Genomic DNA, 144,179 nt, shown 5'->3' on the forward strand with positions numbered 1-144,179 from the left:
GTGGGGGAAGGAATCTGGGTGAGGAGGAGAGGTGGGGTAGCTATCAATTTCACAAAAATGTTGTTTTACAAATCCAATAAAAATATTCAACATTGATGATAAATGAGAATGACAACTCAAAATTAAATACTGTGACATGTTTATACCAAGGTCTTGGTATTTGCATAAAACCCACATACAATATGCAGGTAAATAGCATTTGTTCTACTTTACCAAAACTGATAACAATCAAAACAGAAGTTAACATACTTAGATGCTGCATACATTACCACGTATTGATGAACACAAATTGTCACCCACTACTTAAATTTTAAATTAAGCTCTGGGTTATTTTGGAACAGTGGTTTTCATTTTCCATTGAAGAATTTTGATTGTAATGCATGAATATATCACTTCACGGAGCATTTTTGTAATAAAGTGTCAGACAATTTCTGAAGTCAGGCCTCTGATAGCTGCAATGTAACACCCCGAAACAAGCCAGAACTTGCAACAATGCACGTTTTCACAAGGCCTGGAGCACATTATTTTTATAGCACATTTGACATACTGTATTTCCAATAATTTCATGGAGTACATTTAAGTGTGACATTTTCATGCTTTAAAGTACCAATTACCAAGTACACAAAACTGAATAAATTAAGACTAACTCTGCTCCTACACAGTATCAATATGGCAGGTGCTACACAACCCATTTTAAATTGGTGTAGGCAGCTTTGGTGTAAACACTGGTTTGCAAATTTAATTAGTATCAGAACTTGCTACAACTTTAGAATTGTTTCCAAAATATAAATTGCTGGTAGACATGAATGCAGAGCTTTTAAAGCAAATGATCTGTAATTTTTTGCTGAAGTCAAACTTTAGTGTAGCTACTAAGGATTAAATGCTGAAGTAGTTGGTGGGTTGGACTTAGCTTTAGACCGAATTTGAATCATCTAAAATGAAGTCAAAATTTAGAATGAAAATTTAATGAAACAATTAGTGACTAAACCATATTATTAGGATGTACATTTAGTGTTCTAGGGCGTGCTACTTCATTCTACTAGAAGTTTTAATTTTTGGGCTCTCAAATATGAATGGAACTGATGAACAAAAAATAATTACAGACCAAACCTGCAACACCGACCTTCTGTATCGCAAGCAAAACTTTAGACCTGCAAATTCTACAAGGCCACATTTGGATTTCTCTATTATTGATAAAAGAGGTGTAAGAGATAAAGTAAACAGGCAACTTGACGGTGTTGTATTTAACACGTTAGGCACCTTCAAACATTATTTTTTCAACCAAAATGGCTACTAGTGTGATTTGGCACTTATCCCCAACGACATTATAAATACCCATGAATCTGCCAATTATATTTTAGTTTTATTTTGGACCAGTAGTCAATACTAGAAATTACTAATATTTCTGAGTTTGCACCAGAGTAACTTCACAGATATTAAAGAACCTTAACACTAATAATTACTAACAATCAAAAATTAACATTCAAACACTTGCTTATTGCACAATGGGATTGTTGAAGTAGACACATATGCAACAGTGACTACAAGGGAAATTCCAAATCTCACTGCAGACATTAAAATAAAATATTTTTTTTGTCTTTACAATTATCTTAATTCTAGATCAGTTGGGTTCCAGGCTTCCAGAAAAGCTGAAAGTTTTGATGTATTAAGTTAATACTTTGTTGGATCTGTGGTTGTACATATCCGAAGCAAACAAGCAAGCAACATCACTGAATGAATGCTTAAGACTGCACGAGGCATACAAAGCAACACACCATAAATTTCAGTAGGTATAACTATTACATTGCTGGTGCCAAATGCTATCCCAAAATCATTGATAACAACTTATAGATAGATCCAAAGTGATGATTTGAATAAACCAAAATTTCCCATTCAGGATATGCTTATTTAAGGACACCCAAAAACTTGTGGCAAATAAGGGATCCATAAATTATCAATGCAGATGCTTCTGGCTTTTTCATTTTGCATTTGATGCATTTCATTGATGCATTTTCACGGATTAGAGAACTTGTAAGATGGGGATAACTTTTAAAATATCAACACAAAATGATTGTGAAGTTCAGTGTGAATCACTTCACTAATGAGAACTGCAAATATTTCTACAATAATGCATTGCATCTGGACTTGCTTTCGTTGACACCTAAATTTAGATAAGAAACTTAGATATTCTAGCTGCAGCATGGCTGAAGATACCAGAAATTGGAGTGAACTGGGGAGACAATTTATTAAAAATTCAACTAAGCAATTTGGCAAGCTTTCCAATATTCATTTGTAAACAATGCTTCCTCTTTCAATTGGCAGCACTTTGACAAGACAAAAGCTACAAATTATTAAGTCTTAATATTTTTTCCAAAACCTCGCATCTTCCAACCAAATAACTTAAATGTTCCCACATGATAAATTAACTACATAACTGAAATACAATGCACTGATTTAACTACAGATTTTACAAATTCAAAGAATTTCTTTACACTGTCTGATGGTCACAGTGCTATTAAATACATTTCTTTTGAATTATATTCCTGGCACGCAGGAGAACAAATCTTAAGTAAACTAGTACATGCAGGTGACCGGTGCTTTGTATATATTCTTTTTCTCTCCAAAAATACTTTATAGTAGTATACAAATAAGTCTCCTACATGAAGATTAGTTTAATTTTCCCAAAACTATAGACCTCTTTCAAATTTTGCTTTGTAGCAATATTTCCATGTTAATAAAGCTGCTAAGTTACTTGAAATGGAAAGGCTTCAAATTCTGAGGAGGAAGTGGTACATTTATAGGAAAAACCTACAATAACACATCAGATGTTTTGTCCTGAGCATTTTGGTTACTGAGAGTAGATTTTTTTTCTCCCTCTCAAGATGTAAATTCTTACAAACACATCCAAACAAATACACCCAGACAGAGACAGAGAGAGAGTGCGCCACAGTTAGTTCCCCAATTGCATGGGAAAATGGGAAGCTATATGTGGCTAACGGTCATTATACCATGTGTACATAAGCAAACATCTTAAGGCAAGGGGCACAGGGGCTGACAATGTTTTCATTTTAGCATATAGATTGAAACTGTGGCACAGTGTAAAGAATCAGGCAGTTTGTAGTGCTTATCAGTTATTTTCATTCTTTAAACCTTCAACATTTCTCTGAATACTTTTGAGAATGTGCAAATTGCCTTGGGAAGCTTCAACCACTTAAGGCAAACATTTAAAATCAGCAGAATACATAGAAACTTCTGCATACCTGCATTTATTCAAATGTTACAGAGTTTGTTAGTGCTATCAATTGTTAATGTATAAATTAGAGGATAAAGGACATCCCAGGTACTTTGTCTAATGTAATGTATTTGGATAAACAAAAAATGCGCACAAGTAAAAAGGATGGAAGTTCTAAAGCAAACAGCGTCTGATAGGGAGGGTGCGGCGTAGTTTAGGCAGTTCAGGAAGTAACAAACTCAAAATAATGAAACCACTGAAAACATTCAGATATTCTGGACACCATTCCTAGAATAACATTTCCCAAAAATTCAAAATAAATTAGCTTATTACACATCTCCTTCTGATCACAAACCAATATTGCAAATGTCCAGCGAATTCTAATGCCATGATTGTTGTTGTTGTTGCTGGTCATAATCTGCTATTAGTCTCTTAATGTGAGCCAATTTATTATGCAGATATTCACATCTATGCTTCTCTTCATGGTAGTTGGGACTATTCTAAAGACAAAAGAAATAGCATTTAAGTTTTAGATGAATCCATGCCACCAATTCAAAATAAATATTACCCACATCGATTGTTTTTAAAAGTATATGGTTGTGCATTTTGTGGCCAGTGGCCACTATTAGATACACGTGTATTAATGCAATTATCTAATTAGTCAGTCACAATGAATAAAAGGATGCAGGTGTGATCAAGATTCAGTTGTTGTTCAGACCAAGCATCAGAATGGGGAAATTACAAGAGAAAAGATGCAGATACTGGAAATCCGAGCCACACACACAAAATGCTGGTGGTACTCAGCAGGCCAGGTAGCATCTATGGAAAAAAGCAGTCAATGTTTCAGTCTGAAACCCTTTGGCAGGACTGGGGAAGAGAAAGCAGGATGGGAAGAAATATGACTATGTGACACTGACTGTGGAATGATTGCCGGTGCCATACGGGTTGGTTTTAATAACTCAAACTGCTGATCTGGGATTTTCAACAACAGTTTACACAGGGTGGTGCGAAAAACAAAAAAAACATCCAGTGAGTGGCGGTTCTGTGGGCATAAGACCATAAATGCCTTTTTGACAAAAAGTCAGAGGAGAATGGAGAAATTCAAGCTGCCAGGAGAGTGACAATAACTCAACTAACTATGTGTTATAATAGTGGTGTGCAGAAGAACATCTCTGAATGCACAATATATTGAACCTTGAAGTGTATGGACTACAGCAGGTCCCACTCCTGTACCTAATAAAAAGTGTAAATGCAATTCAAAAGGTTATGCAGGATGCGTCAAATCATGAGGTCTGGCACAATAGTTTCTACAGACATGAATTCATATTAAGGAGCTAGATATTCTTACTTATGTCTATATTAATGATTACTGTTGGCCATTTCCCACAGGCTCTGTTATGTTGCCATTTCCTCAGAGATGCTTAGAACAGTAGGAGAAAATAATATATTGGTATGCAAGTTAAATGCCAACCATCGGGGGGGGGGGGGCGGAAATTGGCTACAGCAAAACACTTTAATGGAGTGAGTGATTAGGATCTGATGTGCATTGCTGGAGGGGTAGTTAAGGCACATTCATATAAAGGGAAATTGAACAGGTAGTTAAAAGACAAAGGTTTCTAGGATATAGGGGAATGGGACTTAGTGGATTGCTCTTACATAGAGCCAAGCATGAATCACTGGGAGTCGAAGAACTGTATTACCCAGAACTTCCAATATGCTGGGGAAAAAGTGCTGTGCTTCCTTTGGTCTTCACACCCATAAATTATGGAGAGAGACAAGCTATTAAATACAATTGAACCATGAAATGTTTGAGGAAAAAACACTTAGTATTAAATACAAAAAAAGAATGCGGCACTGGGCTTTGAGACCAACAAAATGCAAGCTAGTAAAGACAGTGGGAAGTTAGAACACTATTTCAAAACTAATCACCAACCTTTGTAATTTTCCAGTATTCTTGCAAAACTTCTTCATCAATAATCTGCAAACAAGTGAAGATTTATTAGAGTCAAAACAGTGCCAGAGTTAAGGCCACTACACAGTGTTTTACATTTTAATGTCTCAGTGTTTAACATAATGGCAAAAACAAGAGTAACAAGCATTGCCAGTTTTGCATTTTCTAAGGCTGATTTGCAAGCATGTAAATTACCAGAATGATCTGCATAAGAAACACTTGAGTGGATCCTAAAGATCTGCCCTGAAATTTATTAACCTGCATGCATGTCAAGTTTACAATTTGACATTTACTTAATATTTCAGAAGGGAATTTATGATCTTGTCATGCAAGTGAAACATACCTGGTACTTCCTTACTGAAGTCACAAAATTTATCATTTTTACAGATACTGTATTAAGAACTTTCATTAAAGTGGATAGTTGGTTTCCAATGCAAAGTTGTATATCAAGGCCAAAGCTTATTAAAGTAATTTGATAGAATTTGAGGTGATGGATATAGTTGCTGAGGGCAATGAGGTTGATGTGTATATGGACATTCAGAAAACCTTTGATAAGATGCTACATCACAGGCTTATCAGGGGAGTTGAAGCACATGAGGTAAAAAGAGAATTCATACAATATGGATACCAAATTGGCTAAGCAACAAAGTGTTTTAGTGAATAGTGGCTTTTAGGACTAAGGGAAACAGTAGTGTTCCCAGGGATTAGAGTCAGGGCCATTGCTTTTTTTTTTGGAAAATTTATCAAATATGCTAGATTTGAAGCAAGTCACAATTTCTAAATCTTGCAAATGACAAAATGTGTCAAAATGTGTCTTGCAAAATGTGACAGTGAAGAGAATACTAATCCATCACATAAGTTCTAAACAGGATGGTAGGATAGGCTAATCAATGGAGCTTAGAAAAATAGAGGGCTCTGGGTAACCCTAGGTAATTTCTAAAGTACATGCTTAGCACAGCATTGTGGGCCGAAAGGGCTGTAGGTTTTCTATGTTTCTAATGGCAGAGGAAGTTCAATGTGGAGAAATGAGAATGGTGGTAGAATGAAGACACAATATAGAATATAGGACACTGATCTAAAAGGGGTCTGGCAACAGGACTAAGGGTGCACAAGTTATTTAAACTAGCAGAGCTGTTAATAAGGTGAAAGATGGGCTTAATAACCTTCCACTGCTCTGATTCTAATTAAATCTGGCCCCTGTGCTATTCCTTCAGATGCATTTTATGGTCCTGTGCGATTCAATTGAGTTTGAAGCCTGGCTGTTGTGGCAGCCCTGCAAGGTTCACTATATGAATGGCTTTTGATCCACTTAAATGTCAATGGTAGATAAAATTAGAACTGTCAAAATTAATTAAAAATATATCAGTTGAAAGAAATTATTAAAAATTAACATTAAGATCACAAAAATTAACAGTTTTATAGTTAAAGTAGCAAGTGCATTCTAATGAGTCGAGCCATGCCTATACAGCAGCCAACTCTGCTATAAATGAGGGGTTAGATGCAGGCTAGAACACTGCTCTTTGCTTCTGGATTCATTTCAAAGTCCAGTGATGGAGCAAGCCCTCTGGAAGTGCCAGTATTTGACTGGAAGCCCATTCATGACTTTTGCACTGTAATATGCAGATGTCCAAACTAAGTATGAGCTGACACATAGGTCCTTTCGTTAAAGAGCAGCACAATAAGACCAGTGTGAGAGAGGTTTTAATGCTTTGAAATACAGGAAGACTGGTCTAGAAAAAACAGTAACCGAATCTTGAGATGGAGGAACTATTTCCAGCATGTTGAATTTTCTACCACAGAAAGGTGGTGAGGCCAGATAGATTCATTGAAATGGATTCAATGAAGTTGTCTGAGGACTAACGAGGTGAAAAGTTGCAGAGAGAAAGCTGGATCAGCAAACTGAATTTGAAAGATTTGCTATGATTAGTGAAGTAGGCTAACAGGGTCAAATGGACTTCTCTTGCTTCTATTTTTCTAATTCTCTGATAACTCTTTGGTTAGGTTAATCAGTGAGAAGACAGCTGAAAGAGCGAAAATTAAAAAGATCCAAAAAGATGTATTCAAGACTAAACTCATACTCAACCAGTTTAGTGTTTCACACCTATATGCCATTTCCAAATAAATGCTTTGTTCACCACCATCTCATTTTACATTGTCACATGAAATAAACAAGTAAAATATTGAACTCCATACTAATGAAATAATTCTGTTAAGCTACACACTTACAGGAATCAGCCTGTAACACATGAAGCAAAATTATTAGCATTGTGAAGTGGACTTTGTTATATTGAAAAACTGGGAACTGCTTTTGCCAATACCTTATACTCTTCAGTGTTAGGAGAGAGACGCTTCCGTTCTGCATCCAATTGCAAAAAACGCTTGGTTACCCTCTCTAACCTGGCGTGCAAACTTCGGTATTCACCATACTCTGCATTAAAGTCATCTTTGTAGTTTTGTCTCTGTTCCTGGGACATAATGGCTGCATATTTGCTGTTGAACCAAATAAAAAAGGATATGAATATTACACATTAAATACACCCCTGCTTGCTGTTTCAGTAATAATAGAAAGGTTTGCTCTTTAGTAACTAACTATGTAGGTGACTGGACAGAAACAAGTCAAGGTGAGAAAACCATTTTGCACACCAGGTGGCTCCACTGTTCTGAAGAACACTTCTAACTTGAAATGATAGCACCATCAAAATTCACAAAGAAAATTGAGTGGCTTTGCTCATATTCACATTTTACTCAAATTGATTAATAAATGGGTCAATTTGTTGTCAGATTATTTCAATAACAAAGCATGGATTATGGAATAAAACTATGGACTGAAGAGGAAATTAAAAATTGACTCCACACATTTTTTCTGAAAATAAGGATGTTACTGGAAGCAGGGTATTTTTGTTCCAAGTTACTATATAGGTATCATGGAACAAATAACTTAAAAAGAATTACATAACCCATTGAAAAGCTGGATTGTAATTAACCTACTAATTTATGCCAAATTCTGAAAGGATTCTGCTCATGTCTTGGCATATATTTTGATGAGTTTATTCCACCATTACTTAACTAAAATCTACTTAGTTAGATTATAAAGAATTTCTCAACAAATACAATTAGATTTTCCAGCTTTGTATTGTAGCAAATTTATATTATTTCTTTTTCCCTATCCACTCCTTACCATCTCTGCAACTCGTTTTCCAATTGAAGGACCTTTGACTTGAATTAAATATTTTCCTTCCATAGATATAATTTGAGCTGCAAAATTTATTTCAGCATTTTGATTTTTCATTTATTCATATTTTAAGCAATTGCTATTTTTTTTTGTTTTATATAGCAGAAAACACTGGAGACACTCAGCAAATCAGGAAGCACCTGCAGTCAGATCTGTAGCAGACAGTGTTAAACAAAAATAGATGTTTCAAGTCTTGAACCCAAGGGCATAATCTCAGAATAAGGCAGCACCAATTTGAGTACAGAGAATGTTTTTTTTCCCTCTCTAAAAGGGTTGAGATGCATTAGAACTCTTTTCCTCAGAAAGCAAGACTCAGCCTTGACTACATTCAAAGCAGAGATAGGTTTATAACTTGCAATAGGAGAGTGGATAATCCATAACATTACTGAGAGGTACAGTAGACTGTAGAGGCCAAATAATATACTGAAACACCCATTTCTTCTGGTCTAGATTCATGAGGCTATTTTAAGTGACGATTCTTTATACAGTACTGTGCACAAGTCTTAGGCCCATATCTACAGCTGGGGTGCCTGAGACTTTTGCACAGTACTATGTCCAAATTTCTAAAAAAATCACCCTTCAAAATAACTTTTAATTTCATTATATTTGAGGTAGCATACTATACCTGCATCGTGGTTTCTACAATGACTAGTCTTCAAAAGTACTGAATTGGTCGTGAAATGTTTGTGTGTTGGGATTGTGAAAGCTACTTTCTTTCTATGCGAATAAATGAGAACAAAGCTTGTTCAGCTAGTCGGTCACATTACAGTTTTTCTGTATCTTTGGAAAGCGGTCATTGAATGAACAATTTCTGCTAAATCTGCATGGGATCACTTCCTTAATCTCCACTGCCCGTGGAGATCATTTTCATGGCAATCACAGATTTTCCAGATATGCATTGTTTCTCTAATTTTCACAGCTTCAAATAGAAACTCAATTTTTTGTTCACGATATTCAGCATTTTACAAAATGACTAATAAGGCAAAACAAAAAGATGTGGGAAATTGTTTAATGAATGTCAAATAAAAATAATAAATAAAATTTTAATAGTAAAGTTTAAATATCTAAACAAATTAAATAATAAATGGCAGTTTACTAGTTTACACAAGGGAAGGGTGCAAAATACAAATATAGAATGTAAAATTACTCACACTAAATAGTCAGGTGTTTTGGTTGGTAACGTAGAATTACTGGAACCAGTGCACTTCATATTCAATCCTGCAAAAAGGACAGACCCTTGTGTATATCTGTCAAAATACAGCAGAAAGTACAGGAAAAAAAGCAGTAAACCTTTGACCTTTATCACACTGCAGCTATAGCTTGTGGGAATGCTTCTAATGCTTGTCCATTGCATCCCCCCCCCCCCCCAATGGAAATAATGCACTGGTTTGAAACTCTACAGATTATAAACAGCAGCAGCCATATGGTCAGTTCTGTCACCACCAATAACAGCTCTGAAGCCCGTAACGCCATTAACTGAATTACCTACACAATGGAGGTCAAAACATTAAGATCTCCACCCATAGCCAGACTCCCACTGTTTCTAAATCCTGCAGACAAGAGACCATTCAGAGATTAATTTATTAAAAGCAGCAGATGTGACTATAATGAAGAAAGCAATTTTATGACCTTTCCCACCCTATGTATTTTAGCGATCTAAGATAACACACACTAGAACTAGCTTGAAGTAAGTGGGTCTCATGCAGACTCCAAACTTTGTTGTGGCTGCAAAATTCTAACAACGTTATGTTCCAACAACGAGGCAAATTCTCTTCTTGATCAAAACCAACTTAAAAAATCACCGAATTCATTAGGAGTAATTTTCAGCATTCAAAATACATTATAAAAATTTAAACAGTGAACTACCTATAAAACTGACATTTTGATAACTGACCAATGATTTAGTATTACATCAACTGTAAAACTTCTAACCTTAGAATCATAGAGCACAGTACAGCACAGAAACAAGTCCTTCGGCCTATCTAGTTCATGCCAAACTATTATTTTGCCTAGTCCAATCATCCTGCACCTGGACGAATTATTAGTTCAAGTAATAAAGCTTAGAGCTTGTAACATCCACACAGTTACACAAAATATCATTGAACATCTTGCTTACAGAATGTGAGTGGATGTATTACAGAAATATACTGCAGTTATCCTGGATGGAGATAGCTTGCACAGTGCGTTTACAGGTTAAAACAAATAATTTTTCATAAATTCCTTTGATTCAGAGAGACTTGTTTCCCTTTTGTTGAGATCACTGTCCAATGACAATTCTGCTATGAATGAGAAAAATCCAGAAAGCTATGCAGGAAGGACAAGGAAACAGTGCAGACAAGTCAATGGAACAAGGGTCATTCTGTCAGTCAGGTAAAGGGCTGTATCTGAATACACAAAGCACTCACAACAAAATAAATACATTCACAGTGTAAATGTAAAAATACAACACAATTGATGCATGGCTGGGAGCTGAATATTTAAGACCATTGGATTCTCAAGAAAAGAGCTTAAGACATAGGAACAGAATTAGGTCATTTGGCCCATTCAGACTGCTCCGACATTCGATCATGGCTGATTTATTACCCCTTTCAAACCTCCACAGCTGTCTGTTGCAATGAATTCCATGAATTCACTATCTTTGGCTAAATAAATTCCTCCTCATCTCTGTTCTAAAAGGTTGCCCTTCCATTCTGAGGCTGTGCCCTCTGGTCCTAGCTTGTCCCATTATAGGAAACATCCTCGCCACACCTTCTACCCAAGCTTTTCAATATTCACTAGATTTCAATGATAACACCTCATATTCTTCCAGACGCCTGTGAATACAGACCCAGAGCAATCAAATGTTCCTCATACATTAACCCCTTCATTCCTGGGATCATTCTCATGAATCTTCTCTGGACTCTCTTCAAAGGAAGTGAGACATTGTTGGAGAGGATGAAGTCAGAGCAAGTCAGGAAAAAAACTGCCTAAAAATAAAGCCTGCAGAATTGGTCAGGGTGCAGCCATGCAGTATCAGTAGGCAGAGACATTAATAAGAACTCATCTATAGAAGGTAATAAGGGAGAGGACCCTCCTGGAATGGATATTGTATAATGAGAAGGGTCAATTGATTGCAGTTCTCGTCAGAAAAAAAGACCTTGATACTTATAACAAATGCCAGCAATACCACTTCAACAAATAAAAGTGGAATCGTTAGTTGTCATGTAATTTCCAATTGAAAAGTAATTGACTTAACAGTTAAGTTTTCAAATCACATTTTCCAAGTGAAAAAGGTTAATGCCTAAAAAGTTTACTCTTGACAAACATTGTTTTTGCCAATGTTACAAGCAACACACCCAGGTGCATTCTGAAAAACTTCAAGGACATTAAACATACCCATTTGTACACCTTCAAAAAGCTATTGTGAAATATTTTTGATTGCTATATTTATACATTCCACTGATAAATTCCTTTTTCTCCTCATCCTTAACATCAAAAATGTATTTCATTAATTATTGTTTTTTCATTCTCAAACCTTAAGTTTTTTTCCCTCCAATTGCAACTGGTGGCCAAATACCAAAATATTTGAAGACACAAGGGGCAGCAGATGCTGGAATCTGGAACACAAAAGCTCTACTGGAGGAACTCAGCAGGTCAATCAGCATTTGTGGGAGGAAAGGAATTTCTGATGTTTCGGATCAAATGCAACAGTACTGACCAAGTATGCAGAGGGAAGATGACCAGTAGATGTTTGAAAGTAGATGGAGTAAAGGCCAGATAAGATGAACAGACCAGGGAGTGGTTTCTGTAGAAGGTGGAAAAGGGTAGGGAGAAGATGTGGATGGTAGTCTGATAGTGTTGCAGCGAGCAGAGATGACAAAGAAAGATATGCCTGGTGCAGAGGCTCGTAGGGTGAAAGCTCGGGACTGGGGAACTCTCTTTTCTATGGAGTGAGGTGAGAACAGAAGTACGAGGGGAAAAACATTTAACAAGTTTATAAAAATTTTTTGGTGAGAATACAGCTGGAATATTATCTGCCATTATGGTGATTACACTAGAGATGCTGTAAAGGATACAGACTTAGGTTTTGCCTTGAATGAGGACGCACACCTAATGAAATGACTTCATATTCCTTTCCATTGTGCTGCCTGACCTGCTAAGTTCTCCAGCCGGGTGGGGTGTGTCTGTATCTCTGTGTCTGCGTGTGTGTATGTGTGTGTGTGTTGGAGGGGTTAATTGGTCATTGAAAATTGTCGCATGATTAGGTTTATATTAATTCAGGGGATGGTTGGGAAGCATGGCTCAAAGGGCCAGAATCTTTTTTAAAGTATCTACTGTAAAACTGACACGAAAAGAGACTATTTGGTCCAACAAGTCCATGCTAAATTCCCAGGTGCTAATTAGTCATCCCATTCCTTTGCAATTTATTGTGTCTCACACGTACTTAACAGTTCCAACTGGTTTCCTTTTGCCATTAACCTACACTGAATAAGAACGCACCAGAGCTAAATAGCGTATCAGCATATCTTTGGGATGTTGGAGGAAATCAGATCACTCGTGGGAACTCAAGATCATAAAATGCAAACTTCACACAGATATTATCCAATCCAAAGTGAAGATTGAATCCAGGCCCTTAAGAGCAGCACTAACAACTGCACTCTCACACCACCAGTAAGACTGTGGTATAATGGAGAAACTCATTTCACAAGGCTGAATTATGTAGATTACAAATGTTCACACAAATACCATCAATTTTAGTTACATTTTAATTATATGGCTTAGCATGCTTTATGTACAATAGTGAGACACAATCAAATCATCTTTTTGTTAATAAATCAGCTACCTCCCCCCCCCCCTTCAGTTTTATGTCATGGAGCCTTCGCATTAACAGAGAGGTCCATGGACACAAGGTTAGGAACCCCTATAATAATCATGTTCATAAGGAAAGTTTGATTCAAATAATCTCTGAGGTGCCCGAGAGCATTCAATATTCCTTCAACCTACAATGATGTCCATAGCCAGATCAGGATCCTCTTGCTCTGTGCAGACAATGTAAAAGGGAGAATGTGAAGCACATTTAAAACTTACCAAGACTTAGTTGCCTGTGAGTTTCTTTGGTCTGGCTCTGTATAGCATAATGAACCTTCAAGTAAGAACTCATATCTTCTTGTTTTCCAAGACGTAACACCCCACATATATATTGCAGCCATTTACTTTAAGCTTGAGTTTCCCTATTATGTCTGCCTGATAACTGCTGTGTACATACCTGAATCAGAATTGGCATCTTTAATAGGTTTGTGTTCCTCAGTTTTGCTTCTGTATTCTCTGCCATCATCCTCATTTTTCACCTGATTCTTTTCCTTTTCTCTTTCCTTGTCTTTGTGTTTTTTAGCCTTCTTTTTTGATTTTCCATTAGAAGAACAGTCTTTCATGATGAGTTCTGAGCACTCCATTTGGTGTGGCGGACTTTCAACTGTAGTCCTAGAGGTATGCTTTCCTTGCTGGTCCTCATAACCCTCGCCAGCTAGACCAATAGTATCAACTGGCAAGTCTTGAGTTCCCCTTCCTTCTGGTGTGCATGGGGAATTGGAGTTAGAATTCACAGTATGAGCAATAGGAACTGGAAGTGGCACAGGTGGTGGTGCAGGGGGAGAAGATGGTGGAGGTGGAGGATGAAGATGAACAACTGGGGCTGTAATGTTGTTTTTCTCACCGGACGGATTTAAATCACCATTAAGGGTTGGCTGCACACGATTGGTCAAGTGAGATATTCTGGGCTTCTTGCTTGCTAGTGGATCAATGAAATCTGAAGGTAGTGATCGCTTCTGCAAAAACATTGAAGAAAACATTAAGCATGGTTTGATTTTTCAAAACCAAATAGCATATCAAATGAGGTGATTTAACCTTCATAAATACATGCAGACTTTACAGCAGAGGTTTCCAACCTGAGAACCATAGACCCCTTGGTTGATGGTATTGGTCCATGGCATAGAGGTTGGGAACTCCCCTTCACCTTCAGACAATTATTACAAATCAATAACAAATCTATGGATGAGTGCAGAGAGCTACTATAATGCTTCCTGACATTTGGGATTTTGATCAGAAACAAACACAATGTTAAGTTTTCAAAAAATGCTAAACTAAGGAAGTAGAAACTATTCTTTAGAAACTGTCATTGAAGTGCATTACCAAAGAAGTGGTTGCCAATTGGCAGAGCAACGATAATTACAGTCGGTCCTCCTTATCCGTAAGGGATTGGTTCCTGGATCTCTTGCGAATACCAAAATTTGTGGATGCTCAAGTCCCTTATTCAACCCGTCTTAATGCGGTGGATCTTAGGACCCAGCAGAACCCTAGACCTGTCTCAGTGTGGTGGACATTAGGACCTGCTGCCAGAGCGCTGAATGCGCAATGTTTCGGTTCACAAAAATAATCACGATCACAAATAAAGTGGAAATAATAAAGCGATCGGAAAGAGGTGAAAGGCCATCGGTCATTGGAAAAGCATTAGGCTACGTCGGTCAACAATTGGAGCAATTTTAAAGGATAAAGTGAGAAAGGCCCTGCCCCGATGAAAGCTACAATTATCACTCAGCAATGCAGTGGTTTAATTATTGGGTTTTGGTTTTTGATCCTCCACATCAACCCGCCACGGATGGAGAGCGCACTCGAAAGCAGTCTGTCACTGGCTCGCACTCGGGAACGGTTCCCAAGCCCGGCGCTGAAACATACGTCCTTAAGTGTTTTATATGCATAGAAAGGTAAAATATATACTATATACTAAGACAAATGTTTGACTAACTGACGCTAAATAATACCAGTTGTACCTGTTCCGACTTAGGAAGAGAACGTCCAATTTTTTTCGAACCCGATCCACAATAACACACACACATCCTCCCGTATACTTTAAATCATCTCTAGATTACTTATAGTACCTAATACAATGTAAATGCTATGTACAATAGTTGTTATACTGCATTGTTTAGGGAATAATGACAAGAAAAAAAAGTCTGTACATGCTCGAACAACAAGTGCTGGAAGAGCACTTCCAGGTTTTCGTGAGTCCCGGTTGGTTGAATTCACGGATGCAGAGTTCGTGGATAAGGACGGCCGACTGTACGACAAGGACCAAGGAGAACAATTTCCATATTTACATTTAATTGAAAAAATATGCTCATTGGATAATATACAGCAGCACAAATAAGCAGTCATGAGATGGTAGCAACAGTTATATGTATTCACCAAATAAAATCTGTTAAGCCTGTAGATACATCACATGGTTTCTTCCTGCTTTTGGAGCAAATGAGAAAACTTGAAAAGCAAAATAATCTGGCAATGTCAGAAAACCTACTTAAGTGAATACGTTGTATATGTTGAGCATATTTAGAGAGAAAGGAACACAAGTTTTAGTCTGATGACATTTCAACCTGAAACTTTAACTGATTCCCTCTCCCCCGGTTACTGTTGACTTGCTTAATAATACAAATTGACAGATGAGGTCAAGCAATTTTATAAGTCAAGCCATAACAAGCTTGGCAACTGATTTGTTTTTTTTTAAACCAACCTCTGATGGGGATGCAGATTCTCTACCTTTCGGGGAACTTGATGGAACAGGATCTGTTGAATGGCTGTTGGAATTTTGCATCTGGGATAACTTCCTGTTTTAAACATTCAGAGAACAAAAAAAAATTATAAACAAGGGAAAATGTGCAAATGCTAGATATCCAAAGCCCCCCCCCCCCACACACACACACACAATGCTGCAGATACTCAGCAGGTCAGATAGGATTGATGGAAAAGAGTTGACAATCAACGTTTCGGGTCCGAAACATTGACAATACTCTTTTCCATAGATGCTGTCTGGCCTGTTGCATTCCTCCAGCATTTTGTAAGTATTACTAAATTGTTTTTGACTTTTGTAAAGTAAAATAGAAATTGTAGGAAATGTTTCTTACTATGAAGTTGAAGCTAAAACACTGTTAGGGATCATTCCGGAATCATGCCATTACGAATAGCATAATTATGGATCAACTAAAATGAGAACCAGAACCAGTCTTCAGGAAATTGATCAGTACTTGGAGCTAGGATGTGGTGGCCATTACAGAGACTTGGATGACTCAGGGACAGGAATTGTTACTTCAAGTGCTGGGTTTTAGTCGTTTCAGAAAGGACAGGGAGGGAGGCAAAATAAATGGGGGCGTGGCACTGCTGATCAGAGATAGTGTCACGGCTGCAGACAAGGTGGATGCCATGGAGGGATTGTCTATGGAGTCTCTGAGTGGAGGTTAGGAACAGGAAGGGGTCAATAACTTTACTGGTTTTTTTTTAAAATGTAGGCCACCTAATAGTAACAGGGATATCGAGGAGCAGATAGGGAAACAGATCCTGGAAAGGTGTAATAATAGAGCTGTCGTGATAGGACATTTTAATTTCTCAAATACCGATTGGCATCTTCCTAGAGCAAAGGGTTTAGATGGGGTAGAGTTTGTTAGGTGTATGCAGGAAGGTTTCTTGACACAATACGTAGATAAGCCTACAAGAGGAGAGACTGTACTTTATTTGGTATTGGGAAATGAACCTGGTCAGGTGTCAGATCTCTCAGTGGGACAGCATTTTGGAGACAGTGATCATAATTCAATCTGCTTTACGATAGCATTGGAGAGAGCCAGGAACAGACAAGTTAGAAAAGCGTTTAATTGCAGTAAGGGGAATTATGAGGCTATCAGGCAGGTAATTGGAAGCTTAAATTGGGAACAGATGTTCTCTGGGAAAAGTACCGAAAAAAATGTGGCAAATATTCAGGGGATATTTGTGTGGAGTTCTGCACAGGTACATTCCAATGAGACAGGGAGGTTATGGTAGGGTAGAGGAACCGTGGTGTACAAAGGCTGTAATAAATCTAGGCAAGAAAAGCTTACAAAAGGTTCAGAGAGCTAGGTAATGTTACAGATCTAGAAGATTATAAGGTTAACATGAAGGAGCTTAAAAAGGAAATTAAGAGAGCCAGAAGGGGCCATGAGAAGGCCTTGGCGGGCAGGATTAAGGAAAACCCCAAGACATCCTATAAGTATGTGAAGAGCAAGAGGAGAAGACATGAAAGAATAGGACCTATCAAGCGTGACAGTGGAAAAGTGTGTATGGAAATAGCAAAGGTACTTAATGAATACTTTACTTCAGTATTCACTACGGAAAAGGATCTTGGTGATTGTAGCGCTGACTTGCAGCAGACTGAAAAGCTTGAGTATGTAGTTATTAAGAAAGAGGATGTGCTGGAGATTTTGGAAAGCATCAAGCTGGATAAATTGCCGGGACCAGATGAGATGCACCCCAGGCTACTGTGGGAGGTGAGGGAGGAGATTACTGAGCCTCTGGCGACAATCTTTGAATCATCAAAGGGGACGGGAGAGATTCCAGAGGATTGGAGGGTTGCGGATGTTGTTCCTTTATTCAAGGAAGGGATTAGAGATAGCCCAGAAATTTATAGACCAGTGAGTCTTACTTCAGTAGTTGGTAAGTGATGGAGAATATCCTGGGAGGCAGAATTTATGAACATTTGCAGAGGTATAACATGATTAGGAATAGACAGCATGGCTTTGTCAAGGACAGGTCGTGCCTTACAAGCCTGATTGAATTTTTTGAGGATGTGACTAAACACATTGATGAAGGAAGAGCAGTAGAGGTAGTGTATATGAATTTCAGCAAGGCATTTGATAAGGTACATCATGCAAGGCTTATTGAGAAAGTAAGGAGACATGGGATCCAAGGGGACATTGCTTTGTGGATGCAGAACTGGCTTGCCCACAGAAGGCAAAGAGTGGTTGCACGGAGGTCAGTGACCAGTGGTGTGCCTCAGGGATCTGTTCTGGGACCCTAACTCTTCATGATTTTTATAAATGACCTGGATGAGGAAGTAGAGGGATGGGTTAGTAAGTTTGCTGATGACATAAAGGTTGGAGGTGTTGTGGGTAGTGTGGAGGGCTGTCAGAGGTTACAGCAGGACATTGATAGTATGCAAAACTGGGCTGAGAAGTGGCAGATGGAGTTCAACCCAGGTAAGTATGAAGTGGTTCATTTTGGTAGGTCAAATATAATGGCAGAATATGGTATTAATGGTAAGACTCTAGGCAGTGTGGAAGATCAGAGGGGGTCCTAGTCCATAGGACACTCAAAGCAGCTCTGCAGGTTGACTCTCTGGTTAAGAAGGCATATGGTGTTTTGGCCTTCAATCGTGGAATTGAATTTAGGAGCCGAGAGGTAACGTTGCAGCTATATAGGACCCTGGTCAGACTCTACTTGGAGTACTGTGCTCAGTTCTGGTCGCCTCACTACACAAAGGATGTGGAATCCATAGGAAGGGTGCAGAGGAGATTTACAAGGATGTTGCCTGGATTGGGGAGCATGCCTTATGAGAATAGGTTGAGTGCACTCGGCTTTTTCTCCTTGGAGTGCAGGAGGATGAGAGGTGACCTGATAGCGGTGTATAAGATGATGAGAGGCATTGATTGTCTGGATAGTCAGAGGCTTTTTCCCAGGGCTGAAATAGTTGCCACGAAAGGGCACAGGTTTAAGGTGCTGGGGAGTAGGTACAGAGGAGATCTCAGGGGTAAATTTTTTACTCAGTGGTGAGTGTGTGAAATGGGCTGCCGGCAACGGTGGTGGAGGTGATATAAAACCTTGTGTCAGGAAAGTTGAAATTCTCTTGCAGTCCCTCTCCTGATGGTTTGCTGTGTGAACAACATCTTATATTTCCCATTTAGAGCTTCTGTGCACCCTAGTTTTAGTCATTCACAGTAGCACCAAGGTTAAAAGCCTGGATTGCAATTCCAAGCCAATATATAGATCAATTAATCCAGTTTAAGGTGGAGTACTATAAATGGACTCAAAGATTTATCTGAGAAACAGCAAATACTAGCAATTAAAAAAATATTACCATCACCAATGATAATACACAGCCTTAGTACTAAGCAGTCTTATGTCTGGTTGCTGCTCCAAATGATCCCCTATTGCTTCACTATGTAGGATCATGAAATTAGGATCTCTCAGTAAAAGACCTAGGATCTGCACCAGATCAATTCTTGCAAACTGAGACAGGAGAGATTCTACAGATGCTGGAATTCTTGAATAACAAGTTCGAGGAACTCAGAAATGAGGCAGAGATAATTTTGCTCTATAGACACTGCAGAACTTGCCGAGTTCCTCCAGTGTTTTGTTTGCGTTGCTTCATACTTTTACCGTCCTTTACAGACTTTTCAGATCTCTGCTTGATTTTTTTTAGTAATGAAGACAAAGGAATTTTACTAACCCCCATTTAATTTACCTGGAAACCACTTTGTCGAACAACTGCCGATCCTCTTCTGAGTAACCCGGCCAGTCCCGCTGGACCTCCTTATAAACAAAATCCTTCACAGTATAGGAGTTGTCTTTTGGGTTTATATTAGCCACCTATGTAGAAAGAAAACCTTTTTTAAAGCCAAGAGAATAATGATCCAGGACTAACAACTTAAAAGCAGATGACAAGACTATTGCACAAAATATTAAAATTACAAACAAAACATGCAGTACTGTTTTTAAAAAAGTGATAAAACAGGTACCCCCTACAAAATAGGGGCTCAATTCAGAAAATTTCCAAACTAGTATAAGATTAAACAGCAGCTTAAGGAAAAATGAAAATTCATTAGGCCTTCAATTAACAAGCAACCTTACAATTAGGATTTTCTGTAAAGTACTTAGCAGAGGCAAGAGATGCGAGGATGAGTGGTTTAGATTTTATATTAACTATTAACTAAAAATATTTCTGAAATATGTCCCTTAAAAATGCAAAAAAGGATCAAACAGGCAGAGGAATATTTAGTGGGGATATTCACCCTTCAAGCCTGGTCCAGCATTTAATGGTTGATATTAAAATTCATTCCCGTTCCTTTTCTTGGCCAAATCAGTCAACATCTTTAATCTCTGGAACTATACCAGATTCCTTCAAGATATTTAATGTGGCTTCAACAGCCTTCTGTGTTAGAAAATTCTACAAATACACAATTCATGCTGATAGAATTGCATTCTATACTATATTGACTGTCTTGTTGTACATAGCATTTATTACAAATTACTATAAATTGAACTTTGCACATTTAAATGAAAGACATAATGTAAAGATTTTTACTAATGTTTGTGAAGAATGTAAGAAATATATTCAATTCTTTAGGCTTAGTACAATTTTATTCTAGAAGATTCAAATGCTCCATGTAATTCTGCATCCAAAGGAATGGAAAGTTTAACATGACAAGTAAAAACACAACTACAAAAAGTCTGTTAAAATAATACCTATGCAAAATGTTACAGATGCTGGTAATTAACGAGACAATTTGTGGGGCTACAAAAAAGTTATGTGAAAACAAAACTGCCCTCTGACAATATTTTTCCCCAGGAAATATACATGCTCAAATGCATGCCAGGCTCACGATCCTCAAGAACAAGGGGCCATGTGGTGTAAACACTCAGCCAGCTGTGAAACAGGATTCAGGAAACAGTGGAACGAATACAAGTGAACATTTCAAGAAACTTTAGTCTCTGGTTTCTATTGCACTTATTTTTGAGCACTCATACAATCTCAAAAATTAAATCTTCAGTTTCATTCAGCTGATAGTGCACCTGCTGTAAAAGGTTATGGGTTTAAATACTAACCAAGATTACAGCATTTTATCTTTGTGCAACATTTTGGTGAAAAGGGTATCTCGAGCCTAAATCAGGCAGACTTAATGAAGGCATTTGACAAATGTTCTCTATTCCACATAGGATTTTTTTCCATCTACAATGTTCGTCACTTTGCGAACCAGAACTCTATTCAGGTAACTTCACATTTCAAATGTATATACAAGGTGTGCAACTTCTTAAAATTCTAGAATCAAGTTTGTTGTTGTTTAATAGAGATATACCGTCAAACCAGATGTCTCTCTGAACCAGGTGTAAAGCGCAGTAGTATACACAACACATACTGTATAACAATTTGTGAAAGCAAGGTTGAAACCTATAGATGGATTTCACAAAAATAAACAGTGCATAAATTAAATATTGTAAAGTGCAGAAGAGATTAACCAATGACACTTCGAGTGCGATGTGGCTGGGAAGTCATGGCCTGAGTGAAGAAACCATTTCCCACTCTCTTGACTTCATGCACTGGAGTCTCCTGGCTGATGGAAGAAAGTCAAAGAGGATGCTGGATTGATGGGTGAATAAACAGCCCTGTGTATGCAGTGCTTCTAATAAATGTCTGATTGGTCTTCTCCGCATTTAGACTTGGGTTGCTCTTCTCACACCAGTCCACTAGCTGCTCCACTTTCTCTCTGTACTCCAACTCATCACTGTTGTTGATGATGAGGCCAACCACTGTTGTGTCATCTGCACACTATGACATGGTTTGAACTCAATCCTGCGACAGTCATGCGTCGGCAATGTGAACAGCAGTGGGCTGAGCGCACAGCCTTGGCCAGCACCAGTGCTCAGCGTAGCGGGACTAGAGATGCTGCTGCACACATAGACTGACTGTGGCCTTTCTGCTAAGTAGTCCAGAAATTATCCAGTTACAGAGAGAGGCCCATCAAGGACACTTTCCCCACTAGTTTCTGGGGTAAGATGGTGTTAAGCGCTGAACTGAAGCCTACAAACAGCAGCCTGGTACTTGAGACCCAAAGTCATAATGGCGTTTGAGGCAAACAATCAACCCCAAGGAATTTAAGTTAACTCTTTAAAGAGCAATTCAGGCAGCTCCACTATTCTGCTCAAATTGCACTTCTGAAATTGATAGAGTCTCCACTTCTACAATCCTCACAGGTGGCTTGTACTACATCATTATTATTTACTGCGGGGAAAAGATTCCTTGCACAGCAAATGCATCTCTTGCCCAAAACCTGAAATACTGGCCTCAACTGGTATGACATTATTTGTTGACATCATTTATATCCATCATTATGTTGTGCACCTCTACGAAATCTTTCTCCACATTGTCCCACCTCTCAACCAAATTTGCCTTAATTTAATTAAAATCTCAGCACTTCCAGCCTAACACTACAGCTGAAATTACTTATCCCTGAAATGACTCTGGTAAATTTCCTTTGCATTCCAGAGACGTCCATATTCTGTTGGCCGTGCGGAACCAGAAATAATTTTCAGGACTTGAAATATTTATTGAAAATAAAATCAAAAACTGTTACTATACAGCTATGTCCAGATGCAACAAATATTATCTAGCAATTATAGAACACTACAGCTCAGAAACAGCCCCTTCAGCCCATCTAGACAATGCCTGTTATTCTGCCTAGTCCCATCTACCTGCATCTGGACCATAGCCCTCCATATCCCTCATATCCATGTACTTATCCAAACTTCTAAATATTTCAATCTAACCTGCATCCACCAATTCCACTGGTAGCTTATTCCACACTCCCCATCCTCTAAGTGAAGATGCTTCCCCCCAGTTCCCCTTAAATATTTCACCTTTCATCCATAAACTCTAGTTCCAGTCTCACCTAACCTTATGGAATAACAAAATGCTGGAGTAACACTGCCAAGCCAAGCAGCATCTATGGAAAAAAGTAAACAGTCAAAGTTTCAGTCTTGATAAAGCGTCTTGGACTGACATATCAACTGTTTACTCTTTTCTATAGATGCTACCTGACCTGCCGAGTTCCTCCAGCATTTTGTGCATTGCTTTTACATTTTCAGCATTTGCAGATTTTCTTGTCTTAGTGGAAAAAGCCTGCTTGCATTTGCCCCATCTATACCCCTCAATCAAATCTGTCACATATTGTATACAGCAGGGAATAAAGTCCTAAGCTACTAAACGTTTCCCTGTAATTCAGATCCTTAATTTCTAGAAACACCTTTGCAAATTTTCTGTTCTCTTTCAATCTTACTGGTATCTTTCTTGTAGGTAGATGAGCAAAAAAGTACACAATGCTTCAAATTTGGTCCCCATTTTTTGGCAAGGCCAATGAATTGTTTTAACCTATTCAATAAGTGCATGGAATTTTGAAAAGTCTATTAACAAGTGATCGGATAGCTTTTTGTTCATATGTCTCACCCCTCACTAGCATTGAAACTACAAATTATTAGGGATAGGAAGAGCGTCTTTTGCTGCCATTTTTAAAATATAAAAGAAGAAATGAAGTCTAAATATAACATGCAAGAGTTTAGTCCTTTATTGGAACAGTATTTTTCAAGCACACTACATTTTAACCCAAGTTATGGAAAGCATATTTCCAAGGAACAATCAAAGGACAGAAACAGCTACAAAAACAGGTAAATCTCTTGTAAACTCATTTACTTGGAAAATTGTTTCAATATTGTTTTATTATTGACTCTGACCAATGACAGCCAATTAAAAACCAAGGCATCTTACCAAGATTCAAACTTTACATGTTTGTGCCATTTATCCAACAGTTGTACAATTCATGTCATATACATACAGTAGCCTAATGCATTCTTACTGTGAAGACAAGCTGCAAAATCATGATTATATATTCCATTTATACATTAATTTTAATATTGAGCATTACAAACAATCGAGTTTGTTCAGCAAACAAAACTCAAGTTTTCTGATCTACTTCATTACTTTGAGCTAGTAAAAGTTTCAAGGAAACGGCTCACAAAAGAGAACGACTCAACACAAGGAAACAAGTGAACTGACTCTCTACAGTTAGTGGAAGTACTCCAGTCAAATGGTACATTGAGGCATGATCTCTATAATTATCTTCATATTCAGGACACCCTGTATTACAAGCAGCGCTCATGACAACCCCAAATTGCAACTTCATGAGCCCTTGCTCTACGACCTGGTGAAGAAGCAGCAAAATGCAAGCAGCAAGGAGCTCCATCAGCATTCTTATCCTAAATTATGACCCTCGCAAACAAGTAAAACAGATGTTTTGGTATTTTTTGTATGGATAAAGGACCATCAGCCACAAGCACATCAGTCTTTACTCAATGTGACACAGCGCACCTTTTATAAAAAAAATCTTGTGGCCTATCCTCACAATTAAAGGATACAGTTTGGGTACTAGGCGTCACAGTAGCATAGTGGTTAGCATGAACTATTTATTAAAGCTCAGGTGGCTGGAGTTCAGAGTTCAATTCTAGCATCCTCTGCAAGGAGCCCCTGTACGTCCTCCCCACAGGAGGAGTGGTTTTTCTCTGGGTATTCCGGTTTCCTCTCATGGTCCTAAAATATACCAGGTAGGTTGATTTAAATTGTCCCGATTAGAGTTAAATCAGGATTATTGGTGATTACTGAGCAGCACGGCTTGAGGGGTCAGTAGGGCCTATTCAGTGCTGTATTTCCAAATTGATTTTTTTTTAAATGGTAGCACATTTCATTATAATCTTGGATTAATGGAGACCGAACAATTGACTGGTAAGTGTGAAGTGAGTCACTGCCCCCATTAAAGGGCTTCACGAACATACGATTGCCTCCTTAGTAGATTTACTCTTTTCCTGGCCATCTTCTTGCCCTTAATAAACACATGTGAGCAGAGGGACTTAGGAATACAAGAGCATTATGCTCTGTAAACTGTAGACAAGATGGATAAGCTGCACTGTGCTTCATCAGTCAGAGTATTGGTTATGTCAGTGGCGATGCTATACTGTAGCTGAACAAAACTTTTGAGGCCACATTTGGAATATTGTGTTTGGTTTTGGTCAGCCTACTTATATCATCAAGATGGAAAGAATGCAGGGGAGATTTACAAGGATGTTGCTAAGACTCAAAGGTCTGATTATGGAGGGATTGTTCAGGTTCAGACTTGTTTCATTAGAGTGTAGGAGGTTGCAAACAAATGTGCATTTGAAAAAGGATTTAGTGTGTTTTGGCTAGGTTTAATAGATCGTTGCTGGCAGTGTGGCTTGTTAGGCTGGAAAGGCCTGTTTCACTCTGCGTCTTTAAGTATATAACTCCGGCCTTAATGAATGTGCACCTATTTGGAACTTTGTCAAAAACCTCAAGAAATGAGAATTATCACAAAAAATTACTCATGAACAATACCTAAAATATCCTGAAAATATACACGACTGAAAGAGGCCAGAGTTTTAAAAATCATTCTGAATCAATTACAACTTGGTCACAATGGTGTGGCAGTCAACACAACAGCAGTACAGCTCAGGATGTCAGAGCTCGGAGTTCAATTTCAGTGCCATCTGTAAAGAGTTTGCACTTCCTCCTCAAGAAGGAGCGGGCATCCTCCAGGTGTTCTGGTATCCTCCCACAGTCCAAAGACTGTGACTAGGTAAATTGGTCATGATAAATTGTCTTATGATTTGGTTTGGGTTAATAAGGGGATTGCTGGTAGTGTATCTTGCTAGGCTTTTTATCTCTAAATAAATAACTCTGGCCTTAATGTGGGTGTGGTAATTCCCCTTAAAAACTCCAAAATAGTGTTTTCCAAATAAAATTCGTTATTTCAGCTAACTGTTGCTTCTTTTTATTCCAATCTTTTAATGTGTAAAATGTTTTAAACCAATATTTTTAAACTTTCCAGTGCACCATGGGAGCTTGTCAACATCACCACAGATTCCTTAGATACAATACTATAACCATAATTAAAAAAACATGCAAAGTCTATGCTAATAGAACAGATCAATTTTTTGTGGACCAGCTTCTCAGAATTCAGTGACACATGCTGATGCTTTGGCACTCAAAATTCACACCAGGGTTTAAAGAGACAATGGGCAGCAAGCATGGAAGAATGTGCAGACTGGTTTCTGTTGTTGCAAGCGAGGCAATCTTTCAAACCAATGTAACAAATATTCATTTGTCTAACCCCAATTTCCAATCAGTCAGGACTGAGGGGGCCATTCTGAAGACATGCTACATGCCAGGTGTTTCTATCCATCAAAATAAAAATTTTATTGATGTAGGTATTGAAAAACGAACATTCTCATAATGTGATAGTTTAAATTGACAGGCCTGTGGGCACATCTCTGCACAAAGAAACCTACATTGATAAACCCTCACTACTTGCCAGAATTTGTCAATAAAGGCCACAGTTGAGAACAATAGTAATTGGTTAAATTACAATTTTGCTTCCAATTCTGCAAATTAATGTTTTACCATGGAAAAGATCAATATACAAATATGCGCAAAATTGAAGCAGACATTTCAGTGCAAGGTGCATTGAAGCTCCTAACTCGGGCCATTTTAGTCAAACTGGAATTTTAAGAAGGGTCAATAGCTACCAGTAATAAACAATTGTAATATGACCATATAAAAGTATAGATGCAATATTGAAGTGAAAGTAAATACTTAGGCTATAAATAAACCACATAAATACTTGACCATAAATTGACCCATGGCAATAGTAGCAGCACATGGGACAGTTGTTAAGTCAGAAAAGACTGCACTTTCCAAATCCTCTCCTCCAACACTTCCAAACATAGCAAAAACTAGGCCCATTGGCAATGCAGGTTAATATAATATACAGTTACACGATGACAGCCATGACTCTGCAAATATTGTGTACGATTTATACATCTCCAGTATAGAAGGTATAACTAGTGTTACTTAAGCAAATTATGACAGATCTTTTTAGCTGTACTCAACTTAGAAATATCAGAGAAAACTATGCAGTGATTTCAGAGATTTTTGTAATTTGGTATAGAAACAATTGTAATGAAGAAAAATCCCGGTCACAATTCCGTCACAAACATTCTAAGTTATTTTTGATTGCATGATAGAGGAGCATCATGCTGAACAAGTGCATGATTTAAATTTTATACTGCAGCAAAACAGAATACAACAAACATCTCATCAACTTTCGTGGTTGTATATTTCAAATGTCCATGACCAATTGTGTCTACTGAGGCAAAGAACTCAAAGACAATTACTATCATGGGCTGACATTTAGCGGGCATTTTGAATGTTCAAAATAATTTTAGTACCCATTCAGATAGCTAATCTGGACAATTCAACACAATGTCACACTACCATTGAGTAAATATTGGAAGGAATAATCTGTTTATGTGAGCAAGAACGTCTTGTCCATTATCCCTCAGCTTCACTTAATAGGAACAAAATAGATACAATTCTATTCTTACTAAGTGGATTTCTACAAGATAAAACTGAAAGGTTAAGCAAACAGTACCCTGACCATTTGTTGATTTCCAAAAGTCTCCACATACTAATTAAGCTAATCTTCCTTTTTAATGATAGCTACACTTCAGCCAAATTTCATTCCTCTTAGCCCTTTCAGGTCATCCACTTTCATGAAAATAACGTCTGGTAGTGTATTTTTGATTTTGAACAGAAAGCAATCAGAGCATAGTGGAAATGTTTACAATTTAGAATCTATGACTAAGATCACAATTTTAAGTGCGGAAAAGAAAATGTAATTAGGAGTAATATTTGAGCATTGAATTAGTCTACAGTATTTAAAACGATTAAGATATAAAGTAGCTTTTTAAAAATCTAACCATTTAGTGGGGAAAGAGCTGCACCAAAAGGAATAATTTCTTTTAAGACAGCCCATGCAGAAATAAATTCAGGAAACAATTCTGCCATGCCTACACCTAGTGGAAATCTGTAACACTGTCTGAAATAGTTATAACAGCTGGAACTTGGTCAAGTGGTACTTTCACAGAGATCAACATTTTTTTAAAAAAAAATTAGAAATAGTTGTATAGAATATAGAACTAAGTAATTGAGTTTGATACAAATATCAGTTATTACCTGACAGAATGATCAAGCAAGTTGAAGGGTTAGCTGACATTAACTTGAAAGCAATGTTGCAAATTTCAAATGGACCGATTGAAAAGACAGAATTTATATTGATGATTATTCAGGAAACTACAGTGTAGAGCTGAGGCAGAAAAAAAAGCTTTTGTATGCCATGGACCCTCACCATTAACTGAGGAGGCCGTGTACCCCAGCTTGGGAACTCCTGCTCTAGTGTTTATCATTTGAAATACTCAAAATTTTGTGATTATACTAAATTCTGACACCACAAAACATGAGTTCATAGTATATACATAAAAGCAAATGACTTCAGGTTATGACTTTTCTGGTTGCTGCTGAAAACCACTTAGTGTACAGTCATGAGAGAATAATCTGCTTTACTCAGTATTAATTATGTAAAAATGTTTGCAACATCCATAAAGCTGCAATGAAAAAGGGTTAAAGTCTTATACAACTGAAGAACTGGTCACCATTCCTTTCCTCCTAATTACTGAACTTTTCAGATTGATTTGAATGATGGTCTTTGTTAGACATTATTCAAATCAGCAAAAGGATCAAAATTTGAAAATGCAGAATTTAAATAGGAAAATACATATTGTCTGTGAGGCTATTGTTGTAACTAAACCCACTTTGCTAGCTTGAAAATTCACACGCAGGTTTCAAACTTCTGCAACATACATAGTATCAGATAACATTTTTAAAAAGCTGGCAAAATTAAAGACAGTAAGTTAGTTAAATTAAGAGTTCAATTATTCCTACCATCAAGAACTAGCTTGAATAGTGATGTATGAAAACTGCATCTGCCACTACTGACCTGTTGTAGAATTGGTCCAAGGGAATTCTTGTCTTTCTGACTAACACCATCTTTCTGTAATCGAGCCAGAAGCTCTGGTTTCTTGAAAGGTTTTAGTACCAATAAGTGGATCGCCCTATCCCTATATGATCGCTGGGAAACAGTGTTTGTATTGCACTTCCTTATTGTACTTGCAGGATTAATAGGGGTTGATCGTTTCCGTTCGGGTACAGCATCGGGGATGCCTGGTGCTGGCTTACGAATCTGCACTCGCTTACCTAGAAATAGTACAAAAACAACTTCTAAATTAAAAGAAAACCAAATCGCAAGAAACTCAAATTGTATAATTCTGTTAAATTATTTTTTTCCATTCCAAAGTGAGTGTGTAGGTAAAATAATAATCCTTTCCCAAAGCTATTTCAGCAATACTTCTGATGACCAGTATAAGTTTATTTTACAATTAAGTGAGCAAACCTGGAAACTTTCATGCAAATAATGAACTATGAATTCACTTTGGTACATCAGAAACAAATGAATTTTCTCATTTGCCATCTTCCAAGGTATAGAAATTAATAAGGGATTGAAAATACAGAGTTTATTGAAAAATAATTACTATTTTAATGGCTTAGCCTACTACATTGTTAAACAAAGCTTGAAATACAAAATGCACATTAGTATCTATTAAGTACTATCAAACACATTAAAAGCAAAATTCCAGGTGAACATCATGATATCAATGAACTAAGGTCATGAATTGATTTTAGTGTTGGCACTACACATCTGATTGACATCAATTAAAAAAATGGATAGGCCAGAAGTCCAATGGTGTAATCTGGACTAGGATTGTTCTGGAAATCAAAGGTGCAAATTTTCATTAACACAAGAGTAAATTATCCAGAGCTTATCTGAGGCAGGACAAATCAGGCAAGTATTAAAAAGGGGTATAGCCTGGTTGTGATTAAAAATTGAACAAAAAAAGTTGACAAATGTTATAGGTGCTGAACAGAAAGGCCTAATAGCTTTGTAGGATGTCCTACAGTACCAAAAGAATGTGAACCTCCTTAGGAGTAAGCCACCAAGAATACAATATTAATGTGCTCTTTTCCCTTTCAATGTAGCAAAAAAATCTACAAGGCATGCCAAAAATGCCAAACCAGACAAAATTCGTCAGCTAGCCAAAGCTGAAACAAAGGAAAGTATACAAAATTATGTAGGAGTGGCAAGACAGTGAAATTTTCCAAATGAGCCTAGACACGTGGTTATGAATTATTAGCAGGAAAGAATGATTAGAGCAATGAGGATGGTGAATTTATTGGGGAGAATAGTGTAATAGGACAAAGGAATTTAAAAGAGTAACTTGTGTCTAAGTTGAACGATGGAGTGTATTTGGTATAAACTGAAATTTATTGAGGGTTGAGATTGGTGCACCAGGTAGCAAGTATTACAGAAATTAACTCTGGAGGTAATGGCAGCATAAAATGGATTGTTTTAGAAAGTTCAGAGCACAGATGAAGAATTTTGGTAATAAATTCAGTTGAGAATACAGACATTGAATTCAAACCCTAGCTGAGGTTCACCTGAAGAACACGTTTACATGATAAAATCCTCAACACCGAACACCTAAGGAACTCTCCTAAACTAATACCAATTTTCTTATCAAGTGTGACAGAATAGCTCTTCCTTTGCAAAACTGGCTCGTCACTTTGTAAATGTTTTCCACAATGCTGCAGATATTCCTTGAACAATTTGGATAGTTACACAACTTCCCATTAAGGATGACCCTGCATAATGCAGATGCCCTAGTTGAGAAATGAAAAGGAACAAAGCAATTGTAGTGGCATGCACAAGGACAGGGAAGTCTTTTAAAATTCTGAGATAATGACAAGTGTAGTTATAAAATGTCACTGTAATATAATTAGCTCTTCTCAAATTCCTCCAACTTAATCTTGGATCACAATGGTATCTAAAAAAGACAGTACAATTTGTGTTCTAATGCAACAAGTTTTTAAAATTCCAGTTCAAGAGGAGAAAGTGGCACCACCAATAAATGTGGTTACCAGAGTAGCACAGGGAAAAACAAAAGTCTCCACATATCCAATCTGATGAGAGCCCAGAGATTTGAAACCTTATATTTTGCCAATCACACATGCTGCCTAGCTTGAATATTTTTGGCATTTTCTTTTAATAGAATTTGAGACAGAGTAAACACCATAAAAATACAAGAATGGAGAAATGCCCAAAGTAACATCAGAAGAATTTTAATTTTTCTACAAAAAACACTCAAGTCTAACAGCAGATTAACTTTACCAAAGCATAGATCACTTGAGACAGATTTTCACATTCTAACCAAATTCTGCATATTCCATACAGGACATAGCTATACTGAGCAAGATCATCAAGTTATAGTCTGACCAAATATTATTCAGCTATAATCCTTACAAAAAAACTGAAAGAACACCATTGACAGCAAAACAGCAGCAAGCGTTTGATATTTCTGCACAAGGAATGGTTATTATATACAAATAGTTAAATTTCTTCTAATTTTTCCCACCTACTCACCATTTTCCTTCAGATCCTCACTCCCACAAGGAACAGGCATTTACCGTAATTGCCTCATACCATGGGGCTAAATATTGATTACAGCCCATATGAAAATCAACAACTCATTGTTTTGGTGCTAGTTGGCAGATCAAAATAAAGATCAAAAGCAATGTTTTAACAATCTTATTCAAGTGAAGATACAGTATTTAAGAATATTTTCAGCTAAAGCAGTCTTCCCACTTGATGGAGAATTTCTGGTGTTCAAAGTAAAATACCCAGCTTTCTGTATATTCCAAACATGCCGTAGCTATACTAAGCAAGGTCAAGTATGCATCATGTGATCAAAATGCAAGTAAATAAAACGAACTTTAAACTTTGCAGATGATGTTTTAAAGAGAATGACCTGAGAGATTTTACAGCTTCAATAAAGGGCTAGTTTGCTATTTTCAGTATTTCTTTGACTATTTTTCCAAAATTCTAGTAACATTGAGAACCCTGCACAAGTTCAGTAGCATATTATTTTTCCCCAAATCGAGATAAATGTGATAAAACAAAAAAAAAATTCAAGATGAATACAAAGATGAAAATAAAAACTCAAGAAGAAAAGTAAATGTTGGTTCAATCACACCAGTAAATATTCTGAAAGACTTGATATAGAAATCGGTTCCTGACTCGGTACAAGTTAAACAGCTGAAGATTGAGGTAGTAAGAATTCAAAATCACAAAAAAATGAAAATTTAAAAGGTTAGTCAAAAATATCAACCATAATTTTATTTCATTAAAATTTATTGTGCTATCAATTCATGAATAAATTTGACAATCACTTAAATCTAAGTTAATACAGTACTAAGTGAGATTTAAATTTTTTTTATTGTGAATGGCATCTTCCTGCTGGAATACAATTCAAATTGCAAGGATGTATCGTTGAGCACTCAACCTAACTTGACAAATTCTCATCACTGCTACCTGCAGAGAACATGACAACTATTATTCAAAGCATATTGAAAACCAAGGAGAGGTGAAAAATGAGAATAATACACCTTTAAATTCTGCAAGATTTAGATAACTGCAAGTTCTGCAGTTAATGATTTATGGCAGGTCTCAGCTTTTGTTGGAAAATTAAGGGAGGGTAGATAAGGGGAAACTGAACCTGTCCTGGACATGATGCCAATAGGTAATAGGCATATTACCCATCCTCAGCTCTCTACCTTGGTTTGGGAAAATACCAGATTGAAGTAATTACCCTACCATTAGGACTAACTCGAACTTTTCTCTCCCTCCCTATTTGCCTGCATCTGATACATTATCATATATCCATAGCATTTCCAGAATTATCAAATTCACCATAAGACCAAAAAATGAGATCAGAAAGAGGTTATCATACATTCAAGCTTGCTCCACCATATATAGTATGATCATTGCTGACTATGCTGCCCTTAAATACTCTGTGTAATTTCGACACACCCCTCCATGACTCAAATATTTATCCACCTCCATTTTAATTACTTCTAATGATGCAGCTTCCACCGCATGTTGGGACAGAGGACTCTGTAGATTCACCACCCACTGAATCACCAGAGCGTAAGCAGCTATTAAATATGGACGCGACCAAACCAGACCAGACTAAACCGGCATCCATCAACCTGAACTCTTGGTTCTTCTCCCCAGGCAATTTCTCCTCCTATAGAAACTTGTAAGCCTAGCAGCAAATACATTCTAAGCTATTTGACGATGAACAATGAAGCATAGATGTTGAGTAGGGCAGAATGGCAGAAACAGATTCTGTGGGGCAGCATAAGCTGTTAACATAACGCTATTAGTGTTAGTGACCTGGACTCAAATCCCACCACTATTTGTAAGGAGTTTGTACTGTACATTCTCCCTATGACTGAATAGGTTTCTTCAGGCACTCTGATTTTCTCTCAAATTCCAGAAGGGGCTGTTATCCATGCTGCTTCTCTAGATATATACAGATTTGAATGCAAGCTCAAAGAAATTTCAACGTGAAAATTTTAAATATGGATAAGGATATGAGAAACAGTAAAACCATATGACTTCTTGAAGCTGTTTGGCTGGTGGTAACGTCGGTTTGAAGTCAACAGCAAAGCTCTTCATTTAACCACAGAATACAGGCCAAGTATTTTCCTTTGATACAATCAAAACTTAGTTGCTTGAAAGTGCAATCAAGAAAACTGAATCATGTGATAACATTGCTCCTTCAAATTTTCCAGGATGATAATTAACATTTTGAAAAGTAGAAAAAATTGTGCCTTTTACTACAGCCAGATTAATGATAACAATGTTAGATCCCCTTTATTGATGCCCAAAAGCAGGCCCAAGTAAAGGAGACCACCACACAGACCTGCTATACTTTGTGGGTCAGTAATTACTTCAATACATGCACCAATTTCTGATAAACAATTTTAAATTTGTCACTCATTTGCTGTTGAGAATGCAATATAAAATAAATTCATTCAAAGAACATTAAATGAAGTTTTCAGTTTTGGAAATTTAGACCTTTTTTCCCTGCAAACAGAATAAACATTTCTTTTTCTCAGTTTCTCAGCTTCTGTACTAAATTAGCTTGAATTTTGTAGAATTATAGACAAAATCATTAGCATTCATCACCTGAACCTAACTGACACAACGTCTTCTACGTTATTGACATTTAATTAAACTTCACAATTTTGCATGCTTATAAGACCATAAGATATCGGAGTAGGCCATTCGGCTCACTGAGCCTGTTCTGCCATTCAACCAAGGCTGATTCCTTTCTTCCAGTCATCCCAACTCCCCTGCCTTCTCCCCATACCCTTTGATGCCCTGGCTAATCAAGAACCTATCTATCTCTGCCTTAAATGCACCCAATGACTTGGTCTTCACAGCCATTCGTGGCAACAAATTTCACAGATTTACCACCATCTGACTAAAGTAATTTCACCACATCTGTTCTAAATTGACATCCTTCAATCCTGAAGTCGTTCCCTCTTGTCCTGGACTCCCTTACCATGGGAAATACCTGCCATATCTAATCTGTTCAGGCCTTTTAACATTTGGAATGTTTCTATGAGATCCCCCCTCATTCTCTTGAATTCCAGGAAATTCAGTCCAAGAGCTGCCAGACGTTCCTCTTACAGTAACCCTTTCATTCCTGGAATGATTCTCGTGAATCTTCTCTGAACCCTCTCCAATGTATCCTATCTCAGGGTATCCTTTCTAAAATAAGGAGTCCAAAACTGCACACAATACTCCAAGTGTGGTCTCACTAGTGCCTCAGAGCCTCAACATCACATCCCTGCTCTTATATGCTATACCTCTAGAAATGAATGCCAACATTGAATTTGCCTTCTTCACCATCTACTCCACCTGGAGGTTAACCTTTAGGGTATCCTGCAAAAGAACTCCCAAGTTCCTTTGCATCTCTGCGTTTTAAATCCATCTAAATAATAGTCTGCCTGTTTATATTTTCCACCAAAGTGCATCGCCATACACTTTCCAACATTGTATTTCATTTGCCACTTCTTTGCCCATTACCTGCTCCTCCACCTATCTTTGTATCATCGGCAATTTTAGCCACAAATCCAGTAATCCCATACTCCAAATCATTGACATACATTGTAAAAAGCAGCAGCCCTAACATCTACCCCTGTCACTGACACCCGGCAGTCATCCAGAATAGGATCTCTTTATTCCCACTCTCTGCTTTCTGATGATCAACCAATGCTTCACCCATGCAAGTAACTACCCTGTAATTCCATTGGCTCCTATCTTGCTAAGCAGCCTCCTGTGCATCACCTTGTCAAAGCCCTTCTGAAAATCCAAGTACACCACGTCTACTGCATCTCCTTTGTCCACGCGGCTTGTAATTTCCTCAAAGAATTGCAATAGGTTAGTCAGGCAGGATTTTCCTTTTAGGAAACCATGTTGGCTTTGGCCTATCTTGTCATGTGCCTCCAGGTACTCCATAATCTATCGATTCCAACCACTGTTGTCAGGCTAACAGGTCTATAGTTTCCTTTCTGCTGCCTCCCACCCTTCTTAAACAGTGGAGTACATTTGCAAGTTTTCCAGTAACCCGGTACAATGCCAGAATCTATAGATTCCTGAAAGATCATTCTTAATGCCTCTGCAATCTCTGTAGCTACTTCCTTCAGAACCCGATGGTGCATGCCATCGGATCCAGGAGATTTATCCACCTTCAGACCATTAAGCTTCCTGAACACCTTCTCAATCATAATTTTCACTGCACATACTTCACTTCCCTAACATTCTTGAATGTCCAGTATATTACATAGGTCTTCCACTGTGAAGAGTGATGCAAAATACACATTCAGTTCCTCTGCCATCTCTGTGCCTCTCATTACAATATCTCCAGTGTCATTTTCTATTGGTCCAATATCTACCCTCAACTCTTTTACCTTTTATATACTTAAAAAAAACTTACAGAAATACAAAAGATGTCATCAGCAATTCACCACCTGTACCAAGCTGCAGCCCAATGTTTGATTCCACATGCAGTTTAGGGTTGGAGGAGTTTGTGTTAAATGGCCCACCTTTAAATTTAGAATTCAGTACCACTTGGTTTAAATGAGTGTATCGTAGCATGAGCTTCAGGTAAATATATTCTTCAATGACCAATTTCGAAGAAAATAATTTAAAATGATAACAACTCAAGAAATGACTCGCTGTTTTAAAAAGGCACCCAAATGCAAGAGTTTTAAAAAAAACCCATCAAGTTCTTGCTTTGGTTTGCAAAGTCTTTCAAAGCTTGAATGACTTTGAATGTGTATGTTTTAAAGGAATTGACAGAACTGGCTAAGCCTGTAGGTGAGACTGTCTGGCTGTCAACATTTTGTTTTACAACAGCTCATTTGAAATGGCTTGCTTCGACTGCCTCATATGATCCTCTTGTTGCAGAATTCCCCTTAGCAGTTTCCACCATTATCCCCAAGTGTATTGTCTCAGGAAAATTCACATTCTTTAAATCAAGATTAGGAGACACTCTTGCCCCTGACTAAAATCTGTCCCAGTCTTAAATGCTTTAAACAAATCAAATGCTATGGTATACTTGTGATCAAGCACGCAAAGTCCTTACTATCAGATTGTCTTGAAATTCTATTCTCTTGTTGTTCTATCAGATAAACTTTTTGCTTAGAGACACCAGAGCAAGCCTCAAGCAGAAAACAGACAAAGCATCCTTGCAAACTAGTCTCTTAAAGAAAACAACTCGCACCTGAGTGTTATACATGTTACTTGCACTCAAGTACATACATAACTTCAAGATACCTTTAGTAACAAAAACTACGACACTGAACTATAAAGGAAACATTTGCCACACATAACCAAAAACTTGGTTAAAGAGGTAGGTTTTAAGAAAATTTACCCAAGATTTTGTGTAGCATAAGATTACAGACTACAGTATGTACAAATACTTCATTGTCATCAAATAATTGATTCTAGAGCGAACAATCATCACAGTATTATTTGTTTCTGTGCTTCGTGCTCCCTGAAGTACAAATTGAAGTAAATATAATAAAAATTTGAATTATAAATCATAATTAGAAAATAGAAAAGGGAAAGTACAGTAGTGCAAGTCAGGTCCAGATATTTGGAAGGTACGGCCCAGATCCGGGTCAGGATCTGTTCAGCAGTCTTATCACATTTGGAAAGAAGCTGTTCACAAATCTGGCCGTACATATCTTCAAGCTCCTGAACCTTCTACTGGAGGGAAGAGGGACAAAAAGTGTGTTGGTTGGGTGGGTTGTGTCCTTGATTATCCTGGCAGCACTGCTCCAACAGTGTGCGGTGTAAAGTGAGTCCAAGGATGGAAGATTGATCTGTGATGTGCTGGGCTAGGTTCATGATCTTCTGCAGCTTCTTCCGGACTTGGACAGGACAACTTCCATACCAGGTTGCGATGCACCCTATAAGAATGCTTTCTACGGTGCACCTATAAAAATTAATGAGGGTTTTAGGTGACAGGCCAAATCTCTTCAGTTTTCTCAGGAAGTAAAGGTGCTGGTGAGCCTTCTTGGCGGTGGGCTCTGCTTGGTTAGACCAGGTCAGGTCATTTGTGATATTGACCCCAAGGAACTTAAAGCTTTTGACCTGTTCCACCTGCACACCACCGATGTAGATGGGGTTGTGCGGTCCGCTACTCCTTCTGAAGTCAACAACCAATTCCTTAGTCTTGCTGACGTTGAGGGATAGGTTATTGTCTTCGCACCATGTCACCAGGTTCTTAATTTCCTCTCTGTACTCAGACTCATTACCCAAGATGTGGCCTACAATTGTGGTGACAGCAGCAAACATATTGAGTTCGATGGAAACTTGGCTACACAATCTGCCATAGTCTACTGGCATATAAGTGATCAGATAAATACCAAGTTACTGCATTACACTGCCACTAAATATAGCACTGGCCTATCGTCATATAGCAAGTCTAGGATCATAAAGAGTCAGAGTTATGGAGCACTATAGCATAGAAACAGGCTCTTTGGTTCATCTAGTCCATGATGAAAGAGCTTTTCCCTTTATGGATGCTGCTTAAATACACACTGCTATTAGACGTTGGGACATCATGTTTTCCACCTGATCACAGAGATTCCTCATTTATTGAGAGCAAAACCCATACAGAAATAAACTAGGTATAACACTGTAAACATATATGGACTATTGGAAGTACGAATGAAAACCCCTACGTGGCACATTGCCAAGATAAAATGAGCAAAGGGGGCAAACAGATGTAGTTGGTCCTTACAAAAAAAAATTCTCTAGGGAATGCCAAGAGCTAACAAATGAACAGATTCTGAAGGATTTGAATCTCTGTATTTCTCATCTGTTAGCACACTGGGAAAAAAAGTGTTTGAAAATGGTTCCACTTAGATGCGGACAGGAAGGAGCTGTACGATTGGGATGGGGCCCATCCTAACAATTGGATGTTGAGATATATACATTCATGGAAGAGTTTCATGCCGAGGGCACAGTGAATTAAAACCAAAGTGCAATGAAATTTCTTTTTGCAGAGGGTGGTGAATCTTGAATTCTCTGCACTGGAGCATTGTGGTGGCTAAACCACTGGAGTCTTTTAAAATGGTGATTAAAAAATTGAAATATTGGGGAATTGAGGGTTTTGGGCAGATGAGATCTGTTGCACCTACAGGACGCACTGTCATCATCTGTGGAGATTGTGCCATCAACCAATGAGACCAATGGTGATGTCCTTCAGACAGTTCACAAAACTACTTTTACTACTAAGCTGCATGCGATTTGAACCTGTGATTTACATTCTCATGGTGAGTTTATGGGCTGATTGAGCGATCTAGCACTTTGCAGTTTTTGAGAGTGGTGAGGTTTGGGGCAGAGTGCACCGCCTAGAAGCCAAGAAGCCTGGAGAAGCGCAGGAGGCAATGATCAACCCCATTTCTCACTGATTAAAGTGTCAAGCAAGCCAGAAGTCAACAAGGACAATAGCAGAATGTGAGTGGCTGTTCAGTGCTGTCTCTTCCTGCACTGGATTGGTGTCTTTCTTTCTCTTCCTCTCCCTCGTGCTCACTGCTCCCAGACGAAGGTGCCAGGGTCTTGGGCAAAGCTTGATTAGCGCGGTTTGAGAGGACTCTGCAGTTCACGTGTTCCATGAATGTATATATCTCAACATCCAATTGTTAGAATGGGCCCCATCCCAATCGTACAGCTCCTTCCTGTCCCCATCTAAGTGGAACCATTTTCAAACACTTTTTTTCCCCCAGTGTGCTAACAGATGAGAAATACAGAGATTCAAATCCTTCAGAATCTGTTCATTTGTTCACGTGCAGTTCTTTATTGCTATTTTGGGCGATTTTGATTGAGGCAGAATGGTCTGCAACCAACGAAAGATACAGTGTTAAATTAAACTGAACTAAATGGAACATTCCCAGACACAGTTTCAAGGACTCCGGTTTGATGTTTTCTCTCCCCTCCCTTTTTTTTGCTGTTTGCACGATCTGTTTTGTTTTTTGCATGTTGGGTGTTTGATATTTTTTTTGAACAGGTTCCAAGGCCGTCTGTAGGAAAACAAATCTCAGGGTTGTATACTGCTTATATACTTTAATAATAAATGTACTTTGAATCTTTGACCTCAATGAGGCCCTCTTAATAACCACAGCAATTCAAAGGATCACAAACTCAAAGGACCTTTGTGCTCAAACCCACTCAGTGCTTTAAGGAACTTCAATTTTAACCTTCAAGTTATAAACCATTACCAGCTGTTGTCCAGGAAAAGGGTTTCCCCTCATATTTCTACCTCCTGTCCACTTCATGTCAATAACCTGCATTTCCATCCTTTAATCTGCTGATGGAAACACTACCACAGTCCTTCATCATCTTTATAATTCCATCACATTTCCCCACTTCCTCCTCTGTTCCAAGGATAAGCCCAGATTCTTCCATCTATCCTTGTAGTTTACACCCCTCATCCCCAGAGGAATTCAAATAGCTCTTACTCTCGAAGCTTCACTTTCTTCCTATAGTATAACAATCAAAGGTGGATTCAAAACTCCTGTTTCACTTCAGGTTCCTTAAAAATTCTGCACAACCACCCTGCATTTACTTACAAAATCCAGGATCCCACGCGCTTCCTTACCACGTTCAGCATGCCTTGGCACATTCAAAGATTCATAGACTTTTACACACACACACAACTAGATCCTTCATTAGGAAAGCAGCAGTCAACCACTGCATTTTAGCATAAAAATTAAGCATTGCCACACTAAATATGTTCTTCTAGTTTACCAACTCCACTACTGATCAAACCACAGCAAATGAATTCATTGCAAACCCACTTCCAAATCACTCATAGTACCTCTAAAGTGATGCAGCATAACCCAAGGTAGAGATTCTAAACTGGAGAAAGGATTGAAGGATACTTAATGCTGTTCCATTGTTTAAGAAAAGCTCTACAAATAAGCCAGAAAATTACAGGCATCAGTAATGGGAAAATTTTTAGAAGATATTCGAAGGGACTAAGTATTTGGATAGACATGGACTGACTAGAGATAGTCAGCAAGTTTGTGTGAGATTAGTCAAGAAGGTTCAGTCAATTCAAGAGGAAGTAAATTGGATTAAACATTGGCTTTGTGGGAGAAGGCAAAGAGTGGTAGTAAAGGACTGCCACTCTGACTGGAGGCCTGTAGCTAGTTGTGTACCACAGCGATTGGTTCTGTTAGCCATTTATACCAATGACATGGTATTGTGGTAAACTGGATCAGCAAATTTGCAGATGACACCAAAACTGGGCAAGAGGACCGAGAAGAAGACTTAAAAGCTTGCAATGGGATCTGAACCAGCTGGAAAAATGGGCTAAAAATAGCAGACAGAACTTAATGCACACAAGTGTGAGATGTTGCACTTTGGGAGGACCCACTGAGGAGTGCAGTAGAACAGAGGTACCTGGGAATACAGATCTATAATTCCTTGAACGTGGTGTCACAGGTAGACAGGATCGTAAAGAAATCTTTTGGTACATTGACCTTCAGAATATCGTGTACAAGAGTTGGGGAGGCCTAATGTGGAGTATTGTATGCATTTCTGGTCACCTTCCTACAGGAAAGATAAGAAGATTGAAAGAGTGCAAAGAAAATTTACAAAGATGGTGCTGTAACTTGGATGACCTGAGTTATAGGGAAAGGTTGAATAGGTTATGACTTCATTTCCTAGAACATAGAATATTGAGGGGAGATTTAATAAAGGTATACAAAATTATGAGGGGTAGAGATCGGGCAAGTGCAAGCAACCTTTTTCCACTGAGGTGGAGCGAGACAAAGTTCATGGGCCAAGAGTGAAAGGTGGAATGTTTAAGGAGAATATTAGAAGGATGGTGAGAGTGAGGAACGAGCTGCCAACACATTGGTGATACAGGTTTGGCTTCAACATCAAGAAAAATTTGCATAGGTTATTAGAATTGAGTGGTATGAGGGCTATCGTCTGGGTGCAGGTCAAGGGGACTAGCCAGATTAATGGTTTGGCATGGACAAGACAGACTGAAGGGTCTGTTCTGTGTCATTCTATAGCTCTAATAACAATTCTACTCAGAACAAAGGATGCATGAAGATAGGTAGTATTGTGGAAGCAGGGAGTCTGCAAAAGGACTGAGATTAGGAGAGTGGTCAAGAACTGGCAGACAGAATATAGCGTAGGGAAGTGCATGGTCATGCACTTTGATAGAAGGTGTAAGACAAACTATTTTCTAATCAGGGAGAAAATACAGAAATTGGAGGTGGGAAGGTACTTAAAGAGTCCTTGTGCAGAGTACCCTAAAAAGGGAACTTACAGGTTTAAGTCAGTGATAAAGGAAGCAAATGTGAAGTTAGCATTCATTTTGAGAGGACAAGAATATAGAAGTGAGATTGTAATTCTGAAAATTTTTAAGGTACTGGTGAGGCCTTACTTGGGAGTATTGTGAGCAGTTATGGGCCCCCTGTGCAAGAAAGGATGTGCTGGCATTGGAGAGTGTCCAGGAGATTCACGACCATCTCAGGAATGACAGGGTTAATGTAAGAATAGTGCTTGTTAGCTCTGAGGCTGCACTCACTGGAGCTTAGAAGAATGAGGGGGAACCCACTGAAAACTATCAAATACAGAAGGGCCTAAATAGAAGTGGAGAGGATGTTTCCTATACATAAAGAGAAAATCTGCCGATACTGGAAATTCAGAGCAACACACACAAAATGCTGGATGAACTCAGCAGTCCACCAGCATCTATGGAAAAGAGTAAATAGTCAACGTTCTGTCCAAAACCCTTCAGAAGGTCCTGATGAAAGGCTTCAGTCCAGTGTTGACTTGTTTACTCTTTTCCATAGATGCTGCCTGGCCTGCTGAGCTCCTCCAGCATTTTGTATGTGTGTTGCTCAGGATGTTTCCTATAGTGAAGGCAGTGTGGGGGGGGGGGGGGGGTGCAGTGAATCTGTGGAATTCATTGCCAGAACAGTGGAGGCCAAGTCATTGAGTACATTTAAAAAAAGGGTCATAGGATCTAACTGGTAAGGGTGTCAAAGGTTACAGGGAGAAGGCAGAAGAATTTGTTTTGGAGGGATAATAAATCAACCATGATGGACTGGCAGAATGGACTTGATAGGCTGACTGGCAATAGACAACAGGTGCAGAAGTAGACCATTCGGCCCTTCGAGCCTGCACTGGCATTTTGAGATCATGGCTGATCAATTACTATCAATACCCGGTTCCTGCCTTGTCCCCATATCCCTCGATTCCCCATCCATAAGATACCTATCTAGCTCCTTCTTGAAAGCATCCAGAGAATTGGCCTCCACTACCTTCCGAGGCAGTGCATTCCAGACCCCCACAACTCTCTGGGAGAAGTTGTTTTTCCTTAACTCTGTCCTAAATGACCTACCCCTTATTCTCAAACCATGCCCTCTGGTACTGGACTCTCCCAGCATCTGGAACATACTTCCTGCCTCTATCTTGTCCAATCCCTTAATAATCTTATATGTTTCAATCAGATCCCCTCTCAATCTCCTTAATTCCAGCATGTACAAGCCCAGTCTCTCTAACCTCTCAGCATAAGACAGTCCAGACATCCCAGGAATTAACCTTGTGAATCTACGCTGCACTTCCTCTACAGCCAGGATGTCCTTCCTTAACCCTGGAGACCAAAACTGTACACAATACTTCAGGTGTGGTCTCACCAGGGCTCTGTACAAATGCAAGAGGATTTCCTTGCTCTTGTACTCAATTCCCTTTGTAATAAAGGCCAACATTCCATTAGCCTTCTTCACTGCCTGCTGCACTTGCTCATTCACTTTCAGTGACTGATGAACAAGGACTCCGAGATTTCTTTGTATTTCTCCCTTACCCAACTCTGCACCGTTCAGATAATCTGCCTTCCTGTTCTTACTCCCAAAGTGGATAACCTCACACTTATTCACATTAAACGCCATCTGCCAAGTATCTGCCCACTCACCCAGCCTATCCAAGTCACCCTGAATTCTCCTAACATCCTCATCACATGTCACACTGCCGCCCAGCTTAGTATCATCAGCAAATTTGCTGATGTTATTTTTTATGCCTTCATCCAAATCGTTAACGTAAATGGTAAACAGCTGTGGTCCCAATACCGAGCCCTGTGGCACCCCACTAGTCACCACCTGCCATTCCGAGAAACACCCATTCACTGCTACCCTTTGCTTTCTATCTGCCAAACAGTTTTCTATCCATGTCAATGCCTTCCCCCCGATGCCCTGAGCTTTGATTTTACCCACCAATCTTCTATGTGGGACCTTATCAAATGCCTTCTGAAAATCGAGGTACACTACATCCACTGGATCTCCCTTGTCTAACTTCCTGGTTACATCCTCGAAAAACTCCAACAGATTAGTCAAGCATGATTTGCCCTTGGTAAATCCATGCTGGCTCGGCCCAATCCTATCACTGCTATCTAGATATGCCACTATTTCATCCTTAATAATGGACTCTAGCATCTTTCCCACCACCGATGTCAGGCTGACAGGTCGATAGTTCTGTTTTCTCCCTCCTTCCTTTTTTAAAAAGTGGGATAACATTAGCCATTCTCCAATCCTCAGGAACTGATCCTGAATCTAAGAAACATTGGAAAATCATTACCAATGCATCCGCAATTTCCAGGGCCACCTCCTTTAGTACCCTAGAGTGCAGACCATCTGGACCTGGGGATTTATCAGTCTTCTCATCACCGTTTCCTTCCAAATGTCAATCTTTTTCATTTCCTCTGTTACCCTATGTCCTTGGCCCATCCATACATCTGGGAGATTGCTTGTGTCTTCCTTAGTGAAAACAGATCTAAAGTACTCATTAAATTCTTCTGCCATTTCTCTGTTTCCCATAATAATTTCACCCAATTCAATCTTCAAGGGCTCAACATTGTTCTTAACTATCTTCTTTCTCTTCACATACCTAAAAAAGCTTTTGCTAACTTCCCTTATATTCCAGGCTAGCTTGCATTCGTACCTCATTTTTTCTCCCTGTATTGTCTTTTTAGTTAAGTTCTGTTGTTCCTTAAAAACTTCCCAATCATCTGTCCTCCCACTCACCTTAGCTCTATATTTCCTTTTTTTTTTAATGCTATGCAATCTCTGACTTCCTTTGTCAACCACTGTGGCCCCTTTCCCCCCTTTGAATCCTTCCTTCTCTGGGGGATGAACTGATTTTGCACCTTGTGCATTATTCCCAAGAATACCTGCCATTGCTGTTCCACTGTCTTTTCTGCTAGGCTATCCGTCCAGTCAACTTTGGCCAGCTCCTCCCTCATGGCTCTATAGTTTCCCCTGTTCATCTGCAACACTGACACCTCCGAGCAGCCCTTATCCTTCTCAAATTGCCGATAAAAGCTTATCATATTGTGATCACTACCTCCTGATGGCTCCTTTACTGCGAGATCGCTTATCAAATCCTGATCATTACATAACACTAATACTAGTGTTAGTATTAGCCTAATACTACTTCTGCTATGTCTTATGTCTCTCATGTAATATGACTTACTCTTTTCTTAGACCACCTCCATTATTCCATGCTATCCTCCGTTATGGGTGTCAATTTCGGCAAGAAGCTTTTCATTTGGGACTGATAGCTCTGCAGATCCTTATAGATGACATCTAATACACAAGAATAGCAAGGAGTAACAAGGGCACTTTAAGAAATGACGCCAGTCATAACCTGACTGGTACACTGGGAACAGTGACAATCTGTAATTAAAATTCAGGTAAGAGTCAACTATCATGGATTTATGATGGACAGGCTTGACAAGCTTGAAACAAAAGACTTAATGTTTTAGGGGAACCAAAAGCTGTGGAAAGAGGAATATCCAGGTTAGCTGAAGAATTAAATTACATGGATTTGAAGCCAAAATTATGGAAGTGGTTAAGAACTTTGTTGAGTGACAGTAATAACTATCAGTACTTGAGCTGGTAGGATGGAATTAGTGGCATCCAGCAAGGCAACTGCAACTATTCATTTGTAAATGACAGAACTGGAAGTTACATATCTAAATCTCTCAATGGCACAATGCTGGAGATCACTGCAATTTAATTCCATGTCCCTTTCAAAGTTGTTCATAGATTAATGAAATAGCAAAATAGATTATAATGTTGACAAATGAGGGATCATCCACTTTAAACAAGGCCATTATAATACACTTATTGATGAAAAGCATGAGGCAATGGTAGTTCAGGAGGCTTGGAGATGAACGAACAAATACTACAATGGCACAGATAGATGGAGAAAGATGTTAAAGATTCTAATTGAATGCTGTCCTTTCATTCAAATGTTAAAATACAATAAACGATAGAAAGTATGCACAGCCGTATAAAGAACCCAATTAAACTATATATGTCAATACCGAGGAACTAAACAGAAAATGCTGGAAACATTCAGCAGTTGAGCCAGCACTTGTGAAAATAAGTAGAGTTACAGACGTTGCAGACCTTTTAAGTGCTGAGCATTTTCTGTTCCTATTTCAAATTTCAAGCAAGTTATTAAAAAATTATTGTCATATACTGTGGAGCTCTGCACGCCCCCTTTAAGAGAAATTTGATGGGCTTTGGAATGTGTAATGCAGTCTTGCCAGAATGATAGGTACGTTTGATCTTAAATGAAAAGACTACATATAAAGGCCACATAAAAAGTACCAACATGTTCAGGAATGAAATTGGAAAATAGTGCCAGTTGGAAACTGCGGGATAAATGGTGCCAAGTCAATTTTATTTAATTCTGAACATTTTGTTTTCATAGTTATTTAGGGACACAGGAAAAAAAGGTAGAAACAATGGAATCCAGTAATAGACTATCCACTATCATACTCAATGGTGGAACAGGTTCAAGGGCTTATTAGCACTCATATATTATCTCAAGAGTTCTTGATGTCAAATGAAATAGTTAAATTTGCTCTTACCTACATATCGCCCACCAGGTTTAATAACTTTGGTACTTCGACTGCGGGTCTCCTCCTCTGCTTGAGTCATGCGCTCTCGAGTGATCAGATAAGAATCGTTTGTTGCACATATTGTAATTTTATCCTGTATGCTTCCAAAACAATCCAGCTCTGCAACACCATCACTAAAGGTAAAGTTTGAAATGTTAAATTAAACATGGTAGAAGCTGCAGTGAATTGTAGAAGCTAGAATTAAACTACATTTGTCATTCAATGTGTGATCTGAAAAGGCTTATTTAGAATACCTGGAGATATACTGCTGAACACAGTCAAAGCTTCCCTGAGGGTTATCTTTTCCAACATTGGATACATAAAAGTCAAAATTTCGTCCTTCATTATGGTTATCTGTTTTTGGAATCTTTATCAACTGTGGAGAAGAAAATAATTCATATTTTTGATGCGAAACAGGCTTCCCTTGGATAAATGAAAACACCTTTACTGCATAATGCCCGAAGAGCAATGAAAAAAACTAAAAAAAAAATCAGAGCCATTTACACAAAAACTAAACTAGCTGTCACCGATGGCTGAGATTAATATTCAACCAAATGAAATTAAGTTGCTTACTGGCACTCTAGCACCCATTCACATGGAAATACACACTCTCCACTGATTATACTAACGTATACATGCAATACCCCTAGTTTAATACCATGCTTTATTTTATTGCTATGCTGTTGGGCATTTCATTTTCTGCAGATTTTCTCAAAATGCAATGTGATCCTGTAATTATATGATACAATCAAGTAATTCAGTTGATTGACAAGTTAGGATTGCTGAATTTTCCAATAGGGTTTGTCTTGTTAACACTTGGCCAATAAGATGGCCTGGAACATACCAGAGGGAACCAGGGTAGCCATTTTCTAGAGAGCTGAAGGAAGAAGGAGAAAGAGTAAAGTATGGAGGATGGATGACAAATATAGCAGAAGAGCATAGTGAAATGCTCAGAGTCCATTTGAAAGGACAGATACTGCTGCTGGAAAACCCTCATGCAGACACGGACAATGTACAGATAACTTTTAATTAGCTAAAAAGGATCTAATGCTTCCCAGCATATATGACAAAGAAACTCTTCTTGGGCTTCCAGCCAGATACAAGTATTGATTATAACTGACGTTTTGATGACAAACTCTTCGGGGATGAAGATGTCAGAATTTGTCATCAAAATGCCAGTATCATGCCTATACCTGGCTGGAAGCCCGAAAGTTTATTTGTTTTAATTAGCTAGTTATCTCAAGACCTTGCAGAAAGTTTGACTTGACACCTTATCCTTGGATGTTGCAAACACATTTGTTTTGCTTGGACCGTACTTTCAGGCAGGATTGTTCAGTACCATGAGTAAATGAAGTGAAGCAAACTGAATTAACTATACAACAATGAGCTCCAATGATTAAGCACACACTTCAGGGTACTATATGTGGAATGAGCCCCTTCACTTACTGTATTTGTTAATAGTTTAAAATATCTTGTCAATACAATTTCAAGCTAAATTTATACTAGTGTGAGTTAAATTGTTTCCTGGTGAACAGTAAATTTGCACGGGTGTAACAGTCCTACTTCCCTTAAAGGAACATCCAGACCATATTTACTGTAACACAATTCTGGAGGGACTCAGGGGGCCAGGCAGCACCTAGGAAAAGAGCACAGTAAACATTTTGGGCCGAAATGTCGAATGTACTCTTTTCCTAGATGTTGCTTGACCGGCTGAGTTCCTTCAGCATTTTATGTGTTGCTTGGATTTCCAGCATCTGCAGATTTTCTCTCGTTTGTGCTCATAGTTACTGTAGACGTATTTATTGGAAATGGGCTTTGCATTATGGGTCATGCATTGTTGAGTTACGTTGATGTTAGTTTTTATTCACAGTAATAGCTAACTCAATACAAACCTATGGTGAGAGGGTTACATACAGTTTGGTAGCCATGTCCAGTATGTTATTTTACCTTGTTTTATCAGGATGAAACTGCCTCAAAAAGACAAACTAAATTTCATTGTCTAATATTATTACATTTTACCTTATTACATTGTCAGTTTAATATTATTTCTTCTTTTAATCACTATACCCATGTCTACCACTTGTTCTGTAGGGAATTGTTAATAGGAGATTTCTGCCACACAGACAATGCAGCAACTAATACAGAGATAGAGCTAAATTGTTCTCCAGAACAAGTTTCAATGCAAGACAGCAACAGTTGCCTACATGTTAGAAGCTGTATGCATACATCTGCTGATGCTTTTGGACACATCATCAGTGATGTTCCTGGAATCATCGGGTGTTTCAGGTCTTTCAACATCATACACCCTTCTCCAGGTGACCCAGCTGGGGCCAATCAGACCCCAGCTTGTGTCCAGATGGCTAGCTACACATGACTCTATGGCTCCCCTCTCTTGAGCCACAGCCACCTTGATCAAGGCCCTCTCTGCCGCATCGGTTGGCTCTCCTCTTCCTCTCTCCCTCAATGCCCAAATTGCTGTAGGCTCTGGCTAAGGAATCCCCTACAACCAACTTCCACTGGGAGACACCTCGCTCTCCATCCAGCTTGCCGGAACTTAGTGCACAATTAACCTACGAATTCGCACATCTTTACAAGATGTTTTGGGAGACCAGAACATGGAGAGGAAAACCACATGATCAAATAATGTATAAATTTCACACAGAATTACAGGTATAGCCCATCATTGGAACAAAGACATGGCAACTCTAAAAGGCGTTCCACTCCACAGTATAGGGAGAGATTAAATGAAAGTATAAAAATAAGATTCAAATGGAGAACTACAAATAACATGCATTGATATTTAAAATACAAAGGAAACACAGTGGATAGATTACAAAGTTCAACTGGCAAATACAGCTATGGTGTTGGTCTAATTGCACTTAAATTATGCTACCTACAAACATTGGGAAACACTCAATGCATAATCACATGCATTAATCACACTATTATTTAGAGATAAATTTAGTGGATAATGGTATGAAGTTTGGATAGCAGCTAAAGCAATTTAAAACATTTTATTATTCATAAAAGTCTATTATTCAGAAGGGACATAATTTCACATTTATTTGAGAAAGCTTGGCCTTCTTTTCCATCAAATTATATTACACCTGAACTTTGGTTGATGTCTTGTTGAATATTTCAGGTAACACCCCAAGATATCTCTACCCCTATGTGGAACCAAGCAATCAGTAAAGAATGAAAGGGATGAATGTAATTACACAATATCTTATCTGACTCCCCCACACCCCCCCAAACATTCCATTCACAATCTGTTGGAATTTACCAAGAGGAAATGTGTTGCAAAACAGGAACAATTTCAAATAAAAGTATCTTCCTGGAAATTGAATACTGAAATTTAACTATTCATTTAAAACAATTACAGAAGGTCTGTAGTAATAACATTTATAACAAACAGCTACAGCTATGCTTTTATAGACATCTCCAGTTTCAAGAATACACCCATTGTAATTGAGATTGTAAACAAAACAGAGCAAGATAAGGCTACCACAGCAAATGGGACAAGGTTCAGCAGAATTCACATCATGGAATAAGAGATCTCTTAAACTGTCACCATAAATTGTTTAAAAATATTAATCCCCTCACACTGTTAGTAGTAAACAGAGGGATTACCATTAATACCACCTACTGAGGTGCAAATCATTTTCTGCTATGTTGCAACTGCAATTAAGGAGCAATTTTAGGGTGAGTATTTGAGTACAGTCCAGCAAGCCTTCAATACACATTGTAATCTCTATTCCAGTAATTCAAGTGCATCAAAATCACATGGCAGTTCAATACTCAACTTTCCAAGTTGTAGAGTGTGGCATGATAGTATTATTTCCGTATGTTAATAGTGCATTCTGGCCAAAATCAGAGCTGTATTTTCCAATTGCACTTGGTAATCCATCTCTAGGCATATTTCAAATATTCACGCATCTCATTTGTAACTTTCCATTTAAAAAAATCTTTCCCTTTGCCACTTGGCCAACATTCCTACCAAAGGGGGAAGCAAAAGACAAGACATAGGAGCAGAATTAGGCCATCTGGCCCATCAAGTCTGCTCTACTGTTCAATCATGGCAGAGCAGACCTTTTTCCCCCTCCTCAACCCCAGTTCCCAGCATTCTCCCCATAAACTCTGATGCCATGTCCAATCAAGAATCCATCAATCTCTGCCTTAAATACACCCAATGACATGGCCTCCATTGCTACAGGTGGCAACAAATTCCACAAATTCACTACCCTTTGCAAAAAGTTTCAATGAGATCTCCCCACCCCCATCCTTCTGAATTCCAGTGAGTACAGACCCACAGCCATCAAACGTTCCTTGTATGATAACCCTTCCATTCCTGGAATCATCCTTGTGAATCTCCTCTGGACCCTCTCCAATGCCAGCATACTTTTTCTAAAATAAGGGCCTAATACTGTTCACAATACTCAATGTGAGGCCCCACCAGGGCCTTAAAAAGCCTCAGCATCACATCCTTGCTCTTGTATTCTAGACCTCTTGAAATGAATGCTAACATGGCATTTGCTTTCCTCACCAACTCAACCAGCAAGTTAACTTTTAGGGTGTTCTATACAAGGACTCCCAAGTCCCTTTGCATCCCAGATATTTGGATTTTCTCCCCCTTTAGAAAATAATCTTCACATTTATTTCTACTACATGACCATGAATTTTCCAACATTGTATTTCATTTGCAACCTTCTCGCCCACGCGAACACCACTAGTCACTGGCAGCCAACCAGAAAAGGATCCTTTTATTCCTACTCGCTGCCTCCTGTCAATCAGCCAATGCTCTAACCATGTCAGTTACTTTCCTGTAATATCATGGACTCTTAACTAGGTAAGCAGCCTCATGTGTGGCACCTTGTCAAAGGCCTTCTGAAAGACCAAATATAAAACATCCATTGCATCCCCTTTATCTATCCTACTTGTAATCTTCTCAAAGAATTCCAACAGGTTTGTCAGGCAGGATTTTCCCTGAAGGAAACCATGCTGACTGTACCATCTTGTCCTGTGTCACCAAATACTCCATCACCTCATCCTTAACAATTGACTCTAACATCTTCCCAACCACTGAGGTCAGGCTAACTGGTCTACAATTTCCTTTCTGCTGTCCTCCTCCTTTCTTAAAGAGTGGAGTGACATTTGTGAGCAACCACGTCAGTGTTGGTATTTTGAATTCCATCTGCAAGTATTTACTTTTGTATAGTTCTTTACTGAAGAGATGTACTGTTGATGCTGAGTTGAAAGATTCCACCTAAATACATAATAAATGGCAGTACAACGTGTTTAGAAATTAAAAACAACGTTAAAAGGGGAAATGTGGCAGGAAAAGTGACAAAGGAAAATGCAATTAATTATTTATATTGCTGCCAACAGCATGGTTTAAAAACACAAATAATGAAATTACTGGCATTTCAGATAAAGATCAATCTGCAATTTAACAATAGGTTGTTGTGTACTATTTTCCCATGTGTTTTTTTGCATTTACAGACCGTTTATATTAAACCTGCACAAAGTTTTTGTAACCTTCTGCAGATGTGGCAGGGACAAAAGGCAATCTTGAATACATTTGTGGCCAGCACTCCACAACTTAACTCTTGGCTTAACCAGAAACATATGACCCTTCACACTCAAGAACTGCTCACCATTCACAAGTGTCCAAGCTTTCATCAAGTCTTCTCATGGAGTACAGAAATTTAACAGACATTCAGCAAAAATAGCAAATTCTAACCAGGCTTCTTGCACAAAAAAATCTTCACTTAACAGGAGAATAAATACTTTTTGTCAATTTAACAAATATCAAAATGTGTTCAAATATTTACTTATGTCTGTTCTGAACTGCTTTTATGCTAAGACAGTGTTAGGAGGTTGCTCAAGTTTCAGGTTTACATAAATGTAGCCCAACAAACAACACTTCCAATTTATCAGATCAGATGTGTTCAAGTGCTTTGTTTGGCCAGGACAGAAACAAGAAAATTAATATAGAAATAACACCATAAACCCATGCCATGTTCTACCACAAGTCTATCATTATCAAAGTTGAAACAGTATACAATCATCAGCTTACTTTGATTGATAACATTATATATACACATGTCCCCAACTTAATATGAAATAAATCAGCTTCTGTAGCAGCTAAACAGCAAGTGACACTGGTCTTGGTCCTCTTAGATGTTCTTTATAGCATTGTACATTCACTATTTCTATATACATTTCTACAGACATTAAATTATCCAAAGCAAACATCAGCTTCAGACACTGCTTGTTGAACACCTCAAATTAACCAAATTCAAGTTGTCATTCAACTATACATGAATAGCCATGAATACAGCCAAACAAAAAACCTCGGCTTTCAATGTAAATCAATTTTGCATGCACTGTTAGCATCAGAAGGAAATACAGTGCACTGCAACCATGCTGACCATCATGCATTTTTACATCAATCCAACCATAACCCATTTTATCTTACCCACATTGTTAACTGACCCCAGAATCAACCACTCATCTATACACTAGAGGCAATTTACCCCAGTTAGCTGACCTATTAACCCATAGTTTTTTTTTGAGGGGGTGAAGAAATGGTATCTGGGAGTAAACCCACAAAGTCACAGAGAGAATGTACAAATCCCACACTGTCAGCACAAAAGGTCAAGACTGAATGCAGGTCAATATAGGCATGAGGCAGCAATTCCACTAGCCATGCTATTATCCCATTTTGTGTTTTTTTGATACAAGTGGTATTACTTTTCACTTAATTAAAAATTAATTAAATTACTTTTTCCCCCAGGCAACTTCCCGCTAAATAAATTTAAGAAATAAAAATCCCTTTGTCCTAGTCATTTCTTTCCTACCCACACTACAGCTTAAAAATAATTTTACTCTATAAAGAACCCAATAAAAATGGGGTGATAAGTAGTATTTATTCAGGACATGGACTTGCAGCAAAAGGCATCATTTAATTCCTTATAATACCCATTTCCTTTAAAATTGACTACAATCAAGAAATATCCTTAAGTTTTTTCTAAAGCATCACTTTTAAAAATATATGCACTTCACCTTCCTAATTTCTGTTCCAATTTCAACAGCGATTCCTTGGCATTTACTATAAACTTCCTTTTGATGTTTTCTATTTATGTTTTCTATTTAAGTTAGGCAATATCTAAGGAGAGTTAGATATGGGAACATATTTGGGAGGCAACACCAAACGTCTTCCTGGCTCTCATACTGATTTATCTACAAATATCCAGTCCACATCTACCAACTCATAACAGCCTGGTAAAATGTTCCTAACACACGACCTTTACACTTGCATTTATACCTTTTGCAAATTTGTGCCAAATCTAACTAAATCATGATAGCACATTCCTGTCACATTTCCATTTTACCTGGTTCAGTTCTTAAGATTAAATCCAGCAAGACCTGCTCTCATGGATTTATTTTTTTAAATGGCATGCAAAAAGTTCAGAAACATTAAAACATTACTTCAGTTGATGTTAATATTTGTCAAAATTTTTCTGCTTTAATTCCCTCATCTATTGAGGCTTCTCAGAATCTTGCATCTATATTTGCTCCTGCCAACACTGTTTGTATAGTACACTCTCAGAAATGTGTATGTCTTTTTTTTTTGGCTCCACATTTAACATATGTGGTTTCATTGATTACTATTTCCATAAACTTGTATGCAGCATCGGCAGATTTTCTCATTTGCGACTTACATCACCTCACTGTTTCCTTGCCAATGCAACTCCTACCTTGATACTTTTATCTCCTTAAAACCAATTTTGCTGAAAATCCTGTTTAATGGGGAATGCTGAACTATCCTTTTGTATTCAATAATGACCGTGGATAGTCTGATATCTATCAGTAACTTCAGCTCATCCACGTTCACAGGCTGTCTGCATAAAATCACTGTTGGTCTACTTGATCAATGTTTTCTTCTCCTTTCCCAGCCATTCTCCAATACTTCCCTTCCCCCAATCTTTACCACTAGCCTTGTGTCCCCTTTTTTTTCCATTCAATAAACCCCATCTTTCACAGCATTGCTCCCTTCTGAAACTGATGTTCCCATAACTGTCAATATTGCACAAAGGTACTTCTCCCCAAGGATTCTAGCCCCAACCACATGACATGCAATGATCTACTTTACACAAATGCTCCTCTGTCTATACAGGGTTCTATTACCTTGGAGATTAAAAGATGGTAAGATGGTCGTCATCTTGTCAACCATAACTTCACATGCATTTTCCTATATCGGTACTCAATAGCATGTGGCAAAGGCAATAATCTAAAGATTTTAATGTGGAGCTCTTTTTTAAGATCACAGTTGACAGTCTGCAATTTATCTAGAGGGCATCATACATAATCCACCTGATCCCCAACCAATGATAATCCCCAATCCTATGTTAATGTCAGCAATATCTTCAATCCTAGCACCACAAAAACCATTTACCATTTGGGAATCAAATCTGACCACAAATGTTTGTCTTACACCCTCCACACTTAGTTGGGTTTCAATCCCAACCCTTTAAAAGTTGTGGATTGGCTTAGGAGGTTTTCTCCCAAGTGAATTCTCAGGCTGAATTCAGAGGATTCTTGCATGAACACCCTCTCCCTGTATCTCTATCTCCATCTCTCTCTAACTGCAGATACTTCACCTGTGGCATGACCAGCTCCAGAAACATGAATTCCAAATGGTTGTACTTAATAATAGAGGGTGTATCTAACAAAAAGGTCACACACTGTGCAATGATGAAAATAGCTTTTCTGAATTTCTCCACACACAAGGACTTTGCCATGGCTTCATTTGCTGAAATAACTAAAAATTCCTCAGTTCTAGGTCACAATTAAACCACATATTTTTCTGAAGTTAAATAATCTCAATTTACAAATACTAATTTTTTTTAAAAAATGCAAATAACCAGACTAGCTAGACAGCATACCATGGTAAAGCTTTCAAACAGTACTTATTTAATTGTACTCTGCGACCTTTCCTAGTGGGGTTTTGTGACTAAGGCAGAGTCAGTAGTTGCATAGGGTTTAGAAGATCTATTTGGGATTCAAAGAGAAGAAAAAAAAATGTAAGTTAGTTAAGACAAGAACCTCAATTGTAATGACAAGGGCATGTGAAACTCAAGTGCTCAGAGATAGTTGGAATAGTCCAGGGGATTTAATTCTTGCATTTGAAAACATCAAGCAGATTTTGTACTAGTGCTCCCCAAAGACCCCGAACCACAAAAATCACCTAACTGCAAGTCCAATAGAAGCACCAAAGGCAAACCAAGCACAATGAAATCTTGTCAGGACATCAATTCTAGTTTTATTAGGTTGGGAAGATCAAGGAAAATAACTCAAAAGCTACTGTTCTGGTTTACATTTACTTCAGTAATCCTGACAACTGACTCAATTGGAAGAAGTGTCCAATTGTTACTTTTTATAGTACATAACAAAGCAAAATGTTCACATTTAGGATGCAAACGATGATGAAGAGTCTTGGCTCAAAATATTGACTGTTTGTTCTTCTCATAGATGTTACCTGATTTGCTGAGTTCCTACAGCATTCAGTGTGTGTTGCTATGCAAAATATATAGTTCCTTGTTATTTACTTACCAGTTCTCCTTTTTGATTGGCAATTTCATCTTTAACATAAATGCTCGTAGCAATTGGAAATGACTATTTCAAGGAGGAATTGACACACAAACTGAAAGCCCATTTGAGCAAACCCATTTAAAAATTGATTAACATTTATATAACTAAATCAAGTCAGCAATCTTTGCAGTTAAAACTTGGCAACCCTGTTTTACACGAGACGTAAATCCTTTCTAACTTGCTGTTGTGTTTTTACAAAAGCAACTGATTTAGGTTCCTGAAGTGGATAAAATTAAATTGACGAGATTATTTTTGTTTCAAATCTTTTGATAAAATACAATATAAACTCTGTTAATGTTTAAACCATTAAATTTTGGTGCATGTGAATTTACTGGAACATACAATGCCAAATCTTGCTGGCTATAACAAACATATGAATTAGAATTTGTGCTCAGCTACTCAAGCTAATAGTCATGAACTTGCATACATCTGCTTAGTTAGGGATGGGGTGGGGGGGGGGGGGGGGGGAGGAATGGGAGAAAATCAGCCACCATATTTGCTTGATCCAAAAGTACCTGACAATTATATCTAATGTCACAATCAAAACATCCAATGATTCAAAAATAGTGGAAAACTATTTTTGTTTATTACAAAATTCAAGGTTTTCTTACCCCTTGAAGTCCTTGGAATTGTATTGTTGGCTGAGAAATAGATGAATTCTGAAAAGAAGAAACAAGAATGAGTTTCAAGAATTAAGTCAATACAAAATGCAGGAAATGCTGCCTGATCGAGTATTTCCAGCATTTTGTTTTATTGTCAAACTTGCTTTTGTGAGTAGTTAACTATTCAAAGTTCTATTTGCAAGATATTTTCTAAGTAATTGCAGTTTCAAGGTGAAACTTTACGGTGACAACATGCATAGCAAGTAAGAATACCCAAGAGACAGAAAATTTAATACCATTGTGCCAGAAGACTTGTGCAACTGAGAAGCAGAGCAGGCAAATGTATTTCAGGAGGGTAGAGGGTATTGGGACTGATACTAAACAAATTATTCAGCTGACAAAAATACCCTATGCAATCGTATCTTTGCACAACGGTGGAATTTCAGTTTTGGATTATGAATTGTACGTATGGAACAGTTTAGCACAGGGACAGACACATCAGGCCAGAATGTTGTGCCAAACAAATTAGATTAATCAAATGCCCAAATAAACTAGTCCTTCCTGCATATACAATGTCCATATCTTTCCATTTCCCTTAGACCAAAAGGCATGGTAGAATTAGGACATTTGGCCCATTGCATCTGCTCTGCCATTCCATCCTGGCTGATTTATTATCCCTCTCAACCCCCTTCTCCTGCCCTCTCCCCACAACTTTTCATGCCTTGACTAATCTAAAACCCATCAACCTTAAATATACCAAATGACTTGCCCTGCACAGCTGGCTGTAGCAATGAGTTCCACAACTCCACCACCCTCTGGCAAAGGAATTTTTTTTTCTCATCTCAGTTCAATAGGGACTTCACTCAATTCTGAGTCAGTGCCCTCTGGTCCTAGACTTCCCTATTATAGGAAACATCTTTTCCATATGCTCTATAACCAGGCCTTTCAATTTTCAGTAAGTTGCAATGAGATCCTCCCTCATTCTTTTAAACTCCAGCAAATATACGCCCAGAGCTCCTCATATTAACCCTTTCATACTTGGACTCATTCTTATGAAGCTCTTCTAGACCCTCTCCAATGCCAGCACATCTTTTCTTAGAAAGGGGCCCAAAACTGCTCACAGTACTCCAAGTGCAGTCTGCCCAATGCCTTATAAAACCTCAACATTACATCTTGCCTATGTGTTTTAGTCCTCTTGAAATGAATACTAACATTGCAATTGTCTTCCTTACCACAGACTCAACCTGTAAGTTAACCTTTGGGGAATTCTGCACAAGGACTCCCAAGTCCCTCTGCATCTCCCCTTTACATTCCTTTGCCCATCTTGAAGCCTCTTGAATGTCTACCATATTTGCCTTGCTCAACACCTCAGGCAGCACATTCCTTGTACTCACCTCAATGTAAAAAGAATATGCCCTGCACATCTCCTTTGATCTTGTCCTCTTGCAACTTAAATGCATGCTTTGTGGTATTAGACATTTCACCTCTGGGATAAAAGTACTCTATCGATACCCCCCAATCTTATAACCCTCTGTTAGATCTCTTTTTGATCTCTGCAGCTTTATAGAAAACAACCCAGTTGTCTAACCTCTCTTTATAGCATATGCCCTGTGCTCTAGGCAGCATCACTTTCTGTGTCCTCTCCAAAGTCTGATATCTTTCCTATAATGAGGAACTACAACTGGATGAAAAATACTAGATGGAGTCTAACTCAAGTTTTATAAAGTTGCAGCACAACTTCCTGACTCTTGCCTCTATTCCTCAACCAAGCATGCCACACACCATCATTCACATCTCCTAGCACATGTTCTTTGCATTATTCTTGAGTGGTTCTACCTTCTCCCTACTTATCCTACTGCTCTTGATGGATGCATAAAACTGCATGGGATTCTCTTTAATCCTACTTGCCAAGGACTTTTCATAGCCCTTCCTAGTTTTCCTAATTCCCTTCTTGAGCTCTTTTCTAGCTGCTTTAGAATCCTGAAATTGTTTGATTTTAGCTTCTTTACATGTATCTCCTTTTTCCTAACTAAATTCACTATCTCTCAATGTCCCTTACATTGTCTTTCCTTAACTGAACACACCTATCTTGTCTGTGCAATTGATCTTTAAACACCTTCCATGCCAGATGTGGATTTGCCCATAAACAAATGTTCCCAATTAACTATCTCTAGTTCCTGCCCAATAATCTTGTAATTTGCCTAGCTCCAAGTTAACGTTCTCCCAAAAAGTCTATACTTATCCTTATCTATAGCTATGTTAACACTTAAGTTATACCCACTGTTCCCTAACTGCTCTCCGACTGAAAGCAGAGTAACCTAGCCAGGCTCATTACCCAACACCAGATCCAGTATGGCCCTCCTCTGGTGGACTCACTGCCTATTGATTTAGCAAACCTTCCTGGATGCACCCAAGCTAAGCCTTGTTTAAATTTTCCACAAGGAAGTCCCAATCTATTAGCTGAGTTCACCCACAACAACTGTTTTTTCACTTCCACAAAATATAGTAAGCAGCAGCCAACCCAAGTCTAAGGAATTTTTATCCATAAACTAATAAGGAATACAGGGAATATCTTGTGCCAAAAGAACAATATTTCTTCTATACCATTAACTAGGAAGTAAAGCTGACTGGGATTCCCTTTTCCAAAGCATTAACTTCTTGCTAGTCTATGGAGCGTGAAAGTGTCACATACACTCCTGTGCCTGATCTAAACAGCCAATGTGCATGTATACAGGTCCTCCCCAAGTTATGAACTGTTTGCAAGTCAGAACCAAATTCCCACATAGGGACCATCCCTGCAGTTCCACAACCACTAGCAAATTCATCTAGTCTGACTTGCAAATGGTGGTTTTTACATGCAGCCTATATAAAAGTCAGGCATTCTTAAACCCAAAAGCATCCTGTGTTGAAATACTCAATGATGAAATCTAACAGATCAAAACCTATGGGAACTGGAAACCTGAATAAAACCGAACGCACCAAGTTTTGCAATCAGGCAACATGTACAAGTATAGAATTTCAGCTTTATGACTTTGCAACACAATTTATGTGCAAGGTCATCAACCACAAAACGTTCTCCCTGCATAGATGCTACCTTTTAGGTTATATTATAGCTATCTTGCTTGTTCATGCATGATGCACAAGCAATCCTAGCAGTTATTACAAGAGCAATAGATGAGAATGAATACATCAAAATAACAATCAGCAAGGCACTTTATGTGGTCCCACATGGTGGGCTGGCCCACAGTCCAGAAGTTTCAAGCACATGCGATGCAAGCATACTGCATAATTAACTTCAAAACCGACTTGGTCATGAGAGGCAACATGCAATGGTGAAAAGATGCTTTCCTTATTGGAAATCTGTGACCAGTAAAATACTGCTGGAATAGTAACTAGGATGTAAATGCAGGCACTGTGTTTATTAAGTTTACAGATGGTACAAAAGTTGATGGTGTGGACAGACAGGAAGTTTGCCTAAGATTACAGCAGGATAAGAAGTTGAACAGTGGTTGAAGAGGGAATTAATTACAAGTGTGATGTAATGCATTTTGGAGCATCAAACAGTAAATAGCAAGGCATAAAGGAAAGTTGAGGGACCTTGGGGCTCAGGACAGGAGGGTGAGTGATGATTTGACAGTATATTAAAATTAAGAGGTATAGACAGGTACGTATTTTTTCTCATCATGGCAAGGGAATAAAAACAAGTAGTGATAGGTGTAAGTCAAGAATAAGGACATTTTACAAGGATTTGAGGGAAAGCTTGATACCCGAGCTTACTGCCAGAAGTGGTAGTATAATCTCAATCACTATATCTAAGACACACTTATATAGACAAGAAACAGGACACAGACCTAACATGGGAAAAATGGGATTTTTGCAGATATGCAAAAAGATTGTCATGAACATTGTGAGCTGAAGGGCAGATTTTGTGCTGCACAACTCTTATTCCAAGACCAGATAACACTTGCTAATTGACTTGGAAACACTGAGGCAAATACAGAGCTTTTGTAACCCAAGATCAACTCCAAAGATCACACACAACTTTAAGACTGCCATGCTACCTTTGTTATTACTTTCCATTTTATTTGGAATCCAACATAAAAATTCAGAAATTGCAAACTCCCACAATTGTGGAACTTCCTTAAAGTTTTACTACACAGATGTCATTTTTTTTCCTATCTTAAAACTATATTGATTCTTGAACATATCTGAACAGTGTGCTAAAAGTTGCTTAATGAACAGAAGCTACTTGAAACCATCACCATAGCTCAACAGAATGCAGAGACATCACATATTTTCTGTATTGATTCTGCAAGCTGTCAAGTATTTCTAATATTTTTCTATAAAATGAATAAAATTATGACAGGGAAGGAGACTTTTTTAAAAAAAATTGTTAAAAACAATAATGGGATAATAAAAAAGGAAAATTTTCCTTAACCAGCTCATCCAACTGTATATCCCATCTCTAAAATGTTGAGCTCAGTAATCCATTCCAAATGTTAGTAGCTTGAGTAGGGTCTATTTTAAACACAGTGTTCATGACTTTTAAATTTGTGGCCTTCCATCCTCAACATTGTAGCCATGACTTTTAATATATGCATATTTAAATTACATCACAATGAAGTCACCAGTAAAAATTATTCCATATATCAAGGACAGTTTCTCACATTTTTCCTCATAATTCATGCTCTTTTTGATTTGAAATAGTTCCTGCTTGCTACTTGCATTCTTCCAACAATTAGAACATAATCTTTTTTATAAATTATAATCCATTGTTTAAATATCAAAAATGCAGTTTTTATATGACTCTCCCATTTCAAGTATCAATAGTCATTCCCAGTATTGAAGTCATATTCTTTCCTGTACATTGTATGCTAGAATTATATTTAATTAAATTTCATTAGTCATCCATTCTCAATTACTCAAGTCTCAAGCTTGCTGGTTAAGTTTAAACTTGAAGATGGCCAAGTTTACTCTTGGTTAAAATATATTCGCATAAAATCAGAATTTAGAGTAGGCAGTATTTACTTTCACACTACAGTAAAGTATATGGAAATGTTTTCCATTAATTTTGCATGAAATAAACTCACCATCTTAAACCAGCCTACAACAATTGCTTTGATTTATTTAACTGTTGCGATAATTGCAGTCTAAGTATATTTGCATATACAGTGGATTCCAGTTAATTGGGCAGCTGCTTAACTAGGACAACTACTATAGAACAAAAGTAATCAAGAAAATACTGTAAGCTGGGATTCCCTTTGCTTGTCTGGGACACCATGTCATTTAATTGGGGCAGGAGACAGTTGCCGAATAGTTTCCAACTAGCATCAGTACTGTGAAAATGAAACAATTTCACTACTTTAACAAGTTAGAAACTACAATGAATTTGATCCAATCAACAATTATGTTGAATGTTACAATGAAAGTGAAGATATGGAGGATATAATTGTCAAAAGCATTGTATGAAAGCAGTCCATTATCTGCACTAGGTGTCTACCCTAATTTTGTTCATTTACAGTCAATTAAAAAACCACAGCAGCATGTAAGTTGTTGCCATATTGGAAAATGATAGTGAGATATGCTGTAGTTGACTCCACATGCTAGGACAGAAAAATACACATTTCACCAGGGTATGTGTCCCACTGGGCATCCTTGCCTATTTCAGCCCACCTGTTAAAAGCAGTGTACCCCAGGGTGTGACCGCTGTTGCATACAAATGGCTACTTGGAGTGACAAATGAGAGTTAAGTGCCCAGTGGGGACCAAAGGTGAATGAGCTGCCCCAGAGTGGACATGACAAGCCCCTTCACAAGCAGTGCTACCCCTCCCTGGACACTCCATACACAGCAGTGTAGACTGGATGAATTCCTCTTGTCAATAACTTTAGCTTTATGGTACCACAGTAGAATTGGTAATGTAACCTGCTCTTATTTCATTTACATAAATAATTTATTACTCTTAATTAGTAGTTAGTCTTTTTTTTAAAGACAAGTATACTTTTAACTATTTCCATGAAACTTCAGTTAAATGGGCAGCTGCTTAATTAGGCCAAAATGTACTGGTCTCAATTAATCAGAATCCACCAGTCCAAACTGGAAAGACACATTATGCTTGAGATACTGCCTGTCATATATACAAATACCTTAATGATTCTGCATGGGAAAAAATTAGACTAGCCTCCAAAAGGTTAACCTGTCCTCATTTTATAACATTTTGCATCCACGTTAACTCAAGTTTGCCTAATCAATAACCAAATGGGGATATTATGGACAAAGATCAATCCACAAGTTTTGTTAGCCATTCTTATGTGCTCATTGAGAAACACATCCCCAACTTTGTTACAGAACAGCCCTAAAAATAACAAACCATTTGTACATTTATTCCCTCCACCCCCTCCGGCTTTATTAAAGTATGACATTCCTTGACTAGCCTCTAAAAATATTAGAAAGTTCATTTTGTTTAGTTTTCAATCCACCTGATGAGAAAAGCAAAGTCATAATATTTTCTGCAAATTTTGCCAATTCCATTCACTTTCTCCTTGCCCCAGAATAACCAGATGTGGAAAATAATTAGGCCACCTCAACTTGTAATAGACTGAACACAGCAAATATCTTTCCTTCTAAATGTGACAGTTCAGTGGCAAGTTTAAAGGAAAAAAAACAGAAGCCTGCCTCAAATAGCTGGGCCAACTGCCATTTAGAAACTAGGGTATCCAAGGAGAACGTTGTGTTCTTACGATATTTACATGAATGGTGAAGTCGAGCAAAAAAATTTGCACTGGTGATCTTTACATAAGGTAAGAAACAACATTCAACAGCAATACACATTGAAAAAAATCAATTTTATACATGGCTAGTTCACACTAATACAACTGAATCAAACACACTTTCCAAAGCTCTATTTCCTTTTGAAAAAAAACAACTGTTCCCATTTAAATACTTCTGCTTAAACTAATACATGTTCCAGCTTCCTCATTATAAGGCACTTTAGATCACTGCCATGCCTAATGGCTTGAGGGAAGCTGGAGTAGACATCCACTGTACATATTTTAGCAAGATAGCTTCATGATTTATGCATAATGAAAAATAAAATCTTTCAAAATACCAGCTCCACACATTTTGAAAAAAATTAATTCAGATTACGAACTTGTAGGTGAAGGACAACAAAAGCTAAAGCATGTTAAAATTTTAAATTATCAATTACACTATAATTCAAAAATTTATTTCAGCCCCACAAATAGATAAACTTGCTCATTCTTCATGTGGTGATGAGCTATAACTCAGTGCAGGATCAGTAAAGTATATAGTTAGCTTCCAAGCATTTTGGAAGATGTATTTCAGTCTATTATAAATTGATTTGAATTAGCAAGCTGCTATTTTCATCAGTTGCTCTACAAAATTTCACATCAAATTCCTTTGAGTCTGTGTTTCTCAAAACATTTAATTTTGCAGTTCCTAGGTCTTTGGTCTTTAAGACTTTTCTCATTTAAATAAATAACAAATACTTTTGTTTAGCAGTGTGGTGTTGACACTGAAGAAAAAACTAATGTATCCAAAGAAATGGGTACAAAGACAAAAGTTACAAACACGATTCTGCTTGGCTACAGCTAAAATGCAGGTACAGGACTTATTTTACTGAATATCCCTCAAAAATTTATAATAGCTATTTAAATGCAATCTAAAAAGCATCTTTGAAAAACATATACTCATCCCTGTTTTTCTCTGTCCATTATAACATTCTAACATCTAAAATGAGTGACACAAGACAACAAACCAAAGTAACACACAAAATTCTATAGGAATGCAGATAGTCAGGCAGCATCTAGGCAAGAGAATAAATACCAGTAGTCGATGTTTTTGGCCAAGACCCTTCATCTGGATTGAAAAAGAAAGGGAAAGAAGCCAGAATAAGAAGGAGGGATGAGGGGAAGGAGTACAGGCTGGGAAGTGACAGGTGAAATCAGGTGAGAGAAGGTGGATTTGTAGGGAGGGGTATGAAATGAGAAGCTGGGAGATAATAGGTGGAAAAAAGCAAAGGGTTGAGGAAGAAGGAATCCGATAGCAGAGGAAAGTGGGCCTTGGGAAAATGGGGTAGATGAGGGGCACCAGAGAGAGGTGATGGGCAGGAGAGAAGAGAAAGGGTAAAAGGGTAGCCAGAATGCGTAATGGAAAAAGAGAAAGTGGCGGGGGTTGAAATCGATATTCATGATCTCAGGTTGGAGTAACAAAATCCCAGAACATAACTGAAGCCCTTTCATCAAGGAAATCACTGATTTAGTTGCCATTTCATTCAACAGTTGGCTGGGACACCTTGATGAAGGAAGGAAAACAGACTACCAACTTCTGATTTCAGCACAATTATCTTCCATTTCAATTGTGGAGACCAGGTTTAAAAAAAATAGGGCAGGACAATGCTGAATGATAATCACTTTTTTTTGAAATACTGGATTTCAATTTGAGTCATATAAAAATTGCTCTATTTTTATATAGCCCTAAAAGTGGTTTCCTAACCAACTATAACAGGCCTTTCAATTTACTTAACATGTAACTGTAGATGCAGATTATGCAGGTCCACCAACTCCATTTGAAGCCTGAAATCAACATTAAATATTAAAATATTGCAGTCAACTATAAATCCATTAGGGATACAATTGATGATCGGTTAATTTAATGACTAAGCAGAGTATAAAGTTTTATGAGGGGACAGATTTGCAGATGAGTTGCAATGTGGAGTGGTGGGGTGAAGTTGGAGTAATAGCAGAGTGTGATAAATGAGAAGATCAGGATGTAATATCAAAAGATCTTTAGAAAATCTAGGTAAAGGTTATTATACATAATAGAACATTGGATGCAAGTACTAATGCATCAACTAATGGAGAATCAAATAAGGACCAAAAAAAAACTAAGGTAGACTCTAATACTCAAGCTTTTTATCAAACTTGTTAATGACTGATGAACTGGAGACTTGCTGATGGCACAAAACTGGATGAAACAGAAAGATGTGTGAAGAATATGAAGTCCACAAAGGGATATTGGTTAAATGTGTGGACAAAAAAAAAACCAGATGAAGCACAATGGTCTACACTACATATAAAGCTAAGTATTAATTCAGGTAGTAAAACATTGGCAATTCAGTCTGGTAGCAAAACTTTTAACATGGAGAGTGATAAGCAATTGTTGATTGATCAAGAAATCTGGGAATACAATTTCATGAAGGATAATCAAGGCCAGAAACAAAATTATCATCTATTTTTTGATCACCTACTCTATTCTTTGTGACAATCATCAAGTTTCATAAAATGTCATTAAATTTCCAAGTTTCATTATGCTAGACATTATTGGAGGTTCAAAATGAGGCAAAATAATTGTCATTCTGGTATAATTGATCAGTTACATACTATAAAAACTAGAGATTCTGTAAAAGCTGGAAATCCAGAGTAACAGCATTTACTCTGTTAAAGGAACTCAGGTCCCATCCATGAAAAGGAATTAGCAGCCAAAGTTCTGGGCCAAGCCCCTTTATCACGACAACAGTTACATACTGCTCTTTTGTCACATTGACCAATGGTTTCACATACACTCGTGACATCCTCTGTTTCTCTATAGCCTGCATTAACCTTCCATTACCTTCAATCAAGGGCACTCAGCATGCACTTACTCAGGCAAAGATTGGTTCTGGTCAATTTTTAATACTTTTGTAGGATACACACATTGTTAGCAAAGTCAGCAGCAAATTGACAATTAGTTAACAAAAGTGGCGACAATGAATTACAGTCCTTATAGTGAAGTCAGCCCCAAAGGATGGCTAAGAAACAATGCATGTTGTGGCAGTAAGAAAACATTTTTCTAAATCTGGATGGTGTGGAAATTGCAAAAGTTAGTACTACAGGCCTTATTTTCTAGCGGTTCCAGTTTTGAACTTCTGAGCAAGTCTTGCCAAGCAGCATTTCGGGTTAGTAGTGCCTATATTGTAGAAAGTGCATCAAGAATTTAGTAAACATTTAAGGTGCTGGGCAGGTAAGGTACTGGTTCCTTTCTCCTGGATGCTGTCCAACATCAAGTGTTGGGTGGATGAGTAGCTTTAACTAGCAAAAATTTCACGTTGTCAAATTACACCAAATAACTATGAAAATACCAAGAATACCCAGTCACAGTATGTGAATGAAGCAATGAATTTTCTGATCAATTATCGGTCAGGTTATTGATGGCAAGACTTCTCACTAACTCATGCTGGAGATGGCAAATTGCCCAGTGCTCAAGACATGAATATATGTGCCACCCATCAGCAGCACCTCTCCCACCATAAAAGATCTTGTGTTTTTTTTTTAAAAACATGTATGCAGGCACTAACTGCATTATCCAAGGACAGAATGAAATTGAGCACCCAGCAATTAATGACTAATATGCTCACTAAACTTCATGATTATAAAAGGCCACTGTCAAAGCAGATATTTACTGAGATACGAGGAATAGGCCTTTCTGGCCTTTGAGCCACACCACTGAGCAATCTCCCGATTTAACACCAGCCTAATCATGGGACAATTTACAATAACCAATTGATCTATCAACCAGTACATCTCTGGATTGTGGGAGGAAACCAACACGGTCACGGGGAGAACATTGAATTCCAGTCACCTATACTGTAAAGCGGTGTGCTAACCACTACACTATGCCAGCCCTTGCATATAAAATTGTTATACACAAGGCACACCAAGCTGAAGAATTTTTTGCAGCAATCTCTTGATGGCTGAAATAACTGACTTCCAACAAGCACAATAACTTTCCCTTGTGAAAAGCACAACTTAAGCCAGTGTAAAGTTTTCCTTTTGATGTTATATCATTATTAGAATCTGCTTCTGGAATGCAGTTCATTTGTCCATGTTCAGACTCACAGTACAAGGTAGAGCCATCTTGATAGAATTCAATAAATCAGTAATTGTTAATATTCATAAATTTCTATCATTTAATAATTAAAAATAAACTTAAAGGTGAAGGGTGGAAGCAGATCTGTGCATATCAAATGACCTGATTACAAACATACTCGCATCATTTATGAAAAAAATCTGACAATTGTTCAATGAGACCAACTACAGGCACGGCTGATTTGGGAGTGTTGATTGAACTTGGGCAAGGCAGCTGGACTGCCATTAGGCTTAATTATCTTAACTGTTCTTGTAGAGTCATTTCTTGGTATTACATGGGGCAAATTAATTTGGCCAAATGTTTATTTGTAATAAAAGAATTCAGCATGGTAGTATTGGAAATTCTACTTACCATTTCTGGCTGATGGTACTTGGAAACACGTCAGCTTTGCTTTCAATACTCATCTGCTGGGTTCTGTTGTCATTAAGGATGGAGATATTTGAAGCTGCCTTCTCTCCAAGCAATATATTGTCCAGCACCAGTTCACAATTGGATGGGGCAAGGCTACAGAACTTCAATTTGATCTGTTTGTTGTGGAATTATTAATCCTCATCTACACCATGCCACTCCTATATAGTCTGTATGCAGCGTCACACAGCTCTTTAGAAGGAAGCTGCAAATGTGAGACAAGATTTCATTTCCTTCTCGAATAATAACTGGAGGTCATTCTTACCAATACACTCATGGCCAGATGCAGAAACTTGCAGAATTCTTTGTGATTCTTTCATTACCAGCCAAGAACCAGTCGACAGCAGTTTACCCTCAGGACTCAGCCAGCGATGGTGCTACTGTACCAAAAGTTGATGGGACACTGTTCTCTAAACTTCATGACATATACTGGTATACATATTAAACCCAATTCTGATATTCTGATTTACTGCTTTATCTAGGTGATGATCATTGTAAAATAAAATAGCAAGTTTGTCACCAGAGAGAAGGCAGTAGGGCACCATCAGGAAGTTCCTTGCCTGTATGAAGTTTCATACAACCATGAGTCAATGCTGGTACACGCAATGACACTTTTCACCATTATATATTATTGCAAAACCACTGTAAGAGGATATGCTCTGTTAATGGGGTAGGGATTGTGAAGTCTGAAATACTGGATGAACGATACTTCTGTGAGCATCATTTTAAGTACATTGCTGTCGGGAAGTTTGACCAATTCAGGCATAGATAATTAAAAATGTAATTAAAAGAGCCTTAATTTCTTTGAATTATTTTTAGCAAGGCTTTTCACTAAGTAAACATTAAGCCCAAGATCCAAGGGAAAGTGGTGTTAGGTTAAAATTGGTTCAGTGGTAGGAAAAATAATGGCTGATAAAATTTTTAATGCCTGGAGATACATTTGCATGGGGCACTGCAGAGTTTGGTGCTATATTGCTCCCACTCTGTGCTTAATCAAGTACAGGTTAACTGTGAGAAAGAAAACTGTGGACAGGAGATACTGTGGATTAATTATGAACAGAATAGTACTGGATGGACTTCCATGCGCAGAACATTACAGGATGCTGCCAGGACTGAGAGATTTCAGTTATGAAGAATGGATAGGTCAAAGTAGTTTTATTTGAACAAGGCTTCATAAGAGGAACAAAATTTGTACAAAAAATATCAAAAAATCCAGACTTCACTGACTTAAAGATATTTGAGACAAGAGCTCTATTCAAAAGACACTTGATATACTTTACCAAGGTACAAACCAAGAAATGGGAAGTAAAATAGGAAGGATATTGTTACCTGGTATAGATATAAAATTCAAAGTTCAAAGTACATTTATTACCAAAGTACACATGTAGTATACAACCTTGAAATTAGTCTTCCTGCAGGCAGCTCCAAAACAAAGGAACCCAGTCATGAAAACAAGCATCCAATGCACAAAAAGAACATATCACGCCTATGGCACAATTGAGAGAATAACAGAATCTTGAACACCAAACTGCAGAGTCCTAGAAATAGTCTAGGAACATTCAGTTTAGTTCATCTTAAGCCATGTCATTCAATGACTGCAGGCCACAGAACCAGTGCAGTAAAGGCACCTTGATCAAAATAACACAAAATAACCATAAAAAGTAACCAGAAACCAATATGTAACGTGAATTACAGAGTCCTCTAAAAAAGAGTCCAACCTACAAGTTGTGCTGATCAAACGTTGCCCAAGACCCCTGCACCTTTCTCTGGTAGAAGACAGGGAGAGGGAGACCAGTCAAATGCAGGCAGCCTGCGCTGAACACCCGTTCGCCGCTTTAATTGGTGAGTTATGGAGTCTATCATGGGCTCATGCTCTACCATTAGGTAGGGCACTCTGTTCTTAACCTCTTTCAACCACACCAAATTCCCTTGGAGACAGCAGAATACCAGATTGCTCAATCAGCCCAAAAACACATGACCAAAATGTAAATTACAGGCTCCGATTACATGCAGACTAATAGATGCATATTTAAAAGAAGCCTAGTTTCGTGAACTGCCTGCAGGACATTGTCATCAGTCATGTTAGTCGCTGGCACCATCATACCCATCATCATATAACTTTTCTTATCTGCCACAACTTTAATGATTCTACTTAGTAAATCAAACTTACCATACCAAGATGAACATACTATTTAAAAAAAAACTTAAAACACAAAATGATTTTTGCCATGGCCAACAGCGAGAATATCACAGAATCTCTGCACAAAACAGGGATACTTTTTCACATCCATGTTGAAATTTAAACTCGGTATTGAAATAATGGATTTACACTTAACTTTCTATTGTAAAGTCAAGTGCTTATCACAATATTGTACAGGAGAGTAAAAATTTATGCCAAGGCTGAATCAACTTTGAATATATCCTCCAGAAGTCCCACTCCTTCATTTCACTGTCAGATTCATGGTGCAGCAGGGAAAGAGCCAAAGTATCTGATCAATATTAATTATATTGCAAATGTGCTTAAGCTTTAACCATAATTTTATAAAAATAATAAGCTTTGCTTGCCCTACTCCAAGTGGATGGAATTGGGGAAGTCAAATTGGTTGAAGGGCTAAATTTAGGACTGTTCCTAAAATTGTTCCAATACCTCCATGTTTGAGCTCATATCACATATTAACACACTTTTGTAAATAGTGTGCTAAAGAACAATTTCCCAAGATGGGTATCCAGTTTAACCAATTATAACTGATCAATTCATTGAATGAAGAAGCCAATTTCTTCCCAATAATCAAACACTTGTTCTCTCCATTATCTAACTACAGTCTAGTACCTCACACGAACACTGTACCAAATCAATTATTCTCACGCATCTGATTCCCAAAAAAGCATTTAAAAAGGGTTTATTTATATACTTAAAGCAGGCCTTTATATAGCAGCAATCACCAACCTATTTTTAGGTAGGTACACAGGACATCAGTGCACCAACAGTTATCATACGAAATGCTTCTGATTGGTGTTCAGTGGCCTGAATGAAATCACAGAAATTAGCTCCAAGATTCCTGTATTTCCCATTTTGTATAATCCTTAATAATTATTCCTTCACTAGTCTTTCTTAGATTTTAAGAAAACTATCTTCTGGGGCAAGAGCAGCCCAATACAGAGATTCAATGAATGCCTTATGTAAACAATTGCTAATTGTGCTGTACCTTCAATTCCCTATTCTGAACTCTTGCAACACTGAACTTGAACATCCTGCTCACCTGCCCCCACATCAAATTGGCATTTTTTCCACCAACTTATTCACAGTGTACACATGACTTTTTCTTTTAAAGTCATATTGGTAATGATAGTTTTATCAATTTACACACAAGTTTTAAAATAATATTTCTACATTTAGATGTAACACTGACAGCAAATAGTAAAGAATGGAAGTGCCAATTAAGCCAAAGCTGTTTTCCAAATTGCATCTTTTCAAAATTCTATTTTAATACATTTTTATCAAAATACAAATACTTTGTTCAAAGCTACATTTGCTAAAACTGAAAACATCTCCAACTGGATTTGGTTTGAAAGATTTGGCTAAACTATCTAGCCATATTGACTTGCAAGTGAAAAACTCCATGACTTGCTAAATATAAAACTAATTGGGATACTCTGCACAATATCCATGAAGTTTAACAACCTGAAAAGTTAAAAAGAATAAATATGCGTTGCAGTGTCAGCTGCAAGGAACTTCCCCTATTTGTATTATTTGAATTGGTTCAAAAGACAACATTTTGAATCTAGTTCTCATCCTTGCACTAACAGTAGTTACCTCCTATAACTTTCTATTAGTCACATGGCAAGATACAGGATCCATCTCATTTTTAAATTGTGAATTGAAGAGTTACCTGATTCTTCACCCAATTACTCAATCGTGTGCTTAATGTCAGCAAGATACACAACTAATTGCCAAAAACAAACCCATATGGTTGTGCACTATTATCTGGAATTAATAATAACTAGATCTGAAGAGATTAATAGTACTGGATTACATTCTATTAAATGAAAACTCCCAAGGGGAGGGCAAGTTAAAAAAAAATCAGCATCTTCTGCAGTGTATAAGAATTGTCTAATTTTATTATTAGGGTTTATAACTTTGTTAAAAGCATCAAGTAAAATCTGGCACAGGACATGAACAGGTGAGCATCTCAAGGAAAACAAGACTAAAGTGAATTGAACACTATTCAAGGGCCTGGGGGCCAAGTAACATTAAGAGGAACAACATTAAAAGGTTTTAAACACACGTTGAATACACACAGGGGGAGGGTGGGGGATTCAAATATCACCATGAAACTACCTTTTGGGAAGAAGTTTGCCATTCCTATGCAGACTTATGTTTGTGGCCCACAGCAATGCAGCCCACTAAAATGAACTAGGTAACCAACCCATTCTGTTCATTGACAATAAAGGGTCCGCTGGTCACTCCTAGGGATGCATTGAAAATAAAAGCACCCGGTGAGCACGGAGAAATAAAAATCATGCCAAGAGACCGGAGCTGGAGTGGTGCAGAGATCTTGGAAGGTTAAACAAATTACAGATTTGAACACAGATTGAAAAGTGCAATGAATGCAAATCAGCAAATGCTAGGGTGAGGTGGGGGGAGGGGTCATTGTATGAATTGGGATACAGAAAGAACAGATTACCTCAAGAACATACAAGGATAACACCAAGTGGAAAGTCAAGCATGGCAGCATCAGAAAGCTCATATTTAGAATGTGATGACAACAATTAGAGTTTAAGTAGATTTAAAGACGGTGAGTGCAATTAACAATTCAATCGCTGGAACTAAATTTTAAATCTTAACCTATCAGGAAGCTGTTGCAATTAGCTTCAAAATCCTGTGTATGTGGTCAAAGAAGCAAACAGTGAAAAGTGCCGTTTTGACTGAGAAGGAAAACAAAAGTCAGGACTTCATCATGATAGACTGAGCTCAGTGAAAACTAGTCTGTCAGAATTGTATCCTGCAAGAGAGAGAGAGAGAAAAAAATCAGCAGCTCGGAAAAGCTGTAAATATTCTTAACTTGCCACTACAATAAAATCATTTAAGAGCAGATTAGTTACGGCCAAACTACTGTCCTCAGGATATCCAAAGCAAACTGCACACTATCAATCAGAACTGGAAACCTAAAATGATTTCTTTCACTGAGAACTAGAACCTTTCACCCCCCCCCCCCCCCCATAGGTCAGAATAATTAACAGGTTGCACTTGAATTTGGGCTTCCTGGTCCGCAAGGTAGTTCAACTGGAAATCCGGGAAACACTATCAAACCATAAATCAAAATTCATTAGTTATGAATTGCATGGGAACTCGAGTGCAAGTTTCTGCATAGAAAAAAAGGGGCCATCAGTTGTCCACACAAATATTCAAAACAAAATATGAATATTTTATCTGCAAAAACATTGTAATAGCTGGCAAGTTCGCCTGGGATCACAACGTTTGCTTGTATCTCCCATACTCAATAGATAATGGTTTTAAAAAATACTGCTTGAAAACTTAAAATGGACAACTTAAGAAGATTTTTTTGCAAAAGGGTCAGGCAAGTACTGCATTGTTCGATATTTGACGATGCACTGATTGCTCCTTTGTAGCTTAAAGCGAAAAACATCTAGCTGGAGTGCCGTGTCGATGAGAAGACTGTCACTGAACGGGATAGGTTCTGCTGCAGTACTTTAAACAGCATGCTCAGATCAACTGTTGACACGGCAGGTAGAGCAAACTCTCTACCAACCCAATTACCACCCCCACCAAAAAAAACAGGCCAAAAGATACCTACGCCTACAATATTTACAAGTCATCGTACTTGGATTTGAAATAATCTATAACCAGTAGTTCACCATAAATGTAATTTTTTTTCCTCTTCAGCTTTGAATCTCAATTTTAAAAGCCAAGTTCAAATCAAAACTCGGGAACCCTTTGAAAATATTCGAAGAACATTTGTGCTCGACCCAAAGGACGCCCTGATGAACTGAAGGTAGACCCGGAGGATTTGACGTAGACGGTTTTTAAATGGACGGCACTCCAATTCTAGGTCAGCCAGGCGTCTGGTCAGGTTAAGCAGTCAACGCAATGATAGACGACTTCTTCATAAATTATTCATGAAATTAGACACGACAGCAAATATTAATTTAATGAATATAACAATTCGTGACGATCAGCAACTAAAAGATACGACGCTCTACACTTTTGCAACAAGATTCATCCAACAACGAGGCCACGTTTGCTGTACCAATACTACCTACGCAAATTAATCTGCAAAATGACCGCTGAAAGAGGAAAAAAAATGTTCGACTAAACGCCAAGCAGAGGAACAGGGCAAGGGAGAATAAAGCTCGTTCATCTCCTAACACAAACCACCAAATGTAAAAGCATTCGGGTTAAAATGGGGGCGCAGTATTTTTGGTGAAGTTGGTGTGTATTCAATTAGATTCTGTCGCCCTGCTGGGCTAAACTACTGCGAGTGCCAGACCACCCCCATCCCCCTCACGACCACCACCATCTCTTAAAACAGTTTAGCAACTTCGTCTCTCTGGTAGATACCTCGAAAGACTCGGTGCAATTCATAATGTGAATTTTTCACGGAATTTGACGGTCGTTAATCATAGCGATTTGGAACATGCCTAAGCTGTTATGCAAATACGGTATATCGCGATTGAAATGGCTACTGCAGAGGTTAATCAGCCTCGCCTAATCGCTTCCCAACACACATCACGTAGTCAGTGTCTCCATTTAATAACGCTGTTAGAGAATCGTCTACAGTCACGCAAAAACTATTTTAAACAACCAAGTTTATTATTTCAGTTACAAAACATTTCAATATCATTTCCGAACTTTACCCTCTGCTATCTGCTGTAGAATACTAAAATGTGTATGACATACAATGTTTGAGATTAAATGTCAATTAACATCTGTTAATGAAATAGCAGCAGCAGTGGGCGACAGAGACACCGAAGACCGATTCCAGTCAGTCGAGTTTTGTTTTAAGGGAACAATCCAGCTGGTCAAGTTTTACTAAGGCTATGTATGGCAAGTTATCGGCTCAGGAGGAAAAACATATTAGGCATAAATCATGTTAACAAGACTGTCATTGTTTTTTTGCGTTTGGTTTCTGACCCAGAGAAAAAGAAACTTGGGGTTCAGACGTGTGTGTTTTCAGCCACAACGCGATGGCTTAATTGAAATATATAATGAATCAATCAATGAATAGCTGATAGTATAAGTCATTTTTCTTTTAAAAATTCTTTTATCCGCCCTCCCCCCAACTCGCCCCACTTTTCTACTGTCGGCATCTGAACTGTCAGTCATTTTACCAGCCCCGTTAATGAAAAGTTGGATTAACGTTGAAAGAAATGATAAAGGTTCCCCACCCGCACCTTTGCATTCTGAAAGGCCTCCAGCGCTCGGAAGGCTGTCTCTGTCAGTTTGACATGAAAGACGGTGAGTTTGCCGGGATTCGCTTTCCCACACGACAGCCCGTAACGTTGATCCTCAGTAAGCGCTGCCGCCATCTTGGACTCGGCCCTCCAGCATCAGTGTGATGTCCCTCTCATCGTCCACGTTCCCCACTTTCCTTCCCCGGGCTCTGGAGGAACCATCCAGCAGAGCAACCGAGGAGGTAACTGTGGGGCAAATGCCTGCCGCCCAACTTCTTTGGACAAGCGCATCCCGCCCAGCTCGCCACCTCTTCCGCCTTCTCATTGGCTCACTCCATCCCAGCCGCTGGCTGGCATCCCTGCCTCCTGATTGGTCCGCCGACACATCCATCTTTCTCGGTCGGCCCAATAAGCGAATGGGAAAACAGGATCCTTGGTGCGGCGATGAGCAGAGTTCTGGATGGGGGGCGGGAGTTAGCCGGGAGCGGGTCTTGACGTCACGACGCCGGTCGAAATCTGGGCACGGACGCGTGACCGCCCTTTGGTCCTCGCGGCGTTGATTGGCAGGTGTACGTCACGGGCACCGGTTCACAGACCCAGTTGTAATCGGATGACGTACGATGGGTCATTTATATATGTAAATTAGGTGACGTTGCAGCCATTGCCAGGAACCGTCAGCAGGGATGTTTCGGAGTCGCAAAGTGACGATTACTGAGATGAGTTATCACAGGGTCAGATTGTTCACGTCCTATATTGCCACAGTGACAGCACTCCGGAGCTGTCGTGTGAGTTAAATGTCTTCCTCTGATTAACTGAGCCAAGAAGGAGGAATCCCATAACTTTATTGTAGCCACATCGTCATTCCAGCAATGAGCACCCAGCTTGAACGGCTGAAGGGCCTGGGATCTGCAACACTGTCAGGGCGGCAGTGAGGGGATCCCCTTCAACAGGAACCACTTCATTCGGAAGGCTCTCCTTGACTGCTGCAAGTTTGGGGCGAAGGGGAGTTATTGCGTCCTAGACTTCAACAGCTTTTTCAAAGTGATCTTCAAGTACGTGGAGGGATGGCAGAAATTCCTGCGGGCTTTTCGAGAGAAGGGGAGCAAGGCACCGGCTGAAGGTGCAGCCACTTTTCACCATCCCCAACCAGAAGGAGCATGTGGTCCCATTCCACATGTTCGACCAGTTCAACAAGTCGGGACATGTTACAGTCCGATGCAGTGCAGTGATCTGCAAGAGCTGCAAACAGGACGGCCACCAGACAAAGGATTGCCAGGAGAGCAGATTGTGCAAAAGCTCTGTGGAGAGGCAGGTCACCTCTATGAAGCCTGCCCAAACCTGCCAGCTCCGATGCACAGGCAACATAAGGGGGAGCTGGGCAAATGGCGACACACCCACCACCTGTACTGAGACCCTGGCCAATACTAAAATGCAGACTGTGATAGGGGCAGGCAGGTCACCTCGAGCTCCACAAAACGAGGAGGAGTCCATGGAGGACGGGAGGGCTGAAGACAGGAAGAATGATGCGTGCTGAAGAGGAGGAAGTCTCAGAAGATACCATCCAAGAGACAAAAATAAAAGGAATTGGGAAGAAAAAGCAGGGCAGCGAACAGACGCCGGCACCCTGTCCACCTTGGAGGATGAAGCAGGTACAGGAAACTGGGGAACCAGGCAGAGGAAGCCCCAACTAGGAGAGGAAAAGGCAGAAAGGGAAAATACCAATGAGGGAGTTATGCTGAGCACCCACAGACCCAGCATGGTACCCAGTCAACATCAGCTCCAGAAACCTGGCAGTTGTACTGAGTACTCGGTCCCCCCACTGCAGGAGTTCAGGAGCAGACCCACATCCAGTGCACCCCAGCTCAGAGAGGTGGAGGGTGCATGTAGACCAGTGCAGAATGTTAGAGGGGAACCAGTGGCCAACTTCCCCCCCAGTCACAACACCAGCATTGCCACACCCAGGGGAGGATTATCCCCATATCTGAGCCAGTGACCAACCTTCCCCCCCATCAATATACCCAGGGGAGGATTATCCCCATATCTGAGCCAGTGAGCAACCTTCCCCCCCATCAATATACCCAGGGGAGGATCATCCCCATATCTGAGCCAGTGACCAACCTTCCCCCGCATCACTATACCCAGGGGAGGATCATCCCCATATCTGAGCCAGTGACTAACCTTCCCCCCCCCAATCAATATACCCAGGGGAGGATTATCCTCATATCTGAGCCAGTGACCAACCTTCCCCCCCCCATCAATATACCCAGGGGAGGATTATCCCCATATCTGAGCCAGTGACCAACCTTCCCCCCCCCCCCCCAATTCCAGTCACATCAATATATCCAGGGGAGGATTATCCCTATATCTGAGCCAGTGACTAACCTTCCCCCCCATCAATATACTCAGGGGAGGATTATCCCCATATCTGAGCCAGTGACCAACCTTCCCCCCCCCCCCCCATCAATATACCCAGGGGAGGATTATATTCAGTGCCTGAGCCAGTGACCAACCTCCCCCAGTCACACCACTAGTGTCACCACAGCTGGAGGAGGATTTTCCCCAGTATCTGAGCTCACAGAAAGTGCAGGCGCCAAGGGCATGACGGTCAGGTTGAGTGGCCAGGATAAGAACTGTGTCTCAGGAGTTAGCTATGGATTTAAAACTGGCATCTTTGAATATGCACAGTCTAAAGAGAACAGTAGAATGAGTCTTTTCCTTACAGTTCCTGGTCAAGGTCAAGACAGATCTGTCCACCAGAGAAAGCAGGATCACCCAGTAGCCACACATTTTAATTCCATGTCCCATTCCCATTCTGATATGTCTATCCGTGGCCTCCTCTACTGTCAAGATGAAGCCACAGTCAGGTTGGAGGAACAACACCTTATATTCCGTCTGGGTGGTCTCCAACCTGATGGCATGAACATTGATGTCTCTAAATTCTGTTGATGCCCCTCCTCCCCTCCTTACCCCATCTCGTATTTATTTATTTGTTTGTTTGTTTGTTTGTTTATTTATTTATTTATTCCCCTCCTTTTTCCTCTGTCTCTCTCTCTCTGCCCCTCTCACAATCACTCCTTGCCTGTTCTCCATCTCCCTCTGGTGCTCCCCTCCCCACTTTTTTCTCCCTAGGTCTCCCGTCCCATGATCCTTTCCCTTCTCCAGCTGTGTATCCCCTTTTGCCAATCACCTTTCCAGCTCTTAGCTTCACCTCTCCCCCTCCCATCTTCTCCTATCATTTCAGATTTCCCCTTTCTCCTCCCACTTTCAAATCTCTTACTATCTTTTCTTTCAGTTAGTCCTGACGAAGGGTCTTGGCCCAAAATGTCGACAGTGCTTCTCCCTATAGATGCTGCCTGGCCTGCTGCATTCCACCAGCATTTTGTGTGTGTTGCTTGAATTTCCAACATCTGCAGATTTCCTCGTGTTGATGGTGGCTCATCAGTGTAGTCGGAGAAGCTTCCAGCCTGGGGACTTTGCTACAGGGAGTCAACTTCACAATCACCTAAGTCAAAGAGGTGGTTGGGGGTGGCACCCCCTAATAGCAGGTGCAATGTACCAAAATACTCCGCTTTGGCTATCAATTTCCTCTTCACGTCAGAGATCATCATGGTCATATCCACTGATGTTCTTCTCTGACCTTGCCTTTTCTGAGCCTCTTGTCACCTACAAGAGGACCAGAAAGCAGGTAGGGGGATGTGGAAGCTGAACGTTAAGCTGCTGACCCCAAAGAACATTAAGGAACTAGAGGGGGAATAGACAGGTTGGAGAACTATGAAATTCCTCTTTGATTCCCCTGTTAATTGGTGGAAAGCAACCAAGAAGAACATTGAGAGGTTCTTCATCCGCAAGGGGGTCCAGAAAGCAAAGCAGGGTCAGAGGGAGCTGCGTAAACTCCAGACAGAGTAGCAGCAACTTCTCCTCCTGCAGTTGAAAGGGGTGGAAGTGAGGGAGGAGTCATAGGAGGTGAAAATCGTCAATCTCAGCACTTCGCTGCCAAATCTTCCAAGATCATCTTTGAACAGGATAAGACGTGCTCACATTTTTACAAAAGGTTCGCTGGGGGAGCTCAATAATTCACAGAGTATCACATACGTACATGGTGGAAGTGCTCGCCAAAATGGGATTTATGAAGGGAATCAGGAATTCGATCCAACTGCTTTACACTGATACCTGTAGAGCAGGCCAAATCAATGGGTGAGAAGCAGATAGCTTCCCCAACAAGTCTGGGGTCAGGCAGGGTTGCCCACTCTCCCTTGTCTTGTTTGTGTGCTGTAGAAAACCCTTTGCTGAAGCCATCAGGAAGGTCGAGAGCATAAGAGGGGTGATGCTGCCAGGCAGTGGGGGGACCCAGGAAAAGCCTGCCTGTATATGGATGATGTCACTATCTTCTGTTCAGATCTGTAGTCAGATCACAGATTAATGAGCATCTGTGACCAGTCTGAATTGGCATCAGGGGCCAGGGTTAACTGCATGCAGAGTGTGGCCATGCTCTTTGGCAAATGGCCTGAAAGATCCAGTGTCCCCTTCACCATCAGATCCGTTTAGGTGAAGGTGCTGGGGGTGCGGTTTAGAGCGGGCAAGGCGTGCAGGAAAAATTGACTGGAGCAGCTTAGGACAGTAAAACAAAAACTGGGACTGTGGGGAGGGCCGCCATTAATGTTAGTCCACTGTTGGGAGGGAGGGAGGCAGAAGAATGGAAATTATAGGCCAATTAGTCCGATCTCAGTGGTTGGGAAAACGTTGGAGTCAATTGTTAAAGATGAGGTCTTAGTTTAACTGGAGGCACATGATCAAATAGGCCAAAGTCAGCATGGTTTCCTTATGAGACAAATCTGTTGGAATTCTTTGAGGAAATAACCAGCAGGATGGACAAAGGAGAATTATTGGAAATTGTGTCCATGGATTTTTAGAAGGCCTTTGACAAGGTGCTACACATGAGGCTGCTTAATAAGACCCCATTGTATTACAGTAAAAATAATGGCATGTATGGAAGATTGGGTGACTAGCAGGAGGCAAGGACTGGGAATAAACAACACCGATTGTGGTCGGAAACACCCACATAGGACACCTCAGAGGAAATGCAGGTGCAGAGTGGAGTTACAAGTGTGTTTAAGGAAACGGGGTTTTAAACTCCCTATACCGACTGTCTTGCTGATCAGTGTGCAGTCTTTGGTGAATTAAATCGATGATCTCAGAGCTAGGGTATTGAATCAGAGGGACGTTCGGACCGCATATGTCCTTTGTTTCACACAATCCTGGTTAACCCCTTCCATACCGGGTGCAGCGATCCAGATCAGTGGGTTTACTAAGCACTGTCGGGATAGATCTATAGAGTCTCTCAGAAGCAGAGGTGGAGGAGTATGCTTCATGATCAACTCCCCTTGGTGCACAACTATATCAATGCTGTCCCAATTCTGCTCACCAGACCTGGAATATCTCCAGTTAAGTGCCATCCTGTTTACCTACCACGGGAGTTCTCTGGGGTCATTCTGGTAGCAGTTTACATTCCACCTCAGGCCAATGTCAATCAGGCTTTAGATGATCTGAGCAATGGGATCAACTTGCACGAAACAGCGCACCCTAACACTTGCACCATCGTTTTGGGGGATTTTAATCAGGCCAGTCTGAAAAAATCACTAAGCAACTACCATCAACAGATCACTTACAATACCAGAGGAAAGAACACACTGGACCATTGCTACTCCACCATCAAGAATGCCTACCGTACTATTCCACACTCTCACTTCAGGAAGTCTGATCACCTGGCTGTACTTCTACTCCCTGAGTATAGGCAGAGGCTGAAGACTGAAGCACCAAGTAGTGAGGACCAAGGAGGCTTGGACAAGGGAAGCACAGGGACACCTACAGGACTGCTTTGAATCAGTGGACTGGACTGTATTCAGGGCTTCATCTTTGAATTTGGACGAGTATGCTGCAGTTGTTACCAACTTCATTAAAACCAGTGTGGAGGAGTGTGTGCCCACAAAGACTTACTGTACATTCCCAAACCAAAAGCCATAGATAAACCAGGAGGTACGTCATCTGCTGAAGGCTAGATCTGTGGCATTCAAGTCTGGTGACCCAGGCCTGTACCAGAAAACCAGGTATGATTTGCAGAGGGCTATTTCAAGGGTGAAGAAACAATTTCAAATGAGGTTGGAGGTGACATCGGATGCTTGGCAACTCTGGCAGGGTCTGCAAGACATTACTTCCTACAAGGCAAAACCCAATAGCATGAATGGCAGTGATGCTTCACTACCAGATGAACTCAATGCCTTCTATGCCTGCTTTGAAAGGGAGAACACAACTACAGCTGTGAAGATCCCTGCTGCACCTGATGACCCTGTGATCTCTGTCTGAGCGGCTGATGTTAGGCTGTCTTTAAACCCTCGCAGGGTGGAAGGTCCCGATGGAGTACCTGGTAAGGTTCTGAAAACCTGTGCCAACTAACTAGCAGGAGTGTTCAAGGACATTTTCAAGGACGCTCTCACGGGCGGAAGTTCCCACTTGATTCAAAAGGCAACAATTATCCCAGTGCCAAAGAAGAATAATGTGAGTTGCCTTAATGACTATCACCTGGTAGCACTCACATTGACTGTGATGAAATGCTAAAAGAGGTTGGTCATGACTAGATTGAACTCCTGCTTCAGCAAGGACCTGGACCCACTGCAATTTGCCTATCACCACAATAGGTCAACAGTAGACACAATCTCAATGGCTCTCCACATGGTTTTAGACCACCTAGACAACATAAACACCTATGTCAGGATGCTGTTCATTGACAGCATTTAATACCATCATTCCCACAATCTTGATTGAGAAATTGCAGAACCTTGGCCTCTGTACCTCCCTCTGTAAATGGATCCTTGACATCCTAACTGAAAGACTACCATCTGTACGGATCGATGATAACATCTCCTCCTCGCTGACGATCAACGCTGGTGCACCTCAGGAGTGTGTGCTTAGCCCACTGCTCTATTCTCTATATACACATGACTGTGTGGTTAGGCATATTTCAAATACCATCTATAAATTAGCTGATGATACAACCATTGTTGGGAGAATCTCAGGTGGTGACGAGAGGACATACAGGAGTGAGATATGCCAACTATTGGAATGGTGCTGCAGCAACAACCTGGCACTCAACGTCAGTAAGACGAAAGAGCTGATTGTAGACTTAAGGAAGGGTAAGACGAAGAAACACATTCCAATCCTCATAGAGGGATCAGAAGTGGAGAGGGTGAGCAGTTTCAAGCTCCTGGGTGTCAAGATCTCTGAGGATCTAACCTGGTCCCAACATATCGATGTAGTTATAAAGAAGGCAAGACAGCGTCTATACTTCATTAGGAGTTCAAAGAGATTTGGCATGCCAACAAATACACTCAAAAACTTCTATAGTTGTACTGTGGAGAGCATTCTGACAGGTTGCATCACTGTCTGGTATGGAGGGGCTACTGCACAGGACCGAAAGAAGCTGCAGAATGTTGTAAAGCTGGTCAGGTCCATCTTGGACACTACCCTACAAAGTACCAGGACATCTTCAGGGAACAGTGTCTCAGAAAGACAGCATCGTTATTAAGGACCTCCTGCACCCAGGGCATGCCCTTTTCTCACCGTTACCATCAGATAGGAGGTACAGAATCTTGAAGGCACACACTCAGCGATTCAGGAACAGCTTCTTCCCCCTGTCATCAGATTCCTAAATGGACATTGAATCTTTGGACACTACCTCACTTTTTTAACTGTATTTCTGTTTTTACACAATTTTTTAATCTATTCAATATATGAAAATGATTCACTTGTTTATTTATTATTTTGTTTTATTTACTATTATTATAAATATATTCTTTCTCTGCTAGATTATGTATTGCATTGAACTGCTGTTGCTAAGTTAACAAATTTCACGTCACATGCCGGTGATAATAAACCTGATTCTGATTCTGGTAGAGAGGGCCTTTTTTAGTTGGCTGCCAGTGACTTGTGGTGTTCTGCCAGGGTTGATGTTAGGACTGCTTCTTTTCATGTTATACGTCAATTATTTGGATGAAGGAATTACTGGCTTTGTGGCTAAGTTTGCAAATGATAAGAAGGTAGGTGGGAGGGGCAGGTAGTGTTGAGGAAGTAGGGTGTTTGCAGAAGGACTTGACTAGGAAAACGGGTAAAGAAGTGGCAGATGGAATATAATGTTGGGAAGTGCATGTCATGCACTTTGATAGTAGGAATAAAGGTGTGAACTATTTTCTAAAAGGGGAGAAAATTCAAAAATCAGAGGTGCAAAGGGACCTGGGAGTCTGCGTTCAGGATTTCATAAAGGTTAACTGGCAGGTTGAGATCGGGGGTGAGGAAGATAAATGTGATGTTAGCATTCATTTTGAAAGGACTGGAATATAAAAGCAAGGATGTAATGCTGAGGCTCTATAAGGCACTGATGAAGCCTCACTTGGAGTACTGCATGCAGTTTTGGGCCCCTTGCCTAAGAAAGGATGTGCTGACTTTGGAGAGGGTTCAGAGGAGTTCACAAGAACGACCCTGGGAATGAAAGTATTATTGTATGAGCAGCGTTCATGCCTCTGGACCTGTACTTGCTGGAATTTAGAAGAATGCATGGGATGTCACTGAAACCTGTTGAATGTTAAAGGCCTAGATAGAGTGGATGTGGCGAGGATGTTCCCTATGGTGGGGGGGTGGGGGGGGGGGGTCCAGGACCAGTGGGTGCAGCCTTGGAATAGAAGGATATCCATTTAGAATGGAGCTGAGGGGGAATTTCTTTAGCCAGAAGATGGTGAATCTGTGGAATTCATTGCCACGGGTGGCTGTGGAGGCCAAGTCATTGTGTCTATTTAAGGCAGAGGCTGATAGGTCTTGATTAGTCAGGGGGTGAAGGTTACAGAGAGAAGGCAGGAGCAAGGGGTTGAGAAGGAAGATGATCAGCAGAGATTATGCGATGGGCTGAATGGCCTTATTCGGCTCCTATTTCTTATGGTGTTACGGATGTCTGGGAAGAGCCTGGTCATTGGGTGTTAGATGCTCTCAGGGCGGCTGTACTTGTTGCAGGTGTGGCCCACCCTCCATTCCTCCAGTTTGGGAATCACCCGAGCTGTCTTCAGATTCACCTGGGGATCCAAGATGGAGCAGGAAAGATATGTCACAATGCGCAAGTCTGTGGACAGTGGGAGCAGAAACATACCCTGGTGACCAGCTTTATGTGTGTCTGTATCAGGCTGTGTGTGCAACCGAAAAGCATGGCTGCCAGATACCACTGTGTGCTGCGGTTCTACCTGTCCCTAGTGTTGAGCAGGATGGATTTGGCCTCGCTGCCATGCAATGCCCGAGTCAGCTGGATGGTGCTACGATACCTCTCCTTTGTTGGTCCTACTTCTGGATCAACACCTTAGGCCACAAGGCTGTTCGGCAGTGGTCTGCACCGAATGTCCTGAAGACTCTGCAGGAGAAGAAGGGTGGGCAGGTCTCCTGAGCAGACCATGTGGCAGAATGTCCCATCACCAGGCTTCAGCAACACGCACTAAGAACTTGTCCAGCTGGCAGTAAGAGCAAGGGTCACCAACCATTTTTTGCACCGTGGACTGGTTTAATATTGACAATATTCTTGCGGACTGGCTGATGGGGGAGGGGGTGTTAATCACGGCCAGAATATAGTTGATAAGTCAACTATAAGTCACTTACAAATGGCTAATACACTCAATTTTGTTTCTAAAAGGGTTTATCTAATGAAGTTAATATTAAACACAGCGCATATTTTCCTTACTTGAATATAGTGATAAGTCAATTATAAATCACTTAATAGACAATAGCATCATAACATTTAAAGTAATGTTTGGATATTAAACATACAGCACATATTTTCCTTGTATGAACATATAAAATCATTGCAACACACCAGTGAGAGGACATGGTAAGGGCCAGAGGTTCCCATGCCGGGGTCGCTGTCCAGAGAGAGCAACCGGCCAAGCGAAGAGTGCGATGGCACGCACCCGTGCCCCCCCCTTGTAGGTAGGTAGGCTCTATCGGCCAACAAATCTTTGGCTGGAGGGATGACTTTCAGTAGATTGCAGCGAGGTAGCTGCCCTGCTGCTGACGAAACCCTGAGCCCGAATTAGGTCATCTGCAAATTTTTTAGCACTGGGTTCCCCACAAACATTCCGTGTGCTAAACAAGTTTGGAGGCGGTGCCCATCTGTCCACGCTCCAGGCCAGTAGCAATGGCACTTCTCACTGGCCGTGCGAGGCGGCCGGTTACCCGAGGCCAACCAGTGATCCCTGGCGCAAGGGTATCACTGCGTTTAGGCGACTGATGACCTCGCGTGGGTAATGACCTCACATGCGTTCAAGTTCAGCAGCCGGCATGATGGAATGAGGAAAGATGCAGCTGACTCATATCGACAAATCATATCGTTTCCTCGCGGCTCGGTAGCACATGCTTTAAGGCCCGGTGGTTGGGGACCACTGAGTAAGAAGGTCCGTCCCACTCAGATCCTTCCTGCGTGCCTGGAACATCACCCCTACAGCCTGCTGCCTGCAGGATGACTCTAGTGGGAAGAGACAGTAGCAGACTGTGTGTTTGCACAGAGGGTGTGGAGGAAGATGAGAGGGCCCTTGTCGTGTTTCATCCTGAGCAGCTGGCGGTGGTAGGCTCTGTGATCTACGGGTTGCTCCCAGGAACACACAAGGAGACAAACGTCAGGTGCTGCTGGCAGATCGTCAACTTGACACTCTTTAGTTTGCCTGAAACTTGCTGGTCGACCAGCACATCCAGATGTCCGTGGAAGAATGTTACTGACTGGCACAGTCCCGTCTGCAGAAGTACGTGCTGAGGGACGCACTAAAGCTCGGTGTAGCCACCGCAAGGACTCAGTGGGCAAGGGCCACGGTGTAGGGTCCTTTCACTGCTGGAGAGGGAGAGGCTGCATTGGGGGGGGGGGAGCCCCTCAATTATAGTCAGAGTTAGTACACTACTCCAGAGTACCACACAAGCGACAGCTGTGCTGTTAATGTGTATGAATATAATAAAACAGTATGGAAAGCGTTAACTATGTATGTAAAGAATGAAAAAGCATTGGAAAGTTTATTGTTGTAAATAATTTTTGTTATGAATAAGCTTTATTTTGTTAATAAAACATGTTATCATATACTTGAATAGTTACATTTGTGTCTCTTTGCACAGATATCTCGCTGGCCTGCTGCTTGTTTCCAGTGTCGCATTTGTATTCCATGGCCACGTCTCACTGATAAAAGCTGGGGACTGTCTGCTTTTTATATTGTGAAAACAATAAGAAAATGAAAGTCTAAAAAATAGGAGCATTTGGCTGTCAAGCATGTTCTGTTATTCATGAAGATCTTAGGCCAGACTGGAAATGTTGGATGCAGGCTGAATTGAGGCAGCAGGGCCCAGGCCCAAGAGTCTATTGAAGTGGCAGGGCCCGGTCCAACCCAGGGTTTGGCTGATTGAAGTACCAGGCCCAATTGTGAAGGTCAGGGTGTTGCGGCCGGAGGAGAGGGATTCACCAGTGTTCAGCTCGCTGCTTGTGGGTTTACTCGTCACCGCGCTGAACTGAGGTTGTGACTCGCAACTACTGGGCTCCTGGATCGGCTGTGGATTCACTTTCGTGAATTTCAGTTCTGAACGTTATTTACTCATTTTTATTGTTTGCATGATTTTTTTTCTGCACGTTGGGTGTTTGATAGTCTTTTTTAAATAGATTCCTTTTTTCTGTTTTGTGACCTATAAGGAGATGAATCTCAAGGTTGTATATAGTATACGTACTTCCATAATAAATTAACTTTGAACCTATCCATTTCCACTGTCGATAACTGAGCCTCCATAGCACTCTTGAGGGTAGAGAATTCCAAAGATTCATCACTTTTTTATGAGAAGGAAGCTCTCCTTATATCAGTTTTAAATAGCAATTTCTTTATTTTGAGACGGCACTAGATTCCTCAGCCAGCAGAAATATCCACCCTACAACCAATACTCTAAGAATGTTATAACTTTGAATGAGATTTCTCTTTTAAACTCAAGAGAATACTGATCTTGTCTGTTCAATCACACTATAAACTGCCCAGTGAAACTTCATTGCACTCCTTCAAAGAAGACATCTCCTTTATTAATTAAAGAGGCTAAAACTCTAGATACAATCTCAACAAGATTCTTATAATTGTAATAAGATATCTTTCCTTCTATTGTCGACATTATCATCATCAGTATGTGCCATGTCATATGACTTCATCATAATGTGTCGTTGTATGATGTGGCCGATCATGGTTTCCATGACCATGATTGTCCTTGGCAAATTTTTCTACAGAAGTTGTTTGCTACTGTCTCCTTCTGGGCAGTGTCTTTACAAGACAGGTGACCCCAGCCATTATCAATACTCTTCAGAGGTTTTCTGCTTGGAGTCAGTGGCTGCAGTTGCTCATCCACCACTTGCTCCCATGGCTTCACATGACCCTGATCTTGTGCAAAGCAGGTACTACACCTTTACCTGCAGGCTAGTGGAGGGAAGGAGTGCCGTACACCTCCTTTGCTGGAGACGCATCCCTGTCCCTCCACCCTTTCAAGAACACAGCGGAAGAAAATAGGCACAGTGGCAGGCCAGCTGGCCCCTCAAGCTCGACCCGTTATTCTATAGGAACAAACCGAATCTGCTCCAGGCCCCAATTCCTGTGCCAGTTCTTTATAACTCTCAACTTACAAATCTTCAAACAATTATTTATCTCCTCTTTAAAACCCTTGGCCCCAGTAATCTAGTATCTACAATCCTCCAACACAGAGAATTCCAGAGGTTCATCACCCTCTATTCGAAGAATTAATGCATAGCTCAGTTTTAAGTAACCACCATTTTACCTTATACAAGTGTTCCTTCATTTGAGATTCTTTTTCTAAAGCATTTCAGAATCAGAATTACATTTAATATCACTGACATATGTTGTGAAATTTGTTGTTCTGTGGCAGCAGTACATTGCAATACATGAAAGAACTATACAATAAGAAATATATATTAAAACAATTAAATTAGTTCAAAACAGAGCAAAAGTAGTGAGCTAGGTATATTCAGAAATCTCCAGTCCACGTTCAAGTTCAGTTTATTGTCATTTAATGACATGCCCACAGTAAATACTGCCAAATGAAACCACATTCCTCCGGACCAAGGTGCACAACACAGTATATATAACTCACATAGTGTACACAGCACATAAAGTAATATTATCATAAATAAGTTAACAAATAATAAGTATATACGATGCATGTTGAAAGTAAAAGTATAGCACCACTGGTGTTTCATACATGAGAGACTGGGCAGTGGCAGGGATTTCAGCAGTCTTACAGAATGAGGGAAGAAGCTGTTACCCACCCTAACTGTTCTTGCTGTAGTGCTAAAGTATGTCTGATGTTGGAGAGGAAGAAAAGTTTGAGTGCATGCCTTTAGTCTCCTGTTCCTCTTCCCTGATGGTAACAATGAGAAGAGGGCATGCTGTAAGTGATGAGGGTCCTTCATCACAGATGCCACCTTTTTGTACTGTTTGGACTGTTTTGAAGACACAGATGGGAACATGTTCAGAGAGTTGTCTACCTGAGATCATCACATTAACATCGATGAATATGTGAGATCTGTGACTGGCTACATAGAGAAGTGCACTGACTACTTGAGGGTAAATCAGAAGTCATGACTGAGAAATCAGGATACTGTCTTCGGATCAGGGACAAGACAGCTCCCAGGTCAGAAAGAGATCTGCTTTCCCGCACCAACAATAAAACAGAACGGGATTATTTGTAGAGATTTCACACTGTGTTTCTAACTATAACTGTCAAAAAAGTATCCTAATTATATTGGATGTTTCCCTTTACTTTCTCCCAAATGCATTTCTTTCCCAACTTCGAAGTCCAAAAATCTAACAACCTATATTTTATGTTTGCATTGTGTCTTGTTCACTCCTTAACATTCTGTCTCTAACTGACACCCGGACTCTAAATGCATCAAAATATTGCTATTTATTTATAAGTACTTCCACAGACATATTGGCCTCTTCTCTTCAACCATTTTCAATTCTATCAATTGCTTTTTAGAGTCTAATTCTGGCTCCAGTGCAATCATAATGTCCACGTTCCCACATTGGACACCAGATATCTTTGCAGTTTCACATTTTGTTACATGTCATTGCAGAAAATACTGGAGGAAGTCCATCTGCATTTCTAAATATGGTTTCTAAACTGGATCCAAAAGAATTTTGGTGGTAGGACAGAAATAACTTAATGGAAATACCTAGCGTTCACATCAGAATTTTAAGCTATCTTGACACCACTCTTGAAACTTCATCGAAAACCTTATTTTTTCTCTCTCTGCCTGTTAATCTCCTCACAATCTTGTACTTGAAATGTACGTTTGTTGACTTTGATGGATCATCTGTGAAAAGCACTTCAGGATATTCTTTCATGTTATCCACTATATTCAAATTAAGCTGTTCATAAGATATTGACTATGTGTCTTGAGCCTTGTGTACCTCCTCCCTAATGTTAGTAATGGGAAGAGGGCAGGTCCTGGATGGTTAAGGTCCAATTCAAGGAAGAATTGATTTCTTCAATTTTCTTATTTGCAGACCTCAGTCAGTTCAGATTGGCAACCTCCACAATCACCATCAGCACAGGTGCATCTGTGTGCTTAGCTCCTGCTCTACTTGCTTTACACATATGACTGTGAGGCTAAGTACAGCTCCAATACCATATTTAAGTTTACTGATAACATAACTGTTGTTGGCAGAACCAAAGATGATGAATTAGCATGTAGGAGGGAGATTAAAAATCTGGCTGAATGGTGTCACAACAACAACTTGATATCAGCAAACCAAAGAACTGATTATTGAGTATAGGGGGAGGACACCGGAGGTACACAAGTCAGTCATCATCAGGCAATCAGAAGTGGAGAGACTCAGTAACTTCAAATTCCTCAGCATTATCTTTTCTGTGTCTAGTACGTAAGTGCCATTACAAAGAAGGCACAATACTTTTTTACAAGTTTGTGAAGATGTTAACTAAAACTTCGACAAACTTCTGAAGCGCACGGCGGAAAGTATACTGACTGGCTGCATCATAACCTGGTATGCAAGCATCAAAGGTGTACAATGGAAAATCATACAAAAAGTAATGGACGTAGCCCAATCCATCATGGGTAAAGCCTTCCCCACTATTGAGCACACCTACAAGGAGTGCTGTCACAGGAAAGCAGCATCCATCATCAGGGACCTCTGCCATCCATGCTGACCTTTTGCTGTTGCCACTGGAATGGAGGCACAGGAGTCTGAGGATCCACAGCACCAAGTTCAAGAACAGTTCTTCCTCCTCAACCATCAGGCTCTAAAACCAGAGGCAATAACCTCACTCACCCCAACAATGAACTGATTCCACAAAGTACTTTACAACTTGTGTTCTCAATATTTATTTATTTGTTTGTTTGTTTCTGCGTTTTTTTTGTATTTGCCCAATTTAGTGTACTTTGCACTTTGGTTGTTTGTCTTTACTGTGTGCGGTTTTTCATTGATTCTATTTTGTTTCTTTGTGTTTGTTGTGAATGCCTGCAAGAAAATGAATCTCAGGGTTGTATGTCGTGACATATATATACTTTGAAAATAAGAGGGGTGATTGATAATCAAAGAGCAGCCAAATTTGTGGATGTGTATATACAAGGGGTGATTGATAAGTTTGTGGCCTAAGGTAGAAGGAGTCAATTTTAGAAAACTTAGCACATTTATTTTTCAACATAGTCCCCGCCTACATTCACACACTTAATCCAACAATTGTGGAGCATATGGATCTTGGACCTCCAGTAAGTGTCCACAAATGGGTGAATGATAAGTTCGTGGCCTATACAGCTCTCGTTACATGCACATGCAGTTCAAATCTTTGAGTTCAAATCATGCAGAAAGTTTGAGATTAATAACTCATCTCCTTCTACCTTAGGCCACAAACTTATCAATCACCCGGATGAGTTATTAACTTCAAGCTTTTTGCATAATCACTCAAAGAGTTGAACTGCATGTGCATGTAACAAGAGCTGTATAACTCATCTCCTTCTACCTTAGGCCACGAACTTATCAATCACCCCTCGTAAATTTTCTTTGAACGAACTTTAATGATGTATACGGCCTCCGTTTGAAGATGTCCTTGACAGTGGCAAGGGTAGTGCTGGCTGAGTGTACAACCCTTTGCAACTTTTTCTCATCCTGTGAGTTGACACCTCTATACCAGATGTTGATGTAACCAGACAGAATGTTCTCCTCTGCACATCTACAGAAATCTGGACTCTGTGGTGACATACCGAAACTCTTCAAACTCTTTTGCTTTGTTGGGATAAAACTTATTGTATATTTATTATATACTTATATATTTCTCTCTCTATAAACATTGATTGACTTATTGACTATTTTCATCATTTTTGTTCAGATTTTCAGTATCCATAGTATTTTGATTCTTTTATGTTTTATTTTCTTGAATGACAAACAGAAATGTGATGCAAAGATATTGAAGCTCTTCTTCCCTATTCATGTATATCATACAAAGTGGGATTCCGACTGAGAAGTTCACTCCTTCTATCCCTATCTCTCACTGTGTTTGCCAATGCAAACGATTCCGTTTTCATTAATACCTCCTGAGTAGACCCACATATTTGCTTCTCTAACATCAACAATCTTGAGATACAGCGGAGTCTCAACTAACAATATCAGTTGTACATTAATCCAGGTTACTAATTTTTATCTATCAAAATGGATCTTTTAAACAGCATATTGTAAAGCTAGGTGTGACTGCTAGTTCTTTGGCGAACATTTCTTTCATGGACTGTGAAAGTGAGTGAGATTTATGCTGAGTGGGAAAAGAGGATTTGCTAATGTATATAGCCATAGAGCAATATAACATAGAAACAGGTCCTTCATCCCACCTAGTCTGTGCTGAACTTTTAGTCTAATCCTTCTAACCTGTACCTGGACCATAGCTATCCATACCCCTCTCATCCATATACTTATCCAAACTTCTCTTAAATGTAATTAATCCTGCTTCCACCACTTCAGCTGGCAGCTTGTTCCTCACACACACCATCCTCTGAGTGAAAAAGATCCCCCTCAGGTTCCTCTTAAATATTTCACTTTTCACCCTTAACCTATGATCTCTAGTTGTATCATCCAACCTCAGTGGAAAAGGCCACCCTGTCTATTCCATCCATATGATTTTCCTCAACCTATGGACGATCAATGAATTATACTTCTATCTGCAGTCACTAAAAAATATTACATTATGTCAGCATCTGCTAATTTGTTTTGGTTGAACTCTCAATAAAATTAGGCTAAATATACACTCAAAAGCCACTTTATTAGGTACTCCTGTACACCTGCTCATTAATGCAAATATCTAATCAACTAATCATGCGGCAGCAACTCACAAAATAAATGGATGCAGACATGGTCAAGAGGTTGAGTTCTCATACAGATCAGAATGGGGAAGAAATATGGTCTAAGTGACTCTGACCGTGGAAGGACTGTTGGTGCCAGAAGGGGTGGTTTGAGTATCTCAGATCTCCTGGGATTTTCATACACAGCAGTCTTTAGAATTTATCGAGAATGTTTTACGGTGAAAAACAATTAAAAAAAATCTATTGAGCAGCTGTTCTGTGGGTGAAAATATCTTGTTAATGAGAGAGGTGAGAGGAGAGTGGCCGGACTGGTTCAAGCTGACGGGAAGGTGACAGTAACTCAAATAACCACGCATGGCAACAGTGGTGTGCAAAAGAGCTTCTCTGAATGCTGAACCTTGGAAGTGGAAGAGCTACAGCAGCATACACTCAGAGGCCACTCCACAGGAGGTTCCTAATAAAGCGGCCACTGAGTGTACACCCATCTAAGACAAGTTTTGAGACCTTTACAGATTCTTCCTTTTCAGATTCTACCACGGTATGCTTGAACAAATGCAAGGGTGACGAGAATTCTTTATTCTTTGCCTTTGCTCTGCATGAGAAAGAATTAGTCAAATTTTCTGTTAACATCTTCATGCTGCAGCAAATATGTGTGTCTGGTAATTAGATGTTTAAAGCAGTGTTTTGTTTTCACAGTGTTGTGTGATTAAAATTGAGCTAACCAGTGTAATTTGTGTTTGTGTCAATTTCTGTGTGAAATCAGGCCAATTGTGACATTCACTCTGCTGCTCCAACTTGGCATCCACATGAGAGTATCTTACATTTTCCAAGGATCGAGCATGCATTCGAAGACAGGACACTGCAACAGGATTTTCTCGCACTGTCAACAGAAACTGGAGGTCAAAAATGCAGAAGATGACTGCAGCCAAAAAGCATTTTCCAATTAACTATTGTTGTCAGGGCCACTCTGCTAACACCAGGGGACTTCGTAAAGAATGCTGCAAATCCCACTAGAGATCACTACCAGTGTTCGAAACAGAAATGTAGTATTTTTTGGTTGGGTAATCTTCCGATTAAATGGTTGATCATATGGTTTTACTACTGATTTGTGCCTTTAGGCATAGTAGCATAGTGGTTAGCACAATGCTTTACAGTACAGGTGACCTGGGTTCAACTCCCAATGCTGTCTGTACTGAGTTTGTACATTCTCCCCGTGACCGTGTGGGTTTCCTCCAGGTGCTCCGGTTTCCTCCCACAGTGCAAAGACGTACCGGTTAGAAGATTAAATGATCATTGTAAATTGTCCTGTGATTATGCTTAGATGAAATTGGGGGATTGCTGGGTGGCATGGCTCGAAAGGCCTATTCTGCATTGTATCTCAATAAAGAAACAATAAATAAATAAACGGGAGTTTCAGGCTCAGGAGAATGAGGGGAACCTTCATGGGAGCTAAAGATCTGCAAATGTGCAAATAGACTACCATCAGGGACTTAAGATCCAACCTTGACACATTAAAAAAATCATCCGCTGACTTATATTCCTTTTGTCTGCAAATCCCTCATTATGACAAAATGATATACTGCATTTCATAAAGCCTGCTCATATGCATACATTAGATTCCTCAAGGACATCTACTTGGTTACTGGACCAACAGGTCAAATAGATTAATTTGCTAGTCTTAATAACCATATGTGAGGGTCACCGGCTAAATGCGTCACAGCAGCTGAGAGTAATGGAGATTCAGTTAAATGATAGGAAGGGGATAGAGTTCTGTTGTTGAATTGTTGAGCCACAGTGCAATACAGCAAGGATGCAGGCTGTTTGGCCTCATGAGTACACGTTGTTATGAACCCCGTAACTGGGTCACTTACCAGCAAAGATAGAGAGGTCCGTTGAAGTCTGATGGTACTATTTTTAACAGTATTTATTGATAAAAATACACAAAAATAATATCAATGCAAACATATAGATAATATACATCGTCAATACTAAATCTAAAAGTGCGGGTATAATAATAAACAATAAGAAATAGCTCTATCATTGTCTAGGGGATAATGTATTGTCTGATGGAAATATAAAAGTCACTTCAGTTCATTCAGGCTGCAGCTTTTGGTTGGAGAGAGAGACGGATTTTTAGAACTTGCCTGTTTCCTTTTTATGATGTCGATCCTTCGAAATGTCGTCGGTGGTGATCTCTTCTTTAACTAAGCCGCCTTCCGTGGTAAGGCCTTAGTCCCGGGCAATGGGAAGGGACAGACGTGGGCCGTCCACCGGCTGTCGCTATTAAACGCTGTCACGGGATTTCTAGCGTTTCTCCTGGTGCGTTTGAAGGGGTTGTTCCCCAGACCTTCTTTTATCCTTACTCATGGGGTCTCAGATGTCAATCAGGTTGGAATAATGCCATCCCTCAACCAGCCCACTTTGGTCATTCCCTGAGGGCTTCAAATAAATAGTACAGTACTCAATACACAATTCCGTCTCCAAGAGACAATGGCCGTTTTCTGTGGCTTTGTATCGCTGAGGGGCCAGGACATTTCAAATCCCTTGTGGACTCTGCGTGTCTCTCTCTCATTTCCTGGGTCCCAGACCTGAATTAGTAGTGATCTTGCGATTCTCAAAAAGGAGGGGGCCGCTTTGTACCCTTTGGCCCCTCAGAGTTGGGGCACAGTCGTAACACCCCCTTCAACGCATTTTTACCATCGGTAAAAACGAAGTAATACAGAGTCTTACAGGATTTTAGAACCTAACACAATACAAAAGTTTTTTTTCACTACAGAGTAATACAGTTATACATTCAATTCAGCATCTAAACAGTTAACAATTACATTGTCACTTCCTTTAATATCTTAACATCTTGTACCTTACTAAAGTCTTGTAGCATCAGACTCCAATTTAATAACCACCTATTTTTTAAATTTTCTTTCCTTCAGCAAACAAAAACTATAGAGTTGTGACCTTAGCTTACGTGTATACTACAAAAGTTCATGCAAAATACTAATCTTTATGTTACTTTCAAACTTAACAGTCAAGCTTCCATGGGAGGGTGTCTTTATTATTCACATGCTTTGTCGAAATCCCTTAAGACCGGCTTCTGCTATTTAAAAAAAATGGCGTCCTATTAACCCTCACCTCTTTTCCAGTTAATTCCCACGTGGTGAGCTTGTGCACCCTGGTGAAATAGGCTTTTGCCCGCTCCTTTCATAGGAGTTATTTTATCAACAATGTGTTCCAAACTTAGACCATTTTCCGAATTTCCACACAATTCTTTAATTTTACGCCAGTTGCTAGTTTTCTCTTCAGGACCCTTCAGGCAATTAGTTCTCAATGCCAGCGATCCCTCTTTGTTCAAACAGCATTTCGAATTCTGCGGTTTCACACCACACTCTGGAATAACAATAGCGTGTGGGGCCCCTTTACCTTCCAACTCAACCTGCAGTTGATTCACAGGTACTGCGGTACCAAGCCATTGTCTCTGTAGCCTGGTTGCTGCTTCTGACATCAGTCCAAACTTTAAATTTTCTTCATTCAATTTTGGAACTACACTTTTCCCTTTTCCTTCAATAATAATATTCACCTCACCACCTGTTATCTCCTCACTAACTTTTAATACATCTTCGAGCACAAACACCTGGGAACTCTCACTTCCCACTATTACCAAGGGTAACCCTTTCTTCACTGAACCAAGTCCATCTGACCCACAAGGACGGCATTCCTTTTCAACTGAATCAAATACCTCAGACTTTTTCTGAGCTCCATTACTAGGTTCAGTACCACGTGCATCCACATCTTGGACACACTCAAATGGGACATTTGCCTCTTCCAGGCTTTCAAATTCTAAATTCCCCTGATCCTCCCAGCTACTCTCTGGGCAACTCCCTTCTGGAGTAAACTCAACCCCGCGGGCTGAAACAACCTCATCTGCCAACCCAGCAGACTTCTTCAAGGTAAGGGCATCCTTTTCATCTAGGACTGCCCTCATTTCATTATCGGGAACACCTTTAGAATTTTCAACTTCTTTAATCAGTTCTGCCAAACCAGACAGATCATCCATGTCCAACTCTGGACCTTTCAACAGCTCTATCTGCTTCTCATCTTTATTTCGTGCCTCTATAAATTTTCTCCTCGCTAAGGGCAGGTCTACCTCCTCTTCCTTACTCTCTTACACTTTACTACTCTTCGTTTTACCCCCCTCTAAACCCTTGTGGTACAGGGTCGGTAGAAACATCTCGGCCAAATCGATACTGGCCGGATTTAAACTGCTCTCTGTCTCAGCTGCCTTTCTCGACATGCTGCGAGTGATTGCGCATGCGGGATAGATCTTGGAATCTAGGGCGGGATCTCCACCAGCTGTCTCGTCAGTGTCATTGCTGACCAAACCTTACCACCGGCTAAATCATTACCCAGAAGGACGTCCGCGTCAGTTCTCGGGAATTCTGATCGCACCCCCATTTCAACTGGTCCAGATACCAGCTCACAATTCATAATGATCTTATGCAAGGGCACCGTTTCTGTCCCTTTTCCTATTCCTTTCACAGCTACCATTCCCGTCTTGTGACCAAAATCCAGTACCTTACTGCTAATCAAGGACAGTTCAGCTCCTGTGTCTCTCCAGATCCGCACGGGAACTGGTGGGTCTCCCTCTCTCACAGACACGGTTCCATTTGACATACAAGTCTCAGACCCTTCTCGTACTCTGTCTACCCGGGGCTTTCTTGTCGATTTACTGATTACCACGGCACATCCTATAGGGACTGCTGCTTTCCCTTTTCCTGTCTCCTTCCTTGGAGCAAAGCACCTGGATGCAATATGTCCCCCCTTTCCACAACTAAAACAGGTCAAGCCCGGAAATCTCTGGCCGTCTTGCCTCTCCCCCTCAATCTTACCACTAGCTCCTGGCGGGACCTCTGCCTCAGCTGGCGTGCTTTCTCTATCATTCCCACGGTCTCTCTGGTAACTTTTATTCGAGGAAAACTTTGTCTTGTGGGTTAGGGCATATTCATCTGCAAACCTAGCAAATTCGAAGATAGACTTATTCGGTTTCTCATTCAAATACATCCGGATATCCTCTGAAACCCAACCTTTAAATTCCTCAATCAGAATTAACTCACTGAGATGCCAAAAATCCTCTTCCACTATTTCTGTTGTACACTAACGATCCAAGAGCACACCCTTCTCATAGGCAAACTCAGTATACGTCTGATTCCACCCTTTCTTTAAATTTCTGAACTTTCGTCTACATGCTTCAGGTACCAATTCGTAAGTCCGAAGAATGGCCTCCTTTACTTTGTCATAATTCTCCGACTCCTCCTCCTCCATGGACAATGCCGCATATGCCCATTGTGCCTTCCCTTTTAACACACTTTGTAACAACACCACCCACTGCTCTTTGGGCCACTTCTGATTCACTGTCACCTTTTCAAAAAGCAAGAAATAACTATCAACATCCGTCTCCTTGAACGGAGATACTAACCTCAACTCCCAACTAACATTAAACTGCTCCTCTCGGTCTGACCCTTGAGTTCTTCGCTCTTGACCTTAACTTCTCCATATCCAAGTCATGTTGCCTCTGTTTCTCTGCCTCCTCATACTCTCTCTCCTTCTCAGCTCTCTTCCTCTGTTTCTCAGCTGCTTCCAGCTGTTTTAACTGAATTTCATGCTCTGTCCTGCTCTTTTTTCACCTTTAGCTGGAGCTCATGCTCCCGTTTCACCTCTAACTCCATTAGCTGGAGCGGATGCTCTCTTTGTTTGTCGGCCCTTTCTTTCTCTCTCTCGGCTCTTTCTTTCTCCTTCTCAGCTGCTTCCAGCTGCTTTAACTTAATTGCATGTTCCAACCTTAATTTCTCCAACTCCCACTAGCTGGTACCTTTTCAGGGATATTTTCCAATACCTCAGCTGCAAACACATTCTTCCCAATATAATACTGAGTTATGGCCCTTCGCACCTCCCGCTTTTTCGTTGACAACCTCACCTCTGCAAGGTTTAGTTCCTTCGCCAGATTTATCAAGTCCGATTTGATGGCCGCCTCTAGCGCCTCCAGAGTCAGATTTTCTATAAACTCATCCACGTCCATCTTTGCTGGTTTCCCATCTGGCTACCCGTGTACCAGATCCAAGTTTGGACTTACAAGCCCGATTCACTGGCCTCCCAATTTGGTATCAAATCCTGAGACGAGAACCCCAAGTTGTTACGTACCCCATAACTGGGTCACTTACCAGCAAAGCTAGAGAGGTCCGTTGAAGTCTGATGGTACTATTTTTAACAGTATTTATTGATAAAAAACACAAAATAATATCAATGCAAACATATAGATAATATACGTTGTCAATACTAAATCTAAAAGCGCAGGTATAATAATAAACAATAAGAAATAACTCTATCGTTGTCTAGGGGATAATGTATTGTCTGATGGAAATATAAAAGTCACTTCAGTTCATTCAGGCTGCAGCTTTTGGTTGGAGAGAGAGACGGATTTTTAGAATTTGCCCGTTTTCCTTTTTATGATGTCGATCCTTCGAAATGTCGTCGGTGGTGATCTCTTCTTTAGCTAAGCCGTCTTCCGTGGTAAGGCCTCAATCCCGGGCAATGGGAAAGGACACATGTGGGCCCTCCACCGGCTGTCGCTATTAAACGCTGTCACGGGATTTCTAGCGTTTCTCCTGGTGCGTCTAAAGGGGTTGTTCCCCAGACCTTCTTTTATCCTTACTCATGGGGTCTCAGATGTCAATCAGGTTGGAATGATGCCATCCCTCAACCAGCCCACATTGGTCATTCCCTGAGGGCTTCAAATAAATAGTACAGTACTCAATACACAATTCCGTCTCCAAGAGACAGTGGCCGTTTTCCGTGGCTTTGTATCGCTGAGGGGCCAGGACATTTCAAATTCCTTGTGGATTCTGCGTGTCTCTCTCTCATTTCCTGGGTCCCAGACCTGAATTAATAGCGATCTTGCGATTCTCAAAAAGGAGGGGGCCACTTTGTACCCTTCAGCCCCTCAGAGTTGGGGCACAGGCATAACAACGTGCATCATGTTGTCCATCTGGCTAGTTCCAATTGCCTGCATTTGGCCCTTAACCCTACAGGCCCCTCCTCAGCAGGTAACAGCCAAGTGCTTGGTAAATGATGCCATTGTACCTGCTTCATCCACTTCCTCTGGTGGCTCATCTCATGCACTCTCCACCCTTTGCCTGAAAGGGCTGTTCCTCAGTTCCCTTTTAAATATTTCCCCTCTCACCCTAAACCGATGCACCCTAGTTTTGAGTTGCCTTATGCGGGGGAATCCAAGACCTATCCACTTATCTATGGCTTCCACAACTTTAAAAACTTCTGCCAGATTGTCTGTTATCATCCTACATTCCAAGGAATAAAAATCTAGCCTAACCAACTCTCCCTATAACTCAGCCCTCTAATCCTGACAACATCCTTGTAAATCCTTGCTGTCATACTAAGAGCTGAACATTAAAAAAAAACACATTTTCAGCCATGACGTTACCTGCCAAGAAATATAATGATCAACTGATGATGCAGAGTCTAGACTGGGATGGAATGAGGAGGTATTTCTTTAGCCAAATGATTGTGAATCTATGGAATTCATTGCCACAAGTGGTTGTGGAGGCCAAGTCGTTGGGTGTATTTAAAGCAGACGTTGATAGGTTCTTGATTTTTAACAACACCAAAGGTCACGGGGAGAAGACAGAAGAATGGGGTTGAGAGGGATAATAATCTGCCATGATTCGATGAGCTGAGTAGCCTAGTTCTGCTCCTGTGTCTTATGGTCTTAAGGACAATGAGTTTTCGTGCACTTTATGCCATTGCTCACCTAATGAGGATGTGAATCCCCTTATGCATAGTGGAGCCACCAAACACAATTGCTTATTTTTTAAAAATATCTTTCACCAGGAAGGCAAATCCATGGGCAGTGGTGTCCTGCCGCCAGAGGGTCTGTTCATCTTGTATGCAGACTGTTTCATACACACATCACTTGGGGATCATAAGCTGCCTTTTACATCATTTCCTGTGTGGGTTAATTTGGATTTCGAGTTGGAGCAAACATGGTAGAAGGACATCCATCTCCACCCACTCTTCATTTGCCCTTGAAACAGCAATACCTGTGAGTCCTAAGCATTCATAATATTGGTAAACATTTAGTCGATGTCCTTTGAAGGAACTATTATATTTATCGTTCATCGCTATTAACTATCGTCATGCTGCAAGTTCACTCTAGTCCACAGCATAGCTATAGAATGTTTTTTGTGAGAAATACCCTGTTTAAGACTAATTATGGGAATCATTGATAATTTTAGTATATCCAGGCATGCAATGATTGTGCATTGAATCGAATATCAGTTTTACTTTCTGAGGTTCAAATGTTCATTTTAATATCAGAGTATCTATACAGTATACAACCTGAAATTTGTACTCTGCACAGTCATCCACAAAACAAGAGGCCTCATAGAATGAATGATGGAAACTTCGAAGCACAGCGACATACATACTTAATAAAAGCAGGCACTCGGGAGATAGCTTTAACTGCTGTATTCACATTGCAGTGAGTGAGAGAGAGAGAGAGAGAGAGAGAGAGAAAAAGCAATACACATGCGCAGACAACAGATCAATACATAGTGCTGGGCGGTGGGGGGGGGGGTCATGCTTTAAAAGAAATAGATCCATATATTACACTTCTTCCCCATTTAGATCAATGCAACATAAATCTATATATGAACAAATCATTCAATTTCCCTTTCTTAAACCCATATTCCAAATAAACATGCTTTCACAATAACAGTCCATAACTAACTTCACAGTTCTAAAGGTTCAGTCATTTGAGTGGCGCTGTATTTCTTTCGGGATAGCTCCTCTGGGCCTGTGGAGTGGCATCAGGATTGGTAGGTGTCTTGATTAAGACAATGTTCTCGGGCTTTTGTTGCCACGTTGCTGTCAGTGACATGATTATCACTGTAATGTGTCCGTCTTGATGGATGCATTCTACTCAGGTGTGTCCTTTAGTTGAGCATCCAGTACCTGGTCCACTTGATATCTCCATGTCTGATCTCCAACATTCACTGTGTGCATCAATGGTTCAGTTCTTGTAGCTATCCTACCAGGAGTCCACTTGTCTTCTCAGTAATCACACACTAGGACTTCCTGTCCAATCTTGAAGCTCGTTGCTGCTTCACTTGGCAACTGGCTGAACCATTTATTCTGATCTTCCCTCTATATCTAACTTCAGGAGGTCTATGTGAGATTTCAGATTCCTGTTCATGAACAGCATTGCAGGTGTTTGATTTGGAGTCGCACAAACAAGTACCAATACTCAAAAAGGAAGTTGTCCACCTTGTGCTGTAGAGAAATGTTCTCCTTAACCATCATTTTAATGGGCCTTGAAGGTTTGGATAAACCTTTCAGTTGACCCACTCATTGCTGGATGTTGAGGAGCTGACTTGAAATGTCTGATGCCATTTTTCTTCACGGACAGTCGGAATTCTTCTGACGTGTATTATAGTTTGTTGTTACTCACATTTTGTTCTGGTAAGCTCTTTCTGGCGAAGATGGTTGTCAGTACGAGACAATCTTTGCTGAGGTGGTTGATCTCATTGGTATAACCTCCGGCCACTTCGAATAAAGCATCAACAGCAATCAGGAACATGGAGTCCATGAATGGCCCAGCACAGTCAATATGTACTCTTTGCCATGGTGAAGACAGCCACTCCCATGGGTGTAATGCTGCCTGTGGGCCTGGATTTTGAACTTCTTGGCATTCCAAACAGCTTTTGGCCAAGTCTGCAATCTGTTTATCTATTCCCTTCTCAAACATCTTCTCATAGCAGCTGTGACAGCCTCTGGTTAGTGCTACCATTTGGGCTGTAGTTGCCTGTTGATGTCACACTGAAGGCTTTGATTGAGTGCCAGTCTAGTAGAATTTTTCTCCACCATTCACATCTGAAAAGTGGCCCACTACTATTCAAAATACATAAATCTTTAACTGCTGTGTTTGGCCTCTGTATGTCACATAACTTCACTTTGCCTTTGGGAGACATTTTTCCACCTGTGTAGGTCTTTAGCATCACTGAGGTCTTCTCTAGTGGTAGCATAGACAATAGACTGTTGTAGTCAGGAACTGGAATTATGGACAAAGCTGACCCTGTATCCAGCTCCATTTTCAGTTTTAAACCAGTCACATCAGTTATGATCCATGTTATTTTGTGATCTGTTTCAGTTATACTGTGTTCTTCTAGGCATGAGAGCTCATCTTTGTCAGGCTCTATGTTATCTGTTTCTGTTTTACATTCGATAACTTTATGCATTTGCTTGGTTTTGTGTTTGAGACTTTTCACTCTATTGTGCTTTTTGTCTGCCTTGCACGTTCTCTCTCTGTGACCTTGTCTGTGACACTTCCTGCACACCTTTTCCTTGAACCAACAGTCATTTGCATCATGGGAGGATCTGTCACATCAATAACATCTTTGGCTTTCTGCACTATTCAGGGACATTTTAATTTTACATTTCACATTCTAACCTCCTTTTCTGTAGTTCTGCTGCAGTCTAACAATATTGCAATGGTCAATGCCCTTTCTAAGGTTTGGTCTCTTAGGGATAGCAGCCTCGTTTGGGTGCTTTGGGTGCATGCCACATACAAGCCTGTCCTTTAATGCATCAGAAAGTCCCTACAGTACTGGGATAGTATGCACAGTTCTGCAATGTATTCAGAAATGCTTTCATCCTTTGATTGGTTCCTTTTGTAAAATCTAAACACCTCAGTTATTGTCAGTGGTTTAGGGCTCAGTGATTTTGTAAAATTATAAAAATTTCATCAAATATCTTGCTCACTGGCTTTTCAGGGGTTACTAAATTGCATAAAAGATGACATTCTTGGGCCCATTAAGCTAAGAAGTGTAGGGGCTTTCTTTTGCTCTTTCACCTTGTTCATGTTACACCCTCTCAATATATGACACCCAGTCTTCATGCAAGCAGCAACAGAAGCCCCCAAACCCCAAAGAAACCTTGATCCAGTGTCTATCAAAACTAATCCACAAACCAGCCCTTTGGTATCTCAGACAGGCCCTCGCTCCCAGTGAGGTTGATCCCACAATGACAGAGTTGTACAAAGTCTTTTTGTTAAAAATCATGAGAAAGCTTTGGGCTCGGGTGATTTTTGAGAATGTGTTTAACTCCCAGCCTGGCTTTGTCCACAGTGCACTGTGAGGACATTTGAAGGGGTTCATCATGAACTATACAATAAGATATAGGAGCAGAAGTAGGCCATTTGGCCCATTGAGTCTACTCTGCCATTTCATCATGGCTGATCCAGTTTTTCTCTCAGCCCCAATCTCCTGCCTTCTCCCCAAATCCCTTCATGCCCTGATCAATCAAGAATCTATCAACCTCTGACTTAAATATACTTAACCTCCACAGCCACCTGTGGCGAAGAATTCTACAGATTCACCACTCTCTTGCTAAAGAAATTCCTCCTAATCTCTATTCTAAAAGGACACCCCTCTATTCTGAGGCTGTCCTCAGAAATTAGACAGTTCTGCCATAGGAAACATCCTTTCCACATCCGCTCTAGCAAGGTCTTTTAACATTCAACAGGTTTCAATGAGGTCAGTCTTCATTCTTCTGAATTACAGTGAGTACAGGTCCAGCGCCATCAAATGCCCTTCATATGACAAGTCATTCAATCCTGGTTTCATTTTCCTGAACCTCCTTTGAAACCCCCTCCAGATAAGGGGCTCAAACTTGCTCACAATAGTCCAAGTTAGGCTTCACCAGTGCTTTATAAAGTTTCAACATTATATCCTTGTTTTTATATTCTAGTCTTCTTGAAATGAATGCTAACATTTGCCTTCCTCACCACAGACTCAAGCTGCAAAATAACCTTTAGGGAATTCTGCACAAGGATTCCCAAGTCCCTTTGCACCTCAATTTTTTGTATGTTCTCTCCCCTTAGAAAATAGCTAACCCTTTCATTTCTTCTAGAAAATGCATGGCCGTACACTTCCTGTATTCTATCTGCCATTGCATTGCCCATTCTCCTAAATTGCCTATCCTTCTGTAGCTTCTCTATCCTCCTGAAAACTACCGGCCCTTCCAAATATCTTCATATCATTTGCAAACTTTGCTGCAAAGCCATCAATTCCATCATCCAAATCATTGACATAAAACATTAAAAAAAATCAGACCCCTTTGGAACACCACTAGTCATCAGCAGCCAGACAGAAAAAGCTCCCTTCATTCTCATTCTTCGCCTCCTACCAATCAGCCACTCCTTTATCCATACTAGGATCTTTCCTGTAATAGCATGGGCTCATAGCTTGTTAAGCAGCCACATGTGTGTCACCTTGTCTAAGGCTTTCTTAAAATCCGAGTGCACAATATCAACTGCTTCTCATTTCTATATCCTGTATACCTCGTTTGCATTTTTCAAAGAATTCCAACAAGTTTGTCAGGCAAGATTTTCCCTTGCTGAAACCATGCTGACTATGGCCTATTTTATCATGTACCTCAACGTACCCTGAAACCTCATCCTTAATAATCAATGCCAAGATTTTCCTAATCACTGAGGCCTGACTAACCACCCTATAGTTTCCTTTCTTCTGCCTCTCTCCCTTCTCGAAGAATGGAATGACATTTGTATTTTTCCAGCTTTCCAGATTCATTCTAGAATCTAGTGATCCTTGAAAGATCATCACTAATGCTTCCACGACCTCTTCAACCACCTCTTTCAGAACTCTGGGGTGTAGACCATCTGGTCCAGGTGACTTATCCACCTTCAGACCTTTCACTTTTCTGAGAATCTTCTCTCTAGTTCTGGTAACTTCACGCACTTCATTCCCCCTGACACCTGGAACTTCCTCCATACTACTAGTGTCTTCAACAGTGAAGACTGATGCAAAGTACTTTTTCAGTCTGCCATTTCATTGTCCCCTATCACTACCTCTCTAGCATTGTTTTCCAGTGGTTTGACATCCACTCTGGCCTCTCTTTTACGTTTTCTGTATCCTCTTTAATAGTATTGGCTAGCTTACTTTCGTAACTACTGGCATATGGATCCAAATACTTTCTGGTTGCTATCCTAGCCAATGACAGATGAGAAAATATTGAGTAATGATTTTAGCTGCTGAGTTTGATTTATGAAAGTCTGTATCCCATAGTCTGTGGTTCATGTCATGAATACTATTGCCTCTGCATGGGCGTGGTGAAGAAGTGATCCTTTATCAAGAAGTGAAGAAGTGTTTTCTTCATAATGCTGGCAGTTCCTGTACAGTACTCACATACAGAAGATAAAAGCATCTGGACATTTGTCATTGAAGATCTGTGAATGCAGAATCCTAACATCACAGTTAATCTCTGTCACTGCGACATAACCCTTAGACCATACCTTCAATGGAACTCTCAAGGCCAGTGTGACTTAGGTCCACAATTTGGAACATCAAAATGGATATTTAATTTACAACATGTAGTTGTGAAGCATTATAAGGTGTAAACTGTGAATTCTATGTACTGCAAAATAGTTTTATTAAGCATGTCCCTGTGACCACTTTGTAATTGGGCTTCATTGGCCCAGAACTATAGTATGGTCAAGTTGATAGTAGTTTTTTTTCTCAAAGTGTGTCCTCACTGACAGTGCTTGTAATTTAAATGTCTTCTTCATAAACGTGGCTGTTCCTGTATAGTAATTCAACACTGTATAAATGAATTGTTCTTAAATTCTCTCATTCACCAATCTGTTAAATCGTTCAAAGCCTGACATTAAAAAAATCTGGAAATTTCTCTAGGTGGTCACATGTACATCAGCTATTTTCTGTACTCTCTGGATGAAGATGTAAAATCTGCAACTCTCTGAAATCACTGGTCTTCCTTCAAGACTGTGACTATGTCCTTGCATGTGACCTCATCCAAAATTTATGGCACTAGCAGACTTACCAACGTCTCAAATCGCCAAACCTACTGACAGCAACTGTATCATCTTCCCCTGCTTGCTCATCACATTTGTCTGATTTTTCTTGTCCTCACCTGAGTCCTTGAAAACCTTATCCAAATATTTCCACTTGTTCCATGTAAATGGAAGATGGCTGAAGATGCCTTACTCAAATGCCAATAGGTCACTGCAATAGCCAGTGCATTGACTGCCATAATCACTTTTCCAACCAGAGGATTCTGTTCTCCTTTGCACTAAGGGCAGGGGGAGTATGCTTCATGATGTACTCATCGTGGTGCACAGACATGGTGGTTCTGTCTTCACCCGATCTTGATTACCTAATGGTCAAATTTCATCCATTTTATCTGCCGAGGGAGCTTTTCCGCCACTATCCTGGTAGTGGTGTACATTCCACCTCAGGCCAATGTCAGGCAGGCATTTGAGGAGCTGAGTACTGTAATTGGCAGGCACCTAGATGGATTCCCTTTCATTGCGGGAGATCTCAACCAGGCCAATTTTGAAGAAGTTGGTTCCACAGGTTTATGGTAGCCTGAACAACCACCATCAACCTGTGGAACCGAAGGAGCCAACACACTTGACCACTGTTATACCACCATCAATATTGCTTGCTGTGCCATCCCACAACCACACTTTGGAAAGTCCAATCACCCTGCTGTACTTCTACTCCCAGCATGTAGGCAGAGACTAAATTCTGCAGCATCGGTGTTGAGAACCAAGGTATGGTCAGGGGAGATGGTGGAGCGTTTACAGGACTACTTAGAGATGATTGACTGGACAATATTCAGGGCTTCATCTTTGAATCCAAATGAGTACACCACAGTTGTCACAAACTTCATCAAGATCTGTGTGGATGAGCGTGTGCCTTTGAGAATACACTGGATATACCCAAACCAGAAGCTACGGACAAACCAGGGCATTTAAAGTCGACTGAAGGCTAGGTCTGTGGCACTCCTGAATGGGAAGCACATCAGCTCTAGCAGGGCTTGAGGCCATTGCTTCCTACAAAGCAAAATCTAACATAATAAATGGCTGTGATACTTCACTCCCAGATGAGCTCAATGCTTTTTATGCACGTGTTGATAGGGAGAATAAAACTACACCTGTGGAAATCCCTGCAGCGTCTGGTCACCCCGTGATCTCTGTCTCAAATTTCAACATCAGAACACCTTTCAAGACATCAGGCCCTGATGGTGTACTTGGTAGGGCCCTGAAGCCCTGTGCCAGCCAGCTAGCAGGAGTGTTCAAGGACACCTTCAATCTCTCACCGCTGTAGTCTGAGCTTCCCACCTGGTTCAAAAGGGGGACAATAATACAGGTGTCCAAAAAGAGCAGTGTGAGCTGCCACAATGATTATCGTCTAGTGGCACTCACATCTACTGAAATGAAGTACTTTGAGAGGTTGTTCACAGCTACGAACAACTCCTGTCTAAGCAAGGACTTGAACCACCGCATTTTGCCTATTACTATAATAGATCTACAGCAGATGCAGTCTTACTGCCTCTCCACTCTGCTGTGGATCACCTGGACAATAGTAATACTTACGTCAGACTGATTACAGCTCAGGTGTTCAACATAATCATACCCTTGGTTCTAATCAGCAAGTTTCAAAACCTGGGCCTCTGCACCTTCCTCTGCAACTGGACCCTTGCTCTACTCACCGGGCAAGCACAGTCTGTGTGGATTGGAAATAATTTCTCCTCTTTGCTGACCATCAACACTGGCACACCTCAAGGATGCGTGCTTAGCCCACTGCTCCACTCTCTCTGATGAGGAGACAGACAGGGGTAAGATAGATCAGCTGGTTAAGTGGTGTTGCAACTACAATATTACACCCAATGTCAGTAAGACCAAGGAATTGATTGTGGGCTACAGGACGGGGAAGTCAAGGGAACACACACCTGTGCTCATTGAGGGATCTGCAGTGGAAAGGGTGAGCAGTTTCAAGTTCCTGAGTGTCAACATTTTCGAAGATCTATCCTGGGCTCAACATTTTGATTCAATTATAAAGAAGGCACAACAGTGACTACATTTCATTAGGAGTTTGAGGAGACATGGTATGTCACTAAAGTCTCTGTCAATTATTTGCCAGTTTTGGTGTCATTTACAAATTTCTTAATCATGCCATATTCCTTTAAGTCCAAGTCTTCATACATACCACTTCACCCATCAGACTCCTGAACCAACATGGATAACTTCACACCTCAGCACTGAACTGATTCCACAACCTATGGACTCACTGTTAAGGACTCCACAAGTCATGTTCTCTATATTATTTATTTGCTTAATTATTATTATTATTATTTGTTTTTTATTTGCACAGTTTGCCTTCAATTGCACATTGGTTGTTTGTCAGTCTTAATGTGTAGTTTATCATTGATTTTATTGTATTTCTTTGTTCAACTGTAAATGTTACCAAGAAAATGAAACTCAGGGTAGTATATGGTATTGTTGGCACCTGGCCTAATGGGCAAGGCATCAGACTAGTAACCTGAAGGTCATTGGTTCGAGCCTCAGCTGTTTGTGTCCTTGAGCAAGACACTTAACAACACATTGGCCTGCGATGTCACCAATGCCAAGCTGCATGGGTCCTAGTGCCCTTCCCTTGGACAACATCGGTGGCGTGGAGAGGGGGAGACCTGCAGCTTGGGCAACTGCCGGTCTCCCATACAACCCTGTCCAGCCCTGCGCCCTGGAAACTCCAGGTGCAGATCCATGGTCTCTCGAGACCGACGGATGCCACCACCACATATAGGTAATTTGATAATAAATTTACTGTAAACTTTTGAACTTTAGTAGTGAGGGGTTCAGTACAGAACCTTAGGAAACCCTAGTGTATATTATCTCACAGAAGCTCCAGTCCACTATTACTCTGTTTTCTCTCACTAAGCCAGCTATTTCATCCAGCTTGCCTCTTTCCATTGGGTCTTGGCAGTATTTTACTGTCTGCCTGCTTGCCAACCACACTTTCAATCGCGTGACATTAGTATTATCTTATTTCCTCAGGGTTCTCGGGCCTCCAACCACAGGATTTGCCTTCATTTTGCATTCTAGCTCCATCAACCTCCAATTTTCAGATTGCATTTGACACAGCCACACTCTTTTCCCAATTACTGTTGTGGACCCATCTGTATCTATCTTTCCCCTTCCCTGTCACAGCTTCAACCTCACAAATGTGATGCACATTAAGACCAACAGAGGCTTCTCTATTTTGAAAGTGTTAAGGTGGAATGTTATAATGATCAGTCAGTACTCTACCTCCAGGCTGAATGTGGATTGCTTCCATTAATAAATCCTTATTATTCCAGCTTTTCTATAATTTCTCGAAAAGGGTAAAAGCAACAAATTTAACTTCATTTTTTGGTATAGTTCCTTAAGGTGAGGTTCATCACTAAAAGTGAAAGAGACCAGAGAAAATTTTAAAAGGATTTTGCCAGGACTTGGGGACCTGAGTTATAGGGAAAGGTTTGATACGTTGAGTCTTTATTCCCTGGAGAGTAGGAGATTGAGGGGATATTTACTAGAGGTTTACAAAATTATGACGGGTACAGATAGGGTACATGTAAACAGGCTTTTTCCACTGAGCAACACACACAATGCTGGAGGAACTCACCAGGGCAGGCGGCATCTATGGAAAAGAGTACAGTCGATGTTTCAGGCTGAGACCCTTCATCAGGGCTGGAGAAAAGAAGATCAGAAGTCAGAGTAAGAATGTGGGGGGAGGGGGGAAGGGTGAAGTAAAGAGTGGGGAAGGTGATGGGTGAAAGAGATAAAGGGATGGAGAAGGGGGAATTTGATAGGAGAGGGTAGAAGACTATGGAAGAAAGAAAAAGGGGAGGAGCACCAGAGGGAGGCAATGGGCCAGTAAGGAGAAAAGGTGAGGGAGGGAAGTGGGAATGGGGAATGGTGTAGTTTGGGGGGGCATTACCAAAAGTTCAAGGAGGCAATGATCATCTTATTTTCACTGTGGATGTCCAGTCCCTATACACCTCCATTCCCCACCAATCGACCTCCCAGCTCTTTACTTCACCCCTCCCCCCTCCTGGTTTCACCTATCATCTGAGTTTTTTTCCTTCCCTCTCCCACCATCTCACTTTGACCATCTTTTTTTCTCCAGCTGTGATGAAGGGCCTCGGCCTGAAACGTCGACTGTACTCGTTCCCATCGATGCTGCCTGGCCTGCTGAGTTCCTCCAGCATTTAGTGTGTGTGTTGCTCTGATTTCCAGCATCTGCAGATTTTCTCATGTTTGTCATTTTTTCCCCTGAGGTCAGGTGAGACTAGAACTAGAGGTCATAGGTTAAGGATGAAAGGTGAAAGGAAAACTTGAAGGGAAATGTCTTCACTCAGAGAGTGATGCAAGTTTGGAATGAGCTGCAGTGGGAGTGGTGGGCGCAGGTTTGACTGCAACATTGAAGAGAAATTTGAATAAATACATGGATGGGAAGGGTATGGAGGACTATGGTCTAGGTGGAACTAGGCAGAGTTTGGCACAGACTAGATAGGCTGAAGGATGTTTTTCTATGTCGTAGTGCTCTGTGACTCTTTGATTGACTCATAACTGCCATGCTCAGGTATATTAATTTATTAGTGCCTATTTTTCCTCTTCAAATTATGAAATGATTTGCCGGTGATGACAACCTTAGTAATATTTTGCGAGTACTTACTATGAATTTGCTTAGCTCATTAGTGACTGCTGCTCCATGAATTGTATATCCGAAGTAAATGAAGTTATTAATTGGCTAGCTCCGTTGTTTTATGGATTTGCTGTTTCAGCCGCTTCCAGTAAATTCATTTATTGACACAAGTGAGTACTTATACACATGGGTCCTAAGAGTGATTGAATTGTTGAATTGTAAAATTGTATATTAATTTTATTCAATTGATTTTAAAATTCCCTGCCATTGTCGGTTTCTGCTGTTTACTGCCCTTGAATTCCTTGTGAAATGACTTCAGCTACGTAACTATTATTTGGAGACTTTCCAGGTAATGATCCACCTAGTACAGTGTTATAAAGATGAACTACATATTCAATTTGCAACTTCCCTTCTGAGATCTCCCAATATACTGATAAAGCTTCAGGGCCGTCTGAAAATTGGAAGCATTTTCTTTTGTGCGATTGTCTTTCTCACATTACCAATACGAGTTGAAAATAAGTCAGGTCCTCTGGAGTATTCATCGTTCATTTGGCTTCATAATGAGGAATTTTGGCTCTTGTGGCCTTGGGAATTATACATAACCAGGCCAAAAATACAGAGAAATCGATTAGGTACTGAGTCTGTGCCACATCTCTACTCATTCCATTTTGTCCACTCCCGTACTGTCTTAATGCATCTCATCCGTCACATTCTTGCAGCAATCATACAGGGAACAGTCACATTTATGGTGATTAGAAAGTCTTACGTACCACGCAATACACTTTCCATCAATTCCTCCCACATTTTTGCAACCCAGCCATTTTAAAATTGACTTTTACTTTTATTGCCTCCAAGATGACCACAACCTTTTTTCGTGGTTTGAAGGCTCAATGACCCAGAGAGCTATGTTGGCCAGAGTCAGGTCTTTATGCTTTGGGTCTTGGTAGGGTCACCCATGCCAAACAGGTCAAAGGGTAGAGGCCAGACTAAGAGTGGTCCACCGGTCCTCCAGGTTCAGGGGTTCAGCTCAGGGCTAACAACCCTGACTGGTAAAACAAATTTGTTACGGAAACAGCAATGAAGAATCTTTCTACGTCTGGGTGCGATGGTATTCCTGAGTCTCCACCCGGGACTTGCAAGAGTAACGGTAGTGAAAATTCAGAGGAAGCTACTGACATGATGAAGAAAACCCTGAACACCACCAGAGATGGAGAACTTTTATTACTGCCCTAAACACCAGCAGTGTAACAGGCACTAAATAAGTTTTATTTTTATAAAAAAGTTTCCTTTAACTTTATGTTTTTTTTGTTCTACATCCATTCAGAAAGGGTAAGACAAAAGAACACACACCAGTCCTCATAGGGATATCAGAAGTGGAGAGAATGAGCAATTTCACGTTTTTGAATGTCCACATCTCTGAGGACTACCCTAGGCCCAACATATTAATACAGCTGCAAAGAAGGCACAACAGTAGTTATATTTCATTAGGAGTTTGAGGAGATTTTGAGTATCACAAAAGGCACTTGCAAATCTCTACAGATATACCATGGAGAGCATTCTAACTGTCTGGTTTGGGGGGAGGGGTCTACTGCACAGGGTCAAAATAAGCTGTGGAGAGTTGTAAACCTTTTTCCATCTTGGCCATTAGCCTCCACAGTAACCGGGACATCTTCAACGAGTGACGTGTCAAAAAGGCCACATCCTTCATTAAGGAACCACCACCACCCAGGAATGCCCTCTTCTCATTGTTACCACCAGGTAGGAGGTACAAAAGCCTGAAGACACACGCTCAGCAATCAGGAACAGTTTCTTCCCCTCTGCCATCTGATTCCTAAATGGACATTGAACCTCACTACTTAAAAAAATTTTTTTTTGCACTTCTTATTTATTTTAACTATTTAAAATATATATATACTTACTGTAATTTTTTCCTATATTTATCATATATTGCATTGTACTGCTGCCGCAAGGACATCAGATTTCACAACATATGCCGATGATATTAAATCTGATTCTGATTCTGATCGTATACCTTCAGTGATTTCACACTAGGACTTTGCAATACCATTGTGTCAGTATGGAAAATATTTTCCAGGTTAACATAGGATATCTTTGAAAAATAGAATTCACGCTGCAAGAAAGCTGATTTTCACTTCGTCTGTCAGTCTGTGGCCCTCTCTACTGTCATGATATGGCCCCACTCAAGTCAGAGGAGCAACAGCTTATTTTCCGTCTGGGTAGCCTCCAACCTGATGGCGTGAATTCGATTTCTCAAACTCCCAGTAACTGCCTCCCCCCTCCCCACCATTCCCCACTCCCGTTTCCCTCTCTCATAGTATCTGTTTACTTGCCCATCACCTGCCTCTGGTGCTCCTTCCCCTTCCATGGTCTTCTACCTTCTCCTGTCAGATTCCTCCCCTTCTCCAGCCCTTTATCTCTTCCACCAATCAACTTCTCAGCTCTTTACTTCACCCCTCGCCCTTGCCCGGTTTCACCTATCACCTACCACCTTATACTTCTTCCTCCCCTCCTCCCACCTTCTTACTCTGACCTCATCTTTTTTTTCCGATTCTGATGAAGGGTCTCAGTCCAAGACATCAACTGGTCACTCTTTTCCATAGATGCTGCCTGGTCTGCTGAATTCCTCCAGCATTTTGTGAGTGTTGCTTGGATTTCCAGCATCTGCAGAGTTCTTCGTGTTTATAAATTTTAATTATTTCTTCGAGGCCCTTTCCAAGGTGTTGCAGGCAATATTTCCTGTATTTGGCAGTTAGCAGATCATATGTATGTCCGTCAGACTGCCAGCACCCTTATTGTCAAGGCAATCAATTACTTAACCTTCTCAATGGATGTCAGCAATCAAAGTGAAATGGCTCTGTGTTCTGCTGCATTGACTGGCAGGACCCATAAACTGTGCACTGATATCCATCAAACTTACTGAAAACTACCCAGAACATCCGTTAGAGGTAAAAGATTTAATTTAATCAGTACGTTAACTATTCAAGGATCCCTAATGCAGAATAATGTAAGTTATGCCAGATTTACAGGTTACTGTGATGATTCCTTCATTGTGCATTGTCAGCTAACTATTTCATCAGTTTAAGGATGTTAGTGAGTGGCTGCTAGACCAATGCATCTGAGTATCAGCCAGAGCTATCGAATGACAAGGATAAAATACTTGTCCCGGCAACAGTAATAACTGAGAGTACTAGACGGGTGTGAATACCGTATGGTTTGCTGTGGCCCCCTCTCACAAAATACGTATAGAGATTCTTAATCTGTGCTAGAACTTTTTGTCCATTTCCAATTGTCCTGGAATCGATGGAGCTGTTAAAAATCAACTACACTACTGAGTCCGATCGCTAAACAAGAACCAAGGATCAGAATCAGGTTTAATATCGTTGGCGTATTGTAAGTTGGGAAGTTGTTGTTCAGCAGCAGTACAGTGCAATACATAAATATGCTATAAATTACAATAAGATATATAGGCACATTTACTGCAAAAAGACAGCAAAATAGTCATGTAGTATTCATTGCCCGTTGCCACTGTCCATTCAGAAATCTGATGGCGGGGGGAAGTAGCTGGAGATGGGATGTTATGTTGAAGTTGTATATGACATTGGCCAGGTCTAGCTTCGAGTATAGTGTGCAGTTTTGGTCACCTACCTACATGATAGAAGTAAATAAGTTTGAAAGAGTGCAGAGAAAATTTACAAGGACGTTGCTGAGTCTGGAGGACTTGAGTTATAGGGAAAGATTGAGTAGGTTAGGACTTTAAGTCAAGTCAAGTCAACTTTTATTGTAATTTCGACCATAACTGCTGGTACAGTGCATAGTAAAAATGAGACAACGTTTTTCAGGACCGTGGTGTTACATGACACAGTACAAAAACTAGACTGAACTACATAATAAAAAAAACACAGAGAAAGCTATACTAGACTACAGACCTACACTGGACTGCATAAAGTGCACAAAAACAGTACCGGCATTACAATAAATAATAAACAGGACAGTAGGGCAAGGTGTCAGTCCAGGCTTCGGGTATTGAGGACTCTGATAGCTTGGGGGAAGATACTGTTATATAGTCTGGTCGTGAGAGCCTGAATGCTTTGGAGCCTTTTCCCAGACGGCAGGAGGGAGAAGAGATTGTATGAGGGGTGCATGGGGTCCTTCATAATGCTGTTTCCTTTGTGGATGCAACGTGTACTGTAAATGTCCGTGATGGCGGGAGGAGAGACCCCAATGATCTTCTCAGCTGACCTCACTATCCGCTGCAGGGTCTTGCGATCCAAGATGGTACAATTTCCGAACCAGGCAGTGATGCAGCTGCTCAGGATGCTCTCAATACAGCCCCTGTAGAATGTGATGAGGATGGGGGTGTGGGAGATAGACTTTCCTCAGCCTTCGCAAAAAGTAGAGACGCTGCTGGGCTTTCTTTACTATGGAGCTGGTGTTGAGGGACCAGGTGAGATTCTCCGTCAGGTGAACACCAAGAAACTTGGTGCTCTTTACAATCTCTACCGAGGAGCCGTTGATGTTCAGTGGGGAGTGGTCACTCTGTGCCCTCCTGAAGTCAACAACCGTCTCTTTTGTCTTGTTCACATTAAAAGACAGGTTGTTGGCTCTGCACCAGTCTGTTAGCCGCTGCACCTCCTCTCTGTAAGCTGACTTGTCATTCCTGCTGATGAGACCCACCACGGTTGTGTCATCTGCAAACTTGATGATATGGTTCGAGCTGTGTGTTGCAGCACAGTCGTGGGTCAGCAGAGTGAACAGCAGTGGACTGAGCACACAGCCCTGGGGAGCCCCCGTGCTCAGTGTGATGGTGTTGGAGATGCTGCTCCCGATTTGGACTGACTGAGAGCTCCCAGTCAGGAAGTCTAGGATCCAGTTGCAGAAGGAGGTGTTCAGGCCCGATAGGCTCAGCTTTCCAATCATTTTCTGAGGGATGATTGTGTTGAATACTGAACTAATGTCTATGAGCAGCATCCGAACTTATGTGTCTTTTTTGTCCAGGTGGTTTCTTTATTCCTTGGAATGAAGAAGATTGAGAGGAGTTTTGATAGAGTATACAAAATTATGAGGGGTATGGATAGGGTAAATGCAAGCAGGCGTTTTCCACTGAGGTGGGACTCTATAAGCTATTCCTAAAATGTTGAGCCTGTGTCTTCAGGATCCTGTACCTCCTTTCTGGTGGTAGTAATGAGAAGAGAACATGCCTTGGTCAATGGGGGTCCTTAGTGATGGATACCACCTTTTTGAGGCATCACCTTTTGAGGGTGTTCTTGATGATGTGGAGACTAGTGCCCCTGATGGAGTTGGCTAAACTTGCAACTCTCTGCAGCATTTTCCAGTCCTGTGCAATGGCCCCTCAATAACAAGTGATACAACCAGTTAGAATCCTCTCCACAGTTTATCAGTAGAGTCTTCTCCTAGATGTCATCTACCACTGTATTCCTTAATCATCCTGCTCTTTTGAAACTACAAAGTGATTAATATTAGCATCTGAGGAAGTCATACAATAGTCTTGGAACAATGAGGTAAATATAATGTCAGAATGGACATTTATAATCAATAATCAAGAGCACTGAGTAAATAAGGTTTGTTATTTAAAGAGATAAACATAACAAGGATTGTCTTTGAAGAGTTATTATCCAGCTTTGCTAAAGCAGTTTTCAGATCACTCTCTGAAACATTTCTCTTTACTGGGGATGAATCCTAACAGAGTATCCACAGGCAATCTGAAGCACCTTGCAAAGGGGATCTTATGAAATTAAATATTTGAAGAGTAATACTTTCAACACTGGAATGCCTCTTAATGTAGTGAGCAACAATTTAATAGGACATTGTCCTTAGGAATGTGGAGCAGAGCCATTGTTTCAATTTAGCAACAAAGAGAGAATGTTGTTGATCTCACAAGCTGGGGGTGAGCGAATTGGAGGTCAGCCTTCAGGTGAGGGTGCTCCCATGGTCTTCCCTTTGTCCTTGGTTATACAAGTTGTGGATTTGTTGGGTGTACTTAGAGAAGCGTGGACAAGTTAACAATGGTGCATTTTGCAGAAGGTGTCCTCTGTGGCTATTGTGCTCTGGTGGTGGTGGTGGTGGTTGGGGAGTAGAGTTCAATTAATCAAGATGTCAGCATTGAATTACTTATTTTTAGTTAGTGATACAGCATGGTACAAGGCTGTTCTGTCCTAACAAAACCATGCCACTCAATTAACCCCATCTGACCAATGAACTACTAATCTGTATGTCTTGGAACATGGAAGGAAACAAGAATGCTTGAAGGAGCACTATGTGGTTACAGGAGAATGTACAAACACCTTACAGACAGCGGCTGGAATTGAACCTCACTTGCTGGTGCTGTAATAGCATTATGCTAACCACTACGCGACTGTGCCTTTTTTAATATTGATCTTCTTGGTTACTTTTGGAGCAGTGCACATGGAGTGTATTCTGTCACAATCTTGGACTTTATCATGTAGATGGTGAAAACACTTTGGGACCTGAATTATTCACCTCAGTATATTCAGCCTCTGACCTGCCTTTGAGCCTTGATATTTATCTGGCTAGTAGGTTAAGGGTGAAAGGTAAAAAGTTTAAAGGGAACATGAAGGGAAGCTTTTTCACTTGGAGGGTCCTGAGAGTGTGGAATGAGTTGCCACCACTAGTGAGCACGTGAGATCGATTTCAACACTTACCAGGGGTGATTGATAAGTTCGTGGCCTAAGGTAGAATGAATCAACTTTAGAAAACCTAGCACATTTATTTTTCCTACATTTACACATTTAGTCCAGTGGTCATGGAGCATACGTATCCCTTCTTTGTAGAAGTCGGCCTCTTGGACCTCCAGAAGTGGTCCACAGCAGGGGTAATTGATAAGTTTGTGGCCTAAGGTGGAAGGAGATGAGTTATACATGCACATGCAGTTCAACTCTTTTATTGATTATGCAGAAAGTTTGAAGTTAATAACTTATCTCCTACTTTAGGCCACAAACTTATCAATCACCCCTGCTGTGGACCACTTCTGGAGGTCCAAGACACCAACTTCTACAAAGAAGGATCCGAATGCTCCACGACCGTTGGACTGTGTGTGTAAATGTAGGAAAAATAAATGTGCTAGGTTTTCTAAAGTTGACTCATTCTACCTTAGGCCACAAACTTATCAGTCACCCCTGGTAAGTGTTGAAACCTCGTAAGAGAAGCTTGGATAGGTATTTGGATGGCAGGAGTATGGTCCTGGTACAGGTCGATGGGCATAGGCAGTTTAAATTGTTCGGTACGGACTAGATGGGCCCAAGGGCCTGTTTCTGCACAGTGCTTTTCTGTGACTGCATGACCAATATTGCGTGACTAACTCAGTAACAGCCAGTATCTGATCAGGCATTTTGAGAAAAAAACAAGAGTGGGTGAGGAACTTTTAGAGAAAAGAAACTGAAAGAATACAAAAAAGTCAAAAAAATGTAAAAGATGTAAATTGCGTTTTTATAGGGGAGCTATAAACGATGAATAAAAATTAATGATTTTATTCAAGACATTTGTTACCACTACAGCAATAATCTGGTAGTTTCATAACTACTATTACTGAGAAAAGCTTTTCAAAGACAGGTTTGAGATTTATCTAATTGCTTGAATATTAATTCCTGCTTGCCACATTGAGATATAAACTCATGTCTCTGAATTCACCATCAAAAACTGCAGCTGGCTCATTGATAACCATTATGCAACTATGGGTATGCTGATAAATGGTCACCCGAGGGAAACCATGTTGGCCCTTTTATAAAATAGTTTTAATTCCTTGCTTCTTTTTTCCTTCATCAGCTCCACTTTATCCGAAATAATGTGTTACTTGTCCAGGCACCAGAACCTGTAAAGGACTCCCATTGAAGTGAACATATGAATAGTGACTTGCAAGATTGAGCAAGGATACAAAGATCAAAGGAATTTTACAACAGCCTTTAATTTCTTTTATTTTTTAGAGATATAGCACAGTAACACGCCTTCCTGGCTCAATGAGCCTGTGCCATCAAAATACGCCATGCGACCAATTAACATACTAACCCATGCATCTTTGGACTGTGGGAGGAAACCAGAGCACCTGGAGGAAACCCATGTGGTCACGGGGGAAAAAGTACAAACTCCTTACAGACAGCAGTGGGAATTGAACCTGGGTCGCTGGCACTGTAGTGGCGGTACACTAACCACTATACTACCATGCCGCTGTATGGAATATAACAAAAAGTTTAGATGTAAGAAACTATCACAAATCAATTTACAGAAACATTAGCAGATAAAAATCTGTCCCAGACTTTATGGAATAATATTAGTTATGCTCTTCTAAAGCTTGGTTGAAGAGTGACCTTTAATGACCATCTTGTAGGGAAGAGAGTTAGAGAGATGTCAAGGTTAAAGAAATTAATTAAAGAATTTAGAGGCTTAGTGTACGAAAGCAGGACCCCCAGATGCCGCAATGATTAAATGTCACAATGATTAAGAGTTAAGATTGGGGGAAGTCAGAGATCTTGATGGATTATTCAATTCTGAGTGTTCTGTTACAGAAAGGACATTGAATCTCTTGCAGTTTTTCAGGGCAGACTTACCAACTTGCTGCCAGAGAAAGGAGAAGTTGAATTCTGGACTGGAGAAAACAAAGCTATTCATGATACAGAAAAGAAAGCCTAGAAGATATTAAACAGAAGTTATTACAATTATGATGTGTTTTCATGTAGAGAGTAGAGAGAAGTTATTTGTTAGAGATTTGGTGATGATCAGCCATGAAGTTAAAGTCCTTGGGAGGATGGGAACTTTGGAGAAATTATTTACATTTATAATGATATGCGTTACCAAAGGAAATGTTTGAGGGTGAAAGCGTTGCATTTTTAAAAGACAGCTGGATATATTGTTTGAAGTAGAAAAGGGGAGAAGGCCTTGGGAAAAAGACCAGTGTCTGCTTACTTAACTGCACACTTTCTTACAAGAGTTACATTGAGAAGGTGAAAAGTAAAATCAGTGCTTGGGAGAAAAATCATCCCAAGCTTGCCCTCTGAATTTACCAATTTTCAGATGATGATTTTTCGGTCATTATCTGGACTTTTGTAAGAGAGGATGTGGTAACGGGTTCATCCAAGAAAGAAGCCAAGAAGATACTTAATAGAATTTATTAAAGATATGAGGAATTATCATAGATAGAGCACTGAGTGCTTGTTGGGTAAATGGTATGTCTTCTGCAGATTCCTTACAGCTAACATAATTCATTTGCAGAATGTTGAAGATGAATGCAAATGAGAAAGAAAGAACTCCAAAGAAGTTATGTGCACAAGAGATTCTACAGATACTGGAAATTCAGAGCAACATACACAAAATGGTGGAGGAACTCAACTGGTCAGACTGCATCTACGCAGAAGAATAACCAGTTGACGTTCTGTGCCGAGACTGATGATGGGTCTTAGCCTTTAATGTCAACTGTGTATTCGTCTCTGTCGATGCTGCCTGACCTGCTGAGTTCCTCCAGCTTTTTGTGTGTGTTGCTCAAACGAAGTTATATCATCTTCATTTGCTGTCTCTTTACAGATTATCTCTCTGAAGCTTTTTATAAACATCACTTCAACTTAGAAAGCATTTATTCACATGATATAACACTTGAGGAAGTAACGGCTGTAAAACAACAGTTTCTTTTTTTTTAAATTACAGCATATTCCAGTTGCTTAGCTTTTAGTTTGCATTGAGAATGCATAGTTGGAGACGGCAGACCAATGATCAATAACTTTGTATAGGTTTAGTTTTAGTTGACTAACAGCATTTTTTATAGTGATCCTGGCCTATGCAGCTGCTGGAATGTGCTTAATCGAGGCAAAACTCTTTGCTCATGTGGATACCATTTTGTATGCAGTGCATGTTTGGACTGATAGGTCATCGTACGTAAACATTGAAGAGCAAAGGTGGAAGTAAAATTCCCAAGATTAGGTTACTCAAATTTGAATATCAGCTCTGTACTTCATTATGAGCTCTCTGCATTTGGATCATATGGACCAGCTAAGAGTCTGTCATCATGGCAAGGGACACAAGAGACGCAGTAGGAGCAGTAATGTTATAACTTGGTCAAACTATCACCATTTAATGTGTAAGGCTAAATTAACTGAGGGAGGCTTGCTCTACTCTTATAGACATAATGAATCGGTATGTTAGCTTCAATGTGAGAGTATACGCTTATTGGAAGAATGAAGAAAGAAGGCACAAAATCATAAACACAAGAGATTCTGCAGATGCTGAAAATCTATAGCAATGCACATAAGCTGCCAGAGAAATTCAGCAAGTCAGGCAGCTATGTAGGGGAAAAGGAGGGAGTTGTGATGAGAGGCGTAAGTGAGGATGGTAAGGAACCCAGTGCTGGAGTATGCGAGACCAGAATCAAGACTGTGATGATAACAGGGTTCTTCACTAGATGCCAGATGAGAACAGACAAGAATCCAAACAGGACAAACCCTAAACGAAATCGCAGACTGAACGGTCCAAAATTGATCTGAACCAAACCTGAGTTCAGGTGCTCTTTAAATATCCAAATCTTGACACCGAAACATGGTCACTAATTAGCGGAGCGGCCCAGAATCTTTAAAGGGGCCACTGCAACTATCCATATACTCTGAAGAAATGGAGGGTCTAAACCCCGTTGGCATGGTTGGATGTGCACCGTAGCAGGAGCAGAAAACACAAAAATTATGCTTCATCTCTACTGACCTACATTACTGTTGCTGAAATTACAGGGCATTATTTGCAGGGATGTAAAAGACCAGTTTTCAATCTTGATAGACTTCAGTTTCTCATTGGATCTAATTACTGTTGATCCTATGATCTAATTTACGATCTGATTTGGCTTGCGTTGCTGAAATTTTCCTCTGGCATACTGAAGTGTTGGGTTATTAAATAAGAAGCTTAGTTAGAAGGGCAGCACCGTTAGCATGATGCTTCACAGCGCCAGCAATCACCTATTGGGGTTAAATTCCGGCCTTTCACTGTAGACCATCTGTACGTTCTTTCCCGTGACTGCGTGGGATTTCTCCTGCGTTCCAAAGATGTACCGAATGGTGAGGGTTAGTGAGTTGTGGGCATGCTACGTTGGCTCCAGAGGTTGCGTGACACTTGTGAGATGCCCCCAGCCCAATCCTCAGACCAGGACGCAAAGTGGCACACTTCACTGTATGTTTCAATGTTCTGAAGTACACACGACAAATAAACCTAATCTGATGTGAAGTTTGCAAGTGTAGCGAAAATCAGGTGTACATGCGAACAACACTGGGATTATTTAATCTGCTTGTAGTCCAGAAAAGCCGGAAGAAGCCAGTTAACCTGTTGCTAGTTGCAGGTCAACAGCCACTGCGTACTTTCAGCCAAGTATTCATTGTAAAGTGCAGTGATCTTCAACGTGTCAATGAACTGTGGGAAATATGACAGCCGAGCATGATATCTAAAGCACACACCTGAATAATTGCCGTTAACAATTTGAAATCAAGAGTAAGCATTAATGGAGAATTTTCCTCCATCTCACCTTAGGATGTTATGGCCAGTGGCTTTACTAACTTGGCTAATTAAAGATGAAAGATTAACTTTATTTGTCACATGTACATGGAAACATACAGTGAATTTAACTGTATAGATATGGCTTTCATGTTTTATATTCTGTTTTCAATCTTTCTTTTGTTGCTATTTGCGCAATTTATTTTGCGCATGGGGGATGTTTTTCGTTGGGCAGGTTGGTTCCATGGTTCTTCCCTGCTTCGTGATTGTCTGTGGAAAAGACAAATTCAAGAGTTGTATTCTTCACCCATTCTTCGATAATAAATGGACTTAGAACTTTGAAACACATTGTTTTGTGTCCAATACAGAGTAGCCCACAATTATCAGCATGCTTCCAGTGCCAACACAGCAAGTCCATGTTACTATCTCTAACCAGTATGTCTCTGGGAAATGGGAGGAAACCAGAGCACCCAGAGGAAACCTATATAGACACGGGGATCGTGAACAAACTCGTTACAGACAGTGGCGGGAATTGAACCCAGACTGGCAATTTCTGGTCCTGTAAAGCAATTGCGCTAACTGCTGTACTACTGTGCCACACTTATGCTCTGTTCAGTCGAGACACTGAAGCCTGTCATTTTTGTTTATTTTGCTTAAAACCACACAATGAATTTACCTCCTGTGTCAAGCCCCAATCTTAAGCTGAAGGAATGTTTGCTGACATTACGTTGTCTGTTAGTGAAAAGCACTGAAGGTCTTACGAGGTATGGTAAGAGAGAAGGAAGTTGCTATTATTTTACTGCCTCAGGACTGAGAACTGGTTTCTGACAAAGGCAAAATAATGGACAAAACATTTGAAGATAAGCACGAGATTCTACAGATGCTGGAAATCTTGAGCAACGCACACAATATGGTTGAGAAACTCAACAGGTCAGGAAGCAGCTATGAAGAGAGGAATAAATAGTTAATGTTTCGGGAGACCCTTCCTCAGGACTGGAAAGGAAGGGGGAAGAAGCCAGGATGGACGGTGGGGTGAGGGGAAGGAGTACAAACTGGCAGGTGATAGGTGAAACCAGGTGAGGAGGAAAGTGGTAGACAAAGTAAGAAACTGGGAGGTGATAGGTAGAAGAAGAATAGGGCTGAAGAAGAAAAAAATCTGATAGGAGAGGCCAGTGGACCATAGAAGAATGGGAAAGAGGAGGGGAACCAAATGGAGTAAAGGGCAGGTGAAGAGAAGAGTGAGGGAGTAACAAGAATGCAGAATGGAAAAAGGGAGAAAGAAGGAGGGAATAGAAATTACAGGAAGTAATTGTACATGATAACACTGTCATGGATGGTCCCGGGCCCAGCTGTGAAAGGAGGTAGGTTGGGCAGGAGTCTAACAATCCCATCCCATCAAAACCCAGAGCTACAGGACTGCCAACAGAAGCTCCAGAGGCCTCATGCCTGGGTGAGGAAGGATCTATACCTAGAAGATGTAGGTATAGATCTGTATCAGAAGCCACAGGGCCGATTAACCTTTTACTGACCCAGGATCCTGGTGAGCCGCAGTTGGCAGTCTAATCCCTAGTTGGGATGATGGGCTTAAGGAGAAGAAGAAATGCACATGATTGGAGATACATGTGCTATCTGGCTGAAGACTGGTTCATTTCTTCCATAATGGTACAGATATTGTGTGGAGTATTCTAAAATTGAGATGGCGCAACTGTGCAGGGAGGGGTAAATAAAAAGGAACTTACCTGAACCAACCCCATATCCTTTTTAACACCAAGACTCCATAGTCACATCCAGACTTGTGCAGTCCTATTCAATCATCTCCTCTGCACTCATTGACTGCTATTGGATTCTAGTGCAGCAGTGCCTTGACTTGTAAAGTTTCTCATGTGTATGTTCAAGTCTATGAATGGCCTTGCTCTATTACTATTTCCTGATTGCATAATCTACTACAGAATTTTAACCATTGAGGTCTTTCTAGCTTACTGCATATACCTGACTTCCAGTGCTCAGTTATTGGCGGATGTTCATGCACACGCTCAAGACCTAGGTTCTGGGATTCCTCCTGAAACTACTTTGCATCTATCGATATCCTCAATCTTTTAAGGTGTTTCCCATATCTTGTTGATCACCCTTTTGGTCACTAGGTGTTCTGGTTCCTATGTGACTCAGTGAATGATGTGATTTGATGATCACTCTAATGTGGCTGGCCACATCACAAATGCCATCTATAAATTTGATGACGACAAAACTATTGTAGGCAGAATTTCAGATAGTGATGAAAGGCACTCAAGAGTGGGATAAATCAGCTGGTTGAGTGGTGTCATAACAACAACCTTACGCTCAGTGTCAGTAAGACCGAAGAACAGATTGTGGACTTCAGAAAGGGAAGGCAAGGGAAAACGTGCCAGTTCTCGTTGAGGGATCAGAATTAGAAAGGGATGAGCAATTTCAGGTTCCTGGGTGTTAGTATCTCTGAGGATCTATCCTGGGCCCAAAATGTTGATGCAGTTACAAAGAAGGGTGACAGTGGCCATATTTCATTAGGAGTTTGAGTAGATTTTGTATATCAAAGGCACTCACAAATTTCTTCAGGTGTACCGAGGGGAGCATTCTGTCTGGCTGCATAGATTGGGGTTGGGGTGCTGTTCCACAGGCTCGAAGTAAGCTGCAGAAAGCTGTAAACTCAGTCACCTCCAATATGAGCACCAGCCTCCGCAGCATCCATGACATCTTCAAGGAGCGATGCCTCAGAAAGGTGGCTGCCATCATGCAGGATCCCCGTCACTCAGGACGTGCCCTCTTCTAATTTCTGTCATACTATCACACAGGAGCCGGAAAGCACATACTCACTGACTCAGGAACAGTTTCTTCCCCTTTGCCGTCTGATTTCTGAGTGGACATTGAACCCATGAACACTACCTCACTGCAATTTATTCCCTTCTTCACACTTCTTATTTAATTTAACTTTTAAAATATTATATATATATATTTATTGCATTCATTTACAGCTTTTATTATTATTTATTGCAATGTACTGATTCAGCATAACAACAAATTGCATGACATATGCTAGTGATAGTAAACCTGATTCTGATTCTGCTACAAATGACGCTTGTTTAGAACGTTCTGACAAAGGAAGAATGCATCATGGGTGCTGATGCAAAAGCAAGTCAGGAACTGGAAGGAAACACGGTTTGGAACTGAAAGGTTTTAAGGTCACCGTCACAATAAAGTGGGAAGGGATTATCAAACGAGTCTAGACATAAGCGAATGCAGGTACTGGGATCTGGAGGTACACAATGCTGGAAGAATCATTGGGTCAAACAACATCGACTGTTTATTTCTCTCCATTCATGCTGTTTTTTCCAACATCTATGGAGGGAAATAGTTACTTGATGTTTCAGATTGAGACCCATCCACATGAAGGGTCTCAACTTTAAACACCAACAATCCACTTCCCTCAACAGATACTGCTTTAACTGCTGAATGCCTTCAGCATCCTGTGTGTCGTAATAAATGGGTGCATCTTAATTCCAATACTTCATAACAGTTCCATACATTACCACCAAAGGTTTTTGACTCTTAATCAACTTCAGTACAAGGAATCAGCTACCTGGTGTCCAGCACATCAAACCATTTCTTCATCAGCCCATTACACTGCCTCAGGAGGTTCTCATTGATACCAAGGTAGTAATGTAATGCACTCAGTCTAAGTACCTTCCATGGAATGGAATTGATTGCTTCTTCTACTTGTAAGTGCACACGATGGATGGTCTGCGGGCAGTGATGTTTTATATCTCAGAGTCACTGATTACCATGGTAATTAGGAAATCTGCAAATGCTGGAAATTCAAGCAGCACACTCAAAATGCTGGTGGAACACGGCAGGGCCTGACGAAGGGTCTCGGCCCGAAACGTCGTCTGTGCTTCTTCCTATAGATGCTTGCTGTGTTCCACCAGCATTTTGTGTGTGTTACCATAGTAATCATTCTGCTTCTCTCCTCTCTGGACAGGATGCACACGAGGGACAGGTACTGAAGCCTTGAGGTCCTCCATTGGTCGGGCTCGACCATTGTTGTTGCGTCCCAGCTGTCTACGTGGTACGCAAGCCAGGGCAGTACGATATGGGGAGCAAGCTGTTGCCCGTGCAGCAGGCTCCCCCTCTCCATGCAGCTGATGAATCCAAAGGGAAGGCAGAGAGCTCAATGTAGGTCTGCCTTGGGGTAGCAGCTCCAGATTTTTCCTCTGGTTTTACTCCTGAGGGCTTCGCCGTGAGGGGCTGCAGCTGCAGGGCAGTGAAAGGTTAGAGACCGGAGATTTCCTTCTCCTAGATGAGCTGATGAGCCCCATCTGCACAAAGTGACTGGTTCTAAGGCACCAGTAACCTGCCTTTACCCCTTCTATCAGAAGAAACGGTTCTACTGGACTTAATAGCTAAGCCGCTTGCGGAGGCCAGGAGCTGGACTTGGTTGTCAGGCTATTTGAAACACACACCATTGGGAGCATTTAATAGGTATTGGGAGCTTCTCCCCACTGTCTCTCCCGGCTGTAATAATGTGAAGGAACCTACTGAAGTCAGACTTCCTCATATTTCTCTACTGGAAAATTATCATTGATTTCTCCAGAGGATAGATTTGGTTGATTAAAAACAAAAGTATGAAAGCAAAAGCTGCCTGTAGTTTATATGTCGCAGTCTGCAATCCCCTCTTCAAATCCACACTCCAAAATACTTTTGAAACCTCAGAGTTGACGAAGGATCTCAGCCTGAAACATTGACTGTTTATTCCCCAACATAGATGCAGCCAGACTTGTTGGAGATCCCCCAGAATTTTGTGTGTGTTGCTTTAGAGAACTCCTTTTTAAAGGGTAGTTTCACCATCTCCATTCCTGCAGTAACTTCTTGATCTCTTTCCAATGTGCCTGAGGAAAAATATGTAATCACTTTGGCCTCTCAGCTAGTTAAAACACAGAATAAGATGAAAATGATAGACTATGTCCAAGGTAGCTATTTTGAAAAGAATGGTAACGTTTGACAAATCAAGTTAACATTGTTCAGGATTCTTAGCTTTTACCACGTGCCACAGTAATGTAGTGATTAGAGTGATGTTATTACACCGCAGGGTGTTCTGGAGTTCAGAGTTTAATTCTGGTGCCATTTTGTAAGGCATCTTTGTGGAATGTGTATGTTTTTTCCGGGCCCTCCAGTTTTGTCTCACAATCCAAATTTGTATGGGATAGGTTAATTAGTAATTCTAAATTGCTGTGTGATTAGGTTAGAGGTAATTGGGTTTGTCAGGGCTGGAAGGGCCGATTTGGCGCTGTATCACTAAATGAATAAATAAATAACTCTTTGGGTTTTGTTCAAGACTCCATTTCTTATCTGCTGATCACTTAATCCATTCCTTGCACAAAATTTAGTCAGCAATTTGAGAATAAGATTACTGCCTGTTCCTGAGATAGTGAATCTTCATTTCTTCAGTTTAGGACAAAATAGTGTGCTTTTGAAAATAACTGTTTTAAATCACTGAATGATGATCCATTAACTACTTAAATGTTTTATTTTCTGGCATTTCAAGGCATTTGAATAAAATCAAGAAATTTGATAAATCAAATTAACCAATCAGTTATCTGTACCAGGATGAAACTGGACCTTTTAGCTTGTGTCACGTTGACACCAGAGTAACATGATATCATATTGAGCAGTGCGAGGATTAATTGATGGCTTCTAGCAAACCTTCACTTGCATTTTCAAAACTTCACTGCAAAGAAGAGCGGTGGAAAAGGATTGATGGGAAGGAGCTCATTTTGCTGTCCTGAATTAATGGAAGCAAAATTAAAGAGGCCACAATTTTGCTGTCTACAGCTCTGCTATTAATTTTCTTACCTGCAATGCACCAAGGCACTGTTTTAAGTTTAAAATCAAAATTCAGCTCTTTTTGCTAACATTTCGATTGGCTCAGCAAATGAAAACGATTACAACTTACAATGCTGCCGAACCTATTTCTGCTAGTCAGTTTCAACACGAGCAGATTTCTCTCGGCTTTCTCAGCCATTTTCTAATAGTTGTCATGTCAGCAGTAACAGGGTGTTTATTTAGAGTGGAGTTGCTGCTTACAAGTGTTAAAAAAGATAAATAAACAGCCCGGAAAGCTGAACTGGGCAGTTATAAAATCACACTTCATCTGAAGACTTGTTCCGTGCAGGTTGGTAATTCAGCAACTTGTTTTCCCTGAATTCAGGATCATTTTCCGGTGGATGAAGTGCACAGAGATTACATGCCTGGGGTTCATCTTCCTGCTGGTTGCATTGCTCACTTCAGAAAGTTATATCGTCGAATTTAACGAGGTGCTGATAGATATGTGAGAGTTAGTTTCAGGGATACAGAAGAAAAGCACTGACAGGGTTTGCTCTTCTTGGACCTACATGTCTAATATTCTTCACGATCCTCTCTTTCTTGATTATTTCAGGTGCTGATAATCTGGAATAATAGCAGTAACACTAAGAATCCTCTCAGCTCTCTTCTAGATTCTCTAACTCCCCCCCCCATAGAAAAACATCAAACAGTACAGGACCCTCAGCTCATAATGTGACCTTTTAACCTACTCCATGATCAATTTGACTTTTCCCTACTATATAGCCCTCCTTCTGCCTACTGAAGTGTCTTTTAAATATCCCTAGCATATCTGCCTCTACCACCACCCCTGGCAGGGTGTTTCGTCCACCCCCCACTCTGAGTAAAAAAACTTACCTCTGACATCTATCCTATATTTTCCTTCAATCACCTTAAAATTATGCCCTCTCGTATTAAGCATTGCCTCCTCGGGGATAAGGCGCCATCTGTCCACTCTGTCTATGCCTCGTATTATCTTATACACCTCTTTCAAGTCATTGTTCATCCTTTTTTGCTCCAAAGGGAAAAGCCCAAGCTTACTCGACCTTCCCTCATAAGACATGCTCTCTAATACAGACATCAACCTGGTAAAAAGCTTCCATGTCCTTCCTATAATGAGGCAACCAGAGCTGAACACAATGCTCCAAGTGTGTTCTAACCAGAGTTTTATAGATCTGCCCTGTGTGATGTTTTCTGAGTTCCTACTATTGCAATTCTTCCTCATATCCTGCAATTCTCCCAATGTCCCTGATCCTCTATTCTTTTCCTTTGCATTCTTCTATCCACCTTCAGGTCAATCCATTTCACCCCCTGTTCCCCACTAGCCCTCTGCTCTCCAACGCCTCCCTACTTCCCTTCTTTCTGCGATCTTCTCTCTCACCTACTCCTGTAATCTTCTCTATTCACTCCTTCCTTCAACCTCTTTGACATCTGTCCTCTGCTGTTCTCCTTATCTCCCTTCCTTCATTATCCTCTCTATTTTCCCCTCTGTATCAAATTGATCTCTTTGACCTTCTCTCAGCTCCAGGCCAATATGAATTCCTCTCCCATTTCACCCACAATGCCCCTTTTCCCTTGAACTTCTCTCAATCCCTTTCTCCTTAGATGCTCTCTATCCCAGCCCCCAACCTCTTTTTCTCTTTCTTCATATTTATCTTCAACCCCCTCCACCTCCCCCCCCCATACTCCTCTTTCCTTTACCATGATCCTCCCTTCCTCGGTTATCATTTCTTCTCCCATTCTAACCGTTACAATCACCCATTCCAATAGCTATCCTCATTTTCGTCCTTTTTGTTCCCCTTACCCAATGATGCTCTCCATTCCATTTTTCAGGGATCTGCTCCAACCTCTACATTCTTTCATTTCCTCACTCAGTCTTTCTTTTGTGATACTTCCAATCTTCCATCTCCATTTCTATTATCCCAGTTCTCTGTTCCTTTCTGTGTCTTTACAAAGTTCCGGCCCCTCTCTCTCTCTTTCCAACCATCATTTTATTCCCCCATCCTCCTCATGTGGTGCTCTCCACTTCCACAGCAACCTTCTTTATTATCTTCTCCTGTAAACCTTTATTCTCTTCTATCCCTATACTTGGAACATTATGTTCTGTTCTGATCACCTCATTACTGGAAGGACATGGAAGTGTTTGAGATGGTGCACAGGAGATTTACCAGGATGCTGCCTGGATTGGAGAGCATGTCTTATGAGTATAGTTTGAGTGAACTAGAACTTTTCTCTTTGGAATCAAGGAGGATGAGAAGTGACTTATAAACACAAGGGATTCTGCAGTTGCTGGAAATCTGATGCAACATGCACAAAATGCTGAAGGAAATCAGCAAGTCAGGCAGCATCTATGGAGAGAAATAAACATTTGATGTTTCAAGCCAAGAAGCCAGGACCCTTCATTAGGACTTGATTGAGATGTACAAGATGATAAGAGGCATAGATTGTATGGACAGCCAGAGACTTTTCCCCAACAAGAGAAAATATGCAGATGCTGGAACACACACAAAACACTGGAGGAACTCAGCAGGCCAGGCAGCATCTATGGAAAAATGTACAGTTGACAATTTTTCCCCAAGGCGGAAATGCCTAATATGAGAGGGCATAATTTTAAGATAATTGGAGGAAAGTTTGGTGGTGGGTCGGGGGGCGGGGGGTTTGGATGTCAGAGGTAAGTGTTTTTACACAGAAAGTGGTAGATATGTGGAACATCCTGCCAGGGGTGGTGGCAGAGGCAGGTACATTAGGGACAGTTAAGAGGCTCTTACATAGACATATGGATGATAAAAAAAATGGTGGGTTATGTGTGAGGGATGGGTTAGATTGATCTTAGAATGAGTTGCCTCAACATGGTGAGCCAAATAGCCTGCACTGTGCTGTCATGTTCTCTATTCTATGTCCTTTGTGTTTCTCATCACCACTTTCCAGACACAGCTGGGGAGTTTTGCAATATTAATCAGGTGCAGGCAGTTTCTGTACATGGCAGGTTATGGACATCCTGTTTCATAAAGCAAGGATTTACTTTTCATTTTGGCATGATTCCTTGCCAATGTCTTGGCAGCACTGAACAAATTTAGGGTGTGTCTAGCTTCATCAAATTACAGTGGGTTGTAAACGTGACCAACCATTTCCAAGTCTTCAGAAGTTCCTTAGCAGGAAGGTATTGTAACTCCCCAACGTCTGTCTGCTGACAATCAATGCATTTTTGAAACAGGTATCTTCTTTGTTGACACTAGTTTAATTCTCTCAGATATAGTAGCTCAACTTGTCAGTTTTTGAGCAGAGAAATGATGGGAGCAACACACGTGAATTGCTGGAGGAACTCAACAGGCGAGGAAGCATCCATGGAGGGGAATGAACAGTCGACATCTGGCTATTGCCAGAGCTCTAGCACCTCGCTTGTAGCTGGAGAGGACTGTACCATCTCCAAAGCTTTCTCATCCTTTCCATAGTGTGGCAACCAGAACTGCAAACAATACTCCTGATGTTGCCCAAACAAACAGTCATGAGAAAGGACTGTGCAGTTTGGACCTGGACAGAAGATATTATGGAGAGAATGTTTCCCATTGTGACTGCAAATGAGTGAAGTTCAGAGGAATCTAAGAATTTGTCATGAGCATGCTGCAGAGCGTTGAGCTTCAAGGTTTCTCGAGCACCTGTATTTACTAATCGTTATCATAACCAGAGCCGTTAAACCTCGTGCATTTGGTTTAATCTTACCATGTTAATTGTGACTAGCATGGGTTTCCTGCAGTCTATGATTATCTTAAGAGGACTCTCAGTTGGTGCTTTAGTGCAGTCATTGCATTTGAGAGAATGAATTGTCTTGCAGTGTCACTTTGTTGCTTTTCTGAGGCTTTGTTGGTATTCTTATGTCTGCCCTCTTGTTTCTGTCTCCTCCTGTGGATCCTGTCATTCCTCCACTCCTGGGTCAAGTTGTGAGTCTGCAGGTCCTCTACTCCTGGTCTGAGTTGTGAGTCTGCAGGTCCTCCACTCCGGGGTCAAGTTGTGAGTCTGCAGGTCCTCCACTCCTGGATCAAGTTGTGAGTCTGCTGTTCCTCCACTCTGGGGTCAAGTTGTGAGTCTGCAGGTCCTCCACTCCTGGGTCAAGTTGTGAGTCTGCAGGTCCTCCACTCCTGGGTCAAGTTGTGAGTCTGCCGTTCCTCCACTCCTGGGTCAAGTTGTGAGTCTGCTGTTCCTCCACTCTGGGGTCAAGTTGTGAGTCTGCAGGTCCTCCACTCCTGGGTCAAGTTGTGAGTCTGCTGTTCCTCCACTCTGGGGTCAAGTTGTGAGTCTGCAGGTCCTCCACTCCTGGGTCAAGTTGTGAGTCTGCCGTTCCTCCACTCCTGGGTCAAGTTGTGATTCTGCCGTTCCTCCACTCCTGGGTCAAGTTGTGAGTCTGCAGGTCCTCCACTCCGGGGTCAAGTTGTGATTCTGCCGTTCCTCCACTCCTGGGTTGAGTCAGTGCCAGCGACCTCCATGAAAGAGCATGCCTGCTGTTCCTCCACCCATGGATCCTGTGCTCTGCAAACACACCATGAGTGTGTTCAAATTAACAGGCAGGTACAACAGTTAATTAAGAATGCAAACCGCATGTTGGCCTTCATCGCAAAGGGGTTGCAGGTTAAGAATGGAGAGGTTTTGTTACAGCTGTACAGGGTGTTGGTGAGGCCACACCTGGAATGTGGTGTACAGTTTGGTCACCTTATCTAAATATGTATACAGTGGCATTAAAGAGATTCACTTGGCTACCACCTAGAATGACAATGATGTCCTGTCAGCAAACGAGAGAAAATCTGCAGATGCTGGAAGTTCTATCAAGAGGGGTTTAACAATTTAGGCTTGAAATTCCTTAGGGAATAGAAGAATGTCCTGAGGGGGTTGGATAGAGTAGATGCTGAGATGCTTTGACTAGTCAGTGAGTCACAAACAAGAGGACCTGCCTACAAAATAAGGGGCTGAACATTTAAAATAGATGTCTTGCAATTTCTTCTCCCACATGATGGCATGGTTAGCGCACCTCTTTACAGTACCCTTGACCTGGGTTCAATTCTTGCTGCTGTCTGTGAGGAGTTTGTATGTTCTCCCCGTGACTGTGTGTGTTTCCTTCAGGTGCTCCGGTTTCCTCCCACAGTCCAAAGACATACCGGATGGTAGGCTAATTGGTCATTGTAAACTGTCCGGTGATTAGGCTAGGATTAAAGTGGTGGATGGCTGGGTGGTGAGGCCCGAAGGGCTGGAAGAGCCTATTCTCTGCTATAAGTCAATCAATAAATAAATAATTGGCAGTGAATTACAGGAATTCTCTGCCAGCTGAGATGGTGGAGGCCAAATCATTCAATATATAAATATTTGAAAGAGTTTGGATTTGAGGGTTTTAGGGGAGTAACTACTTACGAGTTGAGCCCAGCATAGATCGACCATTTTCATGAAGTATAGCAGGGCTGTCTTGAGGGGCTGAATGTCCTACTCATGTTCTTATTTGTTATTGTCCTTGTGAGAGGACAATGGATATCGTTTCAAATTTCTCTCAAGTTTTCTAACCAGAGACTCGGAAGGATGAAGGCCAAGGTAGCCATATTCTTGGTCTGTTGTGGAGGCATGTTTTATGGGGAACAGTCAGCAAAGAACAACTGTGGCCAAGGTTAGACAATCAGGATCTTAATGAGTAGTTGTGCAGGCTCATAAGGTGTCCTACACTTAAGGGTTAGTTGTGTTGTATTTTGGCAAAGCTACAAAACTTTGGAGCAACAAATAATGCTGGTGGAACACAACAGGCCAGGCAGCATCTATAGGAGAAGCACTGTCGACATTTCGGGCCGAGACCCTTTGTCAGGGCTAACCGAAAGGAAAGATAGTAAGAGATTTGAAAGTAGTGGGGGGAGGGGGAAATGCGAAATGATAGGAGAAGACCGGAGGGGGTGGGATGAAGCTAAGAGCTGGAAAGGTGATTTGCGAAAGTGATACTGAGCTGGAGAAGGGAAAGGATCATGGGACGGGAGGCCTCAGAAGAAAGAAGGTGGGGGGGGGGGGGAAGCACCAGAAGGAGATGGAGATCAGGCAAACAACTAAATATGTCAGGGATGGGGTAAGAAGGGGAGGAGGGGCATTAACGGAAGTTAGAGCAGTCAATGTTCATGCCATCAGGTTGGAGGCTACCCAGCCGGTATATAAGGTGTTGTTCCTCCAACCTGAGTTTGGATTCATTTTGACAATAGAAGAGGCCATGGATAGACATATCAGAATGGGAATGGGAGGTGGAATTAAAATGTGTGGCCACTGGGAGATCTTGCTTTTTCTGGCAGACTGAGCGTAGATGTTCCACGAAATGGTCTCCCAGTTTGCGTCGGGTCTCACCAATATATATAAAAGGCCACACCGGGAGCACCGGACGCAGTGTACCACACCAGCTGACTCACAGGTGAAGTGTCGCCTCACCTGGAAGGACTGTCTGGGGCCCTGAATGGTGGTGATGGAGGAAGTGTAAGGGCAGGTGTAGCACTTGTCCTGCTTACAAGGATAAGTGCCAGGAGGGAGATCGGTGGGAAGTGATGGGGAGGACAAGTGGACAAGGGAGTCGGGTAGGGAGCGATCCCTGCGAAAAGCAGAAAGGGGGGGGGAGGGAAAAATGTGTTTGGTAGTGGGATCCCATTGGAGGTGGTGGAAGTGACGGTGAATTATACGTTGGACCTGGAGGCTGGTGGGGTGGTAGGTGAGGACAAGGGGAACCCTATCCCGAGTGGGATGGCGGGCGGATGGGGAGAGGGCAGATGTGCGGGAAATGGGAGAGATGCGTTTGGGAGCAGAGTTGATGGTGGACAAAGGGAAGCCCCTTTGTTTAAAAAAGGAAGACAACTTCTTCGTCCTGGAATGAAAAGTCTCATCTTGAGAGCAGATGCGGCAGAGATGGAGGAATTGTGAGAAGGGGATAGCCTTTTTGCAAGAGACAGGGTGGAAAGAGGAATAGTCCAGGTAGCTGTGAGAGTCTGTCGGTTTATAGTAGATATCAGTAGATAGGCCGTTTCCAGAGATGGAGACAGAAAGATCAAGAAAGGGGAGGGAGGTGTCGGAAATGGACCAGGTAAATTTGAGGGCAGGGTGAAAGTTGGAGGCAAAGTTAATGAAGTCGACGAGCTCAGCATGCGTGCAAGAGGCAGCGCCAATGCAGTCGTCGATGTAGTGAAGGAAAAGAGGGGGATGGATACCGGTATAGACTTGGAACATGGACTGTTCCACAAAGCCAACAAAAAGGCAGGTATAACTGGGACCCATACGGGTGCCCATGGCTACACCCTTGGTTTGGAGGAAAAGTTTGGAGCAATAAGTCTGTTGCAACCACTCTCAAGAGATTATGAAAAGGTTTGACAAAAATCTCTGCCATGTTCTAGATAAGGTTTCCATATTATGCAAGAGTGCTATATTTTGCATTCAAGAAAATGAACAGGAAATATTGCAGGATTGGTATTGTGTCTGGTGCTCCTCTATATTGGTGAGACCTGTCGTAACTGGGGGACTGCTTCGTTGAGCACTTCTGTTCCACCTGCCACAAGCAGGGCTTCCCAGTGGCCAAACATTTCAATTCATATTCCCATTCCTGTTCCGAAGAGGAGGTCCACGGCCTCCTCTTTTGCCAAGATGGCCACCCCCAGGGTGGAGGAGCAACACCTTATATTCCGTTTGGGTAGCCTCCAACCTGATGGCATGAAGATCGATTTCTCCTTCCGATAAACAAATTCCACCACCCTCCCCCCCACTCACCTTACTCTTGACTTTTCACCTCTTCTCACCTGCCTATTACTTCCGCTGGTCCCCTCCTCCTTCATTTCTCCTAAAATCCACTCTCTTCTCCTATCAGATTTCATGCCATGAGCAGGTTACAGAGATGAGAGTTACAGTCTCTTTTATTGATGGCTGCAGGAGTTTGGCAATCAATGAAAAGTACATAAAGCTCTTTGGAACGACAGACAGGATTGATAAATGAATGACAGCAGTGACCAAAAGTAAATGTTTGTGAATGAATGAATAATGGGAGTATTTATAATAAATATGAAAAGCCATAGAATAGAGTCAGAAAATATCAGCACAGAAACCGGCCCTTTGGCTCATCTAGTCCATACTGAAACCATTTAAACTGCATACTCCCATCGGCCTCCATCAGGAACATACCCCTCCATACCCCTGTTATCCAAACTTTGCATAAATGTTGAAATCGAGCTCGTCTGCCCCACTTGTGCTGGCAGCTCATTCCACACTCTCACGACCCTCTGAGTGAAGAACTTTCCCCTCATGTCCCTGGTCGTGTGGGAGCTCAGGTTCCTGTCCCTGATCGTGTGGGAGCTCAGACTCATGTCCCAGATCGTGTGGGAGCTCAGGCTCATGTCCCTGGTCGTGTGGGAGCTCAGGCTCATGTCCCTGGTCGTGTGGGAGCTCAGACTCATGTCCCAGATCGTGTGGGAGCTCAGGCTCATGTCCCTGGTCGTGTGGGAGCTCAGGCTCATGTCCCTGGTCGTGTGGGAGCTCAGGCTCCTGTCCCTGATCGTGTGGGAGCTCAGACTCATGTCCCAGATCGTGTGGGAGCTCAGACTCATGTCCCTGGTCGTGTGGGAGCTCAGGCTCATGTCCCTGGTCGTGTGGGAGCTCAGACTCATGTCCCAGATCGTGTGGGAGCTCAGGCTCATGTCCCTGGTCGTGTGGGAGCTCAGGCTCATGTCCCTGATCGTGTGGGAGCTCAGGCTCATGTCCCTGATCGTGTGGGAGCTCAGGCTGATGTCCCTGATCGTGTGGGAGCTCAGGCTCATGTCCCTGGTCGTGTGGGAGCTCAGGCTCATGTCCCTGATCGAGTGGGAGCTCAGGCTCATGTCCCTGGTCGTGTGGGAGCTCAGACTCATGTCCCAGATCGTGTGGGAGCTCAGACTCATGTCCCTGATCGAGTGGGAGCTCAGGCTCATGTCCCAGATCGTGTGGGAGCTCAGACTCATGTCCCAGATCGTGTGGGAGCTCAGGCTCATGTCCCTGATCGTGTGGGAGCTCAGGCTCATGTCCCTGGTCGTGTGGGAGCTCAGGCTGATGTCCCTGATCGTGTGGGAGCTCAGGCTCATGTCCCTGATCGTGTGGGAGCTCAGGCTCATGTCCCTGGTCGTGTGGGAGCTCAGACTCATGTCCCTGATCGTGTGGGAGCTCAGGCTCATGTCCCTGGTCGTGTGGGAGCTCAGGCTCATGTCCCTGATCGTGTGGGAGCTCAGGCTCATGTCCCTGATCGTGTGGGAGCTCAGGCTCATGTCCCTGGTCGTGTGGGAGCTCAGGCTCATGTCCCTGATCGTGTGGGAGCTCAGGCTCATGTCCCTGGTCGTGTGGGAGCTCAGGCTAATGTCCCTGATCGTGTGGGAGCTCAGGCTCATGTCCCTGGTCGTGTGGGAGCTCAGGCTCATTTCCCTGGTCGTGTGGGAGCTCAGACTCATGTCCCTGATCGTGTGGGAGCTCAGACTCATGTCCCTGGTCGTGTGGGAGCTCAGACTCATGTCCCTGGTCGTGTGGGAGCTCAGGCTCATGTCCCTGATCGTGTGGGAGCTCAGGCTCATGTCCCTGATCGTGTGGGAGCTCAGGCTCATGTCCCAGATCGTGTGGGAGCTCAGACTCATGTCCGTGATCGTGTGGGAGCTCAGGCTCATGTCCCTGATCGTGTGGGAGCTCAGACTCATGTCCCTGATCGTGTGGGAGCTCAGGCTCATGTCCCTGATCGTGTGGGAGCTCAGGCTCATGTCCCTGGTCGTGTGGGAGCTCAGGCTCATGTCCCTGATCGTGTGGGAGCTCAGACTCATGTCCCTGATCGTGTGGGAGCAACGGCTCATGTCCCTGATCGTGTGGGAGCTCAGACTCATTTCCCTGCTTCCCACTGGCAGCAGCAAGCAGATTAGCAAGGCTTGGATGGTGGGGGTCCTTGAAGATGGATGTTGCTTTTTTGTGTCAGCGCTCCATGTAGATGTGCAGTGTTCATTTAATTGCTATGCAATGTAGCTGTATAGATCTCAGGAACAGGATTGGACCTATGGATTTCTGAATGTGTGGCAAGAATGCATTCAATTTTGACCCAGGTGATTGTAGGTGCTGGAAATCTGATGTCAGGGAATGTCAGAAATACTCCTTTGGTCAAACAGGATCCTTGGAGAGAGATACTATCTGCTGCTGGGTGTTTTGACCATTCTGTTTTTATTTGAGCCTGTTAATAATTTCTGTGAAACATGCTGAACTCTGCCACTTTATCAGGAACATAATGAAACAACACGAGTTCTAAGTATTCCAACACACTACTGGAGCAGATATCACTGCCGAGCAGGTGTACTGTTAAAAAAAAATCCCAGTATAATTTTCTCAAAGAGCAAATACAAACTGATAAAGCACGAGTAAACCAATAATGTAGGAAAGACAAATTGTGAGTTGTAAAGTTGTGAGATATATTGGTCAGGCCATATGATACCTGCAGAAGAACTTAATTCCTGCTTTTTTGTCTACAAGCTCTTTCAGTAATTGCCAACACATGTATAGAGACATAGAAAATTTACAATACAGGATACCATTATGCCAGCTATGATTATGACAGTTTTAAAGAACTGCCCAACCTAATCACACCTGATCAATTATCCTGAAGACTTTGTGAGTAGTTATATTTCTAATTTTTTTTGTTTCGATCAATAAATTTAAATTCTTGTGCCCCTGACCCAAGAGAGATGCATCTTTCTTATAAATAAGACCTTCATAATCTGATATACTTATTTAAAACGATAAGATAAGGCAGCAGAATTAGCCCATTCAGCCCATTGAGTCTACTCCGTCATTTCATCATGGCTGATCCATTTTCCTCTCAACCCCATTCTCCTGCCTTTTCCCCATAACCTTTCACACCCCGATTAATCAAGAACCTATCAACCTCCACCTTAAATGCACTCAGTGACCTGGCCTCCAAAACTGTTTGTGGCAACAAATTCCAAAGATTCACGTCTCTCTGGCTAAAGACATTTTACCTCATCTGTGTTCTAAATTGCCATCCCTCTGTTTTGAGGTTGTGTCCTCTGGCCCTAGACTCTCCCACCTAGGCAGGGCATGATCATTGAGACAGAAGATACTGTTACTGTGCTGTATCTCAAAATAATTAACGTCTCAAAATTTACATTCTAAATCTCTGGTAATAAGGAATGCTTTCCATATTCCATTTGAACCACCTGACTCTAAGATCCCTCTGTTCATTAGTTGTAAATTTGCTTTTAAACTTCCTTCACAATTTTATGTACAAACATACAATACTATGCAAAAGTCTTAAGCACAATATATGGCTAAGGTGCCTAAGACTTCTGCACAGTACTGTAGTAATTTTATGTTTTTCTCTGTACTGCTGCTGCAACAAAAGCAAATTTCATGATATGTGTGTGATGATAAACCTGATTCTGATATGGGTCTCTATTGTGGACTGAGAGTGGCAGGGGACAGGGAAAGGGGAATCATGGTTGGGAAAAGGGGAAAGGAGATGGGAGCGAGTGGGAAGTACCAGAGAGACATGAGGTAATGATCAATAAACCAATTATTTGGAATCAAATCACCTTGCCTGGTGTCTCAGGGCTGGGAGTGTCTGCATCCATGCTGCCCTGCCTGCCGCCCCTGGCACTCCTTTTCTGCCACCTGTCCCATACCCCTCCCAAGGCTCTCCACCCTTGCCATTCCCAACATTCTTTGCTCCCATTCATGAGAACATCTGCGGATGCTGGAAGTCCAAAGCAACATGCACGAGATGCTGGAGGAGCTCAGCAGCTCAGGCAGAATCACTGGAAATGAGTAAACAGTCAACATTTTAGGCTGAGACCTTTCATGAAGTCCCAGTGAAGGGTCTCGGCTGAAACATTAACTGTTTACTCTTTTCCATAGATGGCGCCTGGCCTGCTGAGTTCCTCCAGCATTTTGCGTGTGATGCTTTGCTCCCACCAGATTTACAAACTCGTTCTCCGCTCCTCTGTATGTACTTCTGCACAGAACTGTACAATTTTTGATCAAGTTTCCTTTCAACAGTGACAAATACAGATCTAGCCATTTTCACCTTTTGTCAAAAGACAACCTGTGATTTCCAGGTATCAGTCTAGTGAAGTTTTTTCTGGACCCTTCAAGAACAATTACTTTAAAAAATGAGACCAATAATGTACCAGTATTCCAGCTCTTTTCCTACAAGAACACATAACTGAAACCTAACCTCTCTTCCTCCTCTTGCATTTGATTTTCCGAGAATGCAATAATTGATACTATTCTGGCAGCTTGCCATATAATTTGCTATATTTGTATGCCAGATTTCTGTGGATTATACATGAGGGCACCCTCATCCATCTGCATCTCTGAGCACTGTCCTCTCACCATGTAGATCAAATTTCAGTACTCTATTAACTTCGGTTCCTTGAAACTTAAATGTGTAAGAAAATTGTCTTTTGCACTGGGCAACAAAGACTTTGCTTCCTGAATACCTTAAGGTGTAGCTTATGAATTTTGGACTACTGTTCATGAAAATTACTATGAAATTTCCCTACAATGCACCATTTAAAAAAATAAACTTATGTTTATTATTTCAATTCATAATTCAAGTCAATTAAAATGTCGCCCACAATGTAAGCTGGAAAGTTTCCTATCTTGTCCAGGCATGCTTAGGCGGTGCGGCTGCTGCATGGCAGGACAGGTTTTAGTAATAATTATTGGGTTCAGGACTGTAAGGATGGAATTTACTATCAACAAGCGCAAAAATTTCTATGAAGAATTTTGATATTTGAGACAGATGCTTCCCAGAATAACTGATGTCAAGATTAAGGGAAGTATTTTTGCTGGTCTGCAAATCAAACAGGTCGTCAATGACAGGCAATTTGAAGACTTTCTAGTGGGACCGGAGAAAATCACATGGAAAGCATTCAAGGAAGTTGTTGAAATTTTTCTTGGTATCTACAGAGCACCAAACTACATGCAGCCGGTTGAAAGCATGCTTCAAGCATGCAACGTGTCACTAAAGATTCATTTTCTGAATTCCCATTTAGACTTCTTCCCTGCAAATTGTGGTGCTGTTAGTAATGAGCATGGTGAAAGGTTTTACCAGGACATTGTGGTCATGGAGAAAAGATACCAGGGCAACTGGAATCCATCAATGCTAATGAATTATTGTTGGACACTTAAGCGAGAAGCCTCAGACACTGAGTACAAATGAAAATCATTAACAAAATATTTTTAACTTAGTTGAACTATTGCAAAGTACCAGCACCATTATGCAATTAAATACATTACAGTCGGCCCTCCTTATCAGCAAGTTCCGCATGCGCGAATTCAACCAACCGTGAATCGAGAAAACCCGGAAGTGCTCTTCCAGCACTTGTTGTTCAAGCATGTACAGACTTTCTTTTTTTGTCATTATTCCCTAAACAATACAATAAAACAACTATTTACATAGCACTTACACTGTATTCGGTATTATAAGTAATCTAGAGATGATTTAAAGTATACGGGAGGTTACCGTGGATGAGGATCGAAAAAAAATTGGAAATTCTCTTCCTATGTAAGTCGGAACAGGTACATCCGGTATTATTTAGCATCAGTTAGTCAAATGTTTGTCTTAGTATGTAGTATATATTTTACCTTTCTATGCATATAAAACGCTTAACATTGTTATGTTTCAGCGCTGGCTCAGGAAGTTCCCGAGTTCGATCCAGTGACAGACCACTTCCGAGCGCGCTCTCCATCCCTGCTGGGTTGATGTGGAGGATCAATAGCCCGAAACACCAAAACCCAATAATTAAACCACTGCGTTGCTTAGTTATAATTGCAGCTTTCATCGGGGCAGAGCCTTTCTCACTTTATTCTTTAAAATCGTTCCGATCGTTGACCGACGTAGCCCAACGCTTTTCCAATGACCGATGGTGTTTCAGCTCTTTCCGATCACTTTATTATTTCCACTTTATTTTCAATCGTGATCGTGATTATTTTCGTGAACAGAAACACTGCGGATTCAGAGCTGCACTGCCAGGTCCTAATGTCCACCGCACTGTGACAGGTTAGATAAGGTCTAGGGTTCCGCTGGGTCCTAGGGTCCACTGCATTGAGACAGATTGAATAAGGGACTTGAGCATCCACGTTTTTTGGTATCCGCTAGGGGGCCCGGAACCAATCTCTCGTGGATAAGGAGGCCGACTGCATATTCAATAAAAGTTAATTTGTTGTTTCTCCAAATTCCTACGTGATACAAGTAGTCTGGAATTATATTTGTGTTCATCTTCAAGTGGTCTATCATAAACAAAAAAATTCTGAGGAAGCAACACTTCTGAAAAAAATTTTCACTACACACCCCTGAAGATAATTTAACTGCAGATGGGATAAATTTCCTATTTTTAATCACTACAACAATTTAACTAACTTTAGAAACTTAATCTCAGACATGAGCAGCAAACTTCTTTCCAAAGTATTGCTTGCAACATGTAATTACTTCAAATTCAATTGCATGCAATGGATGATTCTTAAACTATGCATCTCCTACATGTGGATTTTTAGGCATGAAGTGGACCCAAAAGGCATTATTTTTAGCATTTCTGCATATACATTGTGGAGAAAGCCTTTTTATAAGCACATGCAGTATATCACCTTAGAAGTTGCCACAGGTGGCTGTGGAGTCCATTTTTAAAATATATTTAAGCCAGAAGTTGATAGACTCTTGAGTAAGTCATGAAGGAATACAGGGGGAGGGGCAGGAGATTGGGGCTGAGAGAGAAAATGGATCAGCCATGAAGAAATGCCAGGGCAGACGCAAAGGCCTAATTCTGCTTCTGTATCTTATGGTCTTGTGGTATTTGCTGATTAAATGTTTACTCCTGTTCTGAACTGGCAGGTTAAACTCCTTAGTCCAGTAGAAATCCCCTTTGGGTGGAAAAAAAAATACAATTCTTCATGTTAGTTTTTTTTTAAGCTAGGAATTCTTTGGTGCCAGGAAAAGCACATTAAAGCAGTGCAGAGCTGGAGGAGTTGCATTGGTCTTATGTGAGGTTCCCCACACTGGAGCAGAATTCTGTCATTTATACGGAAGCAAACCTAGCATACACTCATGCATTGTCAGATTTAGGAGCTAGTTGTCTCCTATTTGGATTGTTTTATTTAAAAAACAACTATGTGGAGAGATTGTTAATTCAACAATGCAAAATAAAATTCCGGAAAACCATAAGATATAGGAGCAGCATTAGGCCATCCAGTTGGCTCCGCCATTTCATCATGGCTGATCCAATTTTCCTCTCAGCCCCAATCTCTTGCCTTCTCCCTGTATCCCTTCATGCCCAGACAAATCAAAAACCTACCAAAGTCTGCCTTAAGTATATGTAAAGACTTAGCCTCTGCAGTTAACTGTGGCATTGAAT

At 40.7% G+C, this 144,179-nt stretch overlaps 1 protein-coding gene across 1 annotated transcript; it reads right to left on the reverse strand.

Annotated features, from left to right (window-relative positions):
* Positions 1-1,845: 1,845 nt before the first annotated feature.
* Positions 1,846-75,706, reverse strand: ell2 (elongation factor for RNA polymerase II 2). Its single transcript, XM_059969425.1, has 12 exons — positions 75,391-75,706; positions 56,655-56,702; positions 46,644-46,765; positions 46,360-46,523; positions 28,923-29,179; positions 19,712-19,836; positions 15,959-16,052; positions 13,661-14,219; positions 9,567-9,633; positions 7,502-7,673; positions 5,166-5,210; positions 1,846-3,732 (listed from the first exon to the last, which is right to left on the reverse strand). Exons 1-12 carry the CDS (start codon positions 75,523-75,525, stop codon positions 3,613-3,615), a joined length of 1,908 nt encoding a protein of 635 aa, XP_059825408.1. The 5' UTR covers positions 75,526-75,706; the 3' UTR covers positions 1,846-3,612.
* Between the last annotated feature and the right edge of the window lie 68,473 nt (positions 75,707-144,179).

This window comes from Hypanus sabinus, chromosome 5 (genome assembly GCF_030144855.1).
Source record: "Hypanus sabinus isolate sHypSab1 chromosome 5, sHypSab1.hap1, whole genome shotgun sequence".
Taxonomy (NCBI): Eukaryota; Metazoa; Chordata; class Chondrichthyes; order Myliobatiformes; family Dasyatidae; genus Hypanus; species Hypanus sabinus.

What these genes read in the sequence shown, in the direction of transcription:
- ell2 (XM_059969425.1), bottom strand. Translation starts at nt 75,525, where the DNA reads ATGGCGGCAGCGCTTACTGAGGATCAACGTTACGGGCTGTCGTGTGGG. An exon ending in GTTCAGCAGTATATCTCCAG is followed by an intron (nt 46,524 to 46,643) that starts GTATTCTAAATA and finishes CTTTACCTTTAG; the next exon opens with TGATGGTGTTGCAGAGCTGG. An exon ending in CTAACACTGAAGAGTATAAG is followed by an intron (nt 5,211 to 7,501) that starts GTATTGGCAAAA and finishes ACTTGTTTGCAG; the next exon opens with ATTATTGATGAAGAAGTTTT.